Genomic DNA, 144,179 nt, shown 5'->3' on the forward strand with positions numbered 1-144,179 from the left:
TGAGGAGAGGCTCTCTTCCTCTTCTGTTTCTTCTTCTCTGAAGGATGGTAGTATCCTACTGGACGATCAAGCTAGTAGACTATTTTTGGCCTGATAGGATACTGGAGCACAAGGATAGGAACTATGACCTTCCTCCCCTTTACCCTTTCTAGGTGAGCATGTGCATGGAATATCACTATGTCCAGAATCGGATCAAGTGGAAAGGGTTTCTTGATCCAACTCTTTGTCATTCTGATGACATGTCTTGCTCGATGATTAATATCATCTCCTTCCTCCCTATCAACTTCTGCATTCAGAATGGGCCTCTCACCAACCTTATCTATATTGAATAAGGGATCCAGTAGCTCTTGCGAATCTTGTAGCCTTATCTCATCCAAGATGGTCAAATGGAGAGCCTCCTCTACTAAATATAAAGTCATTCTACAATAGTCCCTGATACGGACATCATAGTCATTTGTGGCATTCATCCAATGATCTTCAATGGCATCCTCGTGGTAGAACTCTTTTCCTGCCAAATTTTCCACTTTACCAACATTGTCGAAGAATGGCCAGGGAGAGTTATATTCTTCAAGGGGATAGTTCTCCCATTCCCACTCGAAAGTCGGGATATCCTGCTTCCTCTTTACCTAGTATGCTCCTATTACAAATGGCCAATCCCAACAAGGTCTTTGTTGTTTCTTGATCCTCTCATAAGCTGACTCAATCTGTCGAGAAATTTCCATTAGAACCAACTTGTCACTTGGGTACCTTGGGAGCTTCTTTGGATGGATAGATGCACCACCAACCTGAATGTATGTGAATGTCTGGATAAAATATGCACCGAGAGTTTTGATCTATGCCTTGGCCTCATCAGACAATCTCTTTCCATAATTGCCTTCGATGAATCAAATGATGGCAAAGATAAAGGCATCATTAATAGTCCTATACTCTTTTCTTTGTGGTGAGAGCTTCTTCTTAACTAGCTGAGGATAAACTATATATGGCCATGCATTAGGGTCCTGCATACTGCCCTTTTTGTACAATTCGAGATAGTCAGTGGCTCTTGCTGCAAGTAGATATACCACATAAGAAGTCATATAAAACTTCTTATCCTTTACTATTTGCAACTGATCACACGTTCTCACTAAGTGTGGTGGCCCAATCTAGTGGCATTTTTGCGTGTCTGATGGTTTCAATGAAGTTAACCATGAATGGACCGAGATGACTTGCTACAGGCAATCCCATAACTCTACTCAGAAGAATGATTGAATATCCAATGTCATCCTTCATGTATCCTCGCGCCATATCTACTTTGTTGATTGTCTTTCCCTAAGATGGCTTCTCAATGAAGTATGAGGAATATATGATGTCCAAGGCCTCCTGGTGATGATCCTTATGCCACCTCTCAACTGCTTCATATGGAAGTCTAATAAACTAATCAGCTCTAGGTAAGTGAAAAACTCTCTCGATATTATCAGGTCGTAGATCTAAGACCACTTCCCTAGTGACGCTCTTTACCACCCTTTCCTCGAGAACAAAATGTCAAGATAAGGTCAAAATCAATTCAGCTAACTGAACAGTCCTAGGATCTGATGCTACATATACCAATCTAGACCGGATTAAGGCGGATCTCAAAGAAGATCTTTCAGTTGGGTTGTTACAAACCCTCAAAAATTCTGCCAAGTCCGTGTGTCCAAGTTCTGTGTCTTTGATCTCAGAGTGTTCATTGTGCAATCGTGACTTCAGGGTTATGCCTTGGAACTTGTACACAACTGGCTTTGCTATTGATCCGAATGTGGACACCATTTGATTATATTACCTGTACATCACTAAGAAAAAGAAAGATTAATCACTAGATACATATAAAACATTAAAAAAACAAAAAACGATATTCTAGAATTTATTTTACTTCTTGTGGCTTTTTTTTTTTTTTAATTATTATTTTTTTTTAAATTTTTTTTTCCTTTTTTTTTGGGTTTTTTGAGATCATAAATTAAAATTAAAAACAAATAACACAAATTTTTTTTTTTTAATTTTTTTTTTTAAAATGAAGTTGGGGTTTGACAATGCGGCGGCGAGCATGCCAAGAGGGGCGCGGCAGTGGCCTCGCGCGCATGTCCCAAAGGGCACCGTGACAACGACAGTGCGCTACCCAGAAGGCGCACGTTGTGGCGATTGTGCGCGGCCCTAAAGGCACACACACGTGGCCTATCGCCGCATGCCCAAAAGGGCGCAGCAGCCGCGCATGGCCTTGAATGCGTGCACGTGGCGTGCCACTGCGCAACCCTGTAGGATTGCATGCGGTGCACCACCATGCGCCCAAAAAGGGTGCGGCATCAACGGCCTTTGCATGGCCCAGAAGGTGTACAGTAGCACGTCCAAAAAAGGGCACACTAGCAGCAGCTGTCACGTGGCCCAGAAGGGCATCGTGGTGGCGCGGCACACACGTGACCCAAAAGGGCACCACAGTGGCATGGCGTGCGCACATCCTTAAGGGCACACGCAGCACCACGCCATGCACTTCTTCTTCTGGTCGCGCATGCGCTAGCGCTAAGTCTGCGTGCAAGGTGGAGGGGGGAAGGTTTCCATACCTTTCCCTCCTCAACTCTACTTCTTCAACATCAAAAAATAAAAAAAGAAGGGGGGAGGGGGCATTTTATAACTTCCCTCCCCTCTTTTCTTTACATGCGCACGTGCCTTAGTATGCGTGCACGCCTCAGCATGCGCGTGCATGTGATTTTATTTTTATTTTTTTTTTTTTTTTTTTTTCAATTTTTTGATTTTTTTTTGTGATTTTCAATTTTTTTTAATTTTTCTACTCTAACCGATTTAATCGAGACTTTCTCCTTCTTTCAATTCTCGAACTATGAGTCCGGGAGTCAGAAGAAAGTAGGGGGTCCCCATTCCTAGTGAGGAATGGGGTGTGTGTTGTGGATACCACAAAGGATACATGACAAGGACCCTATTAAATGCAATATTTTTACCATTGGGGGATCCTTTTGGTTTGATTCAATAATTGCTCAGAAAGTGCTTCACTTCCTTTCACAAGCACCACAACTTTACAAGTTAAAGTTGTAGGTCTGGGATTCCTTCTTCCCTATTGCCCAATCTTGTGAGCTTGCATTCAGTGGTAGCCAACACTTAAGGTTCTGAGCTAGAAGTCTTAGAACTCAAGTCCTTCCTCAACATGGTTGGATGTTCTAGTATTCATTTTGAACCTAGCCAGTCCCAATTACTATAATTGTTAGTTGATGGACTTATTAATAATGTGGTGAGAAATTAATGATGGAAGATAAATTTATTTTCAACTATGTGTTTCCCTGTGTACCTAATGCATTTAAGTTTGTTAGAGAATTTTTCTGCTCTTATCAATTAGTGGAAATCTCAAGGAGATAACTAGAAAATAATTGATGGGAAAAGTCTGTAAAGATCATCATTTAAGATCAAATTTCCCTCAAGAATTCCTATCTTTCCCTCCACCACTTCTTTTTGCCCTTTTCGTGGCTATGATTTAACTTATTTTATTTTGTATATTTTTATGCATGAAGATGGTAGTATATTGTATTAATTAAGGTGATAGGTGAGTTAGTTAAAGTTAGAAGTTGTTTTCTTGCACGAATTGTAAGTACTTGTCTATATATAAAAAGGAAAGCCAACTATTCCAAGGTTACTAAAGTTAATGATTTTATCATCCATACTATTGTAATATCTTCACAAATGAAAGCAATATCATCCTTTTATGGAATATATTTGTCTTACTCTTCACTTGCTAGCATTTATAAGTTGTATTTTGAGTAAAAGGATCTTGGAGTGCTTGCTATGGGATTCATTTACCTTCAAAAATAGTGAGATATTTCTATTTTGTTACTATTATCTTCCTTTTCTTGGGTAAAAACTAAATGACTTCATTTACTTCTATACTAGTTTCATTTGTAGCACTCATATGTGTTAGATTGATTGATCAATCATATGTTTAAGTTATACTACCATTCAAAAGCATGTATTATTGATAATAATAGTGCAAAAGTAGAGTATAGGTAGATAAAATTTATAACTCTATAGTGTCAGAAATAATCAAGACTAGCTAGATTACTGAGAGGGGAGGGGTGAATTAGTAACCTCAAAAAAATTTAATAGATCTAGCACTTAATCAACATAATCCATTCACCATTAAATCCTCTAATCTGCTGCATGCATGAGAAATTGAAAGATAAATATTCATGGCACATGAACACAATATTTGGTGACCCAAAAACCTTCCAAATAGAAAGTAAAACTAAGGTGGGATGATACCCATAGAACATCAATACTGCAATATAAAGTTGGCCTGTTAAGGCTTACAATGATCACTTTAGATGATCTGCCCTGTCAGGAGCAAGTAGGATTGCTAGGTCCACCTTGTTAGAGGTTTTACAAACATACAATGAAGTATGCACTCTGTTAAGAGATTTAGAGAAAATATTGTTAAGTCTACCTTGTTAGAGGATTTAAATTTGATTCACCTATTAGGATGAAACAATAGATCTAACTTACAACTGATTTTTTGATTAGATCCTTGAAATGTTGATCACTTCTTTGTGATAGATGTTACTTGACTACTCCTTATAGACCTTGCTAAATACTTTTCTCTATTGTTGATTCGCATTCACTCTTCTCAAAACATTACTTGTCATCACATTCATACATTAGGTATGATATAATATATTACATATATAACATTCCAATTCTCATAGTAACAAGGTCAGCCAAAACACAAGTTAACACAAATATTACTGAGTCAGCCCAAATGTGGAAACTTGGGTTCTAAATAGCTGACTTGGTGACCTTTTGATACTTAGCATCTTCATGTATTTGGTAGAAGTAGAGGCTTAATCCATACTAATCACTCAACATAGCTTCAAACTTGGTGAACATTGGAGATTCAGTAGATATAGTGTAACTTGGTAAGAATTGAACACTACGTTCCTTTCTTACACTTGGTAAACATTGCTCATCCCATCACTCGATAGACACTGGCTTCTCATCATAGTAACTAATGACTCAGTAAATACTGTGAAGCTCCATGACCATTAACTACTTAGTCTGAACTGTTGCACTGTTGAACTCACTTGGTAACCATTGGAATGCTCAATATGAACTACTAAACTACTAAACTTACTTGGCAACCACCGAATGCTTGGTAAACACTGGAGACTAAGTGATGAACTTGGTAACCATATAGAATTATGAACAAGTGTTGTCACTAATGGAAAACATAACGTAATACCAACAATCTCCCCCTTTGGCATTAGTGACAAAAACACTTATTAGCCAAAGACATATGTACAGTGACATGATATTTTTTTGATTTTTCAAAATTAGTTTTTGTAATTCTGTTGTATATACATTTGCACATATCTCCCCCATATAGTGTACATATTATATAAGGCATAGTACCATACTATATATACAAGTCTCTCTTCTTTATTATTATGTATTGTACATATGTCTCCACAAATATCTCTTTCTCTTCCCCTTTTTCACAATAATGCCAAACATTTATACACACCATACTTATACAAAGACACTAAAATGTGAGAGAAACTCGAAATGTACCTTGAGAATAAGAGCTAATGTCTTATCCCAATTCTCTTGCAAAATTTGGTAGGTGTCAAGTACCACTTGAACCTCTGCTGAGAGTTCAATCATATGGTCTGCAATTGAAAAATTGCTATCATGGATCAATGTTTTTGAATATTCAATATGTTTCTACACTGTGTCCATGATTGGTAGGATCATATTTTGGATGTCTATTAATGTAGACCTGATCCTTGCTTTCCCTCTTAACAATTCTACTTGCATATCTGATAAAAATATAACCTTTATGTGATGCATATCTTGAACTAGGGTCAAGCTAAAACTTTTGGGCGCTGGCCTTTAAATCCTCATCAATTTTATTTAGTTTTTCCTTTATTTCTTTAGTGTACTCAGTAGCATCACAAAGTTTGGCAAAAAGAGATGTTACATTTGTAAAATAATTTTCAAGATTACTAAAAATTGAGGAAAGCTCTACCTGATAAATAGCAATGTGTTGAGCAATGTGCTCAAGCACCTTATTGTCAAACATTTTCTCTACCTTTTCAATCAACTTTTCTTGACCAATTGTATCCTCATTGAATTTATTAACTGCTTCATCTAACTGTAGCAAAATATGTTGAGATGAATCAACATCTATGCCTATAGCATCTATCAAAATATTCTTTGCACTCTCAATCATTCTAAATTATCTATCCCTTTCCTCTCTAAGTTGCTTCTATCTAGCCTTTTGTTCCAAAAGTTGGCTGACCAATCTCATTTGTTCGACAATGGCATTGTCAAGATCCAACTTAGGAATTTTAATCTCTTTGTCCAAGTCTATATCTTCATCAATTTATTTTCTAGTAATTAGAAGTTTAAGGGGTGCTCTTGGTTCTACTTCTAACATTACTGCCTTGGACCTAAAAACAAAAACAATTGTAGAAACAGTAGGGCTTGCTGTGAAAACTTGAATGGGGCCTACTGGAGGAATACTAATAGGAATGCTAACAGAATCCAAAATTGAAGTGTTATCCAAAATTGAAGAAATAACAAGTGGAACACTGACTGAAGTACATACAATAGAAGCACTTGTAGAAGTATTTACAAATGAAGTACTTATAGGAGCATGCAAAATTGAAGTAGACAAAATTGTAGAACTAGATGTTATACACACTGCTGATGTTCCTGACTCAGGAGTTGATGAAGAGGAGGGTTGCAACTTAGTGGATGAAGTGGTAGACACTTCCATTACTGATAAATGGAGTTGAGAGGTAGCAAATAGTGATTGAATAGATGATGTGTCTATTGTGATAGCAATCACATTTGTTAAAGTTGTCTCCATGCTAGATGATGTAGCAGTCTTTGGTGGAGAATGAGGAAGGGAGGCTATGACTTGTGTAGCTATCCTTACTAGATCATTTTCTTCTTCTTCTCCTTCCTTATCTTCCTCATTAGCTTCTTCCTCCTTCTCTTCTTCACCATCCTTCACCACTATTTGATAGTCCTCTGCATCAATAGTGACACAAGGTGTGTTATCTTCTTCATTATCACTATCATCATCATCATCTTTGATCTCCACTGGATCCTCACTTGATTTGTGCAAATGATAAACATTTTTCCACATATTTGTAGCATCTCTAACTACATGCTCAATATATTTGATCAAGATCAAATAGGTATGAAATCTAATCATCATCTTACCTTCATTATCCTTTATTGATGCCTTAACTTCTACATTAGTAAGATTTAGTACCAATTGTCTTAGAGATTGCTCATATATATCTTTTGTTGTCTACACATTTGATTCCCATCTTGGTTTCAACCTTGCCAATAATTCATTGGAAATATAAGGGGCAATTTGATCTAGGGAATATTTCTATTTTCCCATCTTAGTTAGCACTAGCTCCTCAATCTGCATCTTTTCTACATCAATTCTTGTTTCATATTTTAAAGCTTTGAAATTTGTGATGCCTGCACATTCTTCTAATTTCTTTTGTCTTTCTTGGAAGGTGAGGGGGCCCTTACTTAACACAATCTCATGCCACCTTTCTTCTTGGATCTTGTTGTAAATACAGCTCTGGAGGCCTTGGGTGGCTTGGTGATAATCACCTTGTCTTTCTTTCTTACAGGCTCTTCCTCCTTTTATAATTCCTTCTCTTCATCCTCAGACTCTCCTTCATCTTCTCCTTTTCCCTGAATAAGCATGAGAGGAGCACTTTTAGTTTTCAACTTTTCTATCTTCCTCTTACCTTTTCTTACTACCTAAGGTAGCTTGATCTCAAGCTCAATTATGGCCTTTGCATCATCATATGTTCCAAATATTGGTACCTTTGGATAGGGTCATTCACTAGGGCTTCAATTATCTCTTTTTTTCATCAATGTTAACCTCATGAGGAAGAGGTTTCACCCATACAATTCTAGGCCTAACTGCCTAAATATGCACTATTCATAGTCAACCATGAAACAAACATCATCCTTGTAGTCTTCAACTAGTTTTGGTGGAATTTGGAACTTTTTCTTCATTCTCTCCTTGAAAAATTCAAAATAGTTATCCATAATACTATCAAAATTCTCACTCATTTTTGCAATAAATTCATTGATTTGATACAAAATTGGAGTATCCTTTCTCCATACCATTGATCCTTTTGATGGGAAAAACTTTTGTACATAAAAGAACAAACAATTTCACAAAGACCAAATTTACATGGATTATTCTTAGAAGTCCCCATGCTTTCCATGTTCTTGTTAAGTTGTTTCAACATCAAATCTACCAAATCATACTCCAAATTCTTCTTCACAATCTTGTAAGCTAAGTCCACAGCCTCACACAGCACACTATTTAAACGACTGGAGTTGTATATCTTATGGGAAATTATATGAATACCAAACCTAAGTTCTATGTTAGATACATTACTAATCTTTAGTCCTCTAATATCCCATTCAGTTAGGGTTTTCTTTTGTAGCTCATCTTGACCTAGGGTTTTAGTAACCTTAACCTTGTTAAGCATGGGAAGACCAGTGATTCTACAAATCATCTTCTTTTTTATCAAGATCGGCTACTCTAACCATAACTGACCATTGTGCACTCGGCTCAAAATATACCTAATCCACTTAATTTGGAAATAACTTGGCAGGTGCAGAATGTGGGTCAAACCTTTCTCCTCTAAGTGTTTATGCTTAGGTTTGAGGGTTCCATCCAGACATAATTTAGCTAGGGCATTGTCCATTTCTAGGGTTCAAATTTCTTGCATGACACACTTAAAGTGAGTACAAATATCATTTATGAGAAGTACCTTTTCCAAAATTTGAGACTTAGCTCCATTAGGGTCAAGTGATTCCACAATTGCTAGCACTAGCTTGAAGTTTGGAGCCTTCCACTCAACACTATGCACCAACATCTCAGAACCTTTCTTTTCCTTGATACTGCTACTAATGGATGCCATGATTGCTCAGTAGACTAATAAAATTCTACTTCAAAAATTTCACTACAAACTATGCTCAAGATTTCCTAGATGCTCTGAATATCACTTAGCTCTAGATATACTAAATTTGCAGTGAAAATAAAGTCAAAATTTTTCCTTTTTGATGAAAACATTCCATTAATGTTGGATACAAAGAGATCCATAATGACATAGTGCTTGATAGGCCATCATCCACTATCTATTCAGATAACTTGGTAAAACTTTGTAACTTAGTGACCAAAAAAAACTTGTTACTCTCGACCTTGCATGGTATGGTCTAGCCTCATTCGATGAATACTAATGCTAAACTTCTGTGATCATTTTTTATCTGCAATATGGATTTGGATCATTTTCTTTCATTCATTGGAACTACTTAATATGTGGCAAGAAAATACTGTTCCAATTCTTCCTTAAGAACCTAATTGGAAAAGGTGGAGTCACCAACTTCTTGAGTGACATGACCATCATTTGAATTGGCTTGCTTGATAGATTTGGGAATCCACTACTATCTCATCTATTTCTTGATGTTATCAGATTTGGCTTTCTTTTCATCTTCAACTTTACCTATATGCATGCAATTCTTAGCTATATGACCAAGTTCAATACATGTATAACATCTTATTGTTGTATCCTTCTTTCTTAAGTGATGTCTTGCACAGTTTATGCCAATGTGTCCATATTCTCCACAATAATGACATCTACACCAAGTATTGTAGTCCCAACCAAATATTTCCTTTACAAGTTGTTCAGCTAGATTGAATGGTTTAGATCTGCATTCAAATAACTTATGACCTTGTTTCTTGGATTTGTGACATTTACCTTCAAACTTTGGTTTCTCCTTGCATTCATTAGCTTTATGACCATGCTGACTGCAATTATAACATTTTCCATTGAATTTTTCATTTCCATTGCTCCAACATTTGTTTTATGTATGACCTATCTTACCATAATAACTGCAAGTAGGTCTTTGATTCCTTTGAGCACCTTGTTTGGAGGATTCACCTTCTTCTTTGTATCCAAGTCCTGCTTTACCCTTTTGCCTATAAAGATTCTACTCACTTTGCTGATTTAGTTGATCCATGTCTGCTTGGAATTTCATTATTCTTTCATTGAGTTTCTTCTTAGAATTTAGATCAGCTTTCAATCTTTCACTGATTTGTCTTTCAGTGCTTAAGTCATTTCCTAACCTTTCATTTTCAGATCTCAGACTCATGATTTCCTCATTTGCATTGGAGAGCTAATTAATAAGACTTTCTTGCTGAAACGATTGATTTTGAGTTTCATTTTTCCTTGCCTCCAAGTCTTCACTTGCCTTATTTCTTTGTTCCAATATTTCACACATTCTTATTGACTAAATTTCTTGTTCTCTTTTCAATTTTCTTACCTTTTCTTGTCGGGAGTCATTCTTTTCTAGGAGTTCTTTGATTGCCTCATTTGCTTCATCTGAACTGCTTGAAGGGAAAAAATATTCAATCTTTTCTTCAACATATTGGTGATCATTCATTTTTTTTCAAGTTCCTTCTTTTTAGGGATTGGTAAAGGTGCTCATTTGCTTCCTTGAGTTGAGCTATGGCCATCTCCAAGTCTAGCTTCTCATTGTCAATAGCTTTGTCAAGTCTGAATATCTCTATTGTCCTTGATCTTTTCTCAAGCTGTCAAACTTTATCCTAAGAACCAGAAAGCTCTAATACCAATTATTGGAAATAATCAAGACTAGCTAGGTTACTAAGAGGGGAGGGGTGAATCAATAACCTCAAAAAAATTTAACAGATTCAACACTTAATCAGCATAATCCATTCACCATTAAATCATCTAATCTACTACATGCATAAGAAATTGAAAGATAAACATTCATGGCACATGAACTCAATATTTGGTGACCCAAAAACCTTCCAAATAGAAAGTAAAACTGGGGTGGGGATGATACCGACAAAACTTCAATACTGTAGTATAAAGTTGGCATGTTAAGGCTTACAAAGATCACTTCTTATGATCTGCCCTGTTAGGAGCAATTAGGACTGCTAGGTCCACCTTGTTAGAGGTTTTACAAACATACAATGAAGTATGCACTCTATTAAGAGATTTAGGGAAAAGACTGTTAAGTCTACCCTGTTAAAGGATTTAAATCTAATTCACTTGTTAGGATGAAATAGTAGATCTGACTTACAACTGATTTGCTGATTAGATCCTTGAAATTTTGATCACTTCTTTGTGATAGATGTTACTTGACTGCTCCTTATAGACCTTTTTGAATACTCTGCTCTACTATTGATTCGCATTCACTCTTCTCAAAACATTGCTTGTCATCACATACATACATTGGGTATGATATAATATATTACATATATACCATTCCAATTCTCATATTAAAAGGGTTGGCCAAAACACAAGTTAACACAAATATTACTGAGTCAGCCCAAATGTGGAAACTCAAGTTCTGAATAGCTGACTTGGTGAACTTCTGATACTCAGCATCCACTACATTACTCAGCATCATCATGCATTTGATAGAATTAGAGGCTCGATCCATAGTAATCACTAAACATAGCTTCGAACTTGATGAACATTGGAGACTTGGTCGATATAGTGTAACTCGATAAGAACTAAACACTATGTTTACCTTGTGTGAACTTGGTAAACATTGTTCATCCCATCACTTGATAGACACTGGCTTCTCATCACAATAACTAATGACTTGGTAAATACTGCAAAGCTCAGTGACCATTAATTGCTCAATCTCAACTGTTGCACTACTAAACTCACTTGGTAACCATTGGAATGCTCAGTATGAACTACTAAACTATTAAACTTACTTGGAAACCACTGAATGCTTGGTAAACACTACAAACTGAGTGATGAACTCAGTAACCATACAAAATTATGAATAAGTGTTGTCACTAATGGAAAACATAAGTTAATACCAACATATAGGCTCTTTCATTTTTGTTATTTACTTTCCTTTGTTTCCCTAGTTCCATCCTCAAATGGTTTCCTAACTTTGTTTTAAGTGATCCTTTTCCTAACCAAACATAGAGTAAAACGATGAAGCTTTAGCCCACCTTATTATAAATCAATCACCTACTCATCCAACTTTTCCTATTCTTGCACAATCGAGACCCAGTCTACAGTGAGCTTGGGAGTGGAAGGTTTTTTCTTCCCATTCTTTTAGCCAATATTGGTTGGACATTCTAATAGCGTAAGAATATTTACTATTGGTTGGATGTGAAACAAAGTCTCATCAACATCTTTTTCTATGGTAAATGTTATAACTAAAGAATATATCTTTAGTAAATGAATTTGTAAGGATATTTATGATTCATCTAACATATGGATTAAAACTATTAATGATTTTTTTTATCATCCTCATGTTAATATAACTCTTCCTATCACACTAAGTGGTAAAGTCATGAATACTACATTTTTAGTTATTCCTAATTTAAATCAATTTTAAGTTAGGCTTGGCATTCCTTGATCTTCTTCCACATAATCTGCATCTCCTCTTGTGCATAAATTTCTTAAATATATTCATGATGGAGAGATCAAAACCATTAACCATATCCTTTATCACCTCTCTAGGACACATCATTTTTCCATTGTTGATTTCTTTTGGCCTTCTATTATTAGTTCAACACCACCACATCTTGATCATCTCTTCTTCTCTTATCAAGTTTCAAGGTAAAAAATATCTATGAACTTAGTTATCTTAAGAGTCATCTTCCTTTAAACTCATCATTCACTTCTTTGTCAATGTCTCCATTGTGTATCCTTATTCCTACCTCATAGCCTATGGTGGTTCCTTATATTACTCAATAAAAAGAAGATAGGTACCCCATGGTAGTTGATCCTAATTATTCTCATATATCTTCCAAAGATAAATGTAATTTATGTTCCTATGAATGTCATAAAAAAACACCAAGCTAGAGCCAAAATTTGATATGCTTCATCCTCTCATGCACCTCCTACTTCGCCTATTTTTTATTGACCTATTACCAAAGTTGATAATGATAAAAAAAATTTATTGGATGCTATTATGATTAAATTAGATGAAGAAGATAATCTTGATGATTCTATTGATGCTAATAATGATATACATGTTAGTGATGGTGAATATGAAACTATTGATATTGATTTGCCTAATATGTTTTAGCACTATTTGATAATCACTCTTAGTAATGAACATAATGAATCACAATAGAGTCCTTTTTTGGGACTAGCTATTATTTTTACTATTGTGGATGTTTCTCCTCTTTCTATATGTTATGTCTAGATGGATTTAAAATATTTTTGTTTCTCCACTAGCACAAGGTAATAGATCAATAAAACCTATTGTAATTGTTCTTCTAATTTTCTCTCTCTTCTTCTTTATGTTATTGCATGTTGTTTTGTACATGTGCCACTATTTTAAAATGTTCTCTTGTGTAGTCTTATTGGATGCTTTTGACATGGTATCACCAATCCCTTTTGGCCTTCATTACGTTGGCCCAAGAAGACTCTTTTTTGTAACGCCTACACATGTTTCCTCCATTATGTTGTTGTTATACTTTATTTGGGGAATGATGGCATTATCCCTCTTTAAAATACCAAACAATATAGGAGGCCCAATCCTTTCATATTTTTAATACTGTCTTTGACTACCGATCAATATAGGAAGCTTGATCTTGGTACTTCTACATTTTTTGATTGGCCTAGGTAATTTTTGTAGATTCCCCTTTTTGGAAATAGAGTTTCTTAAGGTTGAATCTTTGATGGATTGACTATCATTCAATACACACTTTCTCTATCATTCAATTCCATCTTTAATGGGTTGACTAGCATGCCCTACACACTTTCTAGACCATTCAACACCATCTCTTCTTGTAGCATGCTCTTTTTGTGCTGTTCACTTTTGCAGGATGCCCTTTTGGTGCAGTTGACAATAATAAACACGGACTTTATTGGGAAACTCTCTCTCTCTCTCTCTCTCTCTCTCTCTCTCTCTCTCTCTCTCTCTCTCTCTCTCTCTCTCTCTCTCTCTCTCTCTCAAACACTCACACACACACATTATGATTTTGGAATTGGAAAAGACTCAAGTCTGTTGGGGGCTTGGTAGGATTTTCATCTCCTTGATCATTATAAGGTTATCTCTTTATTTTGGTCTACTTTACTATGAGCATGAGTTAGGCTCATACTCCAACTAAAGTAAGGGTTAAATTTGTTGTATTAAAATTTAAACCCCTATTTTTTAAAAATTTATCTCTTTCTCTTTAGTGAATTTGTGGTCCATGAATATATCTATGCTCTAAGTGCTTATTTTTCCTTCTTCTATTACTTTTTCCCAATTCTTTTTGCACAACTGCTAAGACCTTAGAATCAAAGATCCCATAATTCCTTTAGGTGTAGGTTGAACCAAGTTGACTTATAACTAGTATAGATTGACCCAAGTCAACCTATACCTAGTACCAAATGGTCTTTGTATCCCATGTCCTCTTGGGTGCCTCAATTGTTTTCTCCAATGCTTATATTGGCTCAATTTTTTTTTAATCTCAAAAACTAGTATTTGAGGAGCTTGAGAATTTAATTTCATGCATAAGGATATCATACACACATAAGAAACATCATATATATACATGATACATATATGACCAAACATGGTGGAATATTTAAACATTCAAGGTTCAAGACATTTAAGGATTCATTGGAAGTATTTCCTCTTTAATATATAGCATCAATTGTTGGTCATCAAGGAAGGAGATCTACATTGCACTCATTCCTTCTCTTCTTATTTATTTGAGAACATCTACATCCATGGCTCCATGGTTTTGTATTGATTAAAACTATTGTATTTGTGGAGATTTTCCTACATTCGCATAGAAGACTTGGCATCAACAACATCTAGCATTGCAAAATCCTTCCTCAAAAGGGTTTCCATAAGCGAGGTGAATTATTTAGATTTTTTCTTACTTCCTTACATGCTTTGCATATTAGTTTATTTCAAGGCTAATTCCTTATCTAGGGATTGACCAAGATAATATCTTCCCAAAAAAATAAAAAATAATTCCCTTTTATGTAAGTTAATGATGTTGATCTCAGTTTGGTTTTGACAATTGAGTGTCAACACACATAAGATATTTACTCAATTCATGACGACCTAGTAATACATGCTGAGTATAATATGTATAGATGTTGAGTTATAATGAGTGTTGAGTCACTCAAGTACTAAGTAGATAGACCATTCTGAGTGATTCAAGTGCCAAGCAAGTAGTTGATGTCGAGCAATTTAGGTGTCAAGCTAGAAATAGAACTATATTATGTATCAAACATTAGTATTATCAAGTGTCGAATAACACAAATTAGATCTAGTTGTTTGTGATGGCACAAAAAACTATGTAAACCATTTTTATGTCGATTTAATGATAAATCTCAAAGCTTTAAAGATAAGGATGAATCTATTTGGGTTCCCTATGAAATCAGCATGCAACCAATCAGAAAATTGGAAAGGTTAAATGGCAAAAAGAATGAATCTCAGCTATAGATTCATACCTAACCCTAAGCCACCAAAGTCTTTATAAGCAAGATGAAGCCCCAAACACTAAAGAGTATTCAAATGGTTGAAAGAGAAAAGTGATATCAAGGGGTGAATGAATGAATTGTTTAGTTATCATTCAAAATGACTTAGCAAAGTGAAAGAATTGCAAAATTAGTTTAAAAAATAGAGGATCAAAGATACAACATTGACAAATCATATCAAAAAGGATTAAGAAGGAAAGAATGGTGATCTAAAATTAGCAAGTTATAGTTGTAAGTTATTATATCAAACATTCTACCGTTACTTTCTAACAATTGTATCAGTAGAGTGAAATCCTTTGGACTAAGGTTAACTTAATAGTCATTGCAAAATCCTTTAACAAGGTGACATTCCAAGTGAATGTTCTAAATTCCTTTAATCATGCACACTTCTAACAGGTGTTAAAATCCTTTAACAAGGTGGGATTTAATATTCTCTTGTAAGCTTTTAACAAGGTAGATCTTTCACAGGGCATATCATGTCTCATGGTCAACACTTTGTAACCTTAACAGGTGACACTTTATTGCTGCAGTAGTGAAGAATTGTGGGTGTCATCCCCACCCCAATTTTACCTTCTCATTGGAGGGTTTTTGGGTAATCGTATAAGGTTTCAAATGTGTGTATGCTTATTTGATGTATTTGCTTTACATTTAATTTCAGTTTATTACATGCATTTAAATGAATGGTAAAAAGGGTTTTAAGTACTAAACTTTAAACTTATGATTCAAACCCCCCCGCCCCCCTAGAAGTATATGCTTCCCATTTATAATTCAAAAAATTGGTATTAGAGCTGAGTTCTCATCAGGAGAATCTTTACAGCTTGGAGAAAAGATTTTGAAATGGAAGTCCACAAATTGGGAAAGGTTATTGAGAACTAAAGAATTGAGATCAACTCATCTTGCATTCACTAGATGAAACTAGAGAGGAGTTAAGGAAATCCTTAAAAAGAAGGAAAGAGATTGCTATAATAGAAAATGACACATAATACAAAGAGATTGACACCACAAAGTTATTTGCAAGTGAAAACTCAAATGAATTTGATGCAACAATTGTAGATTTGATGGAAAAGAATAGAGTACAAGCTGAGGAGATTAGAAATCTCGAGATAGAACAAGAATCCCAAGCCATGATGCTATGTGAGGTAATTGAACAAAAGAATAAAGACATAGAAGACAAGGCCATGATTGAAGAAGACAAGAGAATCTTAGCAAATAAACTAGAAGAGAAGTCAACTAAGCTTGCTAGAATCTCCAATATGCAATTGGATACTCTAAGTCAGATGATGAATGCTCATCATGAGTTGAATATCAAAGACATTGAAATTACCACACTAAAGTTGTAGAATGAACAACTGCAAAATGATCTAAGAAGAGAAAGAGAGATTGCTGAAAGCTTCAACAAGCCAAATGAAGCCATCAAGTATTTTGAGCAACTACTAAAATCTCCTAAAACTAGTAATGATACATCAAGACAAGGCTACACAAGCACTAAAGAAGGAGAATCATCCAAGACTACTAAAGAAAGGAATGAAAAAGGTAAGAACTCAAAACCCACTTGCCATTATTTTGGTAAGAAAGGGCATACAGCTAATGTTTGCAGGAACAAGAATGCTAGTCAAAATGCTAAGCCAAAGAACATGACTCATTGTCACAAGTGCAACAAACAAGGTCATCAAGCACATGAATGCAAAACCAAAATCATGCATGCACCAAAATTTGAAGGACACTGCTACAATTATCAAAAGTATGGACATGGAGCCTTTTAATGCAGATCCAAGTCCACATGGTCATCAAGGAAGCCAACAAGGGGAAGAAGCTATGAAAACTCCTATAACTAGGATTACAATACAAGTTATACTTGTCACTACTATTAGGAATATGGACATATCCATAAGAATTTTATTAGAACACACTTTAGTAGTAACTACAAGAGATGGTTGAGTCAAACCACATGTTTTAGTTGTCACAAGACTAGTCACATTAGCAAGCATTGTCTAACTAGGTCCAAGGCACCAAGTTGTGAATTTGATAAAGGTAAAGGCAAGGCAGATGTTGAGCACATCAGGAATGAGATGAACAAGACATGGAAGAAGAAAGATGTTGGCAATACATCAAATTTAGAAGGGATCACTTAACCTGATAGGTCAAGTGGTCACACCTCATCAAACTAAGGAAATAAGAGGTATGTGGGACTGATACATAAAGTGTTGTATTATACATTAGTTCCAAAGAAATTAGTACTGAAATGATTCCATTAGTATGAATAAAGATGCAAGAATTCAAGGAAAATTCAAGGTTAAAATATTCAAGTTTCATGTTGTTGCTGAGAATAAAAAGTCGTCAATAGATGTTGAGTAAATATTAGTGTGTGTCGAGCTACTAGTCAAAGTCAGTTGAAGCTGAGTTTGTAGTAGCTATTGAGTGAAGGAAGTCACTAAAGATGTCGAATGGTGGCAAAATCAATGGATGCCAAGTGAAACAAAAATTACATTGAAGCCGAGTTTACAGTTGTACATGACTAAGTATTAATTGTAGAGTTTTGAAGGGTATATGGGCAATTTTCACTTATTGTTTGTCATTACAAATTCAAAGCAAGAGCGAGCAGAGTAAGTAACTTACGAACTAGTTCAAATCATTTACACATATCATAGCAAAGATCAAGCACTAGTTCATCAATTTTAAAGGTATTCTTCATTTATCGAGCTATGCAAGTTTATACTTATTAAACCCTAGTTTTACGATATGGCATCTAGTTCAAAAGCTGTGAAGGAGAAAGAAATTTTTGAAGTTCAATAAGTCAGCAATGAGATTAAACAACCCAATTTCAATGCTATACTAGATATTTCCTACAAGCAAGACCCATCAGGCACGTTATATATGATTCTGTCGAAGGTTGTAATAGTACAAGATGTAAGAAAAATGATAATTGCAAAGTAGAAGGTATTGGGGACATGGAAATAAGATAGGCGTATGACAAATTATGTGAAAATGGTGTATTGAAGGAGGAATTCAAGATTGTGGAGAGAAAGGGTTTAACCCATGCCCTAGAATTCCCAATAGTATTCAAAATAGAGTAGATTAAAATAGTTCTAAGTAGAATACATGATGGATATCTATGGTTAGAGGGTGGACCTATTAAAATTTCAAAGAGAATTGTCCATAGGGCTACTATTTATCCAACCCTAGATCAGCCCAAGACATTAAGAAGCGATTCCAAAGAGGTGATTGAGAAAAATACAAGTGCCAAGTGGAACAAGCATGGAATGACCATTAACATTATTACAGATCCAATTCTTGATTTTGCAATAAGGGTCATATCACATAAATTTTATCAATCAAGCAGGTTAAATAGTGTTCCCTGCATAGTTGTTGATGTAGGTTGTAAAATTCTCAAGAAGGATCGTACTTATGATCTAGCAAAACTCCAAATGTAACAAATAGTGGAGAATCTTGGAGCTATTAGAAAGTCAAAGAGTGCTTAATGCAAGTTTGGATCAATACTTGTATGTATGTTTTTCTATGTACAAAATGAGTTCTTATCTTTTGGCAAAGTAGGATGGAACACAAATAGGTTAGTTGTTGTTCAAATTAATGAATATATTGAGCAAATGGGAGAAAATTTTGAATCAGTAATGACAAGCTATTTTGAAGACTTTAAGAAGTCTATGAAGTAGAGGCTAAGGATTCTTGTTTCCCTAGTAGAACAACACTACAATGGTATATGTTTCCTTGTCAATTTTATTACACTTACATCTAGGCTATTGTACCTAGGGTTAGATGGCTAAGGCCCCTAGGCTATGAAATAAATGTTGATGAAGCCTCAACTGCCATTACTACACTCCTTGCTGAAGAAATTGACAAAAGTGCCAAGATATTTGGTAATTATGATGTTGTGAAGTCAAAGGTTGAGATGGAACTGAAGACAACCTCTACTTTGAAAAAGAAGGACAAAATGGTAAAGAAACTAAAGGCCAAGTTTGGAGAAGGTGCAGGTGATGATGAAGAAGAAGATGATGAAGAGGAAGAAGAGGTGCAAGGTCAATTACCTTCAACTTTAATCCAAGGCATGGGTGAAGATCAAGAATAAGGTGTAGAGGAAGAAGAAGTTGAGGAATTGCCAGTAAAGCTAGAACCTAAAAGGAGTAAGGCTAAGGCATAGCCTATAGCCAAACCAAAAGAAAAGAGGGCTACCAAGCCAAGCACAACGAAGCCAACTGCCCCAACAATAAGGGCTAGTACAACGGCCACTACTCAAAAGGCCAAAGAGCGGGTAAAGGAGAAAAAAAAAGCAACTAAATAGAAGGGCCCGGTGTAGAAGAAACAAAGAAGAAAATATATTGCATAGCTTGAAATAGATGATGAAAAGACAGAGTCAAAAGATACAAGTCAGTTTAGGGTGGTAAGTCATGCACCTAAATCTGATCTTGAGAATATTTTTGATAATGTTAAAGATAATGCAGATATGACAGGATTAAAGAACATTGATTTTGGAAAACTTGCTAGAGAAGAGAAAAATAAGGTAGGAGATTCAGTGTATGCTATGATGTCTAAAGAATTAGACAACATAATGCCCAAGGAGCTATACACCATTGTAGAAAATAAGTGGCATTATTGCTTAAACCTAGAAAATCAAATAAAGGAATCAACCCTGGCTCAAGTAATGCCTGAACTAACAAAGGGAAAAATTATCAAGGCAAATAAGAAGTATGGTGGCTTATTTACATCCAAATATAGAGCATTTAGGATACTCTAGAACAACATTGAAGATGTTGTAAAGAAATCCACTCAAATGTGGAAATTGATATATGGGTTGACAACTGTCAAAGTAGGAGAAGAGGATCCCTTTGAGGGAAGAAATGATGGAGAAGGAGAGGAAGAAAAGGAAGAGAAGATAGAGAAAGAAAAAGAAGACACCACTGTGGAGGAGACACAAAAGAAGATAGATGAAATGGCCACAATTGAAAAGTAGCAAGAAGAACAGAGTGTGCAGGACACACAAATACCATCCATGAGCCCTTTACATGATACATGTACACCTACAAAAACCATAATAGTAAAGGATGTTCCTGATAGCTCACCTCAGAACATCAACCCATTAACTATAGAGGACCTGAAGAAAATCCTTGACCAATCCACACTACAAGCCAGATTGTGTGAGAATCCTGCGTTGGTCAGTGTTGAAGAGCTTCAAAAGGTAGTAGCTAATATAACAAAGGACAAGGTGAATCCACAAGAACCACCTACTACCATCCCTTTAGCTACCCATTTGCAACCTCTAGTACAAACACTAGTAGATACGTCTACAAAGGTTGACACTACTGTAAAATTTGACATAGTTGAACAAAAAACTTAGACTACTCAAGAAGAGAAGGCTCTACAAGCACAAACAGGATAGACATAGGTATCTATACCTAAAACACAAACACAAAGAATAGGTCAGATAATAATAACTAACCAAGGCAAAATTGAAGAAAGGACATAACAAAGGAGAAGGAGCAAGAAGCCATACAAACATTGGTAAATTTACCAACATTTGGCACTCCAACAAAAGTCCTCAAAGGCCAAGCATTGATGCAATACCACTATAGATTTCAGCACCAAGCTCTAGCTCATCCAAGGTTGTCAAGGTATTTCACTATGGAGATGCAATTTTAGATGAAGAAATAGTGATACCTAAATATGACTATGCAACCATGACACTAGAGCAAATAGGCATAATGCAAGAAGCCTTAGAAATGAAGAAACAACAAGAAATGCTCAAAAAAGAGTATAAAAAGAGGCAAGCATTATAAGATATTAAAGACATCTTTTTAGATGCTTTCAGCTTGCAAACACCTGATGAATCAAAACCAATCTTAGAACAATTATCAAAAATTGTGTAACAGGTGAATAATGAAGACCAGGAAGCCGATGTCAAACTTACAGAATGGTCTAAAAGAAAATTTCAAGGAAAATTCAATGAGAAAATATCAGGTGGTATAGCACTCTCACAAGTTGAATTGGCTAATAAAATTGAGAAAGTGAAGAAGGTACTTGAGAACATATTCTCATTGTACACCAAATTTTGATCCCACAATCTTCACAATGGAAACAAGCCATAGGATTTTGATTCTGGAGAGAAACTTAAAAATATTAGGTACGTAATTACCTAAGAATACATCTCAAAGTGAGAAGCATTTCCATTCATTGCTTCATACACAAATTCAACTAGTTCTCTTAATAGTAGAAGAGACTACTATAAGAGCTAAGTTGACTAACATCCAAGCCTCCCTTACCCCTCACATGGAGATACTCCACAAGGAACTAGGCTATGCAGAGACCTCGATGAAGAAAAATCCAAATATTTCAACATCAAATAGACTAGTTCACCTTGCAGAAGAGATAGCCATCCAATAAAATCATTAGATGTTGCATTAGACAACTGGGATGTTGCTCTGAAGATTGTAATGGAAGTCCACAAGAACTTTTTGGACAAATGCACAATTAGTGTATAGACACTTTGACATAAGTGCCAAAAAAGGGGGACATAAATATCTAAGGAGGAGGTAAATATGCAAGGAGGAGATAAAAAAAGGGAAATAACCCAAAACAAGGAGAGCAAACAAAAAGGGGGAGCACACAGCAAAAGAGCATAAACAAAGTATATATCAAATAAAGAGTATCAATATTTTTGAAGCCAAAGAGTATCAGCAAAAAGAGTATATATTAGATAAAGACTATCAGTATTTTTGAAGCCAAAGAGTATCAGCAAAAAGACAAATCTATAGAGAACAGATTTTGGATACAGAACAAGCACATTAACTAAGGGGGAGTTACAAAATTTTGAGGTATAAAAGACTATTACAAAATTTTGAAAATTTTGAAGTTTTTTATATATGTTGAGTTGTGAATGTATTATACTTGAGGAGATTAGATTTTTTATATGCAGTTAAGTGTTTTTGACAGTTATGCCATAGCTGGAGATTGTTGATCTCAATTTGGTTTTGACAATTGAATGTCAACACACTTAAGATATTTACTTAATTCATGATGACCTAGTAATACATGCCGAGTATAATATGTATAGATGTCGAGCTACAATGAGTGTCAATTCACTCATGTATTGAGTAGATAGACCATGTCGAGTTATTCAAGTGCCAAGTAAGCAGTTAATGTTGAGCAATTTAGGTGTCAAGCTAGAAATAGAACTATAGGATGTGTCGAGCATCAGTATTATCAAGTGTTGAGTAACATAAATTAGATCTAGTTGTTTGTGATGGTACAAACAACTGTGTAAACCATTTTTATGTCAATTTATGGATAAATCTCGAAGATTTAAAGATAAGGACAAATCTATTTGGGTTCCCTATGAAATCAACATGCAACCAATTAGAAAATTGGAAAGGTAAAATGGAAAAAAGAATGAATCTCAGCCATAGATTCATACCTAACCCTAAGCCACCAAAGTCTTTATAAGGAAGACGAAGCCCCAAACATTAAAGAGCATTCAAATGGTCAAAAGAGAGAAGTGATATCAAGGGGTGAATGAATGAATTGTTTAGTTATCATTCAAGGTGACTTAGCAGAGTGAAAGAATTGCAAAGTCAATTTGCAGAATAGTGGATCGAAGATACAGCATTAAAAAATCATATCAGAAAGGATTAAGAAGGACAAAATGGTGATCTAAAATTAGCAAGTTAAAAGTTGTAAGTTATTAGATTAAACATTCTACTGTTACTTTCTAACAACTGTATCAGCAGAGTGAAATCCTTCGGAGTAAGGTTGACTTAACAGTCATTGCAAAATCCTTTAATAGGGTGACATTCCAAGTGAATGTTCTAAAGTCCTTTAATCAGGCACACTTCTAATAGGGTGTTAAAATCCTTTAACAAGGTGGGATTTAACAATATTTTGTAAGCTTTTAATAGGGCAGGCCTTTCATAGGGTAGATCATGTTTCATGGTCAACACTTTGTAACCATAATAGGTGACACTTTACTGCTGCAATAGTGAAGAATTATGAGTGTCATCCCCACCCCAGTTTTACCTTCTCATTGGAGGGTTTCTAGGTAATCATATCAGGTGTCAAATGTGTGTATGCTTATTTGATGTATTTGCTTTACATTTCATTTCATTTTATTACATTCATTTAAATGAATGGTAAAAAGAGTCTTAAGTACTAGGTTTGAACTTCTAATTCACACCCCCCCCCCCCCCCCCCCCCCCCCCTCAAAACTATATGTTTTCCATTTGTAATTCCAACACATGATCAAATTTTTGAATATGGATTTGAGTACCCTTTTCATAGAACTTTGGGGATCCACAAAAGTTCTAAGCTCTGATATATATCAACTTAGTTCAACCACTACCTCCAAGCTGGTGTATACCCTAAATTATGACATATATGTCACAATAGATCAACCTATATCTAAGGCAGATTGATTTATGGGTTTTGTTTCTACTGGCTTCTTAATTCTATATCTAGTATCTATTGTCTACTACTATTTCCAATCTACTATATTCAGGCCTTCAAGTTATTTTCATGTTCATGTTCTCAAGGAAATTTTTATTATTATTTATTCATTTATTGTTTTAGATTGAATTCTTACATAATTAGAGTTGTAATTGTGTTTATTACATTTAAATCAATTAACCCTAGGCAAGTTGATCAATCTAGCATTCAGTTCAACCAATTTGAATTCTCATAACAAACCTAAGGTGAATTAACATTATGTGAAATCAACTTTCTTGAGTACTTTCTTAGAATGAACTAAACTTTACATTACCATCCCTTTATCTTACTTGGTTCTTCCTAGTCTAACTTGAGTTGTATTGAGATTTTTCTTAGAATCCCCTCTTTCTCCTATATTTGACTATTAGGGTGAAGATCTCATTCGATAAACATATCTTATTGAGTTCTTACATTGTCCCCCTAAATAATAACATTTTGATATTATTTGATTTAATTATTTAGTATTGGGGAAATAAATTAAATGCCCAATATTAGATATGGGTTTGAAGAGATTAGGTAGTTCAACATTTTATATAAACCACTTGGGGATTTTGTGGGAGCTTGTTTTAATAAAATAAACCACAAGGGTAGTTTTTAAGGTTAGTGAAGGCAGCATTTGTGAAGGTTGGAAGCATGGCATGGGATGTATGGATTATTCTTGTTCATCCATATCCAACAGTCCCTCGCATATATCTCATAATATGTTTTGTTGGAATGAGATGTATTTTTATTGGTTCAATATGAATTGGTTGAGTTCATTTGTTGCATAGAAAATGTCTCGTCTAGTGTTACTAAATACACCAAGTATGCAATGATCTATCAGTGGAGTAGGATCAACAAATTCTAATTTTGATGTTGCTTCTCTCAGTTTATGTAGGTTTGTCTCCATGGGTGCAGACATAGGCTTACAATCCATCATTTTGAATTTACTTAAAATGTCAAATGATATATTTTCCTTCATTTAGAATAATATACTTTTCTTCTTTTCATACTTCTAAACCAAGAAAGTAGAGTAGTATTCACAAATCCTTCATGTCAAATTTGAAAGCAAGTTCTTATTTTCATTTGACAATAAGATGATCTTCTCTAGTGGTTAATAAGTCATCAACATAAATAATGAGAATTAACATATCATCTTTTACCACCTTAAAATAAATATTAGGATCTGTATCATTTTTGGAGAATCCTAATTTGGAAAGTTAGTCGTCTATTATTTCATACTAGGCTCGAGGGGCTTGTTTGAGACCATAAAGTGCCTTCTTTAACTTATGAAAATGAGAGGTAAAATTATGAACAAAAATCCTTCTGGTTGTTCCAAGTATACTTCCTCTTTTATGATGTCATTTCATAATGTCTCTTCATAAAAAATGTATTCCTTCTGCGAGAACTCTCTGGCAAAAAATCTTTCCTTGTTTTTTTCAATACTTCCATCTATTATATGCTTAATTTTGAAGAGTCATTTGGATGATACAACTAATTATCCTTTAGGTCTAGGTACAATGTCCCAAACATAATTCTTAAGAATATATTAATATTCTTTGATCCCAGTAACTTTCCAAGCTTAATGTCGTGATGCTTCCTTAATATTAGAAGGTTCAGACTTAATAAGTTCACTCGTAAGAGCAACATAGTTTGGGTATCCTCTAGGTTTCTTTCTTTCTCTAAAGGTGCATTTTGGGGCTACAAAGGTTTTTGCTTCTTCAATTATTTTCCTTGCCCAAGGATGTCTATTTCAAATGACAGTAACATCATTAGGCTCATGAGAAGGGTTAAAAGGTTCATTATTTTGTACAAGTGTCTCCCTCTAAATTGAAAATCTAAGATCATCTTCTATATTTTGTGGAGACTTGTAAGTTTCATTCATGTCTTTCAATATTTTGAATGGAGTATCTTCCTCAAAAATTGCATCTCTGATAAGCTCAATTTTTTCTAACCATTATTTTATAGGCCTTGGATGACTCACTATATCCAAAAAATATTCATTTCTTCCTTGATGGTTCTAGTTTAGTCCTTTTCTCTTTGGCGATGTAAATGTAGACTACACAACCAAATATTCTAATGTGACTTATATCAGTTTTGTTTCCAGTAAATGCTTTTTTGGGGGTTATATTGTCCAAATTGAGTGAGGACATCAATTATGTAAGAATACAGTTGTGCTAGAGGCTTCGGCCCAAAATGAAATGTGAAAGTTTTGTTCATGCAACATGGAATTAGCTTAGTCTACTATGGTTTTGTATCTCCTTTTGGCTACCCCATTTTGTTGTGGGTTGTAAAGAACAATGCACTCCCTCTTAATCCTAGTTGTTTTCCTTGAATAGTCGTCTATAAAGATAACATAGTACAAAAATCCTCCTAAGGAGGATATTGAAATTGGTTCATATAAGTCAGCATGAATAGTTTCAAGGATACTACTTGGTTACTCTCGTCGCTATGAAAAGTCACTTTTGTATTCTTTCCTAAAGCACACCCCTTAAATATTCATTTATGATCTTCATTTATTTTAGGTAGGCTTTCACAAAATTTCTCTATGGAAGGTGGGGCATGATAATGAATATGTCTTAACCTCCTATGTCAGATTTAATTTGTAATAGAGACATCATGAATTAGGGCTTGAGGTTGAACAATGCGTAGTTTGTATAGACATCCATCTTCAGTATCTGTAGTATAAGCCTTCTTTATGTTTGAGTTCTTAATCCATGTTAGAACTTTCCATCTTGGAAGGTGATATGATATCCTTTTTCTTCAAGGGCTAGATGGAGACTAAATTTTTTTTGATGCTCAGAACAAATAGTACTCCAATTAGTTGAAGTGAAACTCCAAAATTTAGTTGAATTGTAAATGTCCCAATTCCTTTTACAAGATAGGAAGGACTATTACCAATGGTGACTTCTTCATTTTTTTTTCATCTATTTTATCCAATTGTTCTCTGAATCTTGCAATATCTTGAGATGTTCCACTATCAATGACCCAGGTGTTTCTACTTGTGGAGATTTCACTTAATAGTGTTAAAGAGAAAAATATTTTTTTGTATCCTAATTCTTGATTAATTTTTCTATTAAAGCTTCATTTTTTAGTCTATCTAAGCATTTAACAAGGTTTCCATATTTGTCACATCTTAAGAATCATACTTTAGACATGTACTTTCTTTTGAATAAGTGTTTGTTGTTGATGTTCTTTCCTTTCTTTTGTTTGAAGTTACCTTTCTTCCCTTTCTTCTGTGAGTTTTTATTTAACGTGTGAATCTCTCCAATGAAATTATTTATTTTGATCCTTCTATTGCTTAGTCCTGACTCTTCCTGGATATAGTCAATTTTCAATCGGTCAAATTTTGGAAGTTTGGATTGGGCACTTATCCCTTATATAAATACTTCCCCAGATGTGGTAAATTCATTAAGGGCTAGCATAGTTAATTTCTTATTGTCAATTATATGTCCAATAGTAGATATTTAATCCCTTAACTGGGTTATTCTTATAAAATATGATGTAATAGATTCACCCTTGTTCATTTTTATATGATGTAGTTGTTGTTTTAGGGTGAGAGCTTTACTAGTATTGATTATCTCATACATGTTTCCTAAGAAGGTAAACATGTCATGTGCAATGTCCAACTTTGGTGTAACTAGAACTATATGATCTTTTACTGCATATACTAAAATCTTCATGGCTTTGTTGCTATTCTTTCTCCATTGAAGTTTCTCATTTTCATCATCTAGTATAGGTACAGGTTTTTCCACAAATGAGTCTAATTTTTATTCTCTTAGTGTCATCACTATTCTAAGTTTCAAGGAGAAAAACTTTGTAGCTCCCTCAAGTCTACCTTCAAATCTAGTTTCACTCACCATTTTTTCTTAGTTAATTTGTTTTTATGGAAATTAAGTTTTATGTTTGGTTTTATCTGATATTGATCTTTTATTCAATGAGGCTCTATTACCTTGTTAAGAGGTTTAGATCACATTGTAGATAGAGAAACTTTAATTTTTCAATGTAATATATGTGAACTATCACTGATATAGTCTCTTTCGATCTTGTCTAATTATTTATTTCTTTGGAGGGATGTACAAGAAATTATTATGCAGATCTAAAATTATACATAAATATGATATGTATATTGTTATTATTTATCTTGTATTAGCACACAAGGTGAATTGTGTGCCTAATATAGTCTCCTTTGATCTTTTATAACTATTTCTTTCTTTGGAGGGATATACACAAAATTATTATGCATATATGAAATTATAATTAAATATGGTATGTATATTGTTATTGTTTATCTTGTATTGGCACCCAAGGTGAATTGTGTGTATTTTAAGATATATAGATATAATCTTCTAAAGACATGTCTTGATGTAGATACATGTCTCTATGTGAATATAATTCACACACACACACACATATTTTTGTGTTTGTGTCTGTCTGTGATGCAGGAGCATCCTAGGGTTGTTAGCATGCATGCATGTTAGAGGTATTTTGGCTAGTTGTGGACTCAATCACCAAAGGAGTGGTGCTCAGTCTTTATTAGATGTATTATTGGCCAAGGTGCTCAGTCATTAAAGGGCTTAGTCGCTCAAGAGGCTCGGCATCTTCTGTTGCTCAGCACTCCTTGTAGTGCTTGACATGTTTTGGTTGCTCAGCACCTATGGAACTCAAAAAATCTTGTGGGAGCTCAGCAACACTTGTGGTCTTCCTAATGCTTGGTAGTGTGGCTTGTGGAATGGAGTTCTTGTGGATTTCTTTGAACGATTTGGTGCATTTAATGCATGTAGCATGTGATCATGACATGGATCAATATGGGACTTTGTTTGGACCTATTTTGTGTCTTGGTTGTCTCTCTTATGTGCATTTAATTTGTGTTGTAAGCCTTATAATGCATTTTTTATTTAATATCTATTGGAGGATGACTTGTGTCTCAACATATATTCAATGTAAGGATTTAATTTAATTTGTAATGAACTGGGCTGACCTATGGTTTAGTTGGGTATAAAAAGGGGATTTTGTGGAGTCTTAAGTTAGAGGGAGATCATCCATCTTGGAGAAGGGGATGAAGTGTAGGAGAAAACTTTGAGAAGGGCGAGTAGATGAGGCTTGGTAAACTAAGAGATTTCTTGGTCGGCTTGCGAAAACAAGTTGAGATTTCCTTTGGGGTTTTCTACCAGAGTGTGGATCTGGATGACCTAGGGTTTGGATTGGATCTTGATGGATCTTACAGAACTATTACTCTCTTTGTAATTGGCCATAACCAAGAAGGCCTTACAGGCTGGCACATTTCATGTAATCAGTTATTTTATAAATAAAGAGTTGTGATTTGGTATCAAATCTTGCATTCTTTTTATGTTTCTGATGTGTAGTTATTTGTTGGGGGCTAGAACATCTCCTCTGGGGATTATGATGTATTGCACTGCATCAGGTGGTATCAGAGTGAAGGTTTTCTTGACTATGTAGACAGATTGTCGAAGTTGAGGCAGAGTGCACCAGGACTTGGGTCAAGGCTAGAAGAGAAGGTTGAACTTGTGGAGCCAATTGATCTTTTGGATCTATGGATTTGTTGCAAAGGGTTTGCAAAGATCTTGGGAGATGCCTCTAAGAAGATTGGACCATATGGAAATTGATGATCTTAGTGATGTTGTGGAGGAAAGGATTGTTGAGAAGGTTAAAATAGATTTTAGATCTAAAATGGAGAAGGTTAAAGTTAGTTTCAAATCTGAGATGGTGTTGATGAAGAGCGACATGATCATTGAGATCATAAATGCTTTAGGTGGTGTACTTAGGTATGTGGGTACTGAAGATGGTTATGAGGAAAATGTTGAACACTTTCAAGTTGTTGGATCCAGTGGTGAGGATAGAACTAATAATGTGGATAGACCTATTGGAAATAGGGTTGGTCAATTTACTAGACCTAGATCTCAGTTTAATTTGAAGCATAAGATGGAGATTTCTAATTTCTCAATCACTTTGACTCTTGAACACATGATTGATTGGATTGGTGAATTGGAAGAGTACTTTGAGCTTGAGGATATTGGAGATCCACTCAGAGTAAGGTTAGCACAAACTAAGTTGAAAGGATGTGTTGCTCTTTGGTGGAAAGAACTGCAAAGAGATAGAGAGGAGGAAGGTGAAATGAAGATCACTAGATGGAGGTTGATGGTAACCAAGTTGAAGGCTAAGTTCATTCCTTCTGATTATGAACTTGAATTGTTCAAAAGTTTGCAAAATTTGAAACAGAAAGATTTGACTGTGAAAGATTATACCAAGGAGTTCTACAAGTTGACTATTCGATCTGGGCATAAAGAATTGTCAAAGGAGAAGGTAGCTCGGGATACATTAATGGTTTGAGATTCAATATCCAAGATGAGATTGGTATGTTGAAGATTGATTCAATTGAGTATGCTTATCAGTATGCTCTAAAGGCAGAAGATAAGTTGAAGAGGGAATGTAAAGGTAATGCTAGAGAGAAGGAGAAGCAGGATAGCTCAGCAAATGCTAAACCAAGTGTAGAAGATGAAGAAAAACTTGTTGATCAAAAGAGAAGGATAGGTGGAGGAGAGTTTAGAGGAACTTGCTACAAATGTGGAGAAGTAGGACATAGATTTTTTGAATTTCATAGGAGAGTTGTTTTGAATGAAGTTGAGAACCATAGCAGTGAACCTAAGCAAGGAGAGAATTTTCTAGCCTAGCGAGTACTGGTTAGTCAGAGGACATTGGAATCTTGTCAAAGGATTAATTTGTTTAGGACTTGTAGTAAGGATTGTGGTAAAGTCTACAAGGTGATTATGGATGGTGGTAGTATTGATAACCTTGTTGTTGAGGAGATGGTTTAGAAACTTGGTTTGAAGAAAGTGAGACATCCTTATCCTTATAGGATTGGTTGGTTGCAAGGTGAGCATGCTTTGCAAGTAAGGCAGTAGTTCCTTGTTGATTTCCAAATTGGGCAGTATAAGGATTAATTGTTGTGTGATATTGTGGACATGAACAGTTGTCATGTATTACTTGCTAGACCTTGGAAATATGATTATAGAGTTGTGCATGATTGTGTCAAGAATGTTTTTACAATTATGAAAGTTGCCAACAAGTATTCCTTGATCCCTTTGTAGAATGAAGAGCTCGGTAGTAGGAATCTGAGTATTGATAGCTGAGTTGAGTTGGCAGATTCTGAGAGGGTTAGAGATCAACATGGAAAGAAGACCTGTGGAACACTAAGGATGGATGTGAAGAAGCATAAGTGGAACAAGGTAAAGAGTGTACAAGTTGAGAACTTGGAGAACATGTATGTGAAGAACCAATTTTGGATTTATGTGTTGAATCCCAGAAGATGTTCTTCTAGCTACTAGGAACAACTTTTCGAACCCGGGGTGTCTAATATAGAAGCATCCTAGGGTTGTTAGCAATCCTGCATGTTAGAGGTATTTTTGCTAGGAGTTGTGGACTCAGTCACCAAAGGAGTGTTGCTCAATCATTATTGGATGCAATGTTGGGTGAAGTGCTCAGTCATTGAAGGGATTGGTCACTCAAGGGACTTGGCATCTTCTTTTTCTCAACACTCACTATAGTGCTCGGCGTGTGTTGGTTGCTCTGCACCTATGGAACTCGGTAATTCTTGTGAGAGCTCAGCAATGCTTGTGGTCTTGCTGATGCTCGACAGTGTGGCTTGCGAGATGGAGTTCTTGCAAATAACCTAGTGCATTTGATGCATGTAGTGTGTGATCGTGACATGGATCGATCTAGGAGTTTGTGTGGACCTATTTTGGGTCTTGGTTGTCTCTCCTATGTGCATTTAATTTGTGTTGTAAGCCTTTTAAGGAATTTGGTATTTAATATCTATTAGAGGTTGACTTGTGGCTCAACATATATTTAATGTAATGATTTAATTTAATTTGTAATGAACTCGGCCGACATGTGGTTTAGTTGGATATAAAAAGGTGGTTTTATGAAGTCTTAAGTCAAAGGGAGCTCATCCAGCTTGGAAAAGGGGATGAAGTGTAGGAGAAAACTTTGAGAAGGGCTAGTAGTTGAGACTTGGTAAACCAAAAGATTGCCTAGTGGGCTTGCGAGCACAAGTTGAGATATCTTTGGGGTTTTATACCAGAGTGTGGATCTAGACTAGTTAGGGTCTATATTGGATCTTGAGGGATCTTGCAAAACTATTACTTGCTTTGTAATTGGTCATAACTAGGAAGGCCTTGCAACCCAGCACATTGCATGTAATCAGTTATTTTATGAATAAAGAGTTGTAATTTGGTATCAGATCATGCATTTTTGTTGTGTTTCCATTATGTGGTTATTTGCTAAGGGCTAGGACATCTCCTCTAGGGATTCTCCTTCCTTGCATTGCATCTCTCTCTCTCTCTCTCTCTCTCTCTCTCTCTCTCTCTCTCTCTCTCTCTGTGTGTGTATGTATTTGTGTGTGTGTGTGTGTGTGTGTGTGTGTGTGTGTGTGTGTGTCTATGTCTATGTTTGTGTTTGTTTGTGTCTATTTGTGTTTGTGTTTGTTTTTGTGTCTATGTCTATGTTTGTGTGTGTGTCTGTGTATGTCTATGTATGTCTGTGTCTATGTCTATGTTTGTGTGTGTGTCTAGCTATGTTTGTGTATGTTTCTCTATGTATGTCTATGTCTGTGTGTATGTCTATCTATATGTCTATCTATGTCTATGTCTTTGTTTGTGTCTGTGTCTATGTCTATTTCTGTGTCTATGTTTGTGTTTGTGTCTATGCATGTGTGTGTGTGTGTGTCTCATATATTGGGGAGGCGGATTGTGATGTACCCTCCTTACACAAGTCAGTTTACAGAGGTTTTGTTATCAATTGCTTCTCATAAGCAAGTAGATTGTGTAGGGGATCCTTTCGTAGGCTTGCAATGACATATCAAGGCTTTGAGAACCAACTTGGCCAATTGATAGGGACACGTTAGAAGTTCATCAAGATGGGTTTGGAGACTTCTAACGTGATTACTTTTGTTTAGGACAACTTAGTTTTTTAAAAAAATTGTCAGTTGCCTCGCAATGATCAAACAACATGAAAGAGTGTCGGACAAATTCAAATAGAGGTTCAAATGAGCAAGCTACAAAGAATTTAATTATTTCCTATGTTTGGCTTAATAAAGTAATATTAAAAATGATTACTATAATCATCATAAACACTTTATGATATGATAAGCTATTAGAAATATTTGGCCTAACTCCCTAGGCAAATAAAATTGTTTTGAAACTTAAAAGAGGGACATGTTGGCCACGTTAAATGATCCATCGCAAGGGAAGAGTTTGATGAAATTAAAACATAAAATTTTATGATTATTAAATTAAAAGAAAACTCTGAAGTGGTTATATCCCTCTTTGAGAGAAGAAAAGGAAATAAAGGATGAAGTCGGACAAAATCTTAGTCATTCCACGTCATTTTGAAATTGAAGATCTTTCAGTGATTTCCAACCTCTAAGGACATTAACTCTAGATGTTTGAATACCTGGAGGTGTGAAAATAGCATCCAATTCCAGACTTTTTTTATTTTTTTATTTAAAGGTAAAAATGTTTGGCTCGCATAGAACCCATTTTTGTTTCATTCCTAATTCCCACCTACATATATCAGAAAGGGTATAAAATGGGGGGGAATAAAGTAGAGGTGTATATCTCGCATGGAGCCTTCTTGTGTTCCATTCCTAAAGCTTAGTGGTGTATATCGGTCAGATAAGAGAATGAAAGGAAAGTTGGGGAGAAAAATTAAAGTGGAATCTGAAGTAAGCATTATCCATTGGAACTTGAGAGCTTAGCGAAAGGACATTATGTGGGATACAAACTGAGATTCATTTTCCACCGACAAAAAAAAATTGAATATTGGAATGGACAATAGAAAATTATTCCCTTTACCTATTAAAAAATATTGACAGTAAGCTAGTCTCAAGGGCAAGATGCAGGAGCGATGGGGTGTAGGGTCTTATGGCAGGAGGGATGGAAGATACAATGCTCATGGTGGACAGTTTCAGCAACCAAGAATGTTTGAGCCCTTTAGGAGGCATGAAGATTTGACCTACTAGGGAAATAGTAATGGGACATGGCAGATGGATGGAGGACAAAATCTAAAGAGATTTCAATTGAAAAAAAGTGGAGAATACTGGGGAGGGTGGATGGCAAGATGGGAGTGGGACGATCAAAAACTCTGGAAACAAAGGCCACCAATGCAATGGTTTACATCCTTTAACTTGGGGGGAAAGGTAGATTTTGGGGATATTGCACGGATGAGGAAACCACAAGCAGTGGAAAATCAGGAAAAACAGAGGATAGAAGACCCGTTGTAGGAAAGATGCACAGTTGAAAGGGTAGTTTTAGAACAAGGCTCTATGAAGGAGAAGCAAAGTTTTTAAGAAAGTAATGTTTTCTTTTTTAAATGGGGAGGGCCATGGCCTACAATAGGAAAGATAAAAAATGTTGTGATGAAAAGTAGGGAAGCGTTAAAGACTTTAAAACGTTGAAAAGTGGATTTTGCATGGTAACAGTGAACATTGCCTAGGATAGGGATTGGATTTTGAATGGAGGTCTGCATTTTTTGGAAGGCTTTGGCTTTCATATGAAAGCATGGGTTCCAAACTTAGACCTAGCAAAGGAAATCATATAACAATTTCCTATCTGGGTGGGGTTGTGAAACCTCCCACAAGAATACTGGAATGACCACTGTTATAGATGATAGGCAATAAGCTGGGAACCTTTGTGAAAGTTGTGGAAATGGTTGATAAGGAAACTTTCCATATGTTCCTAAAGATCTGCATTATTTGGAATGATTGTCACCCATTACCAAAAATGATTGAGATTTTTTTAGAGGTGGGGATATAGAGACAACCCCTGTCAATAGAGGAAGGACTAATGGTGTGTGAGCATTGTTTGTGTGAGGACCATGACTCGGAAAATTGTGGGCAAGAGAGGCGACAAAAGGGTGGGGAGGATGAAAGTTTATTAAATAGAGTGATTGATATGTCAAGAATATGGTTGGGGATGCAGAAGGAAAATGAGGAAAAGTCTAGAGAAACTATAGAAAAGATGTAAAGTACTTTGATCTTGAAAGTAAGAGAGAATAACTTTCAAGATTGTGAGAATGAAGGAGGCAGAAAGGTTTTGAATTGGCAGGGGGATTGTTTAGTAGAATAGAAAACTTATAAAGAGAATGAGGCAAGGTTGGAAGCATTGGGGGCTGAAGAAGGAGTCCAAATTTTAGAAAAGGTTGGGGGGATGGAAGGTGTGGAGGGACAATGGATGGTTGGGGAGAGGGATATTGTAGACAGTTCTTTGATGGGAGGAGTTAATCTAAAAATGACTAGAAGGGAGGAAAACCAAAACCAAAGAATGGAGGAATGTAGTGGAGAAGCAAGGGGGTGGAATGAAGGTGGTGTGCATGGCAATTATGATGAAGAAGATTATAGGATTTCCGCAGGAGGCGAAGAAGTAGGGTGTGAGACGAAAGTATTTAAAGATATAGAAATCTCCCCAATAAGAAATTTGAAAGGGGATCTAGAGATTCTAGCTTAGAAGAGAGCTTGAATGAGGATGTTATTGAAAAGGAGGATATACTAAATGATGACTTCCTAGGCTTGGAAGATATGATGGCCCTAAAAGAAAAGAGAACCCTAGCAAAAACTTAACAAAATAGTCATAAAATTCAAGTTGGGAAATGTCAAAAAAGAGGAAGGAGGACACTAAATGCCTAAATCCAGATAGCAAGAACTGCAAAGGGTCAAAGCCAATTGAAGATGAGAAGAGGGAAGACACCCTCTCGAAAGGGATGAAGATCCTTTCCTGGAATGTCAGGGGATGCAATGCCCCTGACAAATTTTGTTTGATCAAGAGAGGCCTTGATCAAGCAAGGCTAGATGTGGTCCCTATGCAGGAAACAAAGATAAAGGTTGAGGATGTGGTTGGAGTTAAAAGAAAATTTGGTAAATGGAAAAGTGAGTGGGTTGTTGAGGTAGGAACTTCAGGGGGTGTTTGTGTGTTATGGAAGGAAGACTCAGTCAGTGTTGTGATGATGCAGCAAGAAAGTAATTGACAATGGCTTAATGTAAGGTCAAAACAACTTGAAGTGGAATTTAATGTGATTAATGTGTATGGTCCTATGCAGAGTAGGGATAAAAAACAATTGTGGAAATCTTTATCAAATGTAATGGAGGTCTTGCAAGATGAGATGACAATGTTAGGTGGAGATTATAATGTCATTCTCTACCCTGGGGAAAAAAAGGGGGTAGAGGATGGAGATCGATAAATCAGGAAAATTTCTCAGCCTTTGTGACAAGTAATGGTCTACTGGATGTCCCCTTTAAGCAAGGAGAATTTACATGGACTAATAGAAGGTCGAGGTGTGTAAATATTGCGAAAAAATTGGATAGATTTCTATTGGGGGGGAGGGACTGGACCCAGGTTGATTGTATGCTAGAAGCTAAAATTTTGCCTATACATGGCTTAGATCATTTCCCAATTGGGTTGAGAATCCAGGAAGATTCTTCACCAGATTAGTGCCCTTTCAAATTTGAAGCAATGTGGTTGAGGGCAAATGGTTTTAAAGATTTGGTTGAACAATGGTGGAGAAATGCCCCAAATTTTTCTAGAAATAAAGCTTTTTGTTGTTTTTAAAAAGTTACAATTTATTTAAAGGGAAACTGAAGGTTTGGAATAGAGAATCCTTCCGAAACATTTTTAGGAAGAAAGTGGAGCTGGAACTCTCTTTAAAATAATTAAGTGATAAGAGTGATTTTGCAGGGAATGAGGGAAGAGGACTTCCGGGAAGAGCAAAAGTTGAAAAAGGCCTATGAGGAGATTTTATCTAAAGAGGGAGTGTTTTGGAGAGAAATCTAGAGAGATGTGGATGAAGGAAGGAGATAGAAATACCAAGTTCTTCCATAATTCTATTAAAATAAGAAGAGCTCATAACAAGAGTTTCTCTATAGTTAATTCTGAAGGGCCATTGGTGAAGAACCCAAAGGAGATAAAGAGAGAGGTTGTATCCTTTTTCCAACATAGGGGAAGGTTGGATGCAAAGGATGATGTTTTGGACTGTATTCCTAATTATGTTTTAGATATGCACAATAGAACGTTGTTTGCAGTAGTCACTAAGGAAGAGGTGAAAACTGCTCTATGGAGGTTAGGAAAGGATAAAAATCCTAGGCCTGATGGGTTTTCAGGGAGATTTTTCAAGTTTCTCTGCGATTGTTTGGGAGATGAAGTTTGGAATGTTGTTGAGGAATCAAGACAAGGAGGTTTTGTTTTGAAAGACCTGAACAACACTTTCATAGCATTAGTGCCTAAGAAGGAAGCATGTAGGACCTTTGAGGAATTCAGGTCTATTTCTTTATATAAAACTCTTTATAAAATCATTTCTAAAGTGGTTGCAAATGGATTAAAGAAGGTTTTAAGTGCGATGATTTCTAAGGAACAAAGTGGGTTTGCTCTTAGTAGATCTATCTTTGAAGACATCATTATAGCTCATGAAATGATTTATTATATTAGAGTAAAGAAACCATGTAAAATGATGGTGAAGTTAGATATTTGGAGAGCTTATGATGAAGTTAATAGGGACTTTCTGCTGAAGGTTCTGAAAAAGTTTGGCTTCAATGAAAGATGGATCAATTGGGTTGACGGTTGTATGAGCTCAACAAGGTTTTTTGTCTTGCTCAATGGCAGCCCACAAGGTTTTTTTGAATTGGAAAAGGGCATTAGACAAGGTGATCATGTATCCCCCTTTCTCTTTATCATTTTAGCTAAAGTTTTGGGAAAGTTGATCAGTGTTAAAGGAGTGAGAGGCCATTGGAAAGGTGTTAGAGTGGCTAAAGTTAAAGTTGTGTCTCACCTTCAATTTGTAGATGACACTTTCTTAGCAAGGGATGCTTTAGAGCAAGAGGCTAGGATGATGAAAAGGACGCTTGAGCTTTATGGAAAAGTTTCAGGACAGAAGATAAATTGCTTAAAATTTGAGATTTTCTTCTTTGATACCCCTGTAAGAAAAAAAGTGGCTATTCGTAGAATTCTAAATATAAAACAAGGGTTGCTACCAAGCAGATATCTAGGGATTTCGTTGTTCCAAGGCAATAATAAAGGTGAAGTGTGGAAGTGTTTAGCAGAAAAGTGTTTTGAGAAGATGGAATGGTGGAAGGGCAAGTGGCTCTCACCGTCAGGAAGAATTATGATGTTAAAATCAGTGGTGTCTATAGTCCCGAATTTCTCGATGATGTGTCTTAAAATTCCTAGGAAGGTAATTAGTAGTGTGGAAAACAAATGTGTAAGTTCTTTCAGAGTGGAGCAGGGGAAAGTAATAAAACCCCGTTGTTAAGATGGGATTGGATATGTAGACTGAAAAAGTATGGTGAAGCAGGACTGAGAGACTGGAATCAAATGAATGTGGCTTTGGGTGCTAAATTGGTGTGGCAGATGGTCTTGGACTCAGAGCAATTATGGCCTAAAATTTTAAGAGCAAAACAATTGGATTCTAATGATGAAACAAGGATCTTAATAGTTCAAAATCCCTTAAAAGGATTGGCTATATGGAACTTTATCATCTCTTGCCGACATGTTATTTCGGACCACATCTCATGGAAGATTAGGGATGGAAGGCAAGCAAATTTTTGGGTGAACTCGTGGAATGGATATCAAGTTTTGGATGAAGAATGTCAGGATAGAGATCTAAAGCAAAAAATTAGGTGATTTGTGGGATTGTAAGTTTAGAGACTACATAATAGAGTATAACGGGGTGTTTGGAAGGATTGGCGGGTGTAGGGCCTTTCTCTTGAACAACATCTCTAGAAAATGTCTTTTATGGAAGGAAAGTATGTTTAATTGAGAGAAATGAAAAGATTAGGTGGTGTGTTTCTGCCTCAGGTGAGCTTTCTATTAGGTTAGGCTATGAGTTGATGGCAAACAAAGTGGATGAAAGCTTTGAAGATGGAGATTTATGTTGGCATAAAGAGATTCTGCCTAAAGCGGAGACTTTTTCTTGGCTAGCTATCCAAGGCCGAATTCTAACTGGGGAAATAAGAAAGAAATTGGGATTTCAAGGTCCAACTAAATGTGTATAATGTGTGGTAAGGAGTAAGAATCGATGGACCACCTATTGTTACAGTGTGAAGTGGCAATGAAATGTCGGTGTCATGTGCAAGGTAAGTTGGGATGGCATGGCCCTTGGAGATCTTCTTAGCTGATTTCTTTTTATCCTGGCCATGAATGAGCAAAAGAAATAGGCTTGAAAACATGTGGAGGATAAGCCCATCAATTGTAATATGGGAGGTATGGAAGGAGAGAAATAGGGGCATCTTTCAAGAGGTGTCTGAATCTATGGAACAACTCCTGAGAAGGATTGACCATTCCATTGAAGGAGTTGGTGTTGCAGTGTTTAGGAAGAATCAATTGAAGTGTGTTTTTATGAGAGAAGATAGAGCTATTCAACAAGAATAGCCAAGGATTAAAATTAGACAGGCTCGAGCTTTAAGTGGGTTTACATCAAAGAAAGAACAAAGACAAAAATCAGTGTGGAAAGCTCTAGAGGAAGGTTGGATATAGGTAAATTTTGATGGAGCTGCAAAGAGATATCGTAGTAAATCGAGGGCAAGTTTTATAGTGTGGGATCATCATGGAGAAACTTTGGCTTTCAAGGCAAATAGATTAATGGATGGCACAAATAATGAAGCAAAATTCCACGAGCATTATTAGCAATTCAAAGTGTTAAGAAGGTCGGTGGGGTGAAAGTAATTGTGGAAGGTGACACGATGGTGGTGGTTGAGGCAATTAGGAGAAATCAAATTTCAGTGAGGCACTTAGAAAATTTCATGATAGCAATTAATGAGTTGAAATCTTTGGAGGATTTTAAATTTTATCATGTTTACAGAGAGGCTATCGAGGACGCTGATCAGTTATCAAAATGGGTGGCAGATTGTTTGGAGGTGGGTAAAGGGTGTTTTGAATGGTGGTCATTGGGATGGGGTTTTGTTTAATGTTTAAAATAGTGAAAAGTTGTCATTTTTAAATGATAAAGTGGAAGTTGTCGACTAAGGTTAAATGTCGAAATGGAGTAATGATGAAAAGATTCAAGTGATCTGAAATCAATGCTCACATAATGTAAAAGGCGAGTTTTAACAACAACGAACAGAATGATGATGAGTGCGGGAGGAATTGTCTATTTGATGTGGGTGATCTAAGCAAAGGGGGGGTGATGTCGCTATAAAACATGATAACTGAAAAGGCCTTTTTTAACCCAAAAAAAGAATAGTAAAAGTGCAGAACTGTTGGATAGTGACAGGCAATGAAAGCGATTGAGGGCTGCAATGGAGGCTACCTTAAACTTCCAAATGACTAGACAGCAGAAAGCGCTCTTCGGTCTGGTCCAAAATCACTAACTTCATTTGTTGCTTCAATGTCCATCGCCAGGAGTGATGGGGGCGGTGAAGGGGACGGTTGGAGAACTATTTCAAAATTCAACCCACCATTGGAAAATAAATGTTGACATAGTCGCAATGGTTATAGCGTGGGAGCTAGAATTGGCATTCTCGAAAGAAGTGGAGTGGGTGATGAAATCATTGTTTCCAATAGACATGATTGTTGGGATTGAATCCTTGTTAGAGTGGGCATGGCCGAGGAAGGGCTTCAATTACAATGAATGCTATGCGAATGAAGCAAAAGGGGAGTTGAGGGAAATTTGACTTTTTTAGGTGGCCAACTGGTGTGAATAATGAGGCTTATAAGGATCAAATTAGAGTTGAATGGCTCAAATTGGTGGAGGAGATTTGCTTTTTTCAAGAGGAGTCAGGAAGAAAGGTTAAAGGGTTTATGGTTTCCCATCCATGTTGTCGTCGCACTATAGGATGTCGTAAAAGGCAAATGGTGGTGAGGGTAGTTTTTTCAGGTAGAGTAGTACATGGTAGAAAATTGAAAGTGACCAAATTTTGCTTTTTGAGGATAGCCTGAAGGAAACTGGTTCTACATTTTTGTTCAAGGTGGATGATAGGAGTTTTGGGGTGTTAAGCTTCTATAAACAAATACAGAAGTTAAAATCTATAGCTTTAGCAGAGGGCAAGGAGCTACAGAAATGAAAAAAATAAAGTTGACTGCTATGATGAACCATGTAAAGGTGTCGAAAGCTAGAAAAGATCTAGGGGTGAACAAAGGATCAATCTGCTTAAGGAAAACACAAAAGGCGAGAAAGGTGGGAAAGGGAGCAATAAAGGTGACACGGTGTCTGAAGCATCGAACAGAGCCGAAGTAGGTTTTTGAGTGCAACGTAATTTTAGGGCTTTTTTAGTTTAAATGCTTGTGAAAACATATATATAAATCTTCATAGCCATAAAAAACCTTGGAAAGATGGGAAGTAGATGATGATAATGTGCTGGATAGTAATAGTTGGATATGTAGAAAGTTGTAAGTGGTTTTTATAGTGTGAAGGCTATTTTGGAAATTTAGCCTATCTATGTATCTTTGAAAGTTTATGAATATAATTCAATATTATTACCGAACAAATATATATATTTATATATATATAGACAGTAAAGCTACAATGTCTTCAAACCCTTTTAAATGGGTACCAATAAGACCAAAATCCTGAAAATGTCTTTTGCTATCTATTAAGACACAACACTTTAAACCTAATCCAAATAAAAGAAATAATATTGTCAATTTACACCTAAGCTACAAGGATTAGATTCCCTTGGCGCTTGAAGTAGGCACTGTAATCTATTTTCAGCTTTAATCCAAGTAAAGAAGAAAATGAGACGATAAAAAAGAAGTAATAGCATTGTGCTCCTTGAGCATTGTGTCTCACCTGTACATCAAACATGGTCAATCATTATCGCATCTTGGTTTGATTATATTCGCAGAAACTCAGATAATATTGCATGATGACCATATAACATATGTTATCATTTGCCAAGGCGGTACCATACATGATCTCCTTGTGCGGAGATCAAAATGGTTTGGAATATAACTGCATGCTAAGAAATAAATTTTAGGTGAAAACAAAATTATCATTTTTTCAGCATTCACCAAAACTGAAGCCAAGCAGAATCGTGTATTATCATGAACTTCCTTCTGTTTATATCTTGCATACCAACAGACGACAATTGCCTACATCCCCACAAATCAGTTGATTTATAATTTACATCAACAGATTAATCTGACTGATATCAATGAACAAACTTCATGTCCTGGGGTTCCTTGCCATTTCGTCAACGTCGAGCTCCATAGCTAAGACTGGAGAGTCTTTCTGCATTGCAACATCACTGAGAAAACAAAGACTTTCATTTGTATGGTCAGACAAGGTCAAACCTACAGGTTAAACTCATGGTAATAGCAGCAAAAGAAAGTAATTCATAAATATAAAATATCAACCTAAAAGATAATAAACTCTACTTTTTAGCAGCCAAGAAAGAAGTACACTAAACAATGAAAATGTTGTCTAGCAATAATTCCAAGTCTAATCAATCACTTGCCTGTTTATTATTGGACCATGGTCCACAGAGGAGCGCAAGCAGTAGATCACCCTGCCCAAAATGTTACTCATAGGCACTGGTCCAAATATTCGACTATCGCAGGCATCCTGCATTGAAGAAGGGACACTCAACTCGCAAATTTACCAGCTATTTTTAGTTAATTTTCATGCATAGACGCGTGAAAATAGGTACCCTCTTGAACAATGTTAGATAGCAAAAATTAGCTTCTTGTTTTACAATGTAATAACATCTACTGACAATAACTAGTGACCCACTCTGAAATCATCACAATTCCAACTTACATTTTAAACTTTGACTTGGGAATTCAGAAGATCACTCAATAAAGATCCATATAAAAAGTATGATGTTCATAGATAAGCAAACTTATCAAGTCACAAGATCTATAATAAGAAAATGTTGACGACAGCAATCAGAAATGGAAGTAATCTTCTGAGCAGAAGATTAACAGCATATCCATTTAGAGATTTTAATAAACTTCTACAGTAGAACCTCAAACAGCAGCAATCATAGTTAGGCTAACCATGAAGCTCATATAAGCTATTATATAATTAAATTAATATTGATTATGATTATATTTTTATAAATTGATAATTATTTATTTTAATTATCAATATATTGTTAATGTCGTAGCTTCAGTCAGATTAGTTTGAACAGAGATTAAGTTGTTCTTCGTAATCATGTTTATCAGTTAAACATAATGCATTACCACTAATTAATAATTATTAGATGTAATATATATACATATACACACTAGAGTACTTATATAGTAATGTTATTGATATCTAATAATTATTAATTAATGCAAAGACATTGATCAACACTATATTATTATTAATCTGATTGAACTGATTATGTAGAGGCATGTCTCGACATGGCTTGGGCCATGTAGAGAAATGTCTCTTCTAGTTACAGAAACACACACTCAGATCTGGACTTGGAAAACACATTACGTCCAACAGTATTATTACAAGTTGCAGAAATCTTGTTTACACGAGCATTTTACATTCAAGCAATTCAAAATATACTTGCAAGTTGACAGTCACAAAAACTTTAACATGGTATCAGAGCAGGTTGTTTACCAAGCCTGTGAAGTTTCACAAACATTTAACAGAACTGACAAATTTCCCCCCATGATAATATCATGATACTAAATGATTTTCAAATCAATATGCATAGGCAAACAGAGAAAAATGAATTCAACAATGGCCGTAATGCGCAGAACGTACAGGTTTGAATTCACTACCAATCATATGAGTCGAATCAAGCTTCCGCAATATTGAGCAATTTGGTGGGAAGGCTGGTGAATTTTCAATGGTAGATGATGAGTGTTCATCAAACCTTCTGCTATTTCTGCAACGAATTCAATGTTTTTGATTAAGGAAAACTGGTTTTGAAGGGTGCCTGAAATCCTTTACACAACAAAAAAATTTCAATGGAGCCTGAACAAAAGATTCAACAGACCAAAAGTGAAACAGGTCACCAACCAAAAAAAGGTGACTAGGTCAACCTCACAGATAACACAGTACACTTCTGCCACCAAATAAAACTCAAAAAACCCAATTCAGACCCCCTACTCCCAAAAGAGTGAGATCTAAGAATACGATCAGAGGACTGTTGGGAATGTTTGTATTTTTTACCTTTTAACCTTTGTCCAACCTTCCTCCACCTAAGAAGCCTCTTCTCCCAAACCAAAGCTTCACCATCTAACCCAACCGGAGAACCAGGCAAGATCACACCCGAAACTTTGTCCACTGAGACCTGACCCGCAGAGGCAAGGGCAACCACGGCAGCCATATCCAACAACGGATCAAAATCTGGATCAAATAGTGTAGAGCTACTAGCACCATCAGCAACCACAAATGGGGGGAATCCTTAAGAGCAGCGTCTTTAAGGACAAAGTAATGTTGAACCAAAGCCCCAAACCACCAAGGTGGTCTTTTCTTTGATTTTCGTACTTCCGCAGGATAGCGCGCGGCAATATGTCCAGTCCCAGAGCAAACTCTACAACAGAAAGGAATTCCTTCATAGTCTATAGTCTCAATCCTGGAACCATTAGGGACCTCAAGTTTTATCTTCTCAGGAAGGCCCATCGACGTATCAACCACCACAAGGATACGAGCATAAGTAGTATGCAAGATATCAGATGATTTAGAATCCACCATTTGGAAGTCACCAATGGCATCTCCCACAATTTCAAGGACCAAATCCAACCACAGGTGAAGGGGAAGATTTGGGAAGCTAACCCAAAGAGGCATATGAGAAAAAGATTCTGATGCAAGATCGAAACCCTCATGCCAGGGTTTGGCCAACAGAAGGTAACGATCCTCCCAGCTGAAACGACTACACAAAATAGCCCTCCTGTCATCAGCAGCAGCAAATTTTACTATGAAAAAACCCCTAGCCACAGGATAAATTTGGACAGTTTCAAAAATCAACGGGTCCCAATGCTTAGATATCCAAGCATGAAGAGCCTATAGGAAAGGCCAGAAGCCACGAAATCTTAAAATAGTGGCCCTCCTAGAGAAGTCCTCACTCATATGAGAAATTTCTTCAGCTATAACGTCCTCCAAAACCAACCGGATAGGACTGCTAACCGAGACAAGATTCACAACCAAGGAAAAAGTCGAACGATCCACAGATGGAATCCCCAATCCATGGACATCAGCTTTGAAAGCTGCCACATCCGCAAAAGAGGCAGCTTTGCCGCCAGCAGCAGAAGCAGACCTAAACCCCGAACAACCACCGGAAGAAGCAGTCCCAGCAGACGCAGCCCCAGCAGCCACAGGGTCCACCAAGGAAGTAGTGCAGGGAGGAGCCATGGCCAGAACACAGAGCGCAGAGCGGGAACGCTGAGCAGGAGTGCCGACACGTTCAAAAAACGCAGATTCAAAAGAACTATAATCTTCTAAACAGCTAAAGCTTTGGGTCAATGAAGGAAATGCACAACAAATTCAATGTTGGCCACATTTGGCTCCAAGGATTTTGATCCCAAGTTTTTACATTGACTTCCCCCTTCACTTCAGTTTGTTTCAGACATGCAAGGCCTTTAGATTATTATATCTCCTGCAAAACAATTCCTTGTCGCCAGAATGTCGTGTCTAATGTTTGAAGATGGAACATGTATGTTTGAGTGCTGAATGAACCAGGTGGCAATTCAAACAACGATGATTGAAATATCGGGGGGCAGGGGCAAATGGCCTGTGGACATGGCAGCGGCAATAGAAAACGATAGTACAAGTAGTGTATCCTAAGAAATGCAACAGATGTAACGACAAATAATATGCAGACCAAAATACAACTAAACACATGGTATATGATTGTGACGATTTGAATAGAAGTTTGAAAAGTCACAATGGACAGTGGTTGTAGCAGTTGTGCTTAGTTTGTAACTTATTCAAAACATACACAATCAAATCCAGTAACCAATTTGCATTCAAATAGATTGTGGAAATCTGACAATGTTAACCTATACAAGTGTTCTCCTTTCTGATGCCGTATTGGAGGCTCGAAAGCATAAATCAGGGATAGGTATTTATGACAGTCAATATTGAATCTTTTGGATAGAAGGTAACATGGGAGAAGAATCATGAGATGTCCAAACTATCTTTATATCAATTTCGACAATTTAAAAGTTTAGTGATCAGAATAGACAACTGGAAAAAAAAATCCTTTCATAGCATGTAGCCATGGATTCAAACTGCTACTGCATATGCTGCAACACTAACTCACAAGGTTCGAGTTCGAGTTCGAGTTTGGGAACTATGAAATTCGGATCAAGTTCGACAAGGATAAAAATTCGAAAAAAAAATCGATATTAAATTCGCCTTATATATATATAGTATATCCAATAATTTATTTTTTTTCTTTATTCTGGTTTCTAAAAATTAAAATAATAGTAGTTTTTATTTTATAAAACATTAAACTTTGTAAACAAACTAAAATGAAATAGTATATCCCATAATTTATTTTTGTTCTTTATTTTGGTTTCTAAAAATTAAAATAATAGTAGTTTTTATTTTATAAAAAATTAAACTTTGTAAACAAACTAAAATGAAAAATAATCAAATAATCAAATTTTAAATTTATTGACACATTAATGTAATAATAAATAAATTATATACTAGATATTAATATTGTATTTAGAGTTAATAAAGATAAATTTTATAATAATAAATAAACTTAAATCTTCTAATGTTAATAAGTAAATAAAAATAATAATAACATAAAATCAAATGTATCTTAAACATCCAAAAAAACCTAATATATTATTCTTCCCGTGAATAGCTCGAATGTTTTTTGCTGGATTGTTGTCTGCAACCAAAGTGAAGAAATAGCACATTACTGTGACGAAAGAGCACATTATTTACTGCCGTCAGAAGTTATTGTGGTCTGCGTGCAAAGAGACGACAATAGTGGCAACGGCAGCCCAAGCGGAGAAGACAATACTGGCGACGGCAGCCCAGGTCAAGAAGAGATAATAGATGCGACAACAGCTCATGCGGAGAACAGATAACAACAGTGGCGACAAAGCTCAGGCAGTGAAACCGATGGATATGTATTTCGGTGAACCAGAAGTTTTTTCCTGGCTGTACGAACTTAATCCGAATTTATACAATTTTTTCTAATTTTTTCAAGGTTCGCCGAATTTTGAATCTGAAGCCGAAAATTCGGCGAACCTTGTGACTTAGCTGCAACATGCCCATATATGATCCATCGATATGAAGAGAATACACCCACAAGGACAATGTTTACAAATGAACTTTGGGGTATTAATTTTTACATCCTCCCAACGCTTTGCAAATTGACAGTAATTTGTACTACATGAAGTAGAACGCTGCTCCTCCATAGATTCCATGGGCTACCAATGCAATTCCAGCGAATGGAGAAATTGACCTTTAACATTTCGGGCATTCTATCAAATAGTTCAATGCCTTAAAAACCTCAATAAAACCCATCTTCACAATGACTAGAGGGGCGTTTGATACTATATTTCTAGATTCTCGTTTGGAGGCTTTGAAGTTTCTAAGCAACGCATCTTGTGCATTGTCAATTTGCACCCAGGTCATATTATCGAATAATGCCATATCTGTCCTCTGTCCACACGAGCTGAATGAGGCATTATTCTTCATGTTGGGAAGGTGGTGTTTCAAACTTTCAATATATTTCCATCACGCATATCCTTTTATTCATTCAATTGGCACCCGATTCCAAATATGTTGTTAAACATATTGATGGTCTTTGTCTGTTCCTTCTTACACCATACTAGCTGAAATGACTTGTAATCAGATATGCACTCTGAAATGAAAGTATCGAAGAGAATGGAATTGTCTGTGTTGGCTCTAAAGGGTCCATGTATATGCACTTGTCTTCCGCCATTTTCATAAACAAAGACTTGGTATATGCTTGACGTTCTTCAGATCATAAACTGCCCAATGCATTTCTTGTCTCCATTCAGCGAATGACTCTTATATTAGTCATTAAGAGGAGACATTAATGTGAATGTCCTAATTGCATTGCTAAAGAATTTATTATATATTAAATTGACCATATACCAGTAGGAATATTGATCATGGTCAAAGCAAACCACAGAGTGACATTATAATAATTGATATATTGAGGGAATTGCAGAATCGGTCAACATTGGTGACAATATCAACAAATAATATACTATCAGTAATAAACCAGAGTTTGTGAAGAGTTTAGTGTTCACCAAGAAGTCAGAGAGAAAAATTTGGTGAAGAGTTCTAATAAAACTTCGAGTCGATAGGATGAGAATCAATATTGTTGTGTATGGAATGTAACCCAGGAGTTATTGGAATGATATCTCCACATGAAGTTGCAGAGGATGGTGATGCAATGACACTGAGATCGCAAGTATATATATTATGATGAATACCGGAATCACAATATAGTTGCCACTTAATTCAGATTTGATTGCACCATGAATATGGAACTCGATAATGATATTGCTCATCAATGTCATTGTCTGTAATTCAGAATGGACTACCATTTTGAATCTTTATATATAAGAGAAGTGAAAATAAGAATAATTGTGATACATAGAGGACCACAATTATCATCAAGGGATCATAAAGTGTTATGGAACATATTTTCAAAGTCCTATTGATCAATAGATTGATGTAATATATTGTGGAAGTCACCAGAAAACATCATTATTGACTCCTGAAAAACGATTCCTTAAAGTATGTGAGCAGTTTCAAAATAACCAATGCTTAGAGACATCAAATTGAACTTGAATATACTATAGGTCATCTTAAGAGATTTCCCATAGGTATTACAAGCAATTGGCAAAGGCTTTACAAAGATTGGATTCGTCCACTATGGAAAAATGAAAGTGACTTCGGATTGGTCTCAAGTTGTCAAGGTGGCATAACCTTCATTGAAGCAGCTTATATCAGGAAGGATGTTGATAAGCTTTGCTCCTGAATAATGAGATAAGTATTTTCTGATTATTATATCTTCAATATTATTTTTGTTTGGTCAACCTCTTATTCGTAGTTTTATATGTACTATAAGAGCAATTTGTCTCATTCTTTCCTTTGATCCTTGAAAATGTTCTTGCAGGAAGATAAGAATGGTGCATTAGGAATGTTGCTGAGGCATTTTTGCAGGTGATAGCATTTGGGATTATGAAACTAAGTCAAGACAATGAGCTCTTCCAATGAGAGGGAGCAAACTGTGATGGGATTTTGTTCAAATATCATGATGCTCATATAGCTATTTGGTCTAGGACTTGATCTTATGATAGAAGCTCCAAAGTGGACCCCCCACGAATAGGATTATTTAAAACAATCTCAAAATGGACAACTAGAGGAAACCCCAGCTAGCCTTTGAGGGTATTGCATAGGAGAATAATGGTCTTCCTTTTCCTCTATGGCTATAGAGTTAAACATCAACAACATTATCATAGCTAGAGACATTCTAGTTGCTCTTGAAAGAGCAATTGCATTATGCTTTGAGAACTATCTATGAAACAGTAAGCTGATTCTTTAAACATGGTATCTCTCCTTCATAAGACAAGGTTCATGATAACTCTCAGTGCCTTCGAGTTCTGGATGAGGAAATTAAAAGCTTACTCTTGAGTTTGACCCCATCACTTTAGTTGATATTCCCAGGGAATCAAACTCAGTCGAACACTGTCTTCTGAAGTAGGGTATTGAAGAGAAGCAACAATTGAATGCATCTGATTTAGAATCTCTATCACTCTTTAAGGCGGCTCAGCTTCATCATTTACTTCAAAATGATCCGTCCTAACTATTCTCTAGTTGAGATTTGTTGTAAGAGGCAGTAAATCAGTTTCCCTTTATGAATCACTTGCTTAAGCCCTTAGCCTCTCGCTGGCATTTCAAATCATTCTTCTGGCAACTTTAGAGGTCTCAGTATCACTCTACAGCATGATAGAATGCTGTTGGATAATTTTGTGTTTGAGTTTTGAGCAGACTTACTTTACTCTAGGGTAAAATTTTACTGGGGAGTCTTCAAAACTTCTAACAAATTATGACCTTGCCCATCTGACATTCTTGTTATGTACATTTTGATTTCTAAGTGTTTAACATATCTTTTCTGTTTGCCCCCAGAAAACATATACTGTGGTGTAATGAGCTTCCCAACATTTCTCTTTATTACATCATAGTCCTCAGACTTGGAAGGATAGTCTTCATGAGGATTAGAACATACACACTGTTCCACACTCTTACAGTTACATCATTCAATGAATTCAAATATTCTCAAATCATCAAGAAACATCTATAATGTGCACCCCGACACACTGTCCCATAAGACAACTCCAATTGCAAATAGGGTCACAACCACTTGCAAAAGTAGGCCTCAATAATTCTTCAAGTGAAATAAGCAAAACACTATTAGACTTCAATAGGCCTGAGCTATATTGAAAACATCTTTTCTGAGCCATATTTGTTGTTAGACCGTTACTCCAATCTCTGAGCTAGTGACAAACTCATGATCAGATGTTGTCATCCATTCTCCTGCTGTCTTCCAACCTCCTGTAGAACTCGGATCACCCAGGAAGCTCAACCCATAGCCGTAGTTGAAAATATCACGCATTGCGTAATATATCACAATGCAAAATGACAAACGATATTATCAGGCAAAAGATCGCCAGTGATATTGCTATACTCGCAGCACGAGATTTTTCCTTCAAATCACGGAAAAACTGCAATATATTTGCCAAAAAATCAGCGCCCATCCAAGTCAGCAGAAAAAGTTAAAAACTTAAAAAACATCAAAACTATTTAGGGTTTTTGGCATTTATTGGTGACAACAAAAACATTATTTTAGGTGGCATTAAGTCTGTAGACAACAATCAGTCGAATCGCTTTTAGGGTTATTCTTTTGGAATAAAGTATAAACAAAAGAAAGGTAGCATACAGCTGAAAATACTCAGTCAATGATAATCATACTCAGAGATATGCAAAGAAAGGTACCTTTGCATCCACCTTTGCCCTTAACTATTTAATATCAAAATATCTAAAATAAAACCTTTATATGAAACTTTGTAATATTGCTCCTCTAAGTGGCATCAAACTTGATAAGCCAGCTAAGGCATTGAAATTGCTGATATTCAAGGCACACAAGCAACAAATCACTTTGTGTTCATGTTGTATGCCTGCATTCATGGCTGAGGGCTCCCTATATTTTAGCCGTCAATTCATGCAATATAACAGAGTAGAATCTCTTAATTGGGTGGTACAATTTTTAACTGGTAACTTCCTGCATATGTAATGCATATGTAATGCATATGAAATTATTCTGCCGTCAATCTTTAAGTACTTTATTAGCACCCAATCTTAAGCTTTTAAATTTCTTGTCAATCTCTATAAATGTTTATATGAAATCTATCAGATGATCAGAACAAACTAAAACTAGAAAATATGTAATTTTTGTTTTCAACTTTGTTGCGTGAAAGAGAGTGAACCGGTGGATCTTCATCTTTTCCTTTCTTTATGAAAGCCAGCAAAATAAAGCATCATTGACATTGAAAACTATTAGAATGTTGTAATCATTCTTTAATGTTCTGATCTTAGTTACTCTTTAGTTTATTAGGTAGTTTCTACTTTTGTCTTTAGTTCACGATTGTTTCTTTTAAAAATATAGTCTTTGTAAATCTATATAAGAAGTTTTCATCTCCTCTATTTAATATAACATTGGTTTACCATAACATGGCATCAGAGCGGGTCAGTCAGATTTCATAAAATTTGGAAATTATTTTAAGGAAAATTAAAGCCTCTTCTTATTTTGAATTTTTTTCCTGAAAATTTTTTTTTTATTTAAAAAAATAAAAACTGTTGGAGGTATTTTATGCAAATTTTGTGTTTCGAATTTGAAGATATTTTCTAAGAATCGCAAGCCTAGTAGAGGGTTTTGATTTTACAATTTCTTGGTTTGAGCAAATGTCTTTGGTTTTTTGGGGTTGCATGTTTGTTGCATGTGCTTTTTGTGAGTTGCATGTACTTTTTGTGAGTTGCATGTTGCTTGCATATGCTATTTCCCATGCAAAATATTATGTTCTAACTTTTGACTATTGCCCACGAAGGTTTCTCTTATGAGTTTTCATTATATTTTGCCTTAAAAGTATTTCTGATGGGTTTTCATAATTTTTTTCCTTGAAAGCTTTCTGATTTGTAATCTTGGGTCTGGTGATTTTGTCCCAAAAAATCGAGACTTTTTTTGAAGACTGTTCTGGGGCATTGTGCTCTTGTACAAAAGTTTGGAGGGTTTGTCGATTTTTCCTCAAAATCAATGATATGTGTCTTTGGCTACAAGGAGGGACAACTTTGTTATCCAACATCTGGTTGAAACATTTCGTAATGAGATTTGGTCAGAAATTTTGCAAATTCTAGAGATTCTTAAGCATTAACAATCTTTCAGGCTTGATGATTACTCGATAAAAATGAGAATTTTTGGTGCGGCTGGGTTTTTCCCTCAAGTAGAAGGGTTTTCCCAAGGTATCTTTGGTGTCCTTGTGTTTCTTGCTTTATCTGTTATTATGCTAGCCTAGTTCAAAAACTTAACGCTAATGAGGGAAGGAATTTAGAAGTGAAGGTAAGATAAAGATAAGATAAATTTATGTATGTCCAAAAAGAGACCACAAATGGATCTAAGGGACTGAAGAGATTACAACAAGGCTGCAGCCAGCAATGGGAGCACCAAACGGTGTCCACAGAAAGAACAAAACAGGAAAGCAAAAAGAAAAGAGATGAAGTTGATTATTTTCCATATTGAATACATTTTCATCCAGGAAATTGCACTTAATTTGAAGTTCATAAGACCTTTCAAAAAAAAATTACTGGTTAAAGAGTGATATGGAACTGATAAACATCCTTCATGCAGCCCTTATTTGTTTCGTAAACCTTTGTTGAAGACAAAAAATTGACCAATTATAGACAAGTTTATGACTTGTATGAAGGTAAAAGCAAATTTTCCAAATTCACATGCAAATGACTTAACATACTGAAGTTTTTTATTTTACATTGAACCTAAAGATTTGAAACAACTGCACTCTAGTGTACTATACTGAAATCCTCCTGACATTTTTGTCAGAAATTTTAAAAATATTCAATCACCTAATGTAATATGAAAGACCCCTTATGGTTGAAGGAATCTAACCACTAGTTTCACTTAATTGTAGCCAAAACTCAAAAAGAATAGTAAAATGCAGCTTAATTTAAGTCATATCTGCACATATTATTATGTTCCACACCTTAATCTAATTTTTTAATCTTTTATAAAACAATCTTCCCAATTAAATTCTAATCATCATCTTACCGCTACCTTAGGGCTTAAAGATTCATTATCAGAAATCACCCAGCATTGATCCTTTTCTAGGAAGAAGGGCTCCTCCTTCTCATCAGTTGACAACATTTCTTCTCCTTCTACTGCAGCTAATCTCCGGATAATTGAATTATCTGGATTCTGAGGATCCTTCAGTGCAAGTACATCACCAACAAACACTGTCCTGTGGCCAGGTCACACAATGTTACTGTTGCTCCAAGAAAAACCACAAAAGCAAGAACAGAAATTTTGAAAAACATGCACCAATAAACACCCAAGCAAATTTATATGAATTCCTACATGCACCAACTCTCTTCAGTCCTCTGTTTGAAATATTAACTATACTTCCAATATGTCTACTTGAGAATTAGTCAAATCAGTCAGTTCCATAAAATAACCAGTTTCCTAGCAAACTAAAAGCCAATGCAAAAAAAAACAAATGCAAGGAATACTCATGGTTTCCCTTACAGAAAAATAACCACTAACAGGAGTTCATGAGACAATAAAAGCATATAGGAAATAAAAAAATGCATCTGTTTTGATTTGTAATATGACAAGCAAAACATGCAAACCAAAAAAACTCCGAGAGCAGAAAAAATCCTGAGTAGATGAAATCAAGAGCTCAAAAAACCCCAAGTTTTAAATGATTATAGCCAGAAGTGATTTCTTCAGCTTAAAGTATTTGTGATTCACCAATCATAACCTACTGTCAAATAAAGATGAACAGGAAGAACTAGGTAACTAACATCTGAAGTTTAAAATTGTATGAGTTCACAAAATAAGAGATTCTGTTGAAGGCTACTAAGACCAATGAGTAGGGCTGCAGCGTCTATCAAAGTGATGTCTAGTACACAATGTAGCCATTTGGATGAAATGAGGAAAATGCCTCTTAAACTCAACGATCCAGTATTACCACTATTAATCTTGAGTGGTATATTCCAAGGGTGCATCCAAAAGATTGTGAGCTCCATAGAGTAGAAGCATTTCAATTGTTTAGGGAAGGGGGAAAACAAGAGAACAAATAACCGAAAGTTTTTAATGATTATAGCCACAGTCGGTTACTTTGGATCAAAATTTAAAGTACTTGCAATTCACCAATCAATATAAAACTGTCTACTAAAGACTAACAGGAAAGGTTATTAATATAATAATATCCAAAGTAAAACCTACTATTTGATATACTGAAGGGACCTGTGTCAGGCCACAAATAGGAGACTGAATTGAAGACTACCAAAGTCTCTGAGAAGGGCAGGAGTCTCTACAAAAGTGGTTCTTCTCAGTTTACAGCATCTTTACTGGACCTTGGAGAAAGCAAAGATGTGATAGGCACTTGCACAGGTTCTTAAATTCAACGATCCAGTATTACCACTATTAATCTTGAGTGGTATATTCCGAGGGTGCATCCAAAAGATTGTGAGCTCCCTAGAGTAGAAGCATTTCAATTGTTTAGGGAAGGGGGAAAACAAGAGAACAAATAACCAAAAGTTCTTAATGATTATAGCCACAGTCGGTTACTTTGGATCAAAATTTAAAGTACTTGCGATTCACCAATCAATATAAAACTGTCTACTAAAGACTAACAGGAAAGGTTATTAATCTAATAATATCCAAAGTAAAACCTACTATTTGCTATACTGAAGGGACCTGTGTCAGGCCACAAATAGGAGACTGAATTGAAGACTACCAAAGTCTCTGAGTAGGGCAGGAGTCTCTACAAAAGTGGTTCTTCTCAGTTTACAGCATCTTTACTGGACCTTGGAGAAAGCAAAGATGTGATAGGCACTTGCACAGGTTCTTATTAAGAAGATTTCCATTGGAAGCTTGGATGACATTACATGCCAATGGATTCACAAGGCTTTTACAAATGGGGATTCACCAGTATGGCTCCCTTTTTAACCCCAAACCAGCATCCATCAATGGCTGCCAAAGGGTGTTTACTCCTGACAATCATGCATCTAGAGGCCACACCAGATTGAATTGTTGTTACAGTTAATCAACAAAGAATAGAAGATTGACAGGTGTTAAATGTATGGCTCTGTGTGTAATGATTTTTTTTTTAAAAGATTCATGTACAAATTAAGTGTACATTAAATATCAGGTTTTGTATCTCCTAGAGTCATGAGACTAATGTTTTAGGTGATAGGAATAGGTGACAGAATTTTGCATCCCCATTTTTTTTTTAAATTGGACAAATATCCCAAACAGAGTTAATGTAATTTTGAAAAGTCAGAATTGCTTAAATACCCTAAGACATCATTGTGCGGTAAATCTCCATTGGGTCCTTCATTCACATAGCAAAAACACTTGAAACCATTTAAATTTTTTATGTTTGGCAGAATATTTGATTTCAAAATGTTATTAATGGAACTTGTGTTAAAATTCACGATTTTTTATGACTTTTATCAAATAGATAGTGGTGAGTTTATATAATATGTCATGACGAGTTTTCCAGGAAGTTAACTCCCCACCGGCTCCACCAGCCTTTGGCTCATGAGTTTACAGAGTACTTGCAGAGCTTTGCATTATTACAAGAGACACTGTAAGGAGTGGAAGCCACATCTCCCTGTAACATTGGTAATCTCCCTTTTCTTTTAACTGATCCAATTTTATTCATTTGAAACCTTGTATGCATCAAATTTTTGGTCTTTGCTTTAGCCAATAGGAAGATTTTGGCATTTTTCGGTTCAGATTAGTTGCTTTCTTTCAAAGCCATCATAATGTCACTAGGGAAGAAAGAATTCTTACTAGTCTTGTGCTCACAACTGAGGCAAAAAGATGGTGAATAATGTTTTCAATTATGTAGAAGCCCCCAACTAAATATTGTTAGCATGAATAATTGTATATTGCTCAGTTGTTAACTTCTTAGGGAGAATCCTTTGTACAATTTGAAAAGAGGTTTTATCACATATTGTACCTCATAAAGTTAAAATGCTAAAACTATTAGAATATTGTAACGTTTCTTCAATGGTCGTCTTTAATTTATTAGGCAGTTTCTATTATTGTCTTTAGTTCACAAATTGTTCATGATTGTTTCTTTTACAAACATCATCTTTGCAAATCTATATAAGGAGCTTTCATCTCCTCTATTTAAAACAGCATATTTAATACAGCATCAATTTCCCATAACATGGTATCATGGTAGATTGATAGAATTTCATAAAATTTGGCAATTTTTTTAAGATAATTCAAGCCTCTTCTGATCTAGAATTTTTTTCCAGAAATTTGTTTCTCGTTTTTTTTAAATAAAAAGCGTTCGAGGTATTTTATCAATATTTTGTGGTTGGTCTTTAAAGACTTCTGTTGAAAACCACAAGCCTAGTCTTAGGATTTGATTGCTTGATTTCCAAATTTGAACAAAAGCCTCTGATTTTCGAGGGTTGCATGTATTTGCATGCTTGTTGCAAGTGCTTTTTATGAGTTGCATGATGTTAACCATGCTTGTTGCAAGTGCTTTTTATGAGTTGCATGATGTTAACCACACGAAGTCATGTGTTTTCCCGCAGTAAAGTTTCTCTACTGGGTTTTCATAATTTTCTCTTTAAAAATCTATGAAAAACTAGTCCTGGTGTGTTTTAATAATTTTGCCCCTTGAAAAAAAAATTTGGGCTTACTATTTTTTCCTAAACAAGTAAGGGTTTGCTCCTATCAAGAAGGGCTCTTTGGTTTCTTAAAAAGTTTCTGTTATTTCTTTAAAAACAATGCTTTGTATGTTGATCTATGCCTTGGATTTTGTGCCAGCAATCTGTTTGGTTTTTTATTTTGTCCTCAAAAATTGTTTCTAGATTTTGTAATTTGCAAAGTTGTGTAGGATTCCTTTTTGGTTTTTTACTGTTTTCCCCAAACAAATGATGATTTATAATCTTTTACATTTGGCGGTTTTTCCCTCAAAAATCATGATGTTTTGCAATTTGTTCTGGGGTGTCATGCTCTTCTGCAGCAGTTTGGAGGGTTTGCCATTATTTCCTCAAAATCATGGCAGTTGCTCTTGGTGTGTATCTCTAGCTACGAGGAGAGACAGCTTTGTTATCCAACATCTGGTTGGTTGTTTTGTGATGATTTTTGGTCAGAAATTTTGCAGATTCTGAGAGGGTTAGTGGCAGACTCATCCCAGTGGTAGAATCAGTGTGTTAAGGTAGGATAGTTTTATAGATTAGGATAAATATAATATGATCATCTTCAGACTGTAGGAAGGTATAGAACACTTATCAATTACTATATCTATACTCCTTTGTTTAGACAGCATATATATATCATATCAAGAACTGATTCCAATTAGTCACGAACATTCATTACAAAGAGTTACGATTACATTAGGGTTGGTTAGTATGTACCAACTAATCAAAGTATTATTAGCATAACTTGCAACTCAACCATAGATTGATTTATATCTCAATCATTTGTAATTCCTAGAGTGCTCGATATTAATATGCACCATGTTCATCTCAGTTGAATATGATAATGCTGGTTGATTATCTCATAAATTTATGGACTACTCAAAGATGTGTATCTATGTGTGTATATTTGTAATGCATATATATATAGGGTCCAATAATCTAACCATAGCTACCATATCTTCAACACAGTGACAACCTCGTTGAAATATCCTTAATAAGGATTTGACAACAAAGATATTTAATTCTCAGAACAATAGAGATGTAACTCAAGCTCTTACAACAAATAGACTAAGTCAGACTTGAAAAATAAAGCTACAGCACAAAAGTTTTATTATTCAGTCTTAGGATAAAACCAAACTCCTTTATTCAATCATGCAAAAACTTGTAAATGAACCAGACCCTAATCTGTACCAAAGATTGATGCCATAGATCACCCTTCGTTTGAAAGAGAAATAGACAAACTTGCTGTAGAGATCTGTTGGCATCTGATATGCAGCATTGAAGAGGAGATTAGAGGCTGTTGAATAGTTGAACAGCCAAACCTAGTTGTACGTCCAAGGCGGCGGGCTGGGGTTTGCGTCCCAACTGATGACAGACTTGCATAACAGTAAAAATCAGAATAACAATAACATAACCCCTTTTGAACTTGCTCTTCCTTATAAGGTTACCACAACCCTAAAGCCAATACCCTAATTAGGGCACCAAAACATGAACTCCACCACCAAGCCAAAAACATAATAATTTGAGGCACAGCTTCAAAGTTTGGAATAAATAAAATGAGTCTCTTTTAATTCTCATATGGCCCCCTCTATGACTGAAATCTAGGGACTTAATTGAAACTGGTCCCACTACCAATATAACTCAGTTTCCTCCTTTTCCATAATTTGCCTAGGTGTCGGAGGATAAAAAGTTTACACTTAGCGAAATAATGAAATTACAATAGTTGCTAAAGAGGGGACATGACACTTGTCTCTTATTGCAAAGCATTCTGAAGAAGGGGGCAGCTTTCTCTATTTTTCCTAGACAGACTTTGGCTACTTTTGGTCATTGACTTCCTACAGATCCAGGTGGGGTCTCAACAACAATAGAATGTTCTAAAGAATTTATGACCACTAGACACATGGAGTATTTTGCAAAGTAGTTAGAAGATGACCACTAAGGGAGGGTATTATAACTAATGTTTCTTTTATGGTCATCTCAGTTTACCTTTAGTTTATTAGGCAGTTTCTATTTTCATCTTTAATTCATGATTGTTTTTTTAGATACATTGTATTTGTAAGCCTATATAAAGAGCTTTCATCTCCTTTGTTTAATGCAACATCCTATAAAGGAGCAAGATGGAGATTTACCATAACAAAAACATTCTATTTCCAAAGTCTATTTGCTTTTTCAACTTGGAATACCAAAATCTATGATGATTTCAGGTAGTTGATCAATTGCTTTAAAGACGAGCCAATTTTTTTTATTAATCTTGAGTTGAAGAATTTTATGCTATATTACCCCAAGTTTTTGGGACTGGGGGATGAGGGAACACACTCCCAAATCCCCTTTTTTGGCCATTTTTTAAGTACAGCTCGGAGTGGAAAAGGCAATTGCTATATAAAAACAGGGGAAACTAAAATATATAGGAAAATTTAAAATATTTGTATGAAAACATGGATAAAGCATGCAAATATACATTCTAGAACCTCAACTTAAGAACCAACAGAATTCTTATGCCAAATTTGCATTGAATTGAGAGTCGAAGTCAAGTTTCTTATAGAATTCATTGTCAAAGTCAAGTTCTTATAGAATTCATTGTCAAATTTGTGTTGAATTGAGAGTCAAAGTCCCCTAACTGTCCTCCATCTCTACGAAATCCCAAAAACAGGGATGTGCCAAAAAGAACCAAAGGATGAATCCACTAGTAACTCTGCTTGTGTGGGGACTTTAGAGTTAGAAATAGTTGTGAAGACTAAGATATGTACAATCACCATTGAAGCTAGTGACAAATGATTCTGGTTTTATTTTTTGTAGTGAAACTTATTAAGCAAGATGTCGTCAATTGTATAATTGCCATTTTGTTCTTTATCTATGTGATATCCCCAAATTCTAGTCATTTGCCAAGGAGTGGCAGACCATGTCCCTTGTCAATAATATGCATTACTTAATGAGAACAGATTTCCACAATCCATGATAATTATTTGCAAGCACTTTTGGATTTGATCATGTAAAGTTTTTTAGCATCAAAAAAATTTACACAATTTAATCCAGAAGTGCTTGCAAATAATGCATTACTTAGTTAGAAACAAGCAAACCATAGTAAGGTTCTTGATTACTTGGTGATTATTTGGTGATTGATGCACTTAGACACCATAGCATTGATGCCAAGCATCATTGATCGGCGTATCTAAAAAATGAACAAAGAGACCCACACTCTCTAACCAAGCAGTAGAACCTCCCCCTAATCTCATAATAGATGGGGCAATGGAAAACAAAATGAGTCACGAATTTCATCTACCCAAGGGGGCAGAGACATCATATCCTATCCTCTCTATCAATCTTTTGATCAGTCTGTATGCATAACTGATGGGAGCCCACTCTAAAAGATCCTAGAGAGATGCAGAGGGCATGAGCCCAACAGCAAGAGAGGTACCAAGAGTGTACAATGACCCCGCCCTAGATATCAACAAAGTGCTCGGTGTAGGAACTCATCCTCAAGCGGACCCCCCACCCCCCTCTCAGAGTGTTACTCCATGTCATGATCATATATTGTTTATGAATGTTGAGCAAGACATGCTCATTGAACTCTTGCTAAGAAGGAAGGAGACAAGTGGGGGAATCGAGAGAGAACTGAAAGGAGGCGAGGTGATCCATTGCGATCCTGATCGAACCAAGAAGAGCAAAGGCTTGAGTAAACCAGCAACGAGCTCTACCTATGAGATACCTCGGAGTAGTAAGCAAGGTAAGAAAACCTATAGCACCCCTTTGTAGAATCTGCAAAGCTCTATAATCAATGGAGAAACCGAACCAAGTCAAAGATGGTCCCAAGCCTGAAAGGATGAGCCCCAAACTCGGCCAAGATGATACTATAGGGGGTGGATGGATGACATCTAATAATGCGCCGAAGGAGGGTCTTAACTCTCTTGACCAAAGCCTAATCAGAATCCAAGAGAGAGGGCCCCCACATGGTGGAGCCATAAAGAATGGTCCTAACCAAAGAGTCCAAGAGGAACATCTTTGTTGCAGTACCCAAAAAATGATGTCTAAAACCCTGCCCCTCAAGCATAGCCAAGGAACCAAGCCCTTTGTTAACTCAAGGTTGCATGGCCGATCTCATACTAAAACGAGGCCAAGAATACTTGACCCCCAGGCAAGTATAGGAAGATGTGATCTCAAACTCAGTGCCCTGAAAATAGAAATGGAGATGTGAGGTCTTCAAGCAATTGAAGACCATCACCCGAGTCTTCCTAGGTTCACAACTAGTTGCCACAAGTCGCAGGATGCCAACCCATAAGAAGTCATTGAAGCCCCTCCAAGGAGAAAGCCAAAAGAACCACATCATCGGCAAACAGTAGAATAGATATCAAAACCTAGTGTAAGTAGCAAACATCCCTGAGGAGCATGAAGTCCTAGAGGAAAGCCTCAAGTTTGTCAATGTAGATACCAAAAGGAGTGGGGGAGAGAGCGCAGCCTTGCTTCACCCCGATGGTACTCTAAATAAAATTTGGAAAACCCTGTTGTGTCCTAAATCTACCAACAACACTCATATGATCTCATAATAGCTATCAAGAGAGCCTTTGAAATACCAATGTGTCTGAGAATCTGGAAGAGAGTCGCTTGAGGAACGAAGTCAAAAGCCTTTCGAAAGTTTAGAAAACAACAATAGACTTTCACCGAGCGGTGTCAAATCTCCTCAATGATAGTCCACAAAGTCAATATGGTCCGTGGTTTGGAAATCTATACGAAAACTAGCCTGGCCCCTAGCCTAATAGTGTCTTTGATCAAGCTCCCTAGATAGAATAGTGTTCTGCAAGGTGGTGTAGAGTTTGGCAAACATATGCCCAACCATGATGGTCTTGCAGTTGTCAGGGTCTAAGATTGGCCCGATCTTATGGATCAGATAGATAATATGTTGCCACCAAGAGTTGGGGAAACCAATGCAAGCCAACCAATTAAAGATCACTATGAGGAAGAAGCCCAAAACTGTAAAACCAAGCTTGAAGAGCTCCACTCGGAACCCTTCCTCATCTATTGCCCTGCTACTTTTTATGCATCTAATGGCCTCACTGATGTTGGAGAACGTCAAGAGGTGGCAATGATGTGAAGGGGTGAGGTGTGGGGGGGGGGGGGGGGGGGGGGGGGTTGGTCGAGGATATCATAGAGAATGGAGGTGTGGGAAACAAGGGAGCCAAGATCCAAAGTCGAGAGGGTACAGAGTGTGCTAGAAGAGCTTTGGCGACCACAAAAGAGAAGCATAGAGGGATCTACACTACAACAAGTATAACAACCGCTTCTTGTGGCAAAGAATGACAGTAGGCAAGATTCATATAGGTGAACGAGGGTGAGAGGGTGGAGAACAAGCAGTGAAAGGACTTGCAATCCTTATCGAACATTGATTTATAGGGCAAATGTTCTTGGGCATGGGGCTGTGAGAGAGGGAGGAGGTGCAGTGGGGAATGGAGAGGAGGGCAAAATAACAGCGCAGCCACAAGTGAATCAAACATGAAAGGATCATCCCTAGACTTGGCAAAGAATTTTTGGGGGAGGAGTCACCTAAGGTGGTGCACAAAGAGGTCAAGGTCACTCTCACTGAAGCAAGAGGAGGTACGTGTAGGGGGAGGTGGGGTCCCCTCAACGTCGAGGGAGGGGGGCAATGAGCGGACAGAGTGGTGGGAGGGATGAGAGACCCTAAGGGTAAGGCAAAGGAGGCCGTGTCGGCCAGCAGGGAGGGAAATGGTGATGCGAGTGATGAAGGGGACGAAAGAGGCAATACAGATAGAGCATTGTCGACAACACTCACGCCACCGCAATGAGGTTAGTAGGGGAAGAGACCAGAACCCAGAAAGTAGGAAAGACTATTCAAGATCACCAAGTCTGACAACTCACATAGAATTATGGGATGGTGGTCATAACTAGTAAGGGGTCCAAGACAGTCCTCAAAAGAATGCTGTAATCCTAGAGCAGCTGGATCTAAAACAGTCGTACCCACCATATCAGACCCACAGTCGTAGAGGGAGGTCTAAATGTCTCTAGTCCCATGGCTGAGAACTTGGTAATGTATTTGTGCAAATTGTTGAAGGGGTTGTCGCTCTTCGTCGTGTGGACATAGTACGAGGAAGTCGGTAGGAAATAACGTACCACAATGAAGATGTCCTTGGAATGTGATGTTCTCCAACGAAAACAAATCCACATGAACTTGGCTGAACTATCAGAGTGAACCATTGAAGTCGTGCTGAAAAAGCGGTCATAAGCTAAATAGGCAACCCCAACAAAGCTCCTGACCCCATCAGAGAACCTAACTCTAAAAGCAAACAGATACTAGTAGTTTGAGATGCCAGGAAGAGGACGAACAGGACTCTCATGAGTCTCTATAACAAGGAGAATACCTGCAAACCCAAGAGCATCCTGAAACAAACTCGGCAAGGACCATAAAGTACCATTGTCGTTCCAGCACTTGACATGCAAGGAACCATGGTGGGCCTCTAACACCTAATTGTTGTCACAACCGTCATTTGGCCTTGGCAGCCAACCTCGATTTCCATCCCAATGGAGGAGAATCCTGAATGACAACCCTAAGGTCTCTGATAACTGCCCACTTCCCTAAGTGTCTAGCCTCAACTACAAGTCCTCGGCTACAAGTCCTCGGGAATGTTTCAACTTTGCTACCTGTAATTTAATGAGGTCCTCATCAAGAAAAAACTTAGGGGAAGAGGAAAAAGATTCCCTAGCACCCTAAGAACTCATAGACGGTCGACCAAAGAAAGATACTAGAGGAAGAGGGTGTCATCCTGTCGGGCCCATGCCCTATCAAGTGTGATATCTATGATGTCTAGTTGATCATTAAGGAAGGAGTGGCCTATTGAAATGGGATCCACAAAGGAGGGAGGGAGGCCACTAACTCTCAAATTGAGCTTGCAAACTTGCCTAACATGCTCATCCAACAATCTGGCCTAAACTAACTCCGTCGAGGTTGTGGGGGTACTAAAAACCAATGCCTTCAATTTAGAGATGTCGGATTCTTTGACCATAGCATGTGAGTTCAGCTAACGATGAAGCTTGATGTTCTCGATACCCAATTTAAAGATAGAGACAACTAGGTTTGTGAGAGAAACCCTAATAGCAACATTCTCTAGCTTGAGTTGTGACAATAGTTCTAGAAAGTCATTCATAGTGGTGTCAGAGAGCTTTAAATGCTAGTAGGTGAGGAGAGGAACCGCTGGCTCCAGCGCATGAGACCCATCACCCAGCTTTGTCATTGCAACAGAGGAATCAACAAAGAATGATAGTAATCATAGCGGTGGAGTGGCAAGAAGAGACCACATGAAAGCAACAGACGGAAGCGTTCCCCAAGGCCTATCATGAACAACAGCAAACCAAAGAATCCCCAGAGTAGCAACACAAAAACTAGAAGCCAAAGTGCGGGCTATGTTAGAGGAAAGCAATCAAGCACCAACCATGCAGGGAAAGCCCAAGCACAAAGCGAGGCAACAATGGCCTTACAACCAGTAGTAAGCCCAACCTCGAAGCACTAAGACATCAACAGTGCAAAGACCACCGAGTGGCAAACACTGACCAAAAAGACACTAGCCTTGTCGTGCCACATAAGAGCGTTGCTGGAAACCAAAAATAATAGGTGAAAGTCGAGCCAAGAGAGAAAACACGCAGATAGGGAATCGACAAGCGAAAAGTTGAGAGGAAGATGCGAATGATTGTCGAAAAACCCACGAAAAACACACACAGAGTGACATCGGGAGACTTGTGGAGAAACACGCAAGAAGCACCACCATGACCAAGCAAGCAGGAGGAGTGACAACCAGATACGGGCTCACTGCGTACACAAGCTTATAATGCTCACCGCTACAAATGAGCAACTAGATTAAGCAACTCAAACAAACAACCAACTAGCTCAAGCACCTCAAGCAACTCAAACAGAAAATCAAGCAGCTCATCCAAAATCTCTATTACTATGAATAATCCTTTGAAATTTATACAACCTTGATGAATCTTTGAGATCAATGAAAACATCTTCAACAATTTACACAATAATTTATCGTCCCAACTAGTCTTTGATACAAGCACTAAAGGTGAATCCGAAGGAAGCTTGCTCTGAGAAGAAACAAAAGGGGAATCATTTGAAGGTTTTTTATTTTATTGCATATCTTAGGATTTTAGGTGCAAAGAGAACTAGGCTAAACTCTGAAAGTCAAAAGTTTATGCTTACAAGACAAAGTCCCAATCATAAAGCCTACAAGTTGATTGATGATGACACTGATCAATTGGCATTCTATAAGGATGTTGTTATCAATGTAAAAGTTGTTCTTTTCCAACTCTTTTCCAAGCTAAAGATTACAAATTCAAGGGTCCATCTTTTATTGGCTCCACTAGAAGGGGTGGATGGTTCTAATCAGCGTTACAGGACTCAGCAAGTTTGGCAAGGACTCGGCGAACCAAGTAAAACGAGGTAGGTGACTCGACTGGCAAGCAGCATCCAAAAAGGGAAAAACAAAATTATGTTTTTTTTGTTTTGTTTTGTTTGGTATGTAAAGCATGAGTATGACCTAAAAAGGTGATTCTATCACTTGCAAACACAAAGAATAGAGAAAGAAGAGTTGAGGGAAGAGTATTGAGGTTTTGGTAGAGAGATTAGCAAATCGGTTGGGTCTCATCTATCGGTTGTTGATTGTTTGTGCCACTTTGTAGCTCGCATCTAAGCATTGAGAGGAGTTAAAAGAAGCATTTAGAGGAAGCTTCCTCAAACTTGGTTTACATTTCCATTTCTAGAGCAAATTTGAAGAGGTAAGATTCATTTTTTTCTTGTTATTTTGCAAAAAAATTTACTTTCATGATTTTTTTTTTATTTGCATGTGTTTGAACTCTTTAGATTTGTTCCATTTTACGCTGATGAAAAACTTTAAATGTAAGCAGCCCTAGTGTTTGTAAATTGGATTTTCTATATTGTAAATGTTTTTTTTATTTATTATATATTGCAACAGCAACAACACCATCACGTCTCAACCTTAGGGTAGTGGAATTAGGCCTAAAACTAACCCTTATGCTGACCCAAGTGTAGTAGCAAGGGATAGGGCTTGGAAACATGTTATTTCTGGGCATAAGAAAGGAGTTGTGACATCTTGGCATTGTATGATAACATATAATGGGGGAGGCATTAATAGATTGAAATATCACCTTGCACATGTACCAAGGCATCATATCAAAAAATGTAAGGGCATACCTTAAGATGTTATGCGTGATATGCAAGCTGTCTTAGAGGAAGCTGTAGAGAAGAAAGAATTAAAAAAAAGAAACAAGAGATGGCACAGTTCGTTGGTACTAGAAGTGTAGAGGGCTCTTCAAGTTATCATGGACATGATCACCCTCCAATTGCACCCTCTTAGACTGTGAACATTGTGCCTTGAATGCGTAAGCAAAGATCCTCACTTGATTCCATCTTTGTTCCACACACAACTCCAGGTGCACAACCATCCCTTGAGAGCATGGCTTGGAATAAGAAGAAACATGAGCAAGCAAAGTTGGCACTTGGAGATTTCTTCTTCTACAACAACCTTCCAAATAATGCAGCGAAGTACTTATATTGTTAATTTTTAATTTGTATGTCTTCTCTTGCTTGCATAATAAGTATACTTATATTGTTTATTTAATTATTTTTATGTCTCCTTATTGACAAATTGTAATAGATGTTATTGTTTTCCGTCCAGGTTCAAAGCCCCTAATGATGAAGAGATAAAAGGTCCTATTTTAGCCTATCCCACTGCTGATGTAAAAGTTGAAATTGAAGAGCAGCGTAAAGTATGGGTCGTGAAGGGTTGCACTATGATGACAGACGGTTGGACTAATAGAGAAAATAGAGCAGTGCTGAATATTTGTGTCTCCTCATTAGGTAACTCAATATTGTACTGAGAAAATTAGAATTTAGTAAGCTAGTAGTAAATTGATTGATCATTGTGGTTGTGTTAAATTTCTTTATTTTTTCTCAGGTTCTACAGCGTTTCTGAAATCAATTGATGCCTTAGGCAAGACCAAAAATGTTGAGTATCTTTGTCAAGTAATGGAGGAAGTGTTGTAGGAGATGGGTGAGGAGAATGTGGTGCAAATTGTGACAGATAATACAGCAAATTATGTTGTTGTTGGTAAACTTCTTATGGAGAGGCACCGCCACTTTTTTTGGACCCCTTGTGCTGCCCATTGCCTTGACCTCATTTTGGAGGATCGAGGTAAAATTCCTTGGTTAAAAAAATGTGTAGAGCAAATAAGGAATATTTGCAAGTTCATACATAATCATGCTTGGGTCCTCAACCTTATGAGGCAACACAAAAACAATAAAAAGCTGTCTAGTCCAACGGTCACTAGATTTGCAACAAATTTTTTCACATTGAAATTTTTTCTTAACGCAAAGGCTGGTTAGAAAGGTATGTTTGTATGTGAGGCGTGGACAAATTCAACATACAAAGCTCAATGCAGCAATTGAGGTGGTTGATCAAGTTTTTGATGAGAGTGGCTTTTGGAAACCCACCAAGGAGATTGTGGATGTAATTTTCCTTTTTGTGCTCATTTCACTATTTTTGTTAAAGTTTAAACACTTGTTTATGTTCATTGACTTCACATTGTTCAATTTTAAACGGAAAACTTAAAGCTTAATGTTTTGCTTTTCACAATGATTGCAGTTCATAGAGCCTCTTATTGTTATCCTACAGATTGTTGATGGAGAGAAGCCCTCAATGGGTTACATATATGAGGGCATGGATAGTGCAAAAGAGACCATTCGAGCTTCTTATGTAGGGAATCACGAAAAATATGGTCCTATACAAGATGTCATTGATAAGCGATGGCACAATCTACTTCAAAGACCTATACATGCAGTTGCCCACTTTCTTAATCCAACATACCAATTCAACCCAAATTTCAAGGTTGATGAAGAGGTGTTGAGTGGCCTCTATGATGTTATAGAGAGAATGTCACTTGATGTAACAATTGGAGCAATTCTAGTTCGTGAAATATATTACGATAATAGATAATCGTCTATATTAGTTAATGGTGATCTATTTGTAATCTATTGTAAATATTAGAATGTTTCTAATATTTAGTTAGTTGTAGTTGTCTATTAGCTTTTTTAGCTTTTTTTAGCTAAAATAGAATGTTTCTATTCTTTACGATCGTCTCCTAAGGAAATGTTGCTTTATCTTCTATATATATACACCTCTCGATCTCTGTTAATAACAAGCAAGTATTTTACCAATTACTTCCGTAATATGGTATCAAAGCCAATACTTCAAAATTTATCAAAAATTTTATAATTTCCTTTGAAATTATTTGCTCAAATTTTTTCGAATTTCTTTCTGAGATTTTCTCTACAACCCATCTAGGGTATGTTTTTCTTGAGAAATTCATCTAAATATAATCAGAGTTTCGGCTAGTTTTCTTTTCTAAAAATCATGATTCTGATAGCTCGCGTCTAGCACATCTTATGCAAACACATGATCTCTGATACACAACTTCTCTAGTCAATTTTTGTCTACCAATCACGACACCCATCAAAATCAAATGTTCTCAGCATCGTTTTTGTCTTTTGCTCGAGTTTGCAATCGCTGGGAGGGCGTGTTTCTTATGCAAATCACGGCGTCATTCAAACGCCCACATGTTCTCAACTAGAACTCCAATGCAAATAGCAGCAACATTTTTTGGTGCTAAAATCCTACAAATCTAATGCTCCTATGACGTTTCAGCAAATCGGGCATTTACTACTTGAAATCATAATTTTTTTGTTATTTTTTGCCTCCATAGCCACCAACTAGGGTTTTCTTTGAAAACCCTAATTTTTGAGCTCGAAAAAAACTAGGTTGTCGTTCGTTTTTTCTGGGTGCCTCGTGCCTCGATTTTTGAGCCAGTGGATACAAAAACTAACAACATTCTTTTGTATATATAGACCTCTCGGTCTCTGTAAATAACAAGCAAGTATTTTACCAATTACTTCTGTAAGAAGATAGAGATGTATAAAATAGCACTAGGAGACCTATTTTCATGAGACTTATGCAAGAAAAACTAAACAGAATTGATGCCTAGTAAAAATCTATGATTCCAAATTCTAAATTCTATTTTATTACCACTTTAGAATCTAGATTGATAAAGTCAAATTTATAGAACTGATTTAAAGATTTCTTGTTTCAAATGTGCATGGTAGGAGATGTTTGTAGTGAGGTGTCAAATCTACAGAGGATTGCAGTTCGTATCTTGAGCCAGTCATCTAGTGCTTCAAGATGAGAACGCAATTGGAGTATGTTCGAGCATATACACTTGAAGAGACCCAACAAGTTGGCAGCAAAAAAGTTTAATGATCTTGTTTTTGTTCACTACAACCTTTGCTTCCACCACAAACAAATTTTGGGCACCAACACATCTCCCATTGTATTTCAGAAGGTTGATATACAAGCAAGATGGAACACAGAGGTTGATGATCTTGTCTTCAGTGACGAAGACTTGGAGTGGGTTAATCAAGTGGATTGAGAGGCAGAGGCAGTGTCGATGGCAGTAGAGGAGGCTAAAGCTCGAGGAGACCCAGTGCAGAACCCTAAGACCGAGAGTGATGGATTTGACTCTGATGATGAGGATTATGAGGATGAGGAGGATGATCATGATGATTATGTCACTGAGGTTCAACCTCAAACACAAGGCGAGACGCTGGCTCTAGAGTCTTCCATGACCTATCTTAGGCGTACTCATAGGAAGACACAGGCTACTATGAACCTTTCTTTTGATATATGTTTTGAACTTTTGATTCCATGTATTGCATATTTCATGGATATTGTAGACATTTGACAATTACACTATATTTTAGATTTCTATTGTGTTATTCAATATAATTTAATGCGATTTCTTTCAAAAAATCACATTTATACTTGCGTGATCTATGAAAAGTTGTATATGTATGCACAGTAGCTTCTATTTGTCTCCATTATTGTGTATTTGATGTTAATTGGCTAAATGATGCATGAAAAAAACTTAAAATCCTTATAAAATCTTTGAATTTCATGGGTTTTAATTGCTGAGTTTGACCGCCGAGACCGAGTCCGAGCCCAATTTGGGCCTAATCGAGTCCAAGCCAATTTGAGGCTGGTAGCACTGGTTCTAATAGTGAACCTCATTCAAAGACTATGGAATCTCTCAAGAACATGCTAGTACTAGAAGATGTTCTTCAAGAGCACCTGGATTAACATCAAGACGATATATCACCAAGAAGCCCAAGTCGTGTTGGTGATGTTGATTTGGAGGGAGAGATTTCTCTAAAAAGGCCAAAGTGATGGAAAAAACTTGTTGGTGATGTTCAAGATAGTGAAATGATTGAAGATTGACCATCTAGAGGCAAGAGTAAAAACATAGTTGATTTTTCTCTTGTTGTTAACATTTAAGATGTTTATAAACCTCAAGTGTTTGACGAAGCAAAGGTGAACCTAAATGAAATAAATGCCATGCAAACTAAATATTAATGTCTTACAAAAAATAAGAATTGGGTTCATATTTAGTCTTTATAATATCCCAACTAGCCTCTTGTGCAATCTACCCCCCCACCCCCTATGTGCCATCTTTTCACTTGTTTGACTATTTTGGAGGCTATCAGAAACATGAGTACTAGTAGGACAACTGATGAGGAAGGGACTCTTCAAGCAAGGTGCCACCATCCTTTGTTGTTACCTTACTAAGCTCTTTAACCAATTTGTCTATGAGTGCTTTCCTCCCTCTTGGTCCCATCATATTATTCATCCAATCCACAAGTCAAGCCCTACCTCTAACCCAAACAACTACATAACAATTATGATCTACCACACTTTCTCAAAGCTTTATGCTACGGTTCTTAATATCCTTCTTTCCAGAGTGCTTGATCAATGTCATTCTAGAGCCAGTAGTCAGGCAAGTTTTACACACCATTGTTAGACTATGGACCATATCTTGACTCTACACTATCATTGAAGAGGCTCGGTCTCATTCCTCAAAGGTCTATTGTTGCTTTGTTGACTATTGCAAGGCCTTTGTCACAATCCCCCGGTGGGCAGTTTTTCAAAGGCTTTGTAGCATTAGCATTTTGAATCTACTTGTCACTGCCATTACGAGACTATATGAGTCAGTTTTGGGTCACCTTAGAACTCCCACTGGCTTCTCTAGCTTCATCAATAGCACCATTGGAGTGAAGAACTACTATGTTTGGGATTTACATTGATGAGCTTGAGGAGTTCCTTCTAAGCACCTTCCTGTGGGAGATGGTTGCCTTATTGACCACATGTCGGTTTGTAACTTGCTTTCTGCAGATGATGTGGTTCTTTTGGCCTCTTCCCCCAATGGCTTACAGAGACAATTGGACTACTTGGCTTCTTTTAGCGATTTGAGATGGTTGAGTGGGAATATGGGTAAAGCTAAGGTAATGGTCTTCAATTGCCTTAAAACCTCCCATATTCACTTCACCTTTGGGGGATCTAAGATTGAGATTATGCCATCTTGTACCTACTTGGGGATCAAGTTCTACGCTGCGTGTTTAAGTCTAAGGTTTTGCATTTAGCAACGTATTAGTAAGGCTTTTGGGTCCCTTGCTCTTCTTGAGAGGCAGTGTTTCAAGCATCATTTCCTGGACATCCCATCCAAAATGACACTTCTTTAACAATCTTGTTCATCCCACAGTTCTCTATGGTTTAGTCAATATATCCCCAGCCTTCTCTTCTAGAGTTTAACTAGGCTTCCATTGAGTGGGTTCAAATTCTCCTTGTCAATTTATCAAATGTAGCCAGTCCACACCCCACAGTATTGCTCTTGCAGAGATCGAAGCTGGCCCTTTCAAACTCGAGGCTATTTTTAACCCCATTTGGTTCTTGCACCGTCTTTGTGGTTTTGTTGACTATTATGAGGGTCATCTTAGGTATCCCTACCTTGCAAATTGTTTTTTTTGAGTCCCTTGCTCTCTCTGTTGCTCCCTCCAATGGGTGTCACAATTAGTTGGTCAGGTCTATGACCCTTCTGAGTACTATTCGGATTGAGATTGCCACATTTCCCCATTACAATATTCTTTGGATGCCCCTCCCCACCTTATCCCCCCTAGACAGGAGTTGAACAAGTGGGTTAGAGAGGATATTTATACATAACACATTCACACCAACTGGGTTATAACCCCCATGGGGACCTTTGACCAAAGATGACCTTCTATGTAGAGCACTTTCTGGAGATTCACGATGGTATTATTGTCTGCCCTTGTTACACTTCTCATTACTCGCAGCACTCTCTCAAGATTCCTCTTGGGTCGTTTAGAGTGGGTTCCTACCATCTCCCTATTGAAGCCAAACTAACAGTGAAGGAAGAAGGCAATCATCATTGCTTTGTATGTACTCTATAATACAGTAACTTCATAAAAGAAATACAGAATCTATAAACCATTACTATATGACAACTACTTCATTTTATACAATATATGACAGGCTTGCGATCCAAATTATGTAGCAATGAACAATCATTGTGTGGTTGACTATCTAGGAAGGAACCCATCCCATAAGCCATGTAGCATCTCTATTTTTGCTTAATTATAAAATATTCTTTATGGTCGTTGAGACTTCATACGAAGTTGAATTGATTGGTTAAATTAGTTAATCATTATGGTTTCATGCAAAATGGAAGTGTTGGCTATTCATTATAATTTGATGGGAACTTGGAACGCGGTTAATCGTTATGATGTTATATGATTTGGAAATAATTATTTGTTATAGGAATTTTGATTTTATTAAATGATTGGAAATATGTTATTACCATGGTAATTTTCTTTTACAAGAACGTGACGAAGCGGAAAAGCATTGCCTGAGAGGGAATTGGGCATGAGAGCACCACCTACCATCGAGTTAACAAGTATGAGTCCTAAACCGTCATGGTCAAGGGAAAACTAGACTAGGCAAGGTATACCGAGAGGTCACCGTGAGCTAACTAGGTCACAAACTTAATAAAATAAGAGTATTTACTCAACATAAATCAAAATTAAGAATAATTGTTACCTTTAAAGAATAGGTATGGTAGAGATGTTCTAGTATAATGATACCCATGATACTTACATGCAGTCCTACATGTACATACATGCATACATACATACATGTGTGTGTGTGTATGCGTATATTCAAATATGATGTACACAAATGTATACGTAAACTTAAAAGACAATGTATACACAAAATGTGTACATTTAGAATAATACACATATATGTGTATATGTGTACATACACATACAAATATATGTAACTATAATGAACACTACTATAATAAAACATGAAGAACAAGTTATTGTTTGCTCCATCGGCCCTTATATTTTCTAGCGGCCTATATTTCTATTTCTCCCATCGGGCCTTTTTATTTTCCAACGGCCTATAATGTTGTTGCTTCATCAGCCATGTGTTAATATCAGCCTTCTTGTTGTGACTCTTGAATGTAATTCACATTTTTGCCACCTTTTCTCTATCTTGCTCATAACTCCCTTCGGGAGAGCATATGTATGTATCCTGCATGCATTTGAGCAGAAAGCTTTCTATATACCTACAAATTGCCTTCATAGCAATGAGCACTTCCCATATCTACGATTGCATTCATTTTTGCCACTGTTTCATATCAGTGATTTGCATTCATAGTGTCATTAATTCATATTTGCAATTTCATTCATTTTGTCATTGTTTCATATCAGTGATTCACATTCATAGTGTGTTGATCTATATCTGTGAATTGCATCCATGTTGTGGCTGATTCCAATCTATGACTGCCCCTATATTGGTGATTATTTTCCTACCTGTGATTTGCGTATTGGTGATTGTTATCATACCTACGATCGCTAGAGGCCTGATATTCTACAGTCAAGGAGCCATGCTAGGCATTACAAATTCCTACCAGTATTTGATGGTGACGAAACCTCTGTTTGCAAGCCAGGTTGTGATTCTTTCTGCACATCTCTTTTCTTTATTTCTAATTATAGGCTCTGAGTTTAAGAATGTAGCATAAATAAGTATTAATGTCATGAATAGAGCCAAATGGAGTAAGGTCCAAATTGGGATGTTATGACTACATAGTTGATTGTTTAAGTGCATAAAATCAATCTGAATTCTTCTGCTGCATATGATTTATTTTCCAAAATTGAAAATAAAAGAGGAACATTTCAGTACTGTGCAATTCTTATACAGGGGCATAATCCATATGTCTTTGAGCTAAGGAGAGGTGCCATCAAAGAGTTAAAGATAAAAGTTTATGAATTGCCAATGAACCTTTCTGTATAGATCTTATATAAGCCCAGGATTGGGCAGAGAAAAACTTGTCTGTAGTAATCGGAGTTTAATGGACAATCACACCAATATTCATCAAGGATGACCAGCAAGGTCGAGATAAAGGGTGTAGGCTAATAACAAATGAATTATGTAAATATAACCTGCAAGATAAAAGGTGGATGATTGGTACTAAACTAAACAAGAAATGAATATATGTAAATAAACCAAACCAAGTCAGCTCATGGTGGTCTAAGGGTATAATTCTTGTTGTAAAGTCAAGCGATGGGTGATCAGGCACATAGTGTCCATGTAAATCCCTGGCCAGTGTAGGTTTAGTAGCACATGATGCTGCTACGATCACTAAAGGTCAGGATAGCTTGCAGTCCGAAGGATAGGTTGGTGGAAGGTATCCACAGCCTAGCTAGCTGTAAGCTGACACTCTAAGACCAGGATGCTCAGTGACGGGACAAGGGCCTAACCCCGTGCAAGGAGGTACTTTCTCAGTAAAGATTGTGTGGGGATTCTTATAGTCCGCAATCGGGAGGTTAAGCCTCTGGCAATGCTTCTCCTCTCAACATGAAGCCAGGACTTGCTCAACACAAAAGGATCTACATTCATCTCACCATCTTTTACTGGGTATTTTACTTTTATTTATATTTCTAAAAACTCAGTTTAAGTTATGATTAGTTAGTTAATATTGTTACAATCATATTTCATATTTCCAAATAGTTTAATTAAGTATTTGAATTAAACTGTCTTTCAGTCTGATGATGAGTAGTAACTAGAATACAGTTAATTTCTATTGTAACCATTAAACCCTCACATGAATATGTGATGTAGTTGTCATAACTATCTTTCATGCATATAAATTATGGAAGTGGTGTACTTTTCATTTATATTAAATTGTTAAATTATGGTTGGGAAATTAGCATGTTACATTTTACTACTTACTTTTCTATATGAATGGGCATTGGAAGAAATGGTTGGAGCAAAGTCATCATTTCAATGTCAGTGTTTGGTTGGATAACCTTGGCCCAATCACTACACGAAATAGCCTATATATGTCCTGTCATAATATCGTAGAATAGGAAAAACTCATTTTCTCTTCCCATATCGCCAACATAAAAACATGCATGACGGCATAATCCATGTGGTGGAATAGCCATATTGGCAGCATCAGCAGATGTACCTCGGTAGCATAAACCCACATATCACAAATCTCCTCAACCTATCAGTGCCTATAGAATGGTAGGGCAAAAAAAAGTGATCTAGCTACTTACAATTCTAGCTTGCAAAAGATGCCTACTTATGAATCAACATCTAAGAACAGTAGTGCTCCTAGACAATTTTCAAATGTCGAGCTAATCAATCAATGTCAAATAGCCAATGATATGGAATGACAAAATTCATTGTTCATAGTGAGGAAATTCATTGTTCATAGTGAGGAATAACCGAAAGCCCCTACTATTCTATGACAGAGGCAGGACCCGCCAAGATAGATTGGGCCATATACCTCTGCACTTGAAGGGAAGCGATGAACAGCACGGGGGTAGGCTATCTTCTATATGTCATATGCCCCTACACGGTGGGGCAACTTTACAGGGACACCAAGTGATGGCCTGAAACCTATTCGGGTGAACTCGAGGTAGGGAGTGTGTGGCTCTATATCTATTTTTAGAAAGTGAAATCTATATGATGGTAGTGCTACTCCATTGGTGGGTACTAATATATCTAATCCTACTGGCTATCAAACATGGACTCAACCTTGATCTAGGACTATGGACCCTACCACTAAATCTATATATGTATAGCAGCAACTAGCTTTTGATCTAATTTGAAAACGAATGTTCCCTCTATTGCCTCTCTCAATGTTGCTTTTCTTTCTTCAAATGATTCTTCTCTGTGCTCTTGAACTTTATCAACTAGTTGTACCTTTACCCCCTTCACTATTGGCATAGTGGCTCATTATGTTGTAGTTCCTATCCCCGTCATCCCATATGTGACAATTCATTATCTGGTAGCAGGGTTCCTAGTTCCATACCTAGTTGGAGAATTCTCTCAAAAAGGTAACTCAATTCTATGGGAGAGATTGAGTTCCATGTTTAGTGCCAATAGAAATGACTAAATCTTCTGCATTATAAACTATTGCTGCATCTCCCCCCATGGGCTGGTGCTGGATCGAAATATTGAGCAGCTCTGTTGAATCAGCTGCTATATGGTAATAAGCTGGGAAAGGAAGACATGCTAGGCAAGGTGTTGGTAGCTTTAGAACCGAGCAAAGGTCTACATGCATAAGTGAAGATTTTCTCTACACTGAAGTTGGCATGATGGTGATAGAATTGTAAGAGATGCCTATCGTGGGCTTTGCATCTGGAAGATTTGAAATGGTCTATGGCTCTCCAATTGGAAGGGAACAAGCTCGATCTCAATCTATTGGTTTTGTATCCACAGGTGGCCTTTAAAAGTTGGGTTGCTTTCTTAGGCGGCTTATCACATAGCGGAGAGAGTAGGGTCGATTAGATTGATAAATCAATCAGTATAGGGGTCTTGGGTGGGGAAGGCTAAGAAAGGCACCAAAGAAGCATGTATGACTAACATATGAACATGGACTGTCATAATATCACTATAGGCAGCATTCACGCAACAAGGACCACCGGCCTGAGACTGGCAAACCACCTTCAAGTAAAGACTAGGAAGGACGAGAGCATTGCACCTCAAGTTCCACCTGAGTATACAGAGGCATCACATCAGGCTAGCAACATTATTGTGCATGCAGGATAATGCCACTGTTGAGTGAGCCTGCAAAATTAAGCTTTGAGTGAAAGCTATTGTTTTCCTAACTATGCCAAGATAGGACATACCCAGTGGCTATCATCCCTCTACGTTCGCATCTCTAGTATAGGGGTAATCTCTCGTCTATTGGAGGCATCATTGGAGGTAGAGGACATACCATGCTATACAACTACAGAGATAGAGATGGGGCATCAAAAGGGGATAAGATTGAGACCCAACTACTAAAGACTAAAGAATGGAATAAGCTTAAACTTGATGTAAGAGGCAGCTCGTAGGGTGATGGTAGCATATAAAAATATGCCTATGCAGAATGTGTTTTGGAACTATCTATGTTGGAAGAAAGCATTGATGGAGGATCTTAGGATGTTGGTGAGGGGATTTGTGCCAGTTTGTAGTTTCATGTAGGAGGCCCTACAATTCTATAGACTATGTGGATAACTCTAGGGTATAGGACTACGAAACCTGTGTAGTACTTGTGTGTCGAGATATTGTTGTGTTTGGGCTAAATTAGTAGGATAAAGAGAGGTGAATTTGTTTATTGGTCTGAAAGGCGATCGATCTTCTATAGTTGGTAAAGTACAAGGTCAAAAAAAGAAATCACATGCAGCTGGTGACAACGCTAATTATCTGAAAATCGTTTACGTATAAACGCATAATCAGCATCATAGTGGGTGTTAACAGATGGATAGTTTAGTTGCCACTTTGCTTCCCTTACAATTGTGTAATCGAAGTCTTGGTCCTCCGTGTCATCAATGTCCAACAAACAAGTCACTGATTTTTCTCTAGTCAAGGCTGCCCCTAAAACTATTGTAAATATTCACCTCAATTTGAGTAGGAACGAGGATATCTTCTTGGACCATAGAGCAATAAAGGACAACTATAATAGTAGTTGCCCACAGGATCACAAGATGTATCTATCACCAAGGTTGCTTTCTTTGTTGCCTCTGTCGGATGAAAAGAAGCAGGGACTGCCACTAGGTAAACGGCTATAGAACTGGCTCTAACTCGGATTCCTTTGCTCTTGGCTCTGCATCACTCTTTGGTACAAATGGTTGTGTTGTAGCTTTGATATGTTGCTCCTTCAACATAGACCGCCCCCCATAATTTGAGGGAACACTACATTACAAAGTTCTCTCAAGCAGGAAAATTTTGTATATAGAGTAGGGACTCGTTCTCTTTCTCTCCCTTTGTAGTTATAGCTCCTAGAAATGATGCAAAGGCAATAGTTCATGTTACTCTGCATCTAGGGCAATCGCGAAGTGTAACCAAACCCTTGGCCTGTCCGTAGACTACTCTGCTCTAAACCTCTGATATATCTATGATATCACTAGGTGTGGGTAGGACACTACCAGCTAATGAATGCCCCAATTCCTAGCATATGCCTTAACCATTCTCCCCTTGGCCACATGTCTGAATCTACACAATCGCTTGAGACCTTGGTCGGTCTATCGCTCAAGCCCCACCCTTATGCTTCTATCCCCGACCATAGCCCTACTATTCTAAGGCATCCAACAACGAAGGGAGCAACATTCCTATCCCATCCACTATCTCGCCCTATGGTTCTTAATCCAGCCCCTCCCGTTAGATCTAGTTTCATATCCCTATACAAAGCATATGAGATCGAGTTTCAATTCAATATTCAGTAAGTAGTTCATACACACTGGGAAAGATAGGGAAAAAGAATGGTGCGATACCCCTACATCATCATTTTATCAACAAAGAGAACCATTCTATGGCTTAGACTAGAGCAACCATCAAATCATTGCCCCAGGGTACAGAGGCCAAAGTGTATCATATAGGCGTAGGCTTGGCCCACGACATATGATAGAGCGTTGAGCATAGGTCGAGGATGACACAGAGCACCTATACATCACACCTGCTAGCGGACCTAAAGAACAAGGGTACACTTGCCCATACAATTGACTGATTTGGGGCGTTATATGTGTATGCAAGATAGACTAGGTAACAACTACTTAGCATGGGGTGGTCAACAAGCTCGGATGTTGCTACCCTTCCCTTTGGGTCTTGCTCCTTTGCCCCTACAAATGGAGAAGAATATGCTCTTGCCAGTAAGGATGATGGGATAGGAAGAGATGTTACCTTTTATCCTTACTCGAATGCTAGGGACCCTTGGCCGCCATACACTTCTAAAGGCAATGGGTACGCACATTTTACACTGGGCCAACTAGGCCTGTATGAGTATTTACAAAAACTGGGTAAATACAATTCTTAGTGTCATCCACTAGATTTTGGACTCAATATCAATATGCACCAAGGGTAGCATTTGGCTCTGGAATGGGATCTCCAATAAAGGGAGGGCATTGACTCTTGCCCCTATAGGGCTCTAATGAAACTACTTCCTATGCTCGGCCTTTGCTTCTTTCTTTCTCCCTTTTTTCTTACAACGGCAATCCTGGGGTAGGTTCGTAAGAAGGGTCTACCACTAATACTCTATTGACCAAGTGTGATATGGAAAGGAAGGAAAGAGGGTGCTCGAATCCAAGTAACCAATGATGCCCCACCTAGAACCCTATCTATTTGATCTGCTACCAGATATGAATGAATCAGCCACAGGGGTAGCCCTACTAGCATTACCAACAAGTCTATAATCTGCTCACCAAGTTTGCATGCAAAGTCATTAGCATCTGTTGCAAAGACAATTCCTTGCCTATCCCTGCCAATGACAACTTTTGAACCACCACCTCTGCAGGTGAACCAGTGGATCCCATACCAACAGATAAAGAGTAACCAAGGGTTCATTACAAAATCATAAGGGTTAGTGAATGATATGAACCTTTCCAGGTATACTAGCAAAATGGTGGATTGACACAATTACTTAAAACAAAATAGCTAGTCCTTCGGCTCGGCGGCCTAATTTGGAATTATATAAGCAAAGGGAAGGGCACTCAGCAGACTAAGAATTCTAGAAAAAAAGGAAGGACAAGAATTGAGTTTGTTGGGTCGCAATAATCTACCGACTACCTAACCCCCAATCAATTAGTTGTTCAAAGGGTGGGCCTCTTTCATCACACATACACCACCTTCTCGTAGGGGCTCTGTAGGTAGAGGGAACCTACAGGCAGAGGAGCCCGAGCCCAAGACCTACTATTTGTGAAGATGGGTGGAACTATACTTTAGTCAAATGAGTGATCCCTTTACCAATAATCTACGGTTGAGGGCCCTCACCCTTTCAATATAGGGGGGTGGGGGTGGGGATAGGGGGTAGGGGGTATGAGGGTGACTGTTTCAATATACAATAATCTAATAATAGGGGAAACTCTAATCTATACGTAACATGGTGCACCAGCAAGGGGAGGCCCCTACTAGGACAAAGAGGATAGTTAGGGCTAGTGTGTTACATATAGAATCTTGCAATAATAGAATAAGAGGAGCTTGCCCACCCCCTACCTATGCGTAACATGTCCCCGAAGGCAATGGGAACAACAGAATACCCCTTAGAATAGTAGGGCCTTAGAATATACTTGTTGGTGCGTGCAGAGGACTTCTTTCTGGTGCAGAGGTATATTATCGTAGGGGCCCACCCTACAAACCCATGGGTGGGGGGGTGCTCTTGCCGAATAATAGGTAATGGAATAAAGGGTGAGAAAGCCCACCCCATTCTATAGCCTACCACCTACGCTTTGCATCAACAATGGGATATGTGCATACACATAGGGGGTTATATTCCAAAAGCGACCGACCATCATAAGAAAGAAGTTTCTTTCAATTAGTGAGCGAGTGGCACCCATTGCTTTTGAAGCAAGCGGAGATGTCTATTTGTTATAGGCTTATGGCAAGATTAACAACTTGTCTTTGTGTGTGAGGATGGATGTGGGGTGCCCCTACTGAATAGTAGGGCCCTTACGAATAGTGGGGCCAGCCCTGTTCATCATCTCCTCCTGCCATAGAGAAAAGGCATAAAGGAACAACAAATGGTCAATTAAGACAAAGTGCATACCGACTAAGGTGGGATTGTGATATTGCTATCAGGATTCAACTGTATAGATTTAGAGTCAAACTCATCAACCCATGTTTCATGAATAGTGGTTCGCACAAACCCATTTCTTTCATTCGAGACACTTGTGAATCAATATAATATGCATCTGTTAAGAATAGAGGATCTTTGATAGACAAACAATTACATAAATGCTTGTAGATAAATTCTGATTCAAACAATACAGAATGTAAGTACTTATCTTTCACTGTGATTTGCAGCAAGGTTTTTAATAGTCTTCCTCCTTCAGCACCTATCAATGTATTGGAACACTCTAAAACAAATGATGTAGATGATAACAATAATATTCAATAATACTGATCTTATAATGCAGGTACTCGAATGCCTTTTGATCGATGCTTTCTCTGCAATTTGAATGAGCACATATATATCAATGCGGAGGGAAATGACTTCGAAGAGTCATGTAGGGACATGCCTCTTCGGAGGCATGTTTGGTTAACGTAATAATTGTTCAGTATTTATTTCATATAATGTCGCCCGATAACAATACAAGGGCCCGATAATAATAATCATAGCAAAGCCAAGGCACCGGTTTGAAACCTGACACAAGCAATAGAAGTTGTCGTTGATAATATGAAGCTCAACCAATATAAGTTGGTCAACATCATGCACATTTTAATATCAATATTTCATACGTATAAGAGAGATATATGCATACATATATGTATGTACACATTAGTATGAATATATGTACGTGTGCATATGTCTCTGTGATACATATCTAGTAGTGGTGGCATATATATATCTCTGCAATGTATGCAAATAGAGGTAGCATAGAAGATTCATGTTTTGCTTCTTCTGACGCTAAACATCAACACTCCCTCTTTAGCTAGGGAGAAGTAAAATATTAATCAAAGTCATCACATAAGCAATACTACATAAATAGTAAATGATCTCTACTTGCACTTAAGCAATTCTAAAGAAAGCATACATAGTCTCTACTTGCACTTAAGCAATGTCTAGAGAAGCCCAGAGTAATCTCTACTTGCACTTAAGCAATGTCTAGAGAAGGCCAAAAAATAATCTCTAATTGCACTTAAGCAATGTCTAGAGAAGCCCAAAAATAATCTCTATTATTTACAAGATCGTCGCCTTGTAAATAATTTTTCTATAATTGAATATTTCCATGAAAGATCGTCACCTTTCATTACATATCAAGTAACCAAAGCAAACACAATTTTAAATGAAATAATTCTTTTTATTTCAAAATTTTCCATTCCAAATAATCATACCAAGTTTTTCTCTGAAGTATTTCAGCTTCACTTTAGCAAGCGGTTTGGTAAGGATATCAACCGTTTGATCATTTTACATATGTATTCCAATTGAATGGCTCCTCGATTAACCATATCTCTGGTGTAATGAAATGGAATTTCAATATGTTTGGATCGATTGTGAAACACAGCATTAGATGAAAGCTTGATACAACTTTGTTTATCACAATAAATCACAGTGGGGTTCAAAGGTCTTTTGAAAAGATCTGAAAGCAACTTTCATAGCCATACTGCTTCTCTGGCACCCAAGGAAGATGCAATGTACTCAACTTTGGTAGAACTTAAAGCTACAAAAGTTTGTTTCCGACTAGTCCAAGAAATCATACCAAATCCAAGACTAAAGCAATATCTTGAAGTGCTCTTTTGCTCAATAGAACTTCCAGCCCAATCAGAATCTAAGTATCCAATTAGTTCAAGATTGGCTTTGTCATATTTGATTCCCATTCCAATAGTACCTTTCAGATACCTAAATATGTATTTAGCTGCCTGCAAATGTATCTTCTTAGGTGCACACATCAAGGTATGAGTTGCATAACATATGTCAGGACGAGTATTAACCAGAGACATCAGGGATCCAATAATTTGTCTGTAATAAGTAGGATCCACATCCTCAGATTCATTCTTATCATCTTTTAGTTTGTGTAGGTTTATCTCCATAGGGGTAGCAGCCGGTTTACATTCCATCATTCCAAACTTGGTTAATATATCAACTGTATATTTTTCCTGATTTAGTATAATAGAGTTGTCTAGCTGCCAAATTTCTAATCCTAAAAAATAGTGAAGTAACCCTAGATCCTTCATTTCAAATTCAGCAGAGAGATCTTGCTTACATTTCTCTATAAGATGTTCATCACCTGTAATTAGCAAATCATCAACATATAATACAAAGATAACCATATCATCACCTTCAGTTTTGAAGTATAGATTTGGATTGGCTTTATTTTTGGCATATCCCAATTTCAGTAAATGATTATCTATTCTTTCATACTAGGCTCTAGGAGTCAGTTTAAGAGCATAAAGTGTTTTCTTCAATTTACAAACATGAGTCTTGCAATCAAAGGTATTGAACCCTTCTGGTTGTTCAACATAAACTTCTTCTTCAGTCTAACCATTGAGAAATGTTGTTTTGACATCCATTTGATGTACTTTCCATCCTTTAGATGCTGCAATGGCTAGGATAGTTCTGACTGAAGTATACCTGGCAGGGGCAAAAGTTTCTTCATAATCAATACCTTCCTTTTGAGGAAAACCTCAAGCTACAAATCTTGCCTTGTATTTTTCGATACTACCATCTACTGCATGTTTGATTTTGAAAAACCATTTTGAAGAAACAACTGATTTGTTTTTGGGTTTTGGTACAATGTCTCATACATCATTTTTCAACATAGAGTTATATTCCTCAATCATAGCTTCCTTCCAAGATTGATGTGAAAGTGCTTCTTTAACATTGGTAGGTTCAGTTTTTATAAGTTCAGATAGTAATGCAACATAACAGGATTGATTTCTAGTTCTTTTGCTTTCCTGAATCACATCATCTGGTTCAACTTGATTTTCAGCTAACATTTTTCTAGCCCAAAGGGCTCTCTTCTTATTGGAATGGTTGACTTTTTTGATTATGTATGATTAGACATGAAAGAGATGTCAAAATTATCCTCTCTCTCAATTTCTGTAGCTTGATCTTCTTCTGAAATGGATTCATCACTATTACTAGAAATTTTGAAAGCAGTATCTTCTTCAAATATAACATCTCTGCTAATCTCAATTGTTCTTTATCCAGGAATGTATATCTTGTACCCTTTTGAAGTTTCACTATAACCAATGAATATTCCCTTTTTCCCAAAGGTTCCAATTTGGTTCTCTTTTCTTTTGGTATATGAATATAGACAGGACATCCGAATATTCTTAAATGGCTTAAATTTGGTTTAACACCGGTAAAGACTTCTTCTAGAGTGGTGTTTTCTAATATAGAGTGAGGGCAACGATTTTGAATGTAGACAGCAATATTGGATGCTTCAACCCAAAAAGAGTAATGAAGATTTTGACCATGTAACATGGCCCTGGCTGACTCAACAATAGATCTATTTTTTCTTTCAACTATTCCATTATGTTGAGGATTATAAGGTACAGAACACTCCCCCTTAATCCCAACAAAAATACAGAAGTTTTTAAAGATATTAGATATGAATTCACCCCCATTGTCAGACCTTAGGGTTTTGATCTTTTGTCCTAATTGATTTTCAACTAAGGTTTTAAATTCTTTAAACATGGATAACACCTCAAATGACTCCTTTTGTTTTACAAAATAAATCCATGTTTTCCTAGAGTGGTCATCAATGAAAATTACATAGAATTGGCATCCATTAAGGGAGGGAACTGACATAGGACCACAAAGATCTATATGAATCAATTCAAGAATGTTTTTAGATTTATGATCACTTTTGGGAAAGGAATGTTTAGTATTTTTACCTAAAGCACACCCTTTACAGATACTTGAATGATCTGATTTTAGATTTGGTAGCCCTTTTACAATGTTACCTATAGATGATAAGGCTCAAAAGTTAAGATGACCTAGTCTTCTATGCCAGATTTCAATGGAATTTGACTTATCATTACTAAGGGTCAAGTTTAACTTTGGATTTTGATTATTACAAAGCTTATAAAGACTTCCATCCCTTACTCCAATGGAGATGGCCTTCTTAATAGAAGAGTTCTTCATCCAAGATAGAACTCTATCTCCTTGAAATACAATTTTGTACCTTTGATCAGCAAGTCCGGAGATGGAGACAAGATTTCTTTTAATCCCTGGCACATATAGGACATTCTTGAGTTAAAGTGTGATTTCTGAATTTAGTTGAATAGAACAAGTACCAATTCCTTTAATAGGGTGAGAGGAATTATCTCCAATAGTTACTTTTTCTGATTCATGATTTGAGAAGGTTTCAAACTTATCCTTAAATCCGATGATATGATGAGAAACTCCACTATCTATGATCCAGGTGTTGTGATTAATGCTTAACTCACTTGAGAGAGCGACTATAAATGCATGATTTTCTTTATCCATTTTCTCATTATTTTTTTCTTTAACTCTGCTAAAGCTGCTTGAATTTTCGATTTTTCTGGACATACATAGTAGGAATGACCAAGCTTATCACATTTAAAGCATCTTACTTTGGACCAGTCACTTTTTGTGAGATTTGTGATTTTTGTTGTTGTCCTTCTTGTTATGCTTGAACTTTCTTTTCTTATTTGATTTGGAATACAATGCTTGGATGTCACCATCTTGATTTGAAATTAGACCTCTGGAAGCTAGTCTAGACTCCTCTTGAGTGCATTCATTCCTTAGTTGGTCAAATTTTGGAAGTTCAGGACGTGAACTTAAACCTCATATGAAGGTTTCCCATGATAGAGGAAGACCTCTAAGAGCAATCATGCTTAGTTCTTTATCATCTGACTTTGCAAAGTAGCAAGTTGATCCTTTAATTCAGTAATTCTTAAGAAGTAAGAGATAAAGGATTCTCCATTTTTCATCTTTATGCAAAATAGATCTTGTTTCAGAGTTAACAATCTACTTGTATTGTTAATTTCAAATGTATTTTGAATGGTGGAGAACATATCAAATGCGGTTTTAAGATTGGCTATGGATGGAAGTATATGATCCTTTACTGAATCTATGATTATTTTCATTGTTTTATTATTATGCCTTTTCCATGTCATTTTCTCAGATTCATTTTCAGGCATGGGTAAATTTGTTTCAATGTAATTTTTTAATTCCATCTCTCTTAGAACTATTAATAGTCTAGTTTTCCAAGATGAGAAGTTTGATGCTTCACCTAGCCTATCTTCTATTCTTACGTGATTCACCATTTTAATGTTTGAGAAAACTTTTCCCTCCTTTAGCTTTGTCTCAGTTTTATAATGAATGTTTTGTAAGAGTTTTCTTATCAGTACTGCTATGATACCATGTTAAGAATAGAGGATCTCTAATAGACAAACAATTACAAAAATGCTTGTAGATAAATTCTAATTCAAACAATGCAGAATGTAAGTACTTATCTTTCACTGTGATTTGCAGCAAGGTCTTTAATAGTCTTCCTCCTTCAGCAACTATCAATGTATTGGATCATTGTAAAACAAATGATGTAGATGATAACAATAATATTCAATAATACTGATCTTATACTGTAAGTACTCGAATGCCTTTTGATCGATGCTTTCTCTGCAGTTTGAATGAGCACATATATATCAAAAGCCACATAGGGACATGCCTCTTTGGAGGCATGTTTAGTTAATAACTGTTCAGTATTTGTTTCATATAATGTCGCCCGATAACAATACAAGGGCCCGATAATAATAATCATAGCAAAGCCAAGGCACGGGTATGAAACCTGACACAAGCAATAGAAACTGTCGCTGATAATATGAAGGCCGACCAAAATAAGTTGGTCAACATCATGCACATTTTACTATCAATATTTCATACGTATGACAAAGATATATGCATACGTATATGTATTTACACATTAGTATGAATATATGTATGTGTGAATATGTCTCTGTGATACATATCAGACAGTGGTGGCATATATATATCTCTGCAATGTATGCAAATAGAGGTAGCATAGAAGATTCATGTTTTGCTTCTTTTGACGCTAAACATCAACAGCATCAAGGTGGCAAGTTCAAAATAGGTGATTTGTTTAGGAAACAAATGCAAGTGATTTGTAATGAAAGAAGCCAATACAAAGAAAGGATACTAATCTTGAGGAGTAACATGATTTCTAAATGATGCGATGTAGGAAGAAGTGTGATTAAGTGAACAAACAGATAGTTCAAACGAGGCATGTCCACTTCCTAAAGAGAAACCACTCCCAAGGGAAGTCTCTCTATAAGACATTAAGCTATATAATTGAAGAGTATGATAGAAGGGACAGAAATCATGAAAGAGTTCTGATAAAATACATAAGACAGCTATAACCTGAATATGAAGGAAGATCAACCAAGTAGGAGTCTAAAGAAATGCATAATATTCAGCATACAGTCCCTGTTCATTATATATGTGATTAGGTCTGATGCATGATGCATAGACTCTAATCTTGCTCATTTTCTATTCGGTCTTCAATGTAGAATGGCAGAAATTAACATATTTATATGTTTCAATCATTACTATTATGGCATTAAGCATAATAAATTACATAGCAGTTTTCTTAACACTTCATCCAATAAAATGTTATGTCAGGGAGGAGGGGATATGATACACGAATACACAAAAGTAATAAGGTTCATTCAAGTAGTGGTGATCCAAGAAGGACTGCAAAGCGGAATGGAGGGTGTCATTACATGCTCCTAGGCTTCATGGACAGGCTTGAGGCCCCTTGTGTGATCCCCCATGGTACTTCATGATGCAAATGGATTATTGGGATAGTTCTTAAGGGCCCATTTGTTTGTCGGAATTGGTATTTGCAAATTCCTAAAATTCCTAATCTGCAGTTTGGATCAAGGTATTTTTTAGTGGCTAATATTTGTAAATTGGCCAATTTTAGAATTTTTTGGTTGGTAATTTTGCTAATAATTTAAGATTTAATGCAACCTAAATCGCCATATTTTTATAAATTTTAGCTTTAAAATATTTAAAATCGCTCAATTTATTTTATTAATAAAAATTATTTTATTAAAAAAATTATGGTCAAAGATTCGTCATAATATTTGATCTATGATTAGATTTGATTTACCTAAATATTATATATTATTGAAGAAATTAAAAATTAATTCACCAATAATTATCATAATTATTAGTTACTTAAGGGATATATCACCAATATTTAGTTTTCACTATTGATTTAAAATATAATGTAATGATCCTCATAATAATCCATGAGTTAAAAAATATTCAATTTTCATTTGTAATATTCTATGGTGATTAATGAAATTTCTATTATTATTGAAATTCACCAATATTTTCTATACAAAAATTATGATTCCAAAATAATCGTCAATATAAATAATATTTAAAATAAAGTATTTAAAAGATTCATGAATAGAAATATTTTTTTTTTAAAATAATGAAAGATTCGCCAATATTTTATATCTTTTTTTCGAGGGGGGTTTCTTAAAGATTACCCTAGTTTGGATGCACCAAACCAGAATTGGCAGTTTGGTTTTGTATTCCCATTTTGGCCCAAAATGGAAATTTGTTGATTCCACCTCAAGAGGTGGAATTGGAATTCACAATTCCAATTCACATTTCTCCTAATCCATATTTAATAAATATTTGAAATCTGGTGAAAGAAAATTACAGCCTCATATCTGATCACACCACGCACATCTAACCCCTTGCCCCAACACACTTCATTCCTTTGCAATTTGCTCAACAACGATCCAATCCACACTGACTGCAATCAGATCTTAGTCAGCAGCATCAACTGATCCAACGGCAACACATTTGCCCAGCTGAGCAGCAGCAAGCATTGTTGATCGACATATTCCCCAAAATGGTAGTTTTATTTGTTTTGGGATCTACATCAAATAGTGACTACATCAAAGACCAGCAATCTCAAATCATAGTGAGCATCAACTCTGCTAGGAGACCATTTGCAAGATCCCTGTCAACATATCCACAAATCTGATTGGGATCATCTCTAAGATCAATCCCTGCAAATGTGACATGAAAATCCGATCATTGCAAGCCTACATAGAGATAATTTACATGAAGAAAATGCCATCATAGTCTCTTCCATTCATTTTAAAATATGTCATTTTCTAGAGGGTTTCTTTTTAATGGATTTATTGAACAATAGCAACTGCTGACCTTGCACCTTTTAAGTCATTCCTTGTTTCGACTTGGAAAAATTGCAATTTGTGCTAAATTTTTCTTGTCCAAAATGACCTGTGAAATCTGTCAAACGGAAAATCTGTCTAGCTTTCATAAAATATAAGATTCCCTGAAAAACTAGTTTCATTTGGTGAGTTTTTAGGTGGAAATTTTTGACAGATCCAGCTCAACACGAGCACTCCAATCAATGACCCTGATTCAAATCAACTAACACCAATATCCGCTGCGACACATCCTTGTAGAATTCTCTATAGCAGATGAAAAAAATTAATAAATTAAAACAAATAATTACTTCAAAACGAATTAAAATATTTAAAAATTAATTTTTTTCCAATTTCAGTTTTCTACACATTGTAGGAAAAACATCTTCCCCATCAAATTCCAATGTCATGTCCCCTTTTTGGAGGTAATTTGATTTAATTAATTTAATTAATTAAGTTGTCCAAAATAATGAATATTTTATGAGGATGACTAATTAATTATTTTAATTAAATAAATAAGTGGTATTAAGTTAATTATTTATAAAATTATCAATAAACAAATATTAAAAGGTAACTTTATATTTAATTAATTTAATAAAGTGACTTGAATTATAAAATATTTTACAAAGTCACTTAATAAATAAAATAATGTTCTATAAGTTTCTGGAGAAAATGGAGAAAAAAGAATAAATAGGCATCCTAGGCTTCATTCTCAGCAGGCAAATTTGATGTTGTTGTTGTTGTCGTTGTTTCACTTTGTGGAGCCTAGAGTTTCTGCAGATTACTTCTTTGTCATAGGAAATGACAACTTCCTATTGATAGCAATTTTGAAGGTGTGAAATATCACTTGAATTATTGCAGCTTGGAGGAAGGTACTTCAGTCTTCTATTTGTGCTACATTAAGAAAAAATATTTGAGTACAAAAAGCAGTCCGAAAAAGCAATCCAAAAAAGCAGTCCGAAAAAGCAATCGAAAAAGGCAGATCCGAAAAAGCAAAGCGAAAAAAGCAAATCCGAAAAAGCAAAGCGGAAAGGCAACATTGGTGAAAATTATTACAGCCATCTACAATTAGGTTCCTTTAGGTATTTCATGCATTTTTCTTATCATTTAGATGCATATTAGTTTGTAACAGATTTAAGCATTATTCTTGCGAATCTAAGCCAAGAGTCTTGGCCATTTCATACTAGCATTGTAGTTGACATTTTATATGCAATAAAAGAGACATAAATTGTTGGTCTGATATAGTTGTAATTGAATATGTATTTATCATTCAAGATCAGCTTATTAGTTTGCATGCCAATTGTTTGACAAAATGTCAGTTGGCTGTAGGTTCTCTTTTTGGCATAAATAATGTTATAATTCTGCATACCAAGTGTTTGTATTAATGCCAATTGGCTATAAATGCATTAACACCATCATAGGTTGTATCCAAGTGTTTGTCATAATTACTATTTGCTGTAACAGCATATTGCAAGTAGTTTTTTAGTTACATATATGCATTGAATATTGTCAAAATAAGTTGCACGTTCATGTCAGGTCATTGTGTAGTCAATTTTGTGTCTTCTTGCAAAATATTCTCATTGATGCAAATTGAAGAAAGAGTCATTAAAGCAAACTAAAATACTATATCAGTCATATGACCCTTGTATGTGAAGTGTTTGACAAAATTACCAAGGCCAAATATCATAAGTTTTCAATCAAATTTGAGTAAGGACATTACATCCAGGTGAACCAAACGGATCCAATCATATTCCCAAAACCAAATACTGGAATAACAAATCCAGCATTTGACAGATTCCAGAATTAGATAAATGCTGCAGTTGCTGATTCCAGCAGCCAAACGGGCCCTAAGAGAATCCTACTTGTATATTATATTAACTATACTGATGTTTAGGATTCTTTCCACAACAAAATGGAATTACATATATGTATTCATCTTTTATAATAATGACTAACCCAGTTCAGTCTCTAATAGGAGACATTAACAAAAGTATAACATTGAGTTGGAGTGAAGCAATTGTTGAGATATGTGAAAGAAACACTTGACTTTGGCATTCTATATAGCAAAAGAAAAGATCCTAGGATGGTGAGGTTTTCAAATTTAGTTTGGACAGAATCTGTTAATGACAGGAAATCCACTTCTAGATGTATTTTCAGCCTTGGTATGGGTGCAGTAAGTTGTAGCAGCGAGTAGCTCTTTCCTTAATAGAAGCAAAGTATCAAGGAATAGTCATAGTAGCATGTGTGACAATGTCACATTTGAGGATGTTTTAATAATCACATCTCAAGTAGAGCCTTCGCCCTAATTTTCTTACAATCCCAAGGTACTAAAGCTTGCCAAGAATTTAGTATTAAACAAGCATTCCTAACATGTGGAAGTTTCTGTCATTTCACATGGCAACTTGTAAAAGATGGATTGGTAATGTCACATTGCCCAATTAGGGACCAGACTTCAAACATTAGTAACAAGCCCTATATCCTTGACAATATTGTAAAAAAAAATTAAAAAGCTTTGTATTATTTGTAGATTGACAATTAAGGGAGGGTATTATAGTAATATTGTAATATTACTTTATAATGGACAATTAAGTGAGTAAGATAATGTCAAGAATATACTTTTTTTAAGATAAGTTCTCATTCTATGCTTTCTTAGTTGTCAATCTTACCCTTGTTGGATACAACTTTGTAACTCTTACTTGAGATTCTACTTTCTAGACACTATAACATGAAAGGTGTGAGAGTAGTGTGTTCCTAGAAACATTTTCTCTTTTACTACCTCTCATCATAAAAGCTAATATTTATCATGTTTCTTACTCTAATAATAAAATGTTGACATAAAATATATTCATTCAAACAGAAAATTCAGTCTTCAGGAATGAAGAAAAGCATCTGCATTAAATGGTGATTAATGCCAAAACAGGAAAAAATATTCATATGTAAGCATGTTGAGACTGAATATACTTGAAAACAAATTATATATTTCTAGTCAGATTTGGTGCCCAATTCTAATTTTCTTTCAAAAATTTACTTGCATAAAATATGAAATAAGATAGAGCTATAAGATATTTTAGGTGAGAAACAATAGAAATGAAACATAGTTTAAGCTTTATAAAACTCATCATTGTGTGTCCTCGTGAATCACAAAATTAAAAATTAAAAATTAAATATTAAAAAGAATAGAAACAGAATAGCAACTTAGTGGTCAATCATCTCTCAGAGAATCCACAAAAAAATGATTATCTACTAAAAGTTGTTATGATAGTTTCAGAATAAGAATTTGTAGAAAACTCTTTCAATTTTGAAAGGGTGATTATTTGTCTCTAACAATATAGTGAACTGACATACAATAAAAGACCATATACTGATAGATTACTGTACATAAGAAATTTAAATCATTTTGGAGAAACAGTGCATACTTTGGATCTGCAGTAGGTAGTCTTCGAACAAGCAGAGTCCCACCATGGCTTGACACGGTAGGTGCCATCTCTTCCCCTTTGCTATAATGCAAATATGTCAACTTTCCTTGGAACACATTCTTAAATACATTTTCATTCACTTGCTTGTCTGTAATTTCACCTATTTTGTAGTTCTGCAGAACACATTCATTATATCAAGTAAGTGTTTGCAATTGGAAAAAGGTAACCATTGCATATAATAAAAGTAATTTAGCTCATAAAGCTCAAAAGAATTTCTAGAATTTTTAAAACCTTTATTCATCAGACATATTTTCCACACCCTATAGGTAAGATGGAAGCAACCGTAAAAAGACTTAAAATGAGGTAACAACAAAAATGGCAGAGTTTTGATATTCAAAAATGTCAACATTCTTCAAACCTACTAAAGGATGTTAATACCAGCTATCCACTTTTGACGAGGCCGAATTTTCTTAGTTAATAATACAAAAATGACCATTAAATACCAACAAAATGATATTCTAATACCCTCCCTTACTGGTCAATCTATCAACAACACCAACCTCCGCACTGAATTTAGCAAACTTATCTCAGCAAGAGGCTTGCTGAGAATGAATTTAGCAAACTTATCTGGGCCAAGAGGCTTGGTGAGAATGTCTGCAGTCTGATCCATAGTTGGACATACTGCAACAGAACTGTTTCGTCTTCAACCAACTGTTGAATATAATGACAATGAATGTCCACATTTTTGGTGCTTTCATGGAAGAGCAGATTCTTGGCAAGTTTGAGAACTCCCTAATTATCAAAGAACAAGGGAGTCTGACCTACTTGAGATATATGCATATCCGCAAGCATCCGGCGAAGCCAAACTGCCTCACAAGCTGCCCTAACTGCTCCTTGATACTCTGCTTCTGTCAAGGAGAGAGACATCACTTGTTGCTTTTTACAAGTCCAGGCAACTGCACCAGATCCCAAACTAAACACATATCCACAAGTTGATTTCTTATCATCAACCAAACCTGCCCAAACTTAATCTTGAACCCACTAAGTCTAGGATCATGACTATTAGTGTAAAGAAGTCCATAATTAGAGGTGCCCTTCCAGTAACGCAACACACACTTCGCTGCTACCTAATGATCAGCCTTGGGGACTATCATGAAGCATGAAATGTAGCTCATTGCAAAACTGAGATCAGCTCTAGTGCCAATGAGATAGATGAGACTGCCCACTAGTTCCCTGAAAGTGGTTTTATCAATAGGAGGAGAATTGGTCTAAGTTGACAACTTCAGCCCTATCTCTATAGGCATGGAAGCAGATTTACAATCCCACATTTGTAACCTATCAAGCAAGTTCTTGGCATACTTAGATTGGAAAATAAAAATGCTATCATCAATCTCCCAAACCTCAACACCTAAACAATAATGGAGAAGCCCCAAATCTGTCATCTCAAAATCTTTGCAATGGTCTTGTTTGATTTCGGCAATCAAATGTGTTGAACTACCAGCAATGATCAAGTCATCCACATAGACAACATGAAATAGGACATCATCACCTGAGTATTTGATACAAAAATTACTGTCTAAAGGGCTACACTAAAAACCATGAGCAACTAGGTGCTAATCAATCTTGATGTACCACGCTCGAGGAGCTTGTTTGAGTCCACAGAGTGCTTTCTTGAGTCAACATACTTGGTGATCTTTGTCGGCAACCTTGAAACCAAGAGGTTACGTCATGTAGGATTCTTCTTGCAAATCACTATTGAGGAAGGCACTCTTAACATCCATCTAATGGACTTTCCATTCAAACTGAGTTACAATGGCAAGAAGAAGATGAATTGTACTCATCTTGGCATTAGGAGCAAAAGACTCCTCGTGGTCAATGTTCTCTCATTGTGTTAATCCTCGAGAAACTAATCTCACCTTGTATTTCTCTAAGGTACCATCTACATGATATTTGACCTTATACACCCATTTGCAGCTAATGGACTTTATCCCTAATGGAAGATCAAAGAGATCTCAGATGTTGTTCTTCAGAACACTCTGGTATTCCACATCCTTTGCCTAATCCTGCTTCAGAATACCTTTTGCCTCTGCAAATGTCTGAGACTCATTAATACTATGAACATTGGCCATGAGAGCAAAGTTAACTGTAGGTTGATGCTTACCCTTATTTCTAGAAGATCTACCCTTGATGAGCTCATCAGGATGAAGATCACCGATGGTCTTAGCCCACCATTTAGGCTAGAGAGTAGATATACCAACATCGTATGGACAGGCAATAATTAGCACAAGAGGTGGAAGATGATTTGGAATCAGTGGAAGATTAGCATCATCCGAAGGAAAGTTACGTAGCGCACCATTAAATAGAAAATCTGCATCATCCCTCCCATTAGGTGAACCAAACAGAAGAGAAACACCCAAATCAAAAGCCTTCAAAGGTTGATCCTCAAAATTGTACTCAGACAAGGAAACCTAAAATTGTCCTCATTCTTCATCAAAGACAACATCACAACTAAAGATAAGACAATCAATGTCTACATCAATCAGTCGGTAAGCCTTATGGTTGTCATTGTATCTTGTAAACATAAGCTTTTGCCTCTTGGAATCCAACTTGGAGCACTTGGCATATGGAATCCATACATATGCTAAAGAGCCAAAAACTTTCAGACTGTTGATCCTAGATTTGCAGCTAGTCCAAGCTTACTCAAGAATCTTCCCTTTAACAGCATGTGTGGGAAACCAATTAGGAAGACAGATCATAGTAAACACTACTTATACCCAATCTTTCTTAGGAACATTCATGTGTTCCATCATTGACCTAGCCATTTCTATAATGGTGTGGTTGCGACATTCTAGAACATCGTTTTGTTGAGGGACGTATGGTGTGGTTAACAGACGATGCCATGTATATCATAGAAAGTGAAGAAAGTAGCAAAATGAAAAGCACGAAATACCTGCACCCAATAAGAAAAGAAGTATTCATTGGACCACATACATCAGCATGGACCAACTATGGTGCATTAGAGGCTCACCATGAGTCACCATCCTTGAATGGTGGCTTGTCCTACTTCCCATCCTGACAAGCTACACAAACTCGTTGATTTTGGGTTTGACTTTGAGGTAGGCCATGTATTAAATCTTCCCGAACAAGCTAAATAAGATAATGAATGTTCAAGTGACCATATCGCAAATGCCAAAGACTTTAATAGAAGATGGCTTCACAGCTAAGGGATGCTCATCAGAATCACCTATATCTATAAGTTTATATAGACCATGATCCTCAATGCCAACAACTACAATAGTGCATATTTCACCACTTATGTAGAATACAATTTGGAATATAAGATTCCTCCTACCAGGTTATATCCAACATTGCCCTTGTCGACATTGGTATATTTTTCACCTCTTCCAAATATAACTAAATTAGTATAGGGAGAAAATTCTATAAACCAATCATGCCTATTGAGTGAAATGCCAAAATGCACCAAAATCTATTTACCAAGCAGAAGATTTCACATGGTCTGTATGTCTTTAAGCCATAAAGGTGTAAAAAGCAAACTCTTTCTGCTCTATATGCTCAGCAACATTGGCTTTAAGCCGAAGCCCTCCTTGCTTCTAGTATTTGGAAGCCAAACAATTACAACAATACTTGATCATATGGCCATATTTATGACAATAATTACACTAAACCATCTTCTTCTTCGAGTCATTTTGAGACTGACTGAAGCCCTTATGCTAAAATGACCGAGATAACTTAGATTTGCCTTTATCCTTGTGAAAGGATTTAGCTGCAAAGGCTTGCTCTAAAGAGGAAAAATTGGCACTGCTACCAAACTATTGTTTCCAACAATCCTGCTAAATAAGTTTGTTGCACAACTGTGGAAATTTTAAATCAACATTAGTCGAAATAATATAGACTCTTCAAGGTGATGACTACCATATCTTCTTCCTATATTTTTTGACCAATAGCTTCAAGTTGATATCAAATGCCCTTAATCTCTATGAGATGCTAATGTAAGGACATATATTCATCCATCATGATGGAAAACAAATGGTTCTTTAGGAAGAATGTGTGGTTCTTATTAGATGTCTCATGCAACTCCTTTAGATGCTTCCAAAATTTTTATGTTGACTTGCCAAAAGGAATCTCTAGCAACTATTCATATGTGACAGAGAACTTCAGATGCATGCGGATTCTCAATTCCGATCATCAACCTTGTCCTAGTCTAATCCAGTTGTGGTAGGACAAGTCTATTCCCAAAACAAGATCATCAAGGCGACAATATTCAAAGATTGTCAACATGCACTGCTTTTAGTTGTTAATAGTTTTGTCATTGAGAATATGACTACCTTCCAACATTAAGTTTGTCAACAACACCATCTTGCACATTTCCCAATGCACTAAAATAGAAAAACGAAAAGGCAATATCACAAAATCTGAAAACTAATCCCAATGCTAAAATCAAAGGCAGATGTAGGTACACTATAGACTGCAAAAAACAATGAAGTACAACTAGCATAGATTTCGAGAAAAACTCTCTATAAAGCTATAAACAAAATATTTTTTGATTGGCACAAAATTTGAGGTAGGAAAACCAAGACTCCCACAAAATTTTGACGATGACCTAGTTGAGGTTTCGAAAAACCCACCAAGAATCTAAAGTAATATTTTAATTCGGGCCAAAAAGTTCTGACAAAAATAGCCAGTTGCAAAAAATCTTCAAAAATGGCAAACTACTGCAAGAGAAACCTTAAAATCAAAGACTTGGCTACAAAGCAAATATAGAGGGTTTCTAGAACCCCTAGGCAATTGAGGATCAGAAGAAATCAACCAAAGAACAAGTCAAAATGCCCAAAAATGGCTGTACTTTTTTTCCAAAATCACTAGCAAATCTTGTCACAACTTGAAGAAATCAATGGTCGCATGGTGAAATGTTTGGAAATGGCGTCGCAATTTGCAAAGAAATGACCTCATAAACAGGATCACAAAACCAAAGAAAGAAAGACATAGGCTTGTGTTTGCAAAAAAATGCCCAAAGATTGGTCGTGAATGGAAGAATCGACCACAAATCTGGTCGCATGAGCAAGCAAAAACAAGTTTATTTGAGCTCAAAAAAATCCTCAACTCAAAAAAAGAGCTTGCTGTCTTCAAATACGACCCTGCAAGAAAATGGTCGTACAAATTTATTTTTCTAAAACAAGGAGAAGCTCGAAAATCAAAACTATAGAAAAAACAAATTCTTAATCTTCAAGGCATTCATACCATATTACTGAGAAGTACTACGTAAAATATTTGTTGTATTAACAAATAATCAAACAGATCATTACATAGAATTTACAAGAATACAAAATTAACAAGTTTCTACTAAGAAATTGAAGATCGAATAAACAATCTTATCTACATATTTTACATATTATACAAAAATGACAATTAAATAGTAATAAAATCATATTCTACTATATAGATGTCAACAAAATCAACTTTGCACAAATCCTTGTGGAAGTGGTTCCATCCAACAATTTATGAATAGTAATTAAGGTCAAAACAAGTAATAGAATTCATATGCAGTTTAAACTATAAAAGTGTTGCATTCCAGTGCAGATCATATAACACGATGAAACACTTCACAAATGCTTGCCCTATAGCTTTCTCTATGGAAAACAAGTTTATTTCTATGGAAGAGGCTACATGGTGGAAAGGGGACAAACCACATCAGTAACCTACTCTTTTTGACAATTTTTCAACTCTTGAGGCTCTTGTTTCTTTAGAAACTAAATCTTTAGCAAAGGTTCCAACTTGTTTGCTTTGCAGTTCTTCTCCAGCAACAATTGAGTCAACTTCTCCCCTAGCAACAAGCAAGGAAACTTCTCCCAAGGCCTTAAGCAGGATTGATCCTTTTCTCTTGGACACTTTAATGAAGGAATTGTTTCATTTGGTAGATCCGTTGTTGCCTTTGGGCGTTCTAATGATTTTTTTGTGAATAACGGCTCAAATAGTTGAACAACAATTGAATTCTTCCTCAAAACGTTACAACCTAATGCAAGATGACTCTTCATTCCAATGTCAAGTTGATTATTTAGGTCGATTCATAATTTAGTTTCTAACTTTTTGTTTACTTTCTTGGTTTTGGAGCTCCCTAATTTCAAGCAAGACTCCAAATGTTCAATAGTAGTTATGATTCTATTACTATTTATAATGTTGATTGGTGGCTACTTCCACATTTGAATTGTTTCTTTCTTTTCTAGACTAATATAAAAGTTTGTACGTTTCTAAAATGATAATTGATCAATATTCAATATTAAGTTTCTAAAATGATAATCAGTCGATATTCAATGTTAAAAAAGAGAAGAGGAATACTCCGTAAATAAGAAATTACAAAATCTTTCCATAACAGAAATGATGAAGAACCAAAGACATTATAGAAAGTTACTAATCTAACTAAACAACCTAAAGAACATAAATTTACTAAAAGATAACTAATTGACTTAAATGAATGTTGCTTACATGACCTTTATAATAAAAATTAAAATATTGCTTTAATACCCTCTCTTAATGATCTTCTACTAACTACTCCAAAAGAAACTCATAAACCATAATTTTGGCAAAAATTGTTAAAAGAAGCTGACTGCTATAAACCAGCATCATAACTTTGTGGAAAAATCATCAAACCCTAGATTGTTGCAAAATTTTGTGACAAGTCATCAAAAAACCTTGTTGTAGAATAAATAGTTAAAGAACCACAATTTTGTCAAAAAGAAGCCAAAAAACCAACAATTTTGAGGAAAAAAATCATACAATTTTTTGAATAAAAAATCATGCAAAAGCCTTCTATGATCAGAAAAAAACCACCACCCTCAATCACAAGAAGAAAGAACCCTTGTGAATCTTAAGAATTTCATTTTTGTAGTGAGGAAACAGCAAAGAGAACAATATTATCCACAATATTTGTTTCAAAACATGCAAAAATCTAAAAACCCTTGAATTTATTTAAAAAATTGAACGAAAATCTTCAAAAAAATTCATTGCAAAATGTTCAGGAAAAACCACAAAGTTCATAATCTATCAAAAAATCCGCTAAAAAACCTCATGATTTTTGTTTCAAAAGCCTTCTATGATCAGAAAAAACCACCACCCTCAATCACAAGAAGAAAGAACCCTTGTGAATCTTAAGAATTTCATTTTTGTATTGAGAAAACAGCAAAGAGAACAATATTATCCACAATATTTGTTTTAAAACATGCAAAAATCTAAAAACCCTTGAATTTATTTAAAAAATTGAGCGAAAATCTTCAAAAAAATTCATTGCAAAATGTTCAGGAAAAACCACAAAGTTCATAATCTATCAAAAGATCAGCTAAAAAACCTCATGATTTTTGTTTCAAAAAAATCAGGGAAAAAACTTATCGAAAATTCAAGATTATTAAAACACATAAATTATTGTAAAAATTTGCCAAAAACCAACATCTGTTTTAGTACCATGAAATTATAATCAATTGATATTTAATATTAAACAAAGGAGAGGAATACTCCCTAAACAAACAATTACAAGATCTTTCTACAACAGAAACGATTGAGAACTGAAGACAAAATAGAACGTTACTAAACAACTTAAAGACTATGCTCCATGGGTACCCTACATTTTCAGACAGGCTCCCATCCCTGGTATGGTATGGGGATATGGGAACGGATGTTTGTCATACCCAAAGCTGTTTCTGTTTTAAGAAATCCAGTAATGTCCCCAAAATGCCTTTTTAAAGGCTGTAGGAAACAAGGGTATGAAAATCCATACCAAGGATGACAAGGTCATCCTTCAACCTTCCCTCCCTGGGATAGATTTGTCCCCGGTAGTCCAGCACATTAAGTGATTGCCAAACACTGAAAAGGGCCATATTTTAAACTTGTTGCTTCATTTGGTTGGCCTCACATGGTAGAGAAAAGGTAATACAATGATGCAAACCCTATTTCAAGAGATAAAAGACCAAAAAGGTAAAATATTGTTCATTTTACAAGATTTGCCAAGAAGAAAAGCTTAAAGCAGTAGCAGCCAGTGAAGAAGTTTTTCATTTTGGAGTTTCAAGAGGAAGTTTTGCCACCAAATCTTCTTCATTCAAAATATATTTTTCATTATGCATTTTGGAGTTGCAAGAGGAAGTTTTGCCACCAAATCTTTTTCATTCCAAGTATATTTTTCATTATACATTTGCTTATTGCAAGTTTGTGGTCATTTTTTTTTCATTTTCCATTTGCTTTGCAACACATAGGGAAGTCATTTTGAGCAAGATACTATTTTTTTTTTTGAATTTGCAGCATTGTTTTACATTTCATAATCATGAGCAGCTGTGAGAGTGAGGGAAGTGGTGGTAGCATGGATGTTGCAATGCAAGAAACTCAAATTTCTCAAAGAAAAAGACCTAGTACTAGGGCAGCCATAGGGGGATCTTTAACTAGTTTGGATGTAGCAAGAACAGAAACCTCTAACCAGTTTGAGCACCCTTCCCAAGCCCTTAGAGAGTTTGCAAAAGGCCCATTCAATCCCAAGAAACCTCTCCTCCAATTTGCCACAAGAGTAGACAAAGATAAGAAAACATTTCAGGGTAGTACAGAACAGGAGTGTCATTTGTGCTAAAAACATTATCGCAGCTATGCTAGAGTCTATTGCCATATTTTTTTGGATAGGTGGTCAAGGGGTCAAATGTTGCAAAAAAATAATACAAGAACAAGAACTTGAGGCAACTAGATTGCACAAAGAAGGGTAAGCATTAAAATCAAGGACTTAATTGAGAATGTGCAAGCTAGTATGCCTTTGACTCATCCTTCTACCTTATTTTCTGAGCAATTTACCCTCTATGAGCTCATCAACATGAAGATCGCCAATCGTCTTAGCTCCCCAATTAGGCCATAGAGTAGAAGTATCGATATCAAAAGCAAGAGGTGCAACAAGATCATCATCAAACAAAAGATCAGATGAATCCTAAGAAAAATCAGGTGGTGTGACTGCATGTCTAGGTGAGACTCTAGAAGAGGCAACTGGTGGAGAGGCAGAAACAGGAACAATTGGATCCTTCTCAATTGAAGCCCTCCCATCAAGTGGACATAATGGAAGATGGATATCCAAGTCTTAAGCTTAGAGAGACTGATCTGCTGATTTAATTAACTAGAGAAGAGACTTGAAATGGCCTTGATCCTCATCAAAATCCACATCATGGTTGAAGATGAGATGATTAGTCTCGATGTCAAACAAGCAGTAAGCTTTGTGTTTATCACTATAGCCAATTAGCATGATTTGTTGGCTCTTGGCATCCAACTTGGTGCGTTTAGCATCAGGAATCCAAACAAATGTAGTGGAGCCAAAAAATTTGAGATGACTCATTTTGGGCTTACGACCCGACTAGACCTCTTCTAGAATCTGCTTCTTGACAGCTAAGATAGGAGAGCAATTGAGAAGATAGATGGCAGTGTGGACAGCTTCAGCCTAAAACTTCTTCGAAACCTGATTGTGTTCAAGGCTCAAGCATAGATTAAGTAATTTGAAGATTGTGTAGTTTTGACGCTCAACGATACCATTTAGCTAAGGGGTGTAGGATGTGGCCAATTGGCATTTTTAGCCATGTTGATCAAAGAAATGGGAGAAGACGAAGGTACAAATCTCACAGCCAAGTTCTAAGAGTAATAATATGTTGCCCAGACTCTTTCTAGAAATGATTTGAACTTTTGAAATACAACAAACACTTCTAATTTTTTACAAAGGAAATACATGCACATTTTATGACTCAAATCATTAATAAGAAGTAATAAAATACCTAGACCCAGTAACAAGAGTAGCCATAGGTCCACATGTTAATGTTTTATAGCTTAAAGGTTCTCTTTGGTTGAAAATATATATATATATATATATGTCATAATTCGAGGGTTTCTTTTTTATATACTTCCCTTCTTGTATTTGTCACATTTTAGAGATGCCCATCCTCTAAGTGATCGAGCATGTACTCTTCCCTAGGCATGTCAACCTGTTATGTGTCCTTCATAGTGGCATTACCAAATGTTACATTGGGCTTTAATGTCTTTGTCAACATGCGCTCAGGCGTACTTCTACAGTAACATGTGTGAGTACAAGAGTTGATCGGACTTATCCCCAATTATGTTAAGCGAAAATCTTGCAATCAATGACCATTCTTACCATGCTCCCTTGTTAATCACACCTTGACTGGCGCGTCTTATCTTACTTGTTTTACCCGATCATTCCCTTGTCTATTGTGTCGATTGCATGATGCATCAATTGCTTAAGTGATGTATGTAGGAGTCATGTCCCTTTAGTTTGAGTCATATTTAATATGTGTCATACCTTCTCTTCGGGACATAAAAAGAAGAAGAATCTCAATTAAAAGGTATCTCGATTAAATCAATGACTAAAGTCACCCTTGTGTACAGAGTTAGATATATCTCTAAGGACAAGAATATATATTTAAGTTTCAAAATATATATAAATATAATTATAATCAAATTAATATATATATGTTTTGATTGTTCCATTAAAGGATTCATATATATATTACAAGGATTTGAGTTTATTTTTATAATCAAAATAAAACTATTCTTCAAAATTTAACATGGCATTAGAGTAGGTCAGAGAGACGATTCTGATTAGATTTATTCAGTGCACTAAATATTCTTAGTTTCCTTATCTATCAAAATAATGAGCAGCATAAAAGTAGAAGAGAGACTTGACGGTGACTCATATAATATTGAGTGGAAAGTATGAATGAAGTTAACCTTAAAAGAGAATGACGTAAAACAATTCTTTGAAAAATCTGACCAACCACCAAGGGGAGTGAAGAGTTGAACAAATGGGAAAAAGATAACACTAGGGCCATGAAATTAATTGTGGATGGTGTTAAGGATCATCTACTTCCTATTATCTCAGAATGGATACAGCGCATGAAATAATCAAAGCACCTGAAGAAATGTTTGAGATAAACAATACCGCTGGAATTCTAACTCTGAAAGACAATCTCTCCAATATTAAAATGATCAAAAAACTAAGGAACCAGCTTCATATTTCCTAAGGATCACAAAACTAAGGAACCAACTCTCTAATATTGGTCAAATCTATGATGAGAAAGAATTAGCAATGATAGTTGTAAAGGGACTACCACCATCATGGAAAACTTTTAGACAAGGGATTTGTGATCAATCCAAGCTTCCTAAACTTGCTCGACTAAAGGATGACTGCATACAAGAGGAGTACATGTTAATATCTCAAGGTGATATTTCTACTGGAGGTGATATTCAGGTTCTCGCAACCCAAGTCGATAGAGAGAAGAAACCTAAATTCAAAAAGAAAAGAAGACATGTAAATTACTCAAAAATGCAATGCTTTAGATGTGACAACTATGGTCACTCAGCATTCCAATGCCCTAATAGACTGAAACATCAAGTAGCCTTCGCCAAAGTCAATCATTCTGATGTAGATCTAGAGAAATGTCCATTCTAAATGAACTTTAGAATATCCATAACACATGTGAAATGTTGGATTAAGCAGGAGTTCCCTAATATATTCATTAAAATGTAAAATAAGCTTGTTAAAATTTCTAAGATAGAGTCTTAGAATATCAAATTATTGTACTATATTATGTTCATTTTTTAGTCATTAGAGCTATGTGCTTTAACCTTTCTATTCTGAGAATGTTATCACAGGAAGGAGTTAAATGAGGAGCTCCGATGATTGATATTCAGAGAGAGTAAAGTCCTTGTGTGTGACTATAGTGGCCTCTGTATACCATATAGAAGTGACAACTTCTAAATGATATCACTTGTATTTGTAGAAGTTACTATAAGGTAACGATCTTACAATAACTTATATTATGAGATCAAACAAATTTAGTATATGGTGAATGTCTTGCATCTCAACATTCTAGGAAACCATTACTTAAAGAGTACTTGGTGAATATTATTGATATTCTAGGGGACCAATACTCTTGATATCAGATGTGATATCAAAACCTTTTGAGTACTTGGTGAATACCATTGATATTCTGGGAGATCAATACTCTTGATATCAAATGTGATATCAAAACGTATTGAGTACTTGGTGACTATCATTGATATTTTGGGAGACCAATACTCTTGATATCAGATGTGATATCAAAACCTTTTGAGTACTCGATGAGTATCATTGATATTCTATGATATTCTGGGAGACCAATACTCTTGCTATCAAATGTGATATCAATAACATTTTGAGTACTTGGTGAATATCGAATGGCTATATTCTGTGTGACCAATACTCATGATATCGAATGGGATTTCGAATGATGGAAATCTTCTAAGATATCAAATTAGATTGTTATTTGTAATCTTACATTGAAGTAATACTCTTGTGTTTATCCTCCCTAGTTAAGAAGTAGGGTTAACGTTCTATAGCTACTATCGGTTAAAACATAAGGTTCTTACTTAAAGGTTCTCTTTGATTATATATATATATATATATATACCTTCTATGGTATCTCTAATATTCTCATATCTATATATATCTCTAATTATATGTCATAATTTGAGGTTCCTTTTTTATATACTTCCCTTCTTATATTTCTCACATTTTAGAGATGCTCATCCTCTAAGTGATTGAGCATGTACTCTTCCCTAGGCATGTCAACCTATTATGTGTCCTTCATATTGGCGTTACCAAATGTTGCATCGTGCTTTAATGTCTTTGTCAGCATGTGATCATGTGTACTTCTGCAGTAACATGTGTGAGCACGGGAGTTGATTGGACTTATCCCCAGTTATGTTAAGCAAAAGTCTTGCAGTCAATGACTATTCTTATCGTGCTCCCTTGTTAATCACACTCTGACCGGCATGTTTTATCTTACTTGTTTTACCCAATCATTGTCTTGTCTGTTGTGTTGATTGCATGATGTGTCGATTGCTTAAGGTATGTATGTAGGAGTCACGTCCCTTTAGTTTAAGTCACAATTTTCTTCTTTGGTCCTTTTGAGGAATGAGTAGAAGGATTTTGCTGAGAAGACAGAGAAAACAAAAAGTAGTCTGTGGTTTTAGCTGAGAAGGCTTGACTATTAGAAGATGAACTGATACTACTGCCAAATTGTTGTTTTCAATGATCTTGTAGTAGAAGCATGATACAAAGATCACAAAACGAAATATCAAAATGCATGGAACCAATGTTGACAGTTTCAACAAAGTGTTCATAAGAAAATAGAAGACTCTTCAGGATGATTACCACATGTCTTCTTCCATTTTGCAGCCAATGGCTTCCAATTGATCACAAATACCCTTGATTTTATTCAGACGCTCTTGTAGAGATATACGATCATCCATCATGATCAAGAAGAGTGTGTTCGTTAGAAAGAAAGCACGGCTTTTACCTAAGGTTTCATGCAAACCTTTCAGATAGCTCCAAATTTCTGCAATTGTTTGACTGAAGGGAACCTGCGAGAGCAGATCATTAGCGACAAAAAGTTTGATGAGTATGGCAGGTTCTCGATTCTTCTCATCAAACTTATCTTGTTCTGTGTCTTCTTCCTCGATACATTTATTCGTGCCCAGAAAAATTGTGTCGACACTTGTACTCTAAAACTGTCATCAAGCACTGCTTCCAGGTATTGTGATTCTTGCTAGTGAATTTTTTACTGCCTTCCAACAAAATGTTGGTCAAAGATGCTGATGCACACTTTCGAGACACAAAAAAAAAGAGGTTTAGACGGTTGAATGCACAAATGTGAATGTGTTGATTACAAAGGCAATTACAAGTATAGATTAAAATGTGAACTTGCTGGCACAAAAATTGAGGTACGGAAAACGAGATGCCCAAAAAAATCCAAAGACAACCCAGTTGAAATCTCAAAAAACCCACCACTAATATATAAACAAAAGAGAATTTCGAATGGCACAAAATTTTAGGCATGAAAACTGAGACACCCAAAAAACTCTGAAGGTAATTGAGGTTTCAAAAAAACCACCAAGATTTTGTAAGCGGGATAAAACTTCAACTTGATGTGTAGGTCAAAACCCTAGTCAAAATTTGCAGAAGCCCTAGGCAGCCGTGACAGAACTACAAAGCTTTGTGCAGAGAAAAACTAATAAGAAACGTGAGTTATGATTAAGAGGATAGCTCTGTTTGGCAGGAAAAAAAAACCTTATTGCAGCATTTGTAGGTGAGAAAAGAGCCATCAATAGCCAAAATGTATTTGCAGGGACATATTTTAAAAACACGCAAGTGATGGCAAAAAACAGACTACGACCTAGGTTTGAAGGTAGATAGATGACCAGAAGAATGATCAAAGAGCAGGAGAGCCCTCAAAAACAAGCCATGAACTTTCAAAAATGAGCTCCAGATTCAAGAAAAAAACAGTTGTCTAGAAGCAAATGTTGGCCTCAGAAAAACAACCACAAATCACGTCATTTTTTTTTAGCAAAAAATGCTTGGACACAGGTGCAAGAGGGCCTTCTAACCGGGAACGAATGGAAACCCTCAACCAAAAGATAGCAGAAATGGCAATGACAAAAAAAACTATTCAATTTTTGCACAAACGAATTTTCAGAATTACTTCAAAAAATTAAGCATAGATAATTTCAATTAAGAAATCAAAAGTTTTTGAAAGAATAAGATGGCACTGATACCATACTACAAGAGGTAATTGGTAAAATAATTGGATGAATTACTGAATGAGCAAGATGCTCATATATAGTTTACAAAGAAGTTGTTATTAGAAACATCCTAATAATGAAAGAATATTAGAAACATTCTAATATTTGGAAGATTTATAATATTGACCATTAAAAGAATAATAAACTGGATACCATGGAGATATTATTCTAATAGTAACTGTCAACAATTCAATATGATTGTCAAATATTTATAACTTCCATTGTTGTTTTATTGTAGCATTTATACTTCAAAATCTAAGCTATTAACTGAAAAAGAATAATTCAAAATTACTTTGTTGAAAGAAAAAAATCATTGTACTATTTTTCAAGTGCAAAATCATCATATATTTATTATTTATATCTTCTTAAATTATTTTTTGTTAATTAGCATTGCCATCTTCAAAATACCTGCCTCCAATTATTAAGAAGTTAATAGAAGAATGGTGTATCAGAACCAGTCACCATATCCAATACCAAAAACTGTATCTCGCTATGGATATCCAACTTTACAGTCATTATATCTTCAACTTATTCTTGCTCTTGTGACAGCAACATGATTCTAGATTTCTCACATCATGTGATTTTATGACCATGAGGAATAGAGTTTATCATCCATTGGCTGTCTTTCCTATAGGGAGACCATATAACACTTAACTGAGTACTAGCTGTAAAAGTTGACCTGGCCATTTGGTTGCATCCATTTCAACCACTCCATCAATGTCAAAAGCTTTTCCAACAAGCCTATTTGTGCTTTGCCATGTGTTCCTCATTGAACTTGTTTCTTTTCCTAACAGCTTCAACAATTCTCACATCTCATTTCTTTATGGTCAGAGTAAGCGAATTGGGCACTTCATTCTTTAAGACTATTACCCTCCACCCATTTGTTTGATGCTTGAATTTGATCAACCACCAAACATGTCAGCTTCCTGCAAAACATCGGCCTTCATTCTTGTGTAGTGATACTGGTAAATCTTTTTCAGTGCAATCAATGAGAACTCTAGGCAACCAATTCCTCATATATTTCAGTTTCCTCATATGCCTCCTAAAGTGGGGAAGCTCACGTTAAATAGATTTTCATGGAGGTTGCATTTAGAACAGCTTGGGATGAAAATCATCTCATGGTTGATCATAAAACTAGATGTTCCTTGCAATCAAGTAGTTTATTCTATTGTAAAAAGTTAAAACAACTCCCTACAATTGAAACCCTCCTTACCATCGCTCCTGATTCTCCCTATTTGTATTACTGCCTTTTGACCTTACTTATTCTAAAAGCATCTAAAAAGTCTCTAACTCAATCTTTGAGTAGAATGGAATGAAAATGAAGAATGGGTAGCTCTTATTTAGCTCACTAGAAGTTTCCTGAAGTTTAGCGATAACAGTAGCATGTACCTTCCCAATGAGATGGAAAAAGAAAAATTAAATTATTGTGAAGAGTATAAGTAGCCAAAATCTAGAAAATAATAATAGAAGGATTAAAAACCAAAAAAAAAAACTAACAGCGTATCATATCTGATATAGAACTAGCCAAGAGGTGGCCAACAACCTGTCATATTTGATATAATTTTTTTTTTTAAATACGCGGATGAAAAGAGGTGGCCAACCTAGGAGCCACGTCCCTACAGACAGAGGAGTCTATCTAAACAATTGGAGGCCAGAAGAAGCATTTGTTCAGTTCATATTTCTTCAAGTCCTTTTTTTGACACTTGTTCACCCAATCCAAAGGACCAACCCTGTATGGATTGTATGACATTCAAGGGCAAAAACCCTTGAACATCTCCAGTAAAATCAGGGACAAAAACCTGAGGATCGCCCAAATGTGACATAAGTACTGTATCCCTGCAGCCACATATCTCACCACAAGGATGGGGTTCCTCAAATGTGACATCAGTGATTCAAAGCTCCAGTCAAAAGCGATTACTAATCAAAAAATAATAATCAGGAACATAGATATAAATTGTGGATCGATTTTATGTAACTGTCTATGTACCATGATAAGGAACATAGATAGAACAATGTTCTATGCAAAAAAGTCAAAAGTTTGACAACAGAAAGACCTGTACTGTGCAGTCTTATAGCCAGAGAGCTCACCTACAAAAGTGGGAAAGACGAGCACAAAAAATCAAAGAAGAAAGGGGAAAAGTTGAAATAATCTTAAAGCTGAAACTCAGATTGATGGATCAGTCTGTCCTGGCAACAAGAAGGGCCGTTGTCCTTTGTTTTACAACCTGCACACGAGACTGATTACCAACACTTGAGACATGAGAAGGTCATTGCATGGATAATGCAGATGCGAGCCAGGTGAATCCTGCAGATATCCTCTTGCTGTGGAATAGAGTGGAATGGTGTCAGGAGGCATATGATGGGGACAGGAATAAGTAATGAAATCGCAGTAGATGCTCCGCAAGAGGACAACCTTTCAAGTTCGAGATATCACCCTAGAATGTAATTTGGGGATGCGGAATCTAAACGGTACGTAAGCTGGATATTACCGACGTCTAGAAACTCTGTGGAAGGAATATAAAATTCTCTGTCTCGGACTGTCGACTCAAGCAAGCTATGATTTGATTTCTACTGCCCCGGTTTGTGAATACTGAAAGATATGATGCAATTGCTCATATTTAAACTATATATCGAAAAATTCACTGCAATGTCTTTGCAATGAAGGGTTTCAAAGTTCAAGCCGCCGAACTTCACGTCATAACTTTCCTGGCATTCGGAATTTTGAGGTTTAATTGTTTTCGTTTTAGCAGATTATAATAAATATTATGAAAATTCAACGTGAGAAACTGTCTCTCTAATAATACAAGAATGAGCAAGGCTCTGCTTAAACCCGTTCCGGATAACAATATAGCCCCTGGTTTTGAATACGCAGCACATTGTTTGGTAATCTACATTCAAGGTCTGATCAGCACAACGATCAATCACGCCTTTCATTGTAGAATAGGGCATTTAATGACTCCCTTGACAAAATTATTCTTTCTTATCACCGAAATTTAAGGGTTTACCAGAAATCTTGATGTTCTTGCGCATTGTACATACAGAGCTCCAAATATTTGACAATACCGAGTATAACCCTAACAAAAAGAATGAGGCAACTGACCTTCCAGCTGATAGACACAGAGTACTGAACTTTATGAACAATATATCGAACCCAGGTAGCGAACGAACCCATCGTGTACAAAAGTCTTCCTCTTCCTGTCGCACAGCATATATAATATGCCACCAATTCAATTGAGAATCCCACTTGGCAGAAGAGCAAGAATAATTTTGGGTCTGTCGGTATGAAGAGAATTTTTCTCCTGGCCTTTTAATTATTGGTGTAGCAGAAAATAACACATCGATTCACCCAAATATCTACACCAACAAAACGGATCCAACATAAATAAAAAATTGATAATTAATAATAATAATAACAATCAACTTAAATTTTATAGTTGGGATTGTCAATAGATAATATAACTTTTAAATTGATGTAGTAAATAAACAAGAGCTCTGTGGAGCTATAGTCTCGTTTTGGGAAAGAAAAGAGAAGTATAAATAAATATAATTGTAGATTATTTATTAAAAATAAAGATTTAATTATAAAATATTTTTAAAAAAATTAACATACAATTATTTGATCAATAATATGATAATTTTTTAATAAAGTACATGAAGATTTTTTCGAAGGTGTGCATACAAATCCAATATTTAATAGATAGAATTGAAATGAAAAATAAAAAGAGATATAGCAAGAATTAACAGAGATATAAATACAACTAGGTGTATCAATCATTTATAAAATAGAAAGGTCCATGTGCTAGGGGCCATTTGACACATTTAAATACAATTAGGGGCATCAATTATTTATAGAATAGAAAGGACCATGAGAAATGCTAATGGGTCTTGTATGGAAATGCACCAAAATAATGAATTTGATTCTGCGTTTATCCCTGAAACCCTAAATCATAATTCTGAACAAAGCCCTAAGTTTTCTTTAAACTATAATTCTAAAGAGTGACAAGGAAAGTTTTGAGCCTTTTTGGAATTCTAGTTTTTTCTCATATTTCAGAAGGCATGCTCAGGACTGCATGCATGGAGACAATTGCAGGTGCACTTACATGGAGATAATTGATGGGACCCCACCTTTGAATGGGCCACAAAGTCAATAGAAAAAGAGCTTGATCTTGATCCCTAAAGGTTTATCTCAGGTCACAGAGAGTAGAACAACGTCCTTGAGTAAGTGCATCATTATATCCTAAAAGGATGGTTTGTTGGCAGATTCAAGAGTCTTCTTGATGGTCTGGAATTGCCATATTCAAATGTTAAAATTAAAAAGGGTGCAAGTGTTGAGTTGATTACATTCTCCAATGAAAAGAATGTCATTTAAGCTACAGAGAAATGGAATGGGCATACTATAAACAAACAACAATTAAAGTTGGAAGATGTTCTTCCATGCCCATGGGAGAAGCAACAAGATAAACAAGTAGTAGAAGGAGAGAGAAATCACCAACATATAGAAGATTTTGATGCATCAAACTCTCAAACACTAGAGGCTAAAGAATTTGATCTTGGGAATATAGTAGACAAAAAAAATTTGGTTACTGATGGGTCTATTATGAAGATAAGAAGTGCCTATGATGTGTGACCCCCCGCCTCTTACAGATTTGCCCTATGAAGAGCAACTAAATCACAAGAAAAATGATGGTATGCAACTGTTGAAGAACCTACAAACTATCCCAATGTCTCAACCACCGCTTGCAAATTCACATCAATCTTTCAAAACTTTGTGTGGTCATCTCCATTACCAGTTTGGAACAAGTATCAAAATAGAGGTTTCTAGCAACTTTTCAGTGTTCGAGATGGATGAACCACTAGTATCTAGGTTTCTAACTCAGATAATGAACAATCCATTATTGTACAGATTTTCTCAACAAGTGTTGAGGAGGAGTTAAAGTCAAGTGAAATAAAGAGAATGGTTCAAGAACTTGCAATTACAGCAACAACAGCTTCTGCACCACAATTGGTTTAACACTAGCTTGTCGTGTCGGCATGGTTGTAGGAATTGAAATGATTGCCTTTGTTGTTGTAGATACCCAAACGACTGCAAAAAATATTGGTATAAAAAATACCTTTTTATCTGTGAAGGCTGAAGATGTGATGGACTCCTTGCTAAAAGAGTATCTTGATATAACAACAAACACTCAATTTGATATAAAAGAAAATATCGGTGACAAAAGTGATGATGATATGACAAAGGAATTTTCTAGTCAATCTAAAGAATAAAAGTATGATTCTTCAGTGCCTACAAATGTAGAAGATATTAATATTGATAAGGAATGTGAAGAACTTGATAATAAAGGCTTTAGCTCTTTAGCTATCTCTTCTTAGAGATGTGGTGACTCTAAAATGAAGAAGGATGATAGTGGAGAAAATAATTTTAATGATTTTGTCGCCATAGTTGACCCAACACATGGTGGTCTACACCATACCATCATCAAAGCTCTTCACACTCATCTACACTTGTGACACCTTGTCTATATTTCGTGTAATCCAGAGACATTATTAGGAAATGTAATTGAACTTTACACACTGTCCATGGAGAAAAATGAGAAGGGGAAGGAGAATAAATGAGGGTTCAGACATATGAGCAACTTGACTAGGCAGTGTGCCAAATCCATGCCTATGTCAAAATCTTTTCGCCTAGTAGAAGCTTTCGTTGTAGATTTGAATGGCAACAAGCCAAATCACTGCCTACTTAAAGATGATTTTTTTATCTCCAATGGGCATTTGCTCGAGTTGCTAATGCTGGTATAAGATATTCTTATTAAAATTATGTATCTTCTAGAGGCTTCATTTCCATCCATACCATAGGCCATTGGACAATGTTTAGTATAATTGGGTGTCACTACCTAATGCAGGGTTTTTTTTTCATTTTTCTTTTGAACGTTGTATTCCAAATTTAATGAATAGTGTAAGATAACTTTCATCTTTATAAAAAAATAACCCTAGAAACTGAAGCTCGGACGATCTAAATTAGCAAAGAGAATTTTCTTCATTTGTTTAAAATAAATAAAAATCATCTACATCCGTTATAATTTTCTCCTTTACAGATTCTTTATAAAAAAAAAATTAAGAGGAATATTCTTGCCTATTTTCCAATAAAAATCATTTACAACATTTAACATTTTCTCCATTACAGAGAAGAAAAACTACAAATGGGAATACGGTTGTGAGCATTATGGACTTTCAAGCAAGTTGCAATAGAAAAAACATTAGATTTGATATTGAATGGAGTAGATTCCAACAAAATGGAGATCAATGGGACAAGATTGGGTTGTGGAGATAGTGTTGTCTGTTGATGATAGCCTTCAATCACATTCACACTACATTTAGAGACTTAATTTGCACTCAAATTCAAAGCTTTCTAATCTAATTTTTAGGCAAACAATTTTTTTGTTCAATAGCAGGAAAGAATACCAAGCTTTCATATTGTAAAGTTTACACTAAATTAATGTAATGTAGCGATCGTCACCAATTAAATTTATAATAAGATTTATGAACAATTAATTTAATATCTTTTTTCTATCATGCATCAAGGGAGCAATGTATGTATCTCTGACATCTAAATTGAAGATTAATTAGTCATTATGCAATAAAAATCAAAAAACAATATAGGTGAAACTCTTTTCTTTGATCAATGGTTGCTTTTGTGGTTGTTTTTATGCATTTGCAATACAAATGAATTTTACCTGAGGAAGTCTATGCCCAAGAGGCTCTCGAAGAGATCTTGTGTCAACTAGTGGATGCTCACCAGGTAACTCAAACAATATTTAACACAACGCTTCAAAAACACAATGCATCACATAAAAGAAAAAGCTTTCAACTTCTATTTAGGCACCGATGTTCTAGATAGACAAGGTATGAATCCTGGCCAACCGTGAAAAACAAACTCACTTGTTGTTATTGCTACAACAAATCAAAATGCTTGAACTTGATCCCTATCAATCACAATTACAAAATTTTTGAAGGATGTCAGATAACACTAGCATGCATGTAGCCAGGTGAACCATTATAATAATCCCATCAGTCCATAATCCTTAGATACATGGACTTCTACTATTTTTCCCAATTTATTAACCTAAAAATCAAAAAGACTACCGGCAAAATTGGCAAGAGCCAATCATAAGATAGTAATACAAAGACAAAATTATGTTTTAATAAAATTATTTGAGAGGACCATAGCTTATAAATGTTTGGCACGATTTTTTGAGCATAGCTTAATTGGAGATAAGCAAGTGAGAACTATAGTCTCCACCTATATAGGTGGGACTAATAAATAGATAATATTAATATAATTTTTAAATTGATGTAGTAAATCATAAATAGTAAAAGGGATTCTAGTTCTAATACAATCAACTTAAACTTTACAGTTCAGATTGTTAATAGATGATATAATTTTTTAATTGACGTAGAAAATAAATAAATAATAAAAGGGTTTTTAGTTTGATTTTGATGTAAAAAATAATATTTATAATCAAATTAAAGTTTCTTAGACAAATTAGTAATCTAGCGAGTCATTTTTAAAGTGTAGAAATAAGTTTGTATATATAATTGAATTTGTGCTTTTTTTATTTAGATTTTGACAATTTGTTTGTCTTTATAAGTGTCATCTTTATCTACAAGATCAATGTGTTAAAATACTATTTAGGAGTTGCAAGGTGATGAGATTTTGGTCAAGCTCTTGAGCTGGTTGATTTAATGACAATAAAAGATGATCAAGTTGATGCATACCCATGTTTTACATTCTTACGAAGTTGATGCATTGTTATTGTAACATTCTTTTTCTTCTACAATTGAATTCTAGATGGGCTTAGTAGATTACTAAGCTCCTAGATTATTCAAATGAATTAAGTTAAACCCTGAATAAACCACCCTAGGATGCAATTTGAAATAATTTACACTTTAATTGGCTCGTAAAAAGTAATAAGAGAGGGAAATATAATCTTACTTATAAAAATGTTGAATAAAGAGAATTTTAATACTCAAATTCATGGACACAATTGTGACCTAAATTAATTCCACTGAAGTGGATATAAACCAAGATAACAAATAATTGATTTAGTAGATAAGCTTAGAATATTTCACATCTTCGAGGTGGAATTAGGAAAAGACAAAGCTATTTGCCAACTCACACTCAAAAGTGTGTAATCCTTCACACTAGTTGGTCCACAAGGATAATCTAGTTGATCAAGGTTGAAAGCACAAAAGAAAAAGGTTGTGTGGGTGTTTTTCATGATTACATTTTTTTCTCACTTTAACTAGCATTAAGAATAATGGTGAGGATGTGTAAAAGTAAAAGCAATTAGTTGATATGGAAAATAAGTATGTTAAATGTCTGATATATGAGAGGAGATATGTCAATTAGGTACACTTTTCTCATTATGAGTAGTCTATATTGACAATCTTAAAGCATGAGATAAAAATTCCAATGAATAGAAAATGTCAAATATATAAAATTAGCATAATCACAATTATTGAAACTCTTCGTACAAAACTAAAGGTAGTCAAGTAAGGGATTCAAATCAATGAAAGTAGTAACTCTCTGACTCAACAAAAAGGATTTTAATCAAGTAGAAAATCATCGAAGGAATTTAATAAAATGCAAAATGTGAATAAAATATAACAAGGCAGATAAGATGTGAGAGGACTCCAACCACGAGGAAAAATAATCTAACTTTACAAATAGCATGGCAAGGGCTTCAGCCATGTAAAGATATTACCCATTTGGATGGTAATGAAGTTGTTTCCAATACCCCAAGATGCTCTAAATGAAAGCATAATAAAAGAAGTCATAAATGGTAACAACAAAAACGTGTAACCATACTAAAACATGTTTTGTAGTTGTGAATAATGTGGTTGCCAATATGTAGAATAACCTTGGAAGGGCATATCCTAATGATAAGGGTAATGACATAATGGGTGGACAAAGGAAGAGGCCATTGGTGATCAAAATGATAACTATTGATAACATACAAAATTGAAGAAATAAAAGGATAAGAATTGATAACAATCTAAATATTCTCCTACAAATGTTACTTATCTGAAGATTGGGTAATTTAGTAAGGTAGGCATCATTATAATATCTTTTATAACCATGTAGAATGATATACATAATGTAAGTCGATGAGTATATGTGTAATAACTACAACCTATATTTGACAAAATGATCAAAAAAATTCTAGCATCAAATTTCTATAACAATGCAAATAGGATCGTGAAGTGTCTCTAACGAAATATGTTATTTTTTCTATTAATTATATGGTAAGAAACTTTTGCAAAATATATTATTCATATTTGTAAGAAGAGGAAAATGTTTATTATGTTAAACTCTTGAAGAGGGCATTAACAAAAACTATGACTTATATGAACTATAATAAGTTTATCAATCATGATTACAAAAAAAGGAGTTGACATATAACATCAAACTTCATGGAAATTCTTATCCACCCATAATGTCCATATTGAAGGTTTCTCTATTCATTTCAGTGTCTAATTGTCTTGGGTGCTCATTATCATCATTGACATGAGGTTTCAGTACAAGAGTTAGAGAAATCATTGTTAATTGAATTGCAGTGACCAATATATGTTTGTCTTCTCTCTTCTTTTCTCCCATCTCATTTAGTTATACTAGAAAGTTATTCAAATAATTCTCAAAAAGAGTCTTTTTTTCTATGAATTTGGACTAGTTCCATGGGATATTTTCCACCTAAACATCCTCATTGCTCCTCTATGTAACAAATCTATGAAATTTTGTTTATTCATATTCATGACCACTGTAACCTTACAACAATTTTATGAAAAATGTGTCTCCATAGAGACTTGAAGGTTAAAAAAATCATCATGGCATGATTTCCAAATGCAAAATAGAATTCTGACAAATAATATAGGCCCAAAGAAATTTAAATTCTTATTAAGGCTCAAGAATTTTTGAGACAATATTTTCAGGATATTAAAATTGTTATTCAAACTAAGTCCAAAAAGACCCCAAGTTTATTTAGCAAAAAGCCAATCAAAAATATATGATGAATGGATTTATAAAATCTATAAAATTTACAAGTATTAGTTTCCCCATGAATCTTTTTAACTAGCAATCTATATAGGATGAGTCTCTGGATGAAATAGATCCTCTTAGGTTCTACTAGTTTATTCCAAAGTTATTATCATATCATGTTATTATCAATGAGAAGTTTTTATAGTTATTTGGCTTTAGATTTAGGGAAGGGAGTGTTCTCTAACAACTTGAAGGAGGAGATCCTATCTTTGATAGAGCAGTTCCTAAAAATATGCATCTATTACAGGCATGCCTTAAGATGGAATAAGTCATCCATTGGGATTTGGTAATATACCTTTGTCACACCTCCTACCAACTAAAGAGCTTCTTGTCATGTATGTTATATGTAAAGTATTTAATATATTTAACTACCCAACTCCAAGCAAATAATCATTGTAATTATGGTAAGGGCTTGTCACCTTGTCTCAAGCTCCATCACATAGATTTCTCACCACATATGATGTTATCCTCATCAATGAGATTCTTATTTGGCTCAAATTGTTTGACAAATTCCCAATCCTTCTAGATAGCCTTAAAGACATTGGACTTTTCTACACTAAATGAGAAGTTACTTGTTAAAGCATCATTGATATGTAGACCCTCTCATAAAGAGATTTTTATATGAACAACACTTGATATATTATTCCTCATCATTTTTTTCTAGAGTTCCTCTCCTTGGTTGGCCTTGGTTATCCCTTTCAAAACAAGAATAAACCCTTGGGTTCTCAAATCCTTCAACTCTAGTCCTTATAATCCCTTGCTTATTATGGACCACTTCTAATTGACAACATGTATTTTTCTATTTCCTTTTTCATCTAACCATAGGAATTCTCTTATTTATTTATTTGAACTAACCTTGATTGAACAACATTATAGAGGCATTTGTAAGAAGAATTTTTTATAGCATATTTTGAATCTCATAGCTAGAGACAGATAATGTGCTTTATATTTAGTAATTTTTCTCTTGGTCTTGTCTTTAATCCACTCCCATATCTTTTTCAAATTTGGATTCATAGAGAATGGAATGACCAAGGACCTAACGTAGTGTGTAGGACTTGCCTAAGTAAGTGAGAATATGTAACAACATCCTCAGGGGTGTTATGTTATGATTTAAAAGATATATATCCAATAATTACATGCAAGTTTTTACTAATAAATTAGAGGAATAAAATGCATGAAAATAAAATGAGAAGATGCAAAGATTTGATGTGGTTCACCCAATCCAAGGATAGATCAATCCAAGAGAAAGCCCAATATTATTATCCAATAAATCAAATTGATTACGATTTGCAACCCCTTGTAACTCAATACAGCTACAAGAATCTTAAAAATCCCTAAACCCTAAGCCATTAAAATAAGACTTATGTTAGTTACAAAAAAAGGGTTAGATTATGTCAACCAATAGAAAATAACTCTTGATACCTTTGTACAATAATATAGTCATTTTTGGCTTGGTCTTTGCTCTTGGACCCTACAAGGGGAATCACCCCTTGATACCATCTTGGAGACACTGCCCCCAAACCCTCATTGAAAAATCTAGGGGGAAACTATGTTAATAAAAGTGGGGGAAAATAAACTTTTAAGTCTAAAGAGGCTTCATATAACAACAATATCTTGCTCTGGAACTAATTTAGCTCCACACAATAACCTCCCACAATGATATTGGTCATAACACTATTGACCTTGTAGCTCCCATTGGAATGAAACACCATGAACACTATTTCTCTTTATTTATTGTTTTCAATCTTGAAGGCCAACAAAGGTTGAAGAGGAGTCAAGTATCTCCCTTAAACTTCCTTTATAAACATCTTTGTATGTATCTTTTCCAACTTTACATTTACATCCTCCAACATCGACTAAATGAAATGATACATCAACTAAATGTGCTTGCTCTTGGAATGTAAGACACAAATCTTTGCCAAGTGAATGACACTCTAGCTATCTATAAACATATACTTTCTAGTCTATGATTTTTCTAGCTCTTCCATGAAAATTTACATTTATATCATCTCCTTGGTTGCCTATGTAGCAACAACATACTCTTCCACTATAATGGATGAAGAAACTATTGAAATCAAGAATTCTAACTCAGTATTGTCCCACTAATAGTAAATGTATAACCTATGGTAATTTGATTGGTGTCTATATCCCTTAGCAAATTTGAGTCTACATTGTCTTTTAAATTATTATTAGAGTGCCCAAAACATTAAAATGTATTAGATATACCTCTCAAGTATCTAAGAATTTATATTATTGCATTCTGATGTTTAATTTCAAGATAGGTCATACACCCACTAATAATTTCTACAACATATACAATATCAGTTTGAGTACATACCATCAAATGCATTAAACTACCTCTAGCTAAAGCATATGGTAACTTGGATATTTTTTCTTCCTCCTCTTGTATCTCTTGATACATTTCCCTATTCAATTTCAAATGACTAAACAAAAGTATGTTAGCAAATTTTTTCATTCTCCATGTAGAATCTTTGCAATACTTTTTCAACATAATCAACTTGAGATAAAGCCATTTTTTTTCCCTTCCTATCTCTGCAATTTTTCATACCAAGAATTAGTTTTGCTTCCCCAAAATCCCTCATACCAAAAGAATGTACTAAATGTTATTTCAACCCCTTAATGTGATCTATGTTAGACCTTGATACAAGCAGATCATCAATGCACAAACATAAATAATGCAGTTGTCATCATCCAACCTCTTTAAATAAACACAATAGTATCCATGCTCAATCATAAAGACATCAAATTTAATATATCATTGGTGAGGTCATTTCTTTGTCCATGTAAACTTTTCTTCAATCTACACACTAATTTCTCATTATCTTTGACATCAAATCGATGTGGTTATTCTATATATATTTATTATTTTAAATCATGATGAAGAAAGGTTATGTTAATATCAAGTTGTTCTAAATGTGAATATTCAATTGCCACTGTACTTAAAATAGTGTAAATAGAAGTCATTTCGACAGATGGAGAAAATATACCATCAAAATAAATGCCCTTATTATGTGGTAATCCTTGCTTTAAATATTTTCTTACCTTCATCCTCCTCTTTTAGCTTATAAATCCATCTATTTCGTAAAGCCTTTTAACTTGCAGGCAACTTATATAATTCACAAGTCTACTTTTTTAGAAAGGGGTCTATGTCATTTGTCATTTCATGTTCCCAATAAACCTTTCTATTTAGTTATACATATTTACCATAAATTCTAAAAAATAATTTTAGGAGGGCTACTTATCCTTGGAGACAATCTTACATTTACTAGACTTTGTGGTATTTATTGTTTATGATGCTAGGAAGCATGAGGAAACATTGTAACATCGTCTACTAAATTTTTATCCAGTATAACATAATCATTTTATTTCCTCTCATATTGTTGCAATTGATCTATGTAAAATATTTTCTCATTGAATGTGAAATCCATGCTTCTTATAATTTTATGGTTTTCAAAATCCCAAAGTATCATGGACAAATTCATTAATTTCATACCTAATAAATATTCATTTTTATTGATTAAATAAATTATTATATTTACAACATTCGAACAAGGGGTCAATGATGGTGGAGTGGGGAGGTTTAGGGTTTAAGTAGGGCTAAGTTAATAAAATAGAATACAAAGAGGAAAAATAATTTCAGGAGGGCTACTTATCCTTGGATATAGTCTAACATTTACTAGACCTTGTGGTATTTATTGTTTATGATGCTAGGAAGCATGAGGAAAAATTCTAACATCATCTACTAAATTATTATCCAGTATAACATAATCATTTTCTTTCCTCTCATATTGTTGCAATTGATCTGTGTAAAATACTTTCTCATGAATGTGTAATCCATGCTTCTTATAATTTTATGGTTTCTGAAATCCCAAAGTATCATGGACAAATTTATTAATTTCATATATAATAAATACTCATTTTTATTGATTAAATAAATTATTATATTTACAATATTCGAACAAGGGGTTGATGATAGTGGAGTGGGGAGGTTTAGGATTTAAGTAGGGCTATGAAGACTTTGCTCATGGTGCTTCCAAGAAATATTTTTAGGGGGAGTCACAATCCATTTTGAAGGCACCAAGTTTTTAACTACACACCTCAATGGAATCCTTAATTAGCTTTCTCAAATTGGAGCAAACAAATGTTTGTGGGCTATCGTGGGTTTCTAAAGAGGAGAAGGGAGGATCAAACAAATGGGCTAGGTTTCATTCATACAAAAAATTACTTAAACTAATCTAGGTGATCATGTGGACTTTAGCACAGTGGCACAAAAGCTCTAGAGATTGAAGGTTGTGGAGAAGTAGGCATCAAATATGATTGTTGAACTAGCAAAGGTGAGATGCATTGTCACCAACCTAAAGTAGAAAATCAATCATGGATAGCAATAATAATCTTTTAAAAGTTTGTAGCTTTTTCTTAAATGGAGCAGGAAATGTTTGACTACAAGGAAGGTCAAAAACTAGTGTGATTAGAACTAAGGATATATCATAAATTTTAAAATCCTAGAAAATGGGTTTTGTATGGTTATTGTTGACAATGCTTGTGATAGGGATTTGATTTTGAACAGTGATCCCTAAATTTTGGAGGGAAAAGGATTTTATATAAAGCAGTGGGAGCCAAAATTTGATCCCACAAAGGAGGTTATTCAAACATATCCAATATGGATTGGGCTACATAATCTCCCTTAGGAGTATTAGAATGAGGATTCTTATCAACTCATAGGGAATAAATTAGCATCCTTTGTAAGAGTTGTAGAGATAGTAGATAAGGTCTCTCTACAAATGTTTCCCCATATTTACATCCAATGGAATGCATGCCACTCTTTACTAGAGTTTGTTAACTACATTCTTTAGAAGGTGTATGGAGACAAGTTGCCCTCTCCATGGAAGAGGAATTGTTGAAGTGTGTGATTTTCTTAAGTGAAGATAATTAATTAGATGTTTATGATCATTTGGGAAAAGGGAAGGAGTTGGAGGAGGATAAACTTATGGTGAGGCCAATTTCTCTTTCATAATCTCTTTCACATCAGAAGGAAGAGTTCTAGAAAGAAAGGTTAGAGATCGCGGCAGACTAAGAATGTGCTGTAGTAATGAAATATTATAGAGATACCTAAAATTATAGATGCAATCCTTAGGGGGAGGATATGGTAATGGGAAGGTTGCAAGACTATCATGATGACTCATCAAATCTAGAGGAAGCCATGGAGGAAAGACTAGTTGATTTGGAGAAAGTGTAGGAGGAAGCAGTTGTAAGGGGGGAGGGACCTAGTGGTGTTGGTTTAGTGAAGACTAGATAGGTTGAAAATGACATGGTGGAGACCTAAAATAAAACAGAGGAGGGAAATTAGGAAAGCCTGTTGAGAAACCCAAAGGAGGTTTTAAACTTTGAGGCTGAATAAAGTAGAGAGGAAGGGCTATCAGGGAGGTTTGAGAAGTCAGAGAAGGAGGCTTTGATATGCTAAGAGGAAATGATTAGAAGGTGTCAAATGCTTTTACAAATTGAATATTGGCAAGGGGATGCTCCTGTTAGAGATAATAAATCTAGAGGGCTCTTTTAACTCTATAAGAGACTCTAGTAGGGATTTAGTGGAGACAAATTCAGAGATGGAAATGGAGGATGAACCCAAGGAAGAAATTATCAATCTTTCAGAAGATGTGGTGTTGTGTGAGAAGAGGACACAGTCACAAATAGATGAAAAGATCAAAAGATAAAGATAGGTGAAAAGAAGAAGATAAATCATAAAATACAAAAATATTTGAACCAAATGGTAGGTAGTGTAATGGGTCAAAGTAAACTAAGATCAAGAAGAGACTATGTCTCTTTCCTGAAGAGATGAAGCTCCTTTTGTGGAATGTCAAGGGTTGAAATCCACCTTAAAAGATTTTCTTGATCAAGTGAGGTTGGATGTTGTTCTATTATAGGAAACAAAGATTAAGCAAGAGTATTTTGATATCATGAATAAGCATTTTAGTAGATGGAAGTATTCATGAATGAGAGCTCAGGAGCTTCGAGAATTTTAGGCGTCTTGTGGAAAGAGGATTTGGTTATTTTGATTGTGATGCATCAAGCTCAATATTGGTAAGGTGTGATCTAAAAACTTGGGAGTAGTGTTTAATGTGATAAATGTTTATGAGCCTACTCAAGATCATGAGAAACATGTGTTGTGGAAATCACTCTCAGGGTTGTTACAGGTGTTGGAAGTGGAAATTAATGTCTTGGGGGTGATTCTAATGCAATCCTAAATCCTTTGGAAAAAAGGGTAGGAAGGGATTGGATATCCTTAAGTCAAGTTAATTTTACTAAATTTGTGGTTGATAATGGCTTGTCTGAAATCCCCTTCAAAAGAGGTGAAATCACTTGGATAAATAGAAGGGCGGGTTTTGTCAAGATTGTTGAGAAGCTAGATAAATTCTTGTTGGCAGGGGATTGGGCTAGCTTTAGTTAGACTTTGGAAGCTAATATTCTACCTATTCTTGGTTCAGACCATTTCCCAATAAATCTTCATTTATAGGAGGATTCTTCTTTGGCTAGATGCCGTGTCAAATTTAAGGCTATGTGGTTGAGAGTATATGGTTTTCAGGAGTTGATTAAAAATCATTGGTCTTCTACCTTTGTATTTGAAGGGAATGAGGCTTTTTATCTTTTTTTGAAAGCTACAATACTTAAAAAATAAAAATTAAAAGTCTAGAATAAGATAATTTCCAAAATATTTTTCTTAAGAAGCTCGAGGTAGAGGAATATTTGAAGAAACTAAATGAAAAGGTGATTAGGAATGGGAAGAGGGAAGAGGATTTTGAGGAAGAAAATCCCTTGGTAAGGAATATAAAAAGGTTCATATAAGGGAATAGATATTTTGGAGACATAAATCAAGGGAGACATGGCTAAATGAGGGAGATCAGAACACTAAGTTTTTCCATAAGTCAATAAAGATAAGGAGAGAACATAACAAAATTTGTGATTAATGAGAAAGTTGTGGCTTTCTTCAAAAGGAAAGGGGTGAAGAAACGAGTGGATGGGGAAGGTGTACTAAAATGTGTACCTATAAAGATCTTTAAGGGAACTAATAAGATGCTTATGGAAAAAATTTCCATGGAGGAAGTGCAAGAGGTTTTATGGGGTTTAGGAAAAGACAAAGCACCTGGTCCTAATAGTTTTCTAGCATTGTTCTTGCAAGCCTTTTGGGACTTATTGGTAGAATAAATTTGTAAAGTAGTGGAGGAATCTAGGTGGGGAAGCTTTGTGTTGAAGGACCTAGACAATACCTTTATTTCCCTAGTGCCTAAAAAGGATGAGGTGGTAAATTTTGAAGATTTTAGGCCCATTTCTTTTTGTAATACCTTATATAAGATCATAGAAAACATGATAGTAAATAGATCAAAGTTTATTTTGAATGATGTGATATCTATTGAATAAAGTGGATTCTCTCCTAGATGCTTTATTTATGAGGGGGTGATCATAGAATATGAGATGATTCATTCCATTTGGTTAAAGAAGATGGAAAAAAAATATGGTTAAACTTGACATCAAATAGCCTTATGATAAGGTGGATAGAGGCTTTCTTCTAAAAGTTTTAGAAAGGTTTGGTTTTGATCAATTATGGGTGAATTGGGTGAATAGTTGTTTATCTACTCCACACTTCTTTCTCTCAATCAACAAGATCCCTCAAGGATTTTTTGAAGTGGAGAAAGCAATAAGGAAAGGTGACCCTCTTTCCTCATTTTTATTTATCCTTTTGGAAGAGGTGTTGGGGAGATTTATTACTAAAAGAAGGTTGGATGATTCTTCATAGGGGGTGAAGGTTGTTGAAGGAGTGGAGGTAGTTTCCCATATTCAGTTTGTGGATGACACCTTCTTAATAGGCGAGGCTTCTGAAAGGGAGGCTATGGTGATGAAGAATACTTTAGACTTGTACAAGAAGGTTTCAAGACAAATAAATAAGCTGGCACTATAGACACCTAAATTTGATTACACTGCTTTGGTAATCTAATTTAGCCATCTCTAAAGGCATCATTAATTAAATTCTTATTTAATTAATCCTTTGCCATCCCTAGTTGATTAATTTAATTAAACATCTACAGTCCTAATTGATAAATCAAATAACATATTATTTATCAATTAAATCCTATTCTTCTATCTAATTCCAAAATCCCCATTTATTAAATAAATCTATTTGATAAATAAAATCCTCAAATTCAAAAACCCCTAACCTATCTCTAATCCTCCATTTAGCCTAATCCACCCCATCCACCTATACTAACCAAGCTTAGCCACTAACTCACCCACCCTCATTAATGCCATCCACTTGCACATCTCTAACATTCCTAATCTAATCCTAAACCCAAGCCTAATCCACTCCCTAATGTTGTCACATTCCCTAAACAAGTTTAAGACTTTCCTAATCCAAACCAAAGTCTCCCCTCAAAAATCCCAACCACCAAGTCATGAGTGCTCTTACAAACCATAAAAGGCTCTTACAAGCCCACTCATGACTCTTACATCCATCTTCCACACTCTTCCCTCTTCCACACTCATTTCTCTTACATCTCTCTTACATACTCAACCCCACTCATCATGCCTTTAACCAACCCTTTACCCTACCCTCTCACACTCATTCTCCTTGTGACAAATGTCACCTTCCCATTGGTGCTAAACAAGCACAATCCATGTGCTCTCCTTTGAGTGCATCCTAGCCCTCCTTAAGCCTTCATCCATCCTTGCATCTAAGCCCTCCATCCCTCTACCCCTTAGCCTATAAATTGAATCCTATCCCAAGCCATTTAATCACAATCTTGGAGCTAAAGTTATAATGCCCTTTTGAGAACCAAAGCCATCAATCTTACCCTTATAATTCCAAATTGAGAGCTCACAAAGCTACCAATTTTCCATTACCCATCCACCATTGAAGCAACTTTGAGCATCTTGAGCATACATCCCCAATCTACACATAGACACATCTCAAAAACAAGAGAACAAATCTTATTGAGAGAGCCTATCCATGGCTCACATTCTCATTAGAGTTTGTCTTCTCTTTGTCTCTTTTATATGTTATGTTAGTTTAATGTGTAAATGCTTTCATTAGATTAGTATTTCTAGCACATTAGATTAGTGTATACAGGCACAAGTCTGAAATCTTCTTATTGAATACCCCTGTATATAAACAAAGGGTTATAAGAAGAATCTTCAACATTAGGAATGGTTCTTTGGGGATTCTCTTATTCCAAAGAAGGAATAAAGTTGAACTATGGAAAGGAGTGGTGGATACATGTTTCAAGAGAATGGAAGGGGTCTTGGTTGACTTTAGCAGGACACGTTCTAATTTGAAATCTATGGTGTAGACAGGTTCAATCTTTTCAATGACGTGCCTTAATATCCCCAAAAAAGTGATTAAGATAGTGGAACAAAAGATAGGAATTTTTTTGAATGGTTTAGGGGAGGAGGATAAACTTCCACTACTAGCATGGAATAAAATTTGCAAGTGAAAGGAGAATGGTGGTGTATGATTAAGGGATTGGAGTTTGACAAATAATGTTCTAGGAACAAATTTAGTCTGAAACTTATATAGGAGCCTAGAGTAGTTACAGGTAGAAATTTGAAGGGATAATTATTTATATTTAAATGAAGTGGAAATAATTTTAACTATTAATAACCCTTTGAATGAATTTGGAATTTGGAATTTTATTGTGATCACAAACCATGTCTCTTGGATAATAGGGAATGGAAGGAAGGAAAACTTCTCATTGGATTCCTGGAATAGATATCCAATCTTGGAGGAGGTTGTAAGGGATTGAGATCTTACAAGGATTTTATGTGAAAGATGGGGCATAAAGGTAAGGGACTATATGATTAAGGTTCAAGGCCCATTAGGAGGGGAATATGAATGGAAAGATTGGAGAGTAGATGGGTTGTTAAAACAATGATAGTCTTATTTGAGAAATATTTTAAAGTTTAGGGAAGTATGCTTGATTGAAAGAGAATATAAAGTGTTTCTTGTTCGGGGGAGTATGCAGTTAAGTGTTGGAAGTCTATTGGGAAAGTGAGATACTGAGAGTGGGGGAGGGGGGTGTGAATAAGGATCTATAAAACTTTAACCTTCTAAAATATGTATAATTCTAATATCTTTCACCACTAACCCTTATCTCATCAATATCACAAATCACATAAACATATATTACAATGACATAATATATCTAGCCTATTGACCACAACCATAAACACAAATGTAAATGATCAACACATAACACAAAGATTTGGTTACCCAAAAACCTTCCAAGATGAAGGTAAAGTTGGGGTGGGGATGAGACCCACAAATATTCACTATTGCAGTTACAAAGTTCACTTATTAAGGCTACAATTTTGATACATTATGAGGGGTCTACCCTACTAAGAGCTTACAAGACTTATTTAGTCTACCTTGATTAAAGGATTTAAAACTTACAAAAAAGTAAGAACTATGTTAGGATATTTACATAGGCCTATTAGGATGACTCTATTAAGAGATTTCCCTCAATTCACTTTGATAAAATGTATCAACACATGATCCTTTGTTTACCACTGTAATGCTTGATTACAGATCTCCTCTTTCCACTATTTGATCCTTCTCTAATTTGATATAACTTTGTTCTACACTCCACTACTCTTCTTGGTCACTCTCCCTTGCTTCACCTTCAAACTCTTCTTAGGTAGCCAAACTTTGGTTCTCACACATACACTCTTTTCACACTAAAATTGGGGTACAGATTCTCCTTATATAACCAACTAGAGAAGGTTCTAGATCAAGATCAATGATCCATATTTCTCCCTTTTGCCACTTAAACCTTCCATTTTTCTAATTGTTTAAACACCTTGCATGGGGATTAATGTTCCAACTCATAACATGTAATCAACTCCAAAAATTACTCCTTGATCATTAAAACATGCAATAAGTTGGCCAAAAACCATTTACCTCAATGTTTGTGAAATTCTAAACTAATATATCAAAACTAGTTCGCTTGGCATGTGAATACTCCTACTTTCGGTCTTGAGTAGTTATTCATGTTTTCCCTTGACTTTTGAATGCTCGACATTCACTGTATAACTTGGCATGAACTATCGACATTCACTGTATAACTTGGCATGAACTAACTATGTGTTTCTTGTCACAAACTTACTTGGCATGAATAGGAGTAGTCAATGACAATAGAATTGCTTGGCCTTAATTAAAATATGAACAATTATAAATACATTTCTTGACCTTAGTAGGATGGCTCAGTCGCAGTAATGATCGACCAAGGCTGCCAAATAAATGACTAAGTTTTTGACACTGATAGACAATAAACTATGAGGATCAACATTATTTTGGATTAATGGTTAATTTCCAAGGGAAGGCCTGAAACTTTTGAGGTTGGGTATTTGTGTTGGCATAAGTAATGTCTCTCAAAGGCTAGAGCCTTTTCTTGGCTAGTAGTGCAAGGAAGGATTCTTACAAGGAAAGGAGGGTAAATAATTGGTTTTCATTGCTCAAATAGGTGTGTTATGTGCTATCAACATGAAGAGATAATTGATCATCTACTTTTGAATTATGATACGACATTAGTATGTTGGCAAATTATGCAAGGTAAATTAGGTTTGCAAGGTCCATGGATGCCTACACTGAAATAATTATTTGTTAGTTGGTTAAGGGTTAAAAAGGGTGCAATACTTTCAAATGTCTATAAGATTATTCCCTTCATTGTCATATGGGTGATATCAAAAGAGAGGAATAGTTGCATTTTTCAAGAAAAGGAAGAAATGATTGAAAGATTGCTATGGAGAATTGATCATTCCATTGAGGAGGTAATGAATGCTTCTTTATTTAGAAATTGATTTAGGAAAGTAGTTTTTACTAAAGATGATGGATTTATTCAGCAGCATTGGCCTGACGTAAAAATTAGAAGCATGGGGTGTAGGAAGCAAGATAAACATGTTACTAAATCAAGGAAAATGGGTACATGGATGGCTCCTAATGATGGGTGGATCAAATCAAGTTTTGATGGTGTAGCCAAGGGGAACCCTAGCCCTTCCATGGCTGGTGTCATAGTTAGAAACTAGTTTGGGGATACTTTGGCCTATGGAAGGATTAGATTAATGGATGGGTCAAATAATCTTGCAGAGATGAAGGCAACATTGTTGGTGGTTAAATGTGATAGAAAAATGGGGTGCATAGCCTTCATTTAAAAAGAGTTTCACCAGTAGTAGTATATGTTATATGTTCAAATAAGATTCAAGGTTGATATTTAGAAAAATACGTAAAGGCAATTAGAGTGAAGTTGGAAAGCTTTGCAAATTTCAAAGTAAGCCATATTTATAGAGAAGGTAATGGGGATCATATGTTCTATCAAAGTGGGTTGAAAGTTTCCAAGAAGTTGGTGGGGGAGGGTTTGAATTTTGTGACCATTGGATACATCTCTTTTTTTAATAAATTTCAAATCATTTGTTTGGTTATGATTAATAATACATTGGATCAAGGGGTTTAAAATTTTTTTTTTTAAGGGGGTGTTAGGTAATAATAAAAATGTGTGAAGTTAGAAGTGATGACATTTGATGTGAATGGAAAGATATATAGGTTTATTATCAAGCAACATTATGAATGGAAACAACATCAATGGAAGGGATTAAAGTGATGGTGATAGTGAAAGGACTGTCAGTTGATAATGACATTTGCCTTTAAATAAAAAAGACAATTACATTTTAGTCAAGGGAATATGGTGTGAAGGTGGGTAGACAAAAACCATGGAGCCAAGAATTACCTTCAAAACTCATATGTAGTAGAAGGCATTGTTTGGGCCTATGATGAAGTGTTTGAAACTTTGTTTTGGTCTCTAATAGAAGGGGTGATGAAGGTTTTGCAGTGAATGCTTGGCTAATTTTTTAGGAGTCGACCCATCACTGCAAATTTTAGGTGAATGTTGTAGTCATGATAATGGCTTGAGGTTTGGAGTTGAATGAGGACACCTTGGTGGTGAATTGGGTGATGAAGGATTTATTTTCACAATATTTAATTTTGGGTCTTGACTCACTATTGGAATGGGTCTTCCTAGGTTATGGTTTTAATTATAGTGGATGCTTTTCCAATGAAGAGGAAGGGAATGTAGTAGGGCACTTCTCTTTTTTATGGTGGCCAAAGAGAATTGACCAAAGGGATTATAAGATTGAAATAGTTGAAGTTTGAGCATAGTTAAAGGAGGAGCTTTTCTTGTTTTAAGAGAATAATGGGTGTAGGGTGGTGGGTTTTTCGATTGCCCCACTGCAAAGGTGTTAGTCTATAATTTCCCATTAGTGGAGGATGGTGATGCATGTGGGCTTTCCAAAAAACTAATTTTAGAGGTGTGAGCCTACTTTTTGAGGAAGAAAGCTTTGTTTTGTGGGTGACAAGGATGTAACAATGTGAAGATAAGTGAAAGGATAGTTTTCATGGCAAGGAGTTAAAATAAAATACTAGATGAGAATGCACAAAATTTTGGGTGATGGTGAATGAGGTAGAAAGGATAGAAGCTAGTAAAAGAAGTTGGTCAAAGGTGGTTTTGAAAATATTCAATGTAATAGAAAATGCATATGGTTGAAGGTTTGTGTGAAATGAGGAAGAATGTCATGACTAGTGGGATGATGTCAAGAGATCCAGTCAACGGGATGGGTGACCAAAAATTTAATATTGCATAGTATATTTAAGTTTATAAGCCTGTTAAGAGGCTCTTATATAATGGAAGTTTAGGGGTAAGTTTTTTGTAGTTGAAGTTATGGTCTTATAGGGTAGATATAAATGGACCTTTTTGTTATTGTAAAAATATTTTCATATGAATAAGATCTAAAACTAATTACAAACCAAAACAAAATTGTAGTACAACTTTTCTCTACATATTTAATAGTAACCTAACATGTAGTCTAATACTCATTTCACTCTCCATTGGTATCTTGTTCATGTGTTTATCCAGTCCATTTTCTTGTGGAGTCTATGGAACCATTTTTCTACCTACAAATACCATTAGAGAAACAACAATCTTAAATCTCTTTGCTACAATACTCACCACCATTATTAGATCTAATACATTGTAGTCTTTTAGCAATCTCATTCTCAACCAATCTTTTCCATTTTTTAAAAGTTCAAAATACATCATATTTATTTCCAAGGGAAAATATCCATACTTTATTAGTTATGTCATAAATGGATGTAACATAATACAAAGAGCTACCAAGGGAAGATACTTGATCTGGTACCTATACATCTATGTCCACAAGTTACACTTGTTCATTGTTCTTTTCCTTCTCATTCTTTAGAAAACTAACTATCTTTGTTTTTTATCGACACAACTCACATATATCCATATTGACACATTTTAGACATGGTAAAACTTTCTTTGAATGAAGTAATTTAATACATTTCTCACTTGTGGCCCAAGTATATTGTGATGCAATCTTATTTCTATTAGAATCAAACTGCAGAGTATTTGAGCTACAACAATCTATCTCAATCTTTTCCCCCCTTCTTTAATCGACTCTTCTAAAAATTCCTTCCTTTTAGATCCTCCATAAATTTGAAATATATAACTAACAATTTGTAGAGCTAGAATATTAATTTTCTCATTTTCATGCCTTAAGGATATTTTATGTTTCTAGAAATGTAATGGCTCATATTTTGTGAGGAAAATATATTATAAAAGAATGTCACTGATTTACTATATTCAATAAAATTAATAATATTTTTTTTACCCACGATTTAAATATGTGCATCTTGAGTGTACCTTCCCATGTTTGTCATTTCTCCATTTATAGTTTGTTATGTAGGTGAAAACTGAAAGGGTTAATGTTAATAATGTAAATTATGTGAGACAAATTCATTAAAAAATTACTTTCCACACATTAAACATTAAATACAAGAGAAATAGGTGCTCCCAAACACAACTCTCAACATAACCCAAGTTAGAGTAGCGTAACCCAAAGGGATAAAGGGATGTCAATGCTAAACTAAAATTATATCAAGGAAGTACACAAATTGATTAAATATATATTAAGATAGATCTAGGTGTTGAATTTATTATATCAATCCAATTAAAATAGGAAAATAGGTCTATAATGAAAGAATCGCCTTCAAATGTGTCATATAAGATATCTTTTTGCTCTAAAAATCACAGATGTGAACATGTGACTAAACTTTCAATTGTGAATCTACAATCACCATAGAAATCCCAAAAAACTTTATTTGTCTCAAACCTCGAGAAACAAGTCAACTTAGTGCTAAAGTGTTTTAACACTTTATGATAATAAGGACATGTTCCCAAGACACAGTAGCCAAGTCAACCCAAGTTCTTTGGAAAGGTCTTAGTGAGTAGTTTTCAAATCTGCAACCATAATTTGGATATTCTACTCTTGCACACAGTAAAACTTAGTTTTTGATTTTGTTTGACGAGGGCTTGTCTTGGTCAAGCCCAATATTGAGGAATCAATCTTTAAATAGAGATGTAAAACATGAAAGAAAGCAAGACAAGTGTAAATATTCACATTTATTGATGAAACCCTTGGCAATAAGGATTTTAATTCAGAATGGTTTTGGATTTGATTTTGTAGTTTTGTTTTGCATCAAAAAATTTCTCAATAAGGATTTTCAATGCTCATGTGTTGTTAATAAGGATTTTGCAATGTTTATGTGTTGTTGATGTTGAGTTTGCAATGAAGGATGTAGGAAACTTCTACAAATGTAACAAATCTATACATCTATTAAAACCACATCATGGAGCCATGGATGTAAATGTTCTTAGTGAAGAAGATGATGAATGTCACAATGTAGATCTCCTCCCTTGATGGCCAATAAATGCTCGACATTGAAGATGAAATGCTCACAAAGGATCCTTGAGCCTTGAATACCATGAATGCTTGATGAAAATTTTCTTGCTTGAGTGCTTGTGAATGCCTTGAAATGATTATATGTCAAGTAGATGTTCTTAGATGTATAATGATGTGAAAATAAGGTGCTTAGTCATCCTTTTATACTAGCTTTCAGGTGTGAAAACAAAAGAAGGTGACTTAGTCACCTGATTTTTTATTTTGCAACCCTAAGACTAAATTGGCATTAGGACCTAGAGTCTTGAGAGAATAGGTTGACCTAGGTTTCCTTGTTCTATATTAGGTCAACTTGAGTTGACTTATCCCTAAGCTATCCCAAAGGAGATAATGGTGCAGTAAGGCTATGGGTGTCCTTGAAAACTCCAACAATAGATTCGTTAGGGTTATCTCAATCCTCCAAGGATTGGTTTGTTAGGATATTCCAAAGACTCCTACTTAGGTCCTTTCCCTCCTAGAGGCAAGAACTCATCAAATTAGCCCTCAACTCAATCTAGTCTACACGGCTCTCCAAGATACCTTGATGTCTCACCGACACCCCCACACCCATGCTATAGGATCTTTACAATTCAAGGTACCTAAAACCTTCTACAAAAATAAATGAACTTGTTTTTAAATTCTCCAAATTGGATTTCACTCTTTGCTCAATTCTTGATCAACAATTCTATGCTTTATCCAAAACAAACCTAGAAGGATTAGCCCTACTAATCAAGGATTTCTGCAAATTCCACAAATTTTACCTGAATAAGGCCCCAAAAAAAATTGATATTTAGATACCCTTTTGGAAGAACTATCGGATTCCAAAGAATCCTATTTGGTTTTTGTACAGAGGTGCCCTAATTGCAAAACTCTCATTTTTAGGCTTAAATCTAGGGTTTAAACTTGGTCCACTTTGTTTCATGCTAAAAACCCTTCATAAAACTTCCAAACCAAGCTCAAATATTCTATACTAGTCTGTATTGTTCATTTAAGGTTTCAAACCTTGCATCCCACTCACAAGGTTACCTTATGCACATTTTCCCTTCTTCAAATGGCTCAACACTACACTTGTTTAGCCATAAACTTGCCATTGTGGCATTGAAAACAAGGAGGAAATATTGGAACACTTATTTATAGTCATTTTACACTCAATCCTATCCATCCACAAAGCCATAACTATTTAGAGGCCATGGATTGCTAGGAATTCATTGAAATCTCCAGATCCCTAATTGCTAAGAAAGCACAAAACAAAGAAAATGAATGAAAACTATTAATCTAATCTACTATACTAATTTAAATCAATGCCTTTAACATGTGAGAGAAATCCAAAAATTGTATTCAATCAGTTCATTGCACAAAACCAAAAACTTGTTGAAAAAGTACGAATCAACACTATAAAAGACATAAAGATTTGCTCCAAAACTCGTCTCCTTGATTCTAACCCAAAAATATGGTGATCTCCAACATATATACACTCCTCTAGGTTATTTGGTCATTTAACAACCACTTTTCACTTGGTTATGCATTCTTGACAACTTTTGCAAGAAAATGGAAAAAATTTAAAATGTTGCAAAGTTGCAACTTTGCAACATTTTAGCAACTTTTGCACTATTGTGTAGTTTGACTCCAACTATGTATGAGATAATCCAAAATAATGTATAAGGACTAAATATGACCAAAAATGATCAAACCAATTCTTGGGTCAACCTTTAGCCAAATGTTGACTATGTTTAACCAACCTAGAACAACCTAGACAAACAAACACTGGGTGATCTTTTCACCTCCAAATGAGTTCACCAACCTATCAAACATTGCCACTAAGATCTTTAGGCTTAACCTATCTATATTTGTTTCCCTTAGAGTTTATTACATTAAAAAATTGATTATTTAACTAACTAGACCCCTTGTCTACATTGTACTCCTGCACCATGCTCTTGGGGTACAAAAGAACTCATGTCCCACGATTTGTCAATCCCAAATCAGATGGTAGTTCCAACTCATAGGCATTGGTACCATATTTGTGTAATACCTTGAGGGGTCCTACACATTTCATAAGTATCTTGGTTGGTTGACCCTTAGGTAACCTCTCCTTTCTAAGGTAAGCCATGACTAGATCTCCCACTTTGAACTTGACTTCTCTTCTTGACCTGTCTGCTCTTTCCTTATATTTATCATCACTCTTTTAAAGAACTTGTTTTACTTGATCATGAATGTCTTTGATATGTTCATCAAAGTTCTCTCCCAAGGCACTCCTCTTCTCCATATCTTTGGTGTCTCTTAGTTCTAGTACTCCTCTTGGATGGTAACCATAAACAATCCCAAAAGGACTTATGCCAGTGCTTATGTTTACTAAATCATTATAGGCATATTATGCCTACTCTATAATTAAATCCAAAACTTGTCCATGTTTTTTTGTAAGGGTCCTCAAAAAATTTCCTAATGACATGTTCACTAATTTAGTTTGACCATTTCATTGAGGATGGTAAGCTAAGGAAAATGCAAGATTAGTACCAAGCTTTTTCCACAATGTCCTCTAGAAGTGACCAAAAAACTTGGAATCCCTGTCACTAAAATACTAAGTGGTAAACCATGAATTCAGATAATTTCTTTAGAGAAAATACTTGCAATATAGGAAGCATCATTGGTGCTCTTGTATGGGATGAAATGAGCCATTTCGCTAAATCTATCCACTACAACATACACACTGTCATAACCCATTATTGTTTTAGGTAGTCCTAGTACAAAGTCCATACTAAGGCATTCCCAAGGCCTAGATGGTATGGTAAGAATTTGGTAGAGCTTAACGTTGGATGATGTTCCTTTACCTTTTTGGAAAATTCCACATTGTTCCACAAAATTTCTAACATCTTGGTACATTTTAGGCTAAGACTATGTCTTGTTTACCTATTCCAATATCTTGTCATGTCCAAAGTCTCCTTGAAGACTACCTTGGTCTTTTTATTTGATAATGTTGGTCCTCATAGACCCTTGAGGTATACACAACTACGACCCTTTAAAAAGAAATCCATCCTACAATAAATAGTCATCATAGTCCACATGGAATGCATTAGAGAAATCAGAGCAAACCTTAGATGCTTCTACACAAATTTTATCTATGACATACTGCTCCTTTAATACCTCTAAACCCACACTTTGCATTTGGAATTCTTGTGTTTCCAACACTCTTCTACTAAGGGCATCGTCTACCTTGTTTGAAGTACCCTTATTATGCTTTATGATGAATGTATAGGCTTGCAAATACTCAACCCACTTGAGATTCTTTTGATTCAGCTTGTCCTACCTGTTAAGAAAACTTAAGGCATGATTGTCTATATAGACTATAAACTCTTTGGGAAGGAGGTAGTGTCTACATTTCTTTAGTGACTGCAATATAGCATACAACTCTAGATCATATGTGGAATACCTTTGTTTAGCTTCATTAAGCTTCTCTAAAAAGAAGGCTATAGGATGGTCTTCCTGACTCAAAACTGCACCTATGGCCAAGTTACTAGAAACACACTCAACTGTAAATGTTTTATGAAAATCAAGTAACCTAAAGATGGGTAAGTCAGCTACCCTCTTCTTCAAGTACACAAAATTTTCACTTGCCTTAGGTGTCCATGCAAACTTGCATTTTACTCCTCCTTTGATAGTATTCAAAATAGGTGTCATGATATGACTAAAGTTTCTAATGAACTTCCTATATAATGATGCCAAGCCATGGAAGCTTTTGATAGCTCCAACTAATTTAGGCATAGGGCAACTCAAAATTGCCTCAACCTTAGACATATTCATCTTCAAAAAACCTTGTGACACTACAAAACCAAGGTAAACCAATTTAGTTTTCATAAATGCTTCAAGTGCTCCTCCTTAGTCCTGCTAAAGATCAAAATATCGTAAAGGTACACAATTACAAAATTGCAAATAAATTCTACCAATACCTCATTCATTAACCTTGTGAAGTTACTAGGTGCATTTGTCAACCCAAATGGTATCACCAACCATTCGTACAAACCCTAATTAGTCTTAAAGGTTGTCTTCCACTCATCTCCAAGTTTGATTCTTATTTGATGATAACTTGACTTCAAGTCAATCTTGGAAAAGTAGCATGCTCCTCCCAAATAATCCATCAAGTCTTGTATCCTTGGCATGAGAAACCTATACCTTATTGTATTCTTGTTGATGGTTCTAGAGTCAATACACATCCCCCACTTTCCATATTTTTTAGGAGCTAGTATAGTAGGCACATTACAAGGGCTTAAACTCTTCCTAATTAACCCTTTGTCCATCAATTCTTGCACTTGTTTACCTATCTTTTAATTTTGAGCACGAGTCATTTTATATGTTGCCTTGTTAGGTAATGTTGACCCTAGTATGAGATCTATTTGGTGACTTATATCCATCATGGGTGGAAACCTATCTAGTATCTCACTGACCACTATATCTAAATATTTATCCAATAGTTTATGCACATCCCTAGGCAATTCTATGACCTTTTCTTTCTCGGGTTCTTCTTTTGGTTTTAGGATTATGGCATACCCTTCTTGTATTAGTTTAGACTTAAGCACTTTGAGGAATTCCTTCCCACTCAATAACATGATACTGTAACCTATGGCTTTATCCTCTACCACATCTGGTAATGGAGCCATCTGAAACTTCCTACCTAGTTTGGTCATAACATAGGAGTTATTTTCTCCATCATGCATTACCTTGACATCATATTACCATCGATGTCCTCAGAGAAGATGGCAAGCATCCATTGGTAGCACATCACAAAGAACCTTGTCTTTATACTCTCCAATTTCAAATTCTATATAGGCATGCTCATCTATAAGTACTTGTTAACCCTTGTTAAGCCAAGATACCTTATAGGGAGTAAAACGAGGTAATCTCTTCAAGCATCCATTAGCCATGGACTTCTAGAAGAAGATGAAAAGCTTCCATTGGTAGCACATCACAAAGAACCTTGTCTTTATACTCTCCAATTTCAAATTCTATATAGGCATGCTCATCTACAAGCACTTGTTGACCCTTATTTTAAGCCATGATACCTTATAGGGAGTAACATGAGGCAATCTCTTCAATTTAAGCTTTTCTACCATTTCAAGAGACACAATATTTTCAGTAGAACTTGAATCTACTATAACCTTACATAACTTTCCATGGGATTTAAATGTAGTTTTTAATAATGTCTTCCTCTATGGTGGCTCTTTGAGTTGGGGTAATTTTAACAATGTCCTTCTCAGCATCAAGTTGTCTCCCTCTTGGACTAGTTTAGCTTTGCCCATAGGAGAAGTAACACTACTGGCCTCATCTTCTTGCACAAAGGTGGTTCTTCTCTCCATTATTTGTGAGGAGTTCTTTTCTAGACATTTTCCCATAATGTGTCCTATCTGACCATAGTGATAGCCTTTCCCAGTGAACATAGTAGTTCTACTTCTGCCAAATCCACCAAATTTTCCTTTTGATGGACTTCTACATCTATAGTTACCCCTACTACTTCTTACACTGATTTCTCCACTTCCTTCTAGTGCCACATTCTCCTTGTTACCATTGTTAGGTTGTCCCCTACCAAAGAAACCTCTTCCTTTAAAACCTCTCTAATTCCCACCTCTTGGATTTTGTTCTCCTTTCCTTCTCAACTTTTCTTTTGCTCTCAAGACTAATTGGAAAAATTTGTCCACTATATCAGGAGCCATAATGATGATTTCGTCTAGGATGTTAGTCATTAGCCCATTCAAATATCTTGCTAATTTCTCTTGTTCACTTTCTTTTTTCTTGAATCTCAAACTAATTTTATGGAACTCTTTAGTATATCCACTCACATCAAGATCTCTTCATCTAAAAGTTTGTAACTTCTTATACATTTGTACTTCATAATCAGTTGGGATAAATTGGGCTTTAATTCTGATCATCATTCTTTCCCAAGAAATGATCTTCTTCTTGCCTTGGTGGACTCTATCTTCTTGCATCACATTCAACTATATTAATGTTGCTCCTTTCAATCTTGCCTTGGCAACACTCATCTTCTTGTCTTCATCCACTTATTGAAGGTCAAAGTATCCTTTCAATGCATAAATCTAATCTAGATTGTTCCTTACCATCCAAACTTCCATTATACGCTGGTAAACTATCAAAATAATCTCTATTTAATGACTTAAGGGCATCTAGAAGCAACTTGTGTTCCTTATCAGCTTTAGCTCCTACTAGTGTGGAAGAAGTGCCTTCTTCTTATTGTTGTTCTTTTTTATCATCCGGTACATTACCCCATACAATGATCTTAGCCTTTTCCTTGCCTTTAGTTTTCTCACCCTTCAGCTCTTGCCTTTGAGTGCCCAACATTTCTTGGACAAGCTATTTGGCAGCTTCCATGTTAATGCCTTTTGGAGGCATGCTTTCCACCTTAGTTTCTCCTGCAAACAATGGCTCTTCTATGTCTGACAAAAACTTTTACTCAATCTTGCTCTGATACCACTATGGTGCAGTAAGGCTATGGGTGTCCTTCAAAACTCCAACAATGGATTCATTAGGGTTATCTTAATCCCCCAAGGATCGGTTGGTTAGGATCTTCCAAAGACTCCTACTTGGGTCCTTTCTCTCCTAGAGGCAAGAACTCATCAAATTAAGCCTCAACTAAATCTAGTCTATAGGACTCTCCAAGATACCCTAGTGTATTACCAACACCCCCACACCTCTACTACATGATCTTTGCAACTCAAGGTGCCCAAAACCTTCCATAGACATCAATGGACTTTTTTTTCCGTTCTCCAAATTGGGCTTCACTCTTTTCTCAATCCTTGTTCAACAATTCTATGCTTTATCCAAAACAAACCTAGAAGGATTGGCCCTACTAATCAAGGATTTCTATAAATTCCATAAATTTTACTCGAACAAGTCCCAATATTTTTAAATATTTGGATACCCTTTTGGAAGAACTATCAAATTCCAAAGAATCTCATCTGGGTTCCGTACAGAGGTGCCCTAATCACAAAACCCTCATTTTTAGGCTTAAATCTAGGGTTTAAACTTGGTCCACTTTGTTTCATGCTAAAAACCCTTCATAAAACTTCCAAACCAAGCTAAAATATTCTATACTAGTCTATATTATTCATTTAAGGTTTCAAACCTTGCATCCCACTCACAAGGTTACCTTATGCACATTTCCCCTTCTTCAAATGGCTTAACACTACACTTGTTTAGCCATAAATGCACCATTGTGGCATTGAAAACAAGGAGGAAATGTTGAAACACTAATTTATAGTCATTTTACACTCACCCCTATCCATCTACAAATCCATAACCAATTAGAGGCTGTGGATTGCTAGGAATTCATTGAAATCTTAATATCCCTCATTGCTAAGAAAGCACAAAATGAAGAAAATGAATGCAAACTATTAATATAATCTACTATGCTAATTTAAATAAATTAATTGAACATGTTAAAGAAATCTAGAAAATTTATTCAATAATTTCATTACACTAAACCAAAAACTTACTTGAAAAAGTACAAATCAACACTCTAAAAGACACAGAGATTTGCTCCAAAACTTGTCTCCTTGATTCCAAACCAAAAGTATGGTTATATCCAAAATATATACACTCCTCTAGGTCATTTTGTCATTTCCCAACCACTTTTCACTTGGTTATTAATTCTTCACAACTTTTGCAAGAAATTGCAAAAATTGCAACTTTGCACCTTTTTAGCAACTTTTGCACTATTGTGCAGTTCGACTCCAACTATCTATGAGATGATCCCAAATCATTTATAAGGAAAAAAAAATGAAAAAAATTATCAAATCCATCCTTGGGTCAACCTTTGACCAAATTTTGACTATGTTTGACCAACCTAGAACAACCTAGACAAACAAACACTAGGTGATCTTTTGGCCTCCAAATGCGTTCACCAACCTATCAAACATTACCACTAAGATATCTAGGCTAAAAATATCCATATTTTTTCCCTTAGAGTTTATTACACAACAAAATTGATGATTTCACTAACTAGACCCCTTGTCTACATTTTGCTTCTAAACCAGCTAACCATGAGGCCTCATAAACTATGCATATGAAAATGTAATAAGCAAGATAGAATAGGAGAAAGATTTGATTGAGTGCAAAAATATCCATGGTCCTTAATGTCATTAAATTATGGGAGATAAAAGGATTTAAACAATGGGTGATTCCATTTTAAGATGGTACATTTAGCCCCCACTTTAGCAGGATTATGAGTTGCCTCACACTCATGGTAAAGTAGATGAAAAACAAAATTCGATCTCATCATGAATGAAGGGGAAAAGAAACCATCAAGACCCCAATAGAATTAAATATCTATCATATCCAAAATCACAACAAGAGACACATCACTGAAAAGAGAAAATTTTTAGTCAATTCGTCTAATAAGGTTTGTGTTCCTTATTGTGAACTACACAAAAAATTCACATTGCCACAAAAGATGACGTCAAATAGTCCAACAAGTGTGTGTGGAAAGCTTTTCAACCCATACAAGATGAATTGAATGGTCTAGAAAGTGTGTGTGGAATGATACTCAATCCATTGAAAAATATTAATCCTAAAGGGAACTTCATGTCCCAAAAGAAGAACTAAAAATCACCTAGGCATAAGGATGTGTGTGTCCTTAAGGGATCAAATATAAGAACAAGCTTCCTAGACTATCAATAGTCTAAATAAGGATAACAAATATCAATTAGTCCTTATCAACTATTATTAATCCAAAGAGGAATCAAAATAAAGGACCGAGTTTCCCATATTTTTAGTAATCCAAATAGAGATCCAAAACATCAAAGTGTGTATGCACATAAGTGAGAAGAGTGTATGCCTCCATGTTAAAGTGGTTGCAAATAGTTTAATAGGAGCAATAAATTTAAAAAAAGTGTACATTCATCCACTATAAATGTTTCCACTATGAAATGCCCCCAAGAGAGAGCACTTCTAGGGAAATAAACACATAAAAAAGAGAGCATAAAGGGATATTCTAACTTTGGTGTTAGTATGATAGTATGGAATATTATATCAAGAATCAATTTCCATCATTCCCTAAAGGAAATAAAACTACAACACAATGGAGGAAAAGCACGTAAGAGATACAAAGAATAGTCTTTTTGGACTAGCAACACAGAGACCAAAAAGAATTATTTCTACCATGTCCCAAGCATCTAAGAAAACTACACAAGGGAACATGCATGGACAATAGTACATATACAACATAATATGTAATGACATATAGAAGAGGAGAGATGAAAATAGAGGAATATGTGCAACATGTTTGATTACTTTATCATCTTAGGCCAATAGAGCAAAAAGAATCATCTAAATAAATCTAGATAAAACATATAACAAAAAGCACAACATGGGGAATACACAAAGACTACCCCTCTAGAGAATTCCACTTCAAGAATGTCATCTCTCCCCCCCAACCTCTCCACCCACATCTTAGTTGGTATCATTAGAGAAAGGTGGGAAACTCAGTAGAGGAACAACATAAAACATAGTAGGAACCACATCTAGATCTAGGCAAGGATTTTGGGTGGTGTCATTATGCTTGGCACTAGGAGTGAGTGTTAATTGGTTAAAAACCATGCCAGGAAATTCATAATCAATATCAATATTTTTATATTCATCACCACTAACACGTGCATCAGAATCAATATCTTGATCAAGATTATCTTCCATATCAAGATTTATAGAATCTAAAGTGTGAATAGAACCATCATGTTTATCCATTTGTATATTATTAGTATAATTAAGTTCATCCAAAGACTTAATCATGGGTTGAGAAGAAGATGTAGTTTGAGAAGAAAGAGCATGAGATTTTTCCTTAGATGGATGATTCTCGTGATTCTTACAAGCATGTTGATTGTGAATGGTTTTATGAGATGAAGGATTAGGATCAACTAACATAGGTTCCAAACAGGGAATAACTACAGGTTGAGGAATGTTAGGAAGAAGAATAGGTGTAGTAGGAAAGATAGCTATAGGAGGATCAAACTTAGGAAGGATAAGCTCTATAATCTTATCTACCTTGTATCACTAATAACATTCGTAATGATGATCATGACGAGAAAGGGGTGTTTGAGGAAGAGATGGCCAGTAGAAGTCCATCTCACCACAATCACAAGGATGTGAATGTTTATAAAGAGAATGGTTAGTGGTGAAAATTTATCCATTATGGGAAAATTTAATGCATTTATGAATAGGAGAAGCTACCAAGGAAAAGATCCATAGAATACCAAGCTTAACTTGAAATTAATTAGAAGTAGGAATGACAAAAAAAGGTAGTATGCAAAACCATAACATAAAGGGTCATAAGAATATTAATAGGACCTCGAGGGAAATAAAGAAAACCATGACAATTTTGAATCCAAACATCACATGTGTTATAGGTATCCTGATGCAATAGTTTATTAGAAATATGTGCTTCAGTGATAACATTTGTAGAGGAAGATGGATCAATCGAAATACCACATGAAGAGATATGAGAAACCTAGCACTAAAAATGCTACGTTCCTTAAGCATATAAAAATGATCAAAGGTGATAGGAAGTGAATGTTTAGGTTTAGGTGAAGGTAAAACCAAAGTTTAAGGTTGAGACTTTAACATGATTAACCACATGATTAGCTTCTTCTACCTTGTCATCGCAACTAATATTAGTAACAGGAGAAGAAAGTTGATTAATGACATTTGATGAATCTAAGGGTGACAAATTAGGGTGAATTTACAAATTTTGATGAGGAGGTACTATATATTTGAACTATTAACCTCGACATCAATGGATATAAAATTGGAATATCTAGTGCTGATCATAAGGTCTTAGATAGCATTCTTCAAAACATAACACTTTTGAATATCATGACTAGGTTGATGATGTTGCTAATACAAAACATTTTGATCAAATAACTTATGCATTGGTTCTCTAGTGTCAATAGGATGAAGTTTAATAATGTTAGCATTAATCAAATTCAACAACACCACATGAAAAGCTTCAGATAAACCTGTTCAGGGGTAAAATGGAAATACTCTAATAGGATATAGGCCTCCACTTTACGAGGCACCAAGCCATTCAAGTATGTATGTGTGAGGG

The 144,179-nt window shown here is 35.6% G+C and overlaps 1 protein-coding gene and 1 pseudogene across 2 annotated transcripts; one reads left to right on the plus strand and one right to left on the minus strand.

The window, feature by feature from the left end:
• Positions 1 to 41,741: 41,741 nt before the first annotated feature.
• On the minus strand, positions 41,742 to 110,422 carry LOC149539872 (mitochondrial ATP-independent inner membrane protease subunit 2-like). 2 transcript variants are annotated; one of them, XM_089801072.1, is made up of 5 exons: positions 110,240 to 110,422; positions 92,479 to 92,651; positions 53,296 to 53,479; positions 42,463 to 42,569; positions 41,742 to 42,252 (listed from the first exon to the last, which is right to left on the minus strand). In XM_089801072.1, the coding sequence occupies exons 1-5, from the start codon at positions 110,309 to 110,311 to the stop codon at positions 42,171 to 42,173; spliced, it is 618 nt and encodes a 205-aa protein (XP_089657198.1). In that variant the 5' UTR covers positions 110,312 to 110,422; the 3' UTR covers positions 41,742 to 42,170. The 2 variants fall into 2 exon arrangements, with proteins under 2 accessions (XP_089657198.1, XP_089657197.1); XM_089801071.1 differs by having other exon boundaries at positions 53,290 to 53,479.
• Positions 110,423 to 111,004: 582 nt separating this feature from the next.
• Positions 111,005 to 112,935, plus strand: LOC149539873 (zinc finger CCCH domain-containing protein 24-like; annotated as a pseudogene).
• The last annotated feature ends 31,244 nt before the right edge of the window (positions 112,936 to 144,179 follow it).

The sequence above is a fragment of the Cupressus sempervirens genome, chromosome 9 (genome assembly GCF_028749045.1).
Source record: "Cupressus sempervirens isolate cs-2001-9-10 chromosome 9, ASM2874904v1, whole genome shotgun sequence".
In the NCBI taxonomy this organism is placed as follows: domain Eukaryota; kingdom Viridiplantae; phylum Streptophyta; class Pinopsida; order Cupressales; family Cupressaceae; genus Cupressus; species Cupressus sempervirens.

Bases quoted from the DNA above. Each gene is read 5' to 3' on its own strand.
- LOC149539872 (XM_089801071.1), bottom strand. From the start codon at position 110,311: ATGGGTTCGTTCGCTACCTGGGTTCGATATATTGTTCATAAAGTTCAG. The intron at 92,652-110,239 runs GTCAGTTGCCTC...TGTGTTCTGCAG, and splicing joins CTGTGTCTATCAGCTGGAAG to AACTACAAAATAGGTGAAAT. The intron at 53,480-92,478 runs GTATGCACTGTT...ACCTGGCCACAG, and splicing joins CTACCTACTGCAGATCCAAA to GACAGTGTTTGTTGGTGATG.